The 141,085-nt window shown below is 42.1% G+C and overlaps 12 protein-coding genes across 12 annotated transcripts in view; all 12 read left to right on the top strand.

Annotated features, from left to right (window-relative positions):
* The first annotated feature begins 6,504 nt into the window (after positions 1-6,504).
* Positions 6,505-14,111, top strand: LOC122767047 (extracellular calcium-sensing receptor-like). The gene is made up of 9 exons (XM_044022388.1): positions 6,505-6,830; positions 6,986-7,280; positions 7,460-7,546; positions 7,898-8,167; positions 9,152-9,358; positions 9,447-9,722; positions 10,685-10,912; positions 10,998-11,121; positions 11,200-14,111. Exons 1-9 carry the CDS (start codon positions 6,601-6,603, stop codon positions 12,108-12,110), a joined length of 2,628 nt encoding a protein of 875 aa, XP_043878323.1. The 5' UTR covers positions 6,505-6,600; the 3' UTR covers positions 12,111-14,111.
* A 9,202-nt stretch (positions 14,112-23,313) lies between these two features.
* LOC122767052 (extracellular calcium-sensing receptor-like) lies at positions 23,314-30,680 on the top strand. Its single transcript, XM_044022394.1, has 9 exons — positions 23,314-23,612; positions 23,771-24,065; positions 24,243-24,329; positions 24,678-24,947; positions 25,897-26,103; positions 26,184-26,459; positions 29,084-29,311; positions 29,396-29,519; positions 29,601-30,680. Exons 1-9 carry the CDS (start codon positions 23,383-23,385, stop codon positions 30,509-30,511), a joined length of 2,628 nt encoding a protein of 875 aa, XP_043878329.1. The 5' UTR covers positions 23,314-23,382; the 3' UTR covers positions 30,512-30,680.
* Positions 30,681-30,742: 62 nt separating this feature from the next.
* LOC122767054 (extracellular calcium-sensing receptor-like) lies at positions 30,743-40,957 on the top strand. Its single transcript, XM_044022396.1, has 9 exons — positions 30,743-32,345; positions 32,504-32,798; positions 32,990-33,076; positions 33,280-33,549; positions 35,859-36,065; positions 36,149-36,424; positions 39,045-39,272; positions 39,358-39,481; positions 39,560-40,957. Exons 1-9 carry the CDS (start codon positions 32,110-32,112, stop codon positions 40,468-40,470), a joined length of 2,634 nt encoding a protein of 877 aa, XP_043878331.1. The 5' UTR covers positions 30,743-32,109; the 3' UTR covers positions 40,471-40,957.
* A 1,558-nt stretch (positions 40,958-42,515) lies between these two features.
* On the top strand, positions 42,516-48,154 carry LOC122767069 (extracellular calcium-sensing receptor-like). The gene is given in 10 exon segments (XM_044022413.1): positions 42,516-42,841; positions 43,030-43,324; positions 43,442-43,528; positions 43,728-43,997; positions 45,022-45,228; positions 45,302-45,577; positions 45,970-46,045; positions 46,048-46,193; positions 46,279-46,402; positions 46,483-48,154. Coding segments are annotated over 10 exon segments (2,619 nt in total). The 5' UTR covers positions 42,516-42,614; the 3' UTR covers positions 47,394-48,154.
* Positions 48,155-48,186: 32 nt separating this feature from the next.
* LOC122767050 (extracellular calcium-sensing receptor-like) lies at positions 48,187-55,132 on the top strand. The gene is made up of 9 exons (XM_044022392.1): positions 48,187-49,427; positions 49,682-49,976; positions 50,107-50,193; positions 50,457-50,726; positions 51,035-51,241; positions 51,315-51,590; positions 52,901-53,128; positions 53,206-53,329; positions 53,401-55,132. Exons 1-9 carry the CDS (start codon positions 49,195-49,197, stop codon positions 54,309-54,311), a joined length of 2,631 nt encoding a protein of 876 aa, XP_043878327.1. The 5' UTR covers positions 48,187-49,194; the 3' UTR covers positions 54,312-55,132.
* Positions 55,132-60,729, top strand: LOC122767056 (extracellular calcium-sensing receptor-like). Its single transcript, XM_044022398.1, has 9 exons — positions 55,132-56,577; positions 56,846-57,140; positions 57,284-57,370; positions 57,636-57,905; positions 58,223-58,429; positions 58,503-58,778; positions 59,002-59,229; positions 59,309-59,432; positions 59,511-60,729. Exons 1-9 carry the CDS (start codon positions 56,345-56,347, stop codon positions 60,419-60,421), a joined length of 2,631 nt encoding a protein of 876 aa, XP_043878333.1. The 5' UTR covers positions 55,132-56,344; the 3' UTR covers positions 60,422-60,729.
* Positions 60,730-62,646: 1,917 nt separating this feature from the next.
* Positions 62,647-69,205, top strand: LOC122767064 (extracellular calcium-sensing receptor-like). The gene is made up of 9 exons (XM_044022408.1): positions 62,647-62,889; positions 63,111-63,405; positions 63,536-63,622; positions 63,823-64,092; positions 64,688-64,894; positions 64,970-65,245; positions 67,717-67,944; positions 68,024-68,147; positions 68,252-69,205. The coding sequence occupies exons 1-9, from the start codon at positions 62,672-62,674 to the stop codon at positions 69,133-69,135; spliced, it is 2,589 nt and encodes an 862-aa protein (XP_043878343.1). The 5' UTR covers positions 62,647-62,671; the 3' UTR covers positions 69,136-69,205.
* A 10,615-nt stretch (positions 69,206-79,820) lies between these two features.
* LOC122767070 (extracellular calcium-sensing receptor-like) lies at positions 79,821-86,290 on the top strand. Its single transcript, XM_044022415.1, has 9 exons — positions 79,821-80,122; positions 80,336-80,630; positions 80,761-80,847; positions 81,067-81,336; positions 83,820-84,026; positions 84,102-84,377; positions 84,711-84,938; positions 85,018-85,141; positions 85,209-86,290. Exons 1-9 carry the CDS (start codon positions 79,890-79,892, stop codon positions 86,117-86,119), a joined length of 2,631 nt encoding a protein of 876 aa, XP_043878350.1. The 5' UTR covers positions 79,821-79,889; the 3' UTR covers positions 86,120-86,290.
* Positions 86,291-95,542: 9,252 nt separating this feature from the next.
* On the top strand, positions 95,543-113,030 carry LOC122767074 (extracellular calcium-sensing receptor-like). Its single transcript, XM_044022418.1, has 10 exons — positions 95,543-95,562; positions 98,052-98,182; positions 98,465-98,759; positions 98,891-98,977; positions 99,298-99,567; positions 100,445-100,651; positions 100,728-101,003; positions 101,174-101,401; positions 101,481-101,604; positions 111,357-113,030. The coding sequence occupies exons 2-10, from the start codon at positions 98,073-98,075 to the stop codon at positions 112,265-112,267; spliced, it is 2,508 nt and encodes an 835-aa protein (XP_043878353.1). The 5' UTR covers positions 95,543-95,562; positions 98,052-98,072; the 3' UTR covers positions 112,268-113,030.
* Positions 113,031-113,097: 67 nt separating this feature from the next.
* On the top strand, positions 113,098-122,390 carry LOC122767062 (extracellular calcium-sensing receptor-like). The gene is made up of 9 exons (XM_044022405.1): positions 113,098-114,584; positions 114,815-115,109; positions 115,259-115,345; positions 115,529-115,798; positions 116,220-116,420; positions 116,893-117,168; positions 120,871-121,098; positions 121,175-121,298; positions 121,401-122,390. The coding sequence occupies exons 1-9, from the start codon at positions 114,334-114,336 to the stop codon at positions 122,282-122,284; spliced, it is 2,616 nt and encodes an 871-aa protein (XP_043878340.1). The 5' UTR covers positions 113,098-114,333; the 3' UTR covers positions 122,285-122,390.
* Positions 122,391-125,567: 3,177 nt separating this feature from the next.
* Positions 125,568-129,594, top strand: LOC122767083 (extracellular calcium-sensing receptor-like). The gene is made up of 2 exons (XM_044022428.1): positions 125,568-125,650; positions 129,242-129,594. Exons 1-2 carry the CDS (start codon positions 125,579-125,581, stop codon positions 129,464-129,466), a joined length of 297 nt encoding a protein of 98 aa, XP_043878363.1. The 5' UTR covers positions 125,568-125,578; the 3' UTR covers positions 129,467-129,594.
* A 3,494-nt stretch (positions 129,595-133,088) lies between these two features.
* LOC122767045 (extracellular calcium-sensing receptor-like) overlaps positions 133,089-141,085 on the top strand; it is a 10,539-nt gene continuing 2,542 nt past the window's right edge. Inside the window, exons 1-8 of the mRNA XM_044022386.1 lie at positions 133,089-133,458; positions 133,713-134,007; positions 134,144-134,230; positions 134,856-135,125; positions 135,719-135,925; positions 136,004-136,279; positions 136,499-136,726; positions 136,810-136,933. Coding sequence (XP_043878321.1) covers positions 133,208-133,458; positions 133,713-134,007; positions 134,144-134,230; positions 134,856-135,125; positions 135,719-135,925; positions 136,004-136,279; positions 136,499-136,726; positions 136,810-136,933 — 1,738 coding nt within the window. The 5' untranslated portion in view covers positions 133,089-133,207. The remainder of the gene's footprint in view (positions 133,459-133,712; positions 134,008-134,143; positions 134,231-134,855; positions 135,126-135,718; positions 135,926-136,003; positions 136,280-136,498; positions 136,727-136,809; positions 136,934-141,085) is intronic.

A 141,085-nucleotide genomic window follows, 5' to 3' on the forward strand; every position in this document is an offset into this window, starting at 1 on the left:
ATCTGATTAGATATCAGTGTTTAAAGTTTGATTTAAATGCTTGATTTTGAAAAATGCCAATAAGTGGTCTCAGAGCAGAGGAGGGAAGTAGATACGGACAGTGGGGAGCAGTCCATGGGGTTTGGCCCTGAATTAATTCTTACACCAAGTTGCAGCTGTGTGAGGAGCCTCTTAAACAATCAGACTTAGCTTCAACAGGGGGAAAGAGTAAGGCGACAAACTGACAGCTTTGCTCCTTTTGCAAAAGGGGGAGGAGTCTGGGACAATGAGTGAAGCAATGGTTGGACAAGATCGTCAAAGGAGTGCCAGTGGCAAAAGCGTGGACTAAGAAAGCCATTAACAGTAGCTGGAGTTTGAGAAGAGAGAAGCAGTTGATTAGAAATGTTGTATCTACTGCTTCTCTCTTGAAATAACATCTGGATCAGCAAATAGCATCACTAGATACACATACATTGATTTACATTGCAAAACATGATTTGGGTTTAGTTACATACTTGTTATTATTCAATGTACAGGTGGTGAGGCAGAATGTGACAGGCCTGCAGTGGATGGCCAGTGAAGCCTGGGTCTCAGTGTTTTCACTCCAGATGCCCCATCTCATGCCGTACCTGAGTGGAACACTGGGCATTGCCATCCGTCGAGGAGAAATACCAGGACTCAGGGAGTTTCTCTTACAAATACGCCCTGACCTACATCACAAAAACACCCATGGGAATAGCATGGTGATAATTAAATATTTCAATCTGATATTGAAATAAACCACCAAAAATTGATAAACCACCAAAAATTAAATAGTGTCATTATTTCAAGAAAACCTTTTTTTTTCTTTTTTCATTTTTCATTTTTTCCAGGTGAATCAGTTTTGGGAACACAGATTTCAGTGTAGATTTGCACCACCTCCAGCAGGTTGGGTGGAAACTGGAGGAGAATTATGCACTGGACAGGAAGCTGAAGAGAATGCAGAGACTGAGTTCTTGGATGTTTCAAACCTCAGGCTAGAGTATAATGTGTATAAGGCTGTGTACGCTCTGGCATATGCTCTTGATGACATGCTGCAGTGTGAGCCAGGGAGAGGACCTTTCAGCAACAACACCTGTGCTCATTTACAAACACTGGAGCCATGGCAGGTGAGATATCAGTTAATACTTAACTCCTAATATCATTTAATCCTTTGCATACTTTTAGCTCCGGGTCTGGGCTGACTAGGGTATGGGTGGTGGTATCGGGATTTATTCAGGGACCTGCCCATCTCCTGTCCCTCGAGGGCTCCCTGAGTTCTTCAGACATTTAGGATGTTTCAGCCTGTTACTGAAAGAGCTGCCCATTGTTCTGATGGTGTCCTGCAGGGTGTTGGACAGATTATTCAACATGAAGGTGTCCAACACAGATTGGCTGACTTATGGAGAAGCTGGCAAATACTGCCGATCCCAACGACATGCAGCTTCAGCAGTTGCTGAGGCAAAGTATTAGAAGTGGAAAGAGTTGAGTGAGGCCATGGAGCAAGACTTTAGGTGATCTCTGATCCAAACCAACTGATGACTCAGTGGAGAAAGTGGCTTCCTGTCCATATTGTGTAAAGTGGAGCTTGAAAGTTGTTGAACTTGACTGGGGAAATCATTGGGCAGTAAGGGAAATACTGAGAGGATAACCTCAGTCAAACCAACATATGTTATCTCGTGGATTAAAGTCAAACAAGTTCAACACCGCAGTGGCAGACCCCCAGGCGAGGATGAGATACAATATGACTTCTTCCTCGATGTTCTAATTCTGTCCTGGTTTACACACCTTTGCTACATTATGTAGACATTGGGGTAAAGTACATTGACTGAGGTGGTGGTCACATTTCTTTAAAATGGGAGAAAGGGATATCACCTACTGGGGATCATACTCAGCCTCTCTGTGAAGATCTTTGTCAAGGTGCTGGAGAGGAGACTTAGATAGCTGATAGTTGAACCTCGGATGCCATAAGAGCAATGTGGTTTTTGTCCTGGTAGTGGAAATAGTACCAGCTCTATTGCAAAAATACTTAATGGGAAAGTCTGTTTAAACAACAGAGAACTAGACAGTGTGTCTTTATGTTCTCACTTCGTTAAGTGGAAACATCTTGCACCGACTACATTAGCTGTTAACATGGGGGACACATGGAGTGACTGACTGACTTACTGATTCATTTAATGTGTCTGTGTCTGCAGTGAACATATTGTCTGTTTCTAATTCTGATCATTCTATACATTTGATTTGAATATCCTAAGCTTATGCATTACTTGGAAAATGTCAACTTCACCACATCATTTGGTGATCAGGTGTCACTTGATGAAAATGGTGACGCCAGTCAGTGGGAAGAGCCACAATCATGCCTGCAAGTGGGTGTGTCAGTGGCGTTACCTTGGTTGTGTGAAGTCACCTGCTGTGAGAGAAACACAAAGTGCATCTGAGAACAGTTGTTATATTATGTAGCATCATCAGGAAAAATTTTATTGGATCTTTTAATGGCCTTTACTGGTTTATGTTTATGTGATCAGTCTATCATTCTATACATCTGATTCTATTATCCAAAGCTTTTGCATTACTTGGAAAAAGTCAACTTCACCACATCATTTGGTGATCAAGTGTCATTTGATGAAAATGGTGATGCCTTACCAATATACGACATCATGAACTGGGTGTGGCTCCCTGATGGACAAACTAAGGTTCAGAGAGTGGGTGAGGTTAAGAGGTCAGCCTTCAAAGGTGAAGAACTCACATTGGATGAAGACAAAATCTTCTGGAACTTTGAATCCAAACAGGTCACTTCTTACTTTCTTAGACAAACATGGATTTGTCTTAGTCATTATAGATTAATTGAACAAATACTGATTTTTCTCCCCACAGCCTCCACAGTCGGTGTGCAGTGAGAGCTGTCCTCCAGGTACCCGCATGGCCAGAAAGAAGGGGGAACCTGAGTGTTGTTTTGACTGTGTCCCTTGTTCTGAGGGAAAGATAAGCAATGCAACTGGTGGGTGTAAAGTTTTAAACACCACAGTTAAGAGATGTTGTTTGAACATGTTTCTTATCACTTTCCCTCTTTGCTCAGACTCCATGGAGTGCACCAGTTGTCCAGAAGATTTCTGGTCCAGCCCCCAGAGTGACCACTGTGTTCCTAAGAAAACAGAGTTCCTCTCCTACCATGAGCCTCTGGGTATCTGCTTGACAACCACCTCACTGTTGGGCACATTTGTCTGTGTTGTTGTTCTGGGCATCTTCATCCATCATCACAGCACACCTATAGTTCGTGCCAACAATTCAGAACTCAGTTTTCTTCTCTTGGTGTCCCTTAAATTGTGTTTCTTGTGTTCATTGCTCTTCATTGGACGACCCAGATTATGGACTTGCCAACTAAGACATGCAGCATTTGGCATCAGCTTTGTGCTTTGTGTCTCATGTATCCTGGTGAAAACCATGGTGGTTCTGGCTGTGTTCAGAGCCTCCAAACCAGGAGGTGAATCCAGTCTCAAGTGGTTTGGTGGTGTGCAGCAGAGAGGTACAGTTCTGGTTCTGACTTCTGTTCAAGCAGCAATCTGCTCTGTTTGGCTTGTCTCTGCTTCACCAATGCCACATAAAAACACCCAGTATCACAATGACAAGATAGTTTATGAGTGTGTAGTTGGGTCCACAGTTGGTTTTGCAGTTTTACTTGGTTATATTGGTTTACTGGCTGTCCTTAGTTGTTTGTTTGCTTTTCTAGCAAGGAATCTTCCAGACAGTTTCAATGAGGCCAAACTCATAACTTTCAGCATGCTGATCTTCTGTGCAGTGTGGGTGGCCTTTGTCCCTGCTTACATCAGCTCACCAGGCAAATATGCAGATGCAGTAGAGGTATTTGCCATCCTGGCCTCCAGTTTTGGCCTCTTGGTGGCACTGTTTGGACCTAAATGTTACATAATCCTGTTGAGACCAGAGAGAAACACAAAGAAAGCCATCATGGGTCGAGGCACTGAGACTTAAAAACAGCAAAATTACAAAAATAATCAATTGTTTCCTTAATACAATAATTCAGGTACAGAATATGTTAACAATGATATTAATGTTATGTGAGAAAGAGTATGCTCAAAAACACACAGTCATTTATAGTAATGTACTGTATGTATTGAACACAGAGACATACTTTTCATTGGAACACACAAAATCCAAAAACTTAATGTGAATTTTACATCTCCTCCAATATGCTCCAGTCCATTTTTGCTCTGTGTAATGAGTTGGTATAGGTTTTGATTTCCCAGTTCTCTGTTTATGTGTGAGTAGTACATGTAGTGACCTGGCTTTGTGTAGTCAAATTCATATTTTGTTAAATAAAAGTGCAGAGTGGAAATCCTTCCTTCCGTCTGTCTGTGCTCTGCTAACGGCTACTTCAGCTAAGCCTTACCACATTAACTACACGATACAAATGGCGCCTTAACATTATTCTGTGGACGTTGCCTAGGAGCAAGAATGAGGAGCTTTGACCGTGTCGGTCTGCTTTTCTCCACCGTGGGAGTCCAGGTGAGTGTTCCATGTTGGATCTAATTTGAGTGGTCTGCAGTCAGGTGCTAGTTTAGTGTCCGTGGCGTGGGATGTAAGCACTTGGCTTTGCCTCTCTGCTGGCTGGATATGACTGATCGCTCCCCAATGACTGCTTTCTATGTACGGTTTGGATTTCTGTTTTGCTGCACTTAACACATAGTGCTGTGTGTATTATAAAGGAGCTTATTTTATTGAACTGTAGCATGGATAGTTAGCATGTTTTAGCTCCTATACAACATTATATAGGTGTGCTGACGCTTACTCTGACATGGACCTTACTTGTCTGACTGGATATGTTATTCCTCACAGACTTCTCAAGGCCAAGGAGAAGAGGTTCAGGACCTACAGGCAGAGGTTGTAAGACTGTGAGAGTGACTGTAGGACTCACCGGAGCTACAGCACAGCATACTCAAACGCCAGGAACAGTCTGATAAAAAACACTCAGACAGTCCTGTATCCCAACAACCAAACCTAGCCTCCATGGCCACTTCGACCCTGTGTACACCACTGTGACCAAAAAAAGACCCCACACTGCTGGGCGAGTGTAACGAATAAAAGAGCCCACCCCCTGCCCAGGAGCAGATTGAACTGAATGGAAAAACACAGAGTTGCACTGTATGGCGCCCTTATCTCATCAGTGATGGACTTGTTGCTGCAAGCTCATTCCCAATCTGTATCAGACAGTCAGGAAACTTTTGGGGGTGAGGCAGTCCTCCCTGCAGACACTAACTGAGCCTTGTCCCACTTGCCACACCCCCACAAGAGCAACATGTCCTATGTCATGTCTCAGGCCCCATGGAACACGCCATTGAGAACCAAAGCTAACTTTAACAAGGCACTCCTGACAGTATGACTTGGCTCTCTTTTGGTTTCATGGTGAAACACTTGTACCAGGGTTTCGCTATTATTCCTAACCTATCCTCCCCTTCCATCCTAGGGATGGATTTCATGATTAGAGCCATCCTGATCATCTATGGCTCCTGTCTTCATGGATGACGTTCCTTGTCGTGTGGTGGACGTGGATGAGGACTGCCCAGTTGATCCATTCATTGCAGGGGAGGCCATTATGTCATTAGATACCCTACAATCCAGTCTCATGTCAAAAGTAGATAAGGCTAGTCTTGAGGATGGGCAGAAAGCATCATCTTGGATGCACTTCATTGACGGAACACATAATAGATGATGGTGCAGGTGCAGCAAAGCCTATAAACCTCCCTCCTTATTGCACCTCTCTAACTAAAAAGCATATCATAGAGGAGCAGGTTGAACAGATGATGCAGGATGAATCACTGAGCATTCCACTGGCCCATGGGATCCAGTGAAGCTGGACTCCAGTCTACTTTCACTCTATGTGACAAGTTGGTCTCGGTTTCGATTTCCCAGTGATCTGTTGTTTTTGTGTGAGCACCGTGGAAAGCCCTCCATTTTGTCAAGATCTAGCACTTAAGGGAAGGTAGACAGTGCTTAAATACACTGGGAAGGGGAAGACAATGAGAAATAGTTGCAGCACAAGGCAGGGCAGGTAATCACAAGAGAATACTTGAAATCTTGAGGTTGATGGGCTCGTGATGAACATGGCCAGAGTTAGGGCCAGCTGGAGCTAAGGGTGTCAGGTCTCTACTTTATATAGAACAAAAATGGAAATTGAATACTTAATTTGTATTATTATTAGTAGTATTATTATTATAATAATTATTATTATTGTTATCATTATTATTATAATAATATGTATTAAGCATCTGATTCAATGATATATGCCATCAAGCTTCTTGAAAAGGTACATTGTCTGGATGTCAGTCCAGCCCAAACTCAGTCTGTTATTGTTTTGATTATTTTGGTTGTTTTGATTGAGAGACCCCTATTGGCAGAAATTACAAACTGTGTGTTTCAATAAATACATTTATAAATTAGTTAGAAACATGAGTCAGGCCCAACCCTAAAGCTTCTTCCTCCATCCTGATGGGCGGTATGCAAACATAAACAACACTGCAAATAGATAAAATATGGTGATATTGTGATGAGCCTGAACTTAGACAGGAATTAACCAGACAGAGCAAAGTCATGAGGATATTTTTAGACACCAGTCTCCTCTCGTTAATGTTGTTCTCCTGTTTTTCCTCTGCTCTGTCCTCTCTGTATTCCTCCTCTTGTCAGTTACAGGGACAGTTTGATCTAAATGGGATGCACAAACCCGGAGATGTGATTCTAGGTGGGGTTTTCAAACTTCACTTCTTTCCAGCATATCCTGATCTGTCTTTTACCTCAGAGCCACAACAGCCCACCTGCTTTGGGTGAGTCTGTGAGGGAAACAGACAAATTAAGAATCTGTTTAAGTTTTATCATGGGTGTTGAAGCTTAAGTCACTATTTCCAGTATCTGACATACTGAAAGGTATAGCTTTGCACAGATGTATTTAAAGGGTAAAAACTTATATTTTTTGTTTCAGATTTGATGTAATGGGATTCAGAGAGGCTCAAACCATGGCCTTTGCTATCGATGAGATCAACAGAAACTCCAACCTGCTGCCTAATGTGACTCTGGGATACAGTCTGTATGATAACTGCATCCAACTAGGCATTGCATTTCGTGCAGCACTGGCCTTAGTCAGTGGTCAAGAAGAGCAAGTTACATTAGAGGAGAACTGTGTAGGAACTCCTCCAGTCCTAGGGATTGTGGGTGATTCTTCCTCGACTCGTACTATTGCCATATCCACAGTCTTAGGTTCGTACAGAGTGCCTCTGGTAAGTTTTTTGTTTTTTTTGTATTTCAACTCACTCACTATTGTGATTTTAAATGTAATTTCAGTAATTAATAGAAATTGAATGAAAGTGTGGTCATTGAAGAATCAATCTTAAAATTTTGAAAAAATGAAAATGAGCCAACAATTTTCTTTTTGAACACATGCTCTGTTGTTTTGCAGGTGAGTTATTTTGCCACATGTTCATGCCTGAGTGATCGACAAAAATTTCCATCTTTCTTTAGGACGATTCCGAGTGATGCTTTTCAGGTGAAAGTCAATTTGCTAATTCAAAATGCATAAAACAAATCATGTGCAACAACATTCCATATATACTGCAGTGAAAAATAATCACTTTGTGATTTGAGAAATGTTGATAGTAGTCAAATAAAATACAATCCACAGAAGTGTCCAGTCCTTAGTGTGACATACTCTTATTCTTGAACAATATCATGACCCTGACTCACTTAAACCTGGAGTGAACCCTAGTTAATGTTACTGGTATAAATCTGTTTGTCCTACTATTTCATGTCCACAAATATCTGCTGCTTGTTCAGCAGGATTTCTAGTTAAAGATGATTCCAGCCTGTGCATTAATCCCTCTGTTCTGTGTCCACATAGGTGAATGCTATGATTCAGATTCTAAAACACTTTGGTTGGACTTGGGCAGGTCTGCTTATCAGTGATAATGATTATGGAGTCCACGCTGCCCGATCCTTTCACTCTAATCTGGGTCCAGCTGGTGGAGGTTGTCTGGCTTACACAGAGATTTTGCCCGGCGTTTATGACCCTGCTGAACTACGGAGAATAGTGGATGTGATGAGGAAATCTACAGCTCGAGTGGTGATTGTGTTTGCAAGTCAGAATCACATACTCAACCTTATGAAAGAGGTAGGTGTTGATATATATTCTTATTAAATAGCTTGGTATACAACTGTTTTATCCATAAATCTGACTGTTATTTTTATATTTACTTAAATCTAATGATTTAAATGATAATGTAACACATCTGACTTGTTAAAGGTTCTATCAGGAGTATTTTATAGTAAGAATGTTTAAAGCATCACGCTACTTGTGTTACTGTGAAAATGTTGTGCTTTCTTTTTCAATCCAAATGCAGACTTGCAGCTTTTGGTTAATTTATCTGGATTGTTCATAGGATTATTGGTAGTATTGGTGAACTTGTCCTGGCCCAGGGGTTTACACTGTCTTGACCAGTCTTGACCACTCAAAACTGCTTGAGTGTTACACAAATCCAGTAAAATAAATTATTCAGTTTGTACTTTCACTAAACAAAAATGATTATGTTGAATAAAGCATCACTTCAGGAACTAACATTTGGAAAAGTATTGAATACATTTTATCTGATTAGATATCTGTGTTTAAAGTTTGATTTCTGTCCAATGACTGATTCGGAAAAATGCAAATAAGTGGTCTGAGAGCTGAGGAGGGAAGGAGGGAGGGACAGTGGGGTGTGGTCCTGAGTTAATTCTTACACCAAGTTACAGCTGTGTGAGGAGCCTCTTAAACACTCACACTGAGCTTCAACAGGTGGACAGACAAAGGCAACAAACTGACAGCTCTGCAACTTATAAAAGGAGGAGGAGTCTGGGACAATGAGTGAAGCAATGGTTGGACAAGATCGTCAAAGGAGTGCCAGTGGAAAAAGCATGGACTAAGAAAGCCATTAACAGTAGCTAGTGTTTGAGAAGAGAGAAGCAATTGATTAGAAATGTCGTATCTACTGCTTCTCTCATCAAATAACATCTGGATTAGCAAATAGCATCGCTAGATAGACATATACATTGATTTACATTGGAAAAATGATTTGGGTTTAGTTACATACTTGTTTACTTGTTATTATTCAATGTATAGGTGGTGAGGCAGAATGTGACAGGCCTGCAGTGGATGGCAAGTGAAGCCTGGGTCTCAGTGATTTCACCCCAGATGCCCCATCTCATGACGTACCTGGTTGGAACACTTGGCATTGCCATCCGTCGAGGAGAAATACCAGGTCTCAGGGACTTTCTCTTACAAATACGCCCTGACCTACATCACGAAAACACCCATGGAAATAGCATGGTGATAATTAAATATTTCAATCTGACATGGAACCACCAAAAATTAAATAGTGTAATTATTTCAAGAAATCCTTTTTCTTTTTTTCCAGGTGAATCAGTTTTGGGAACACAGATTTCAGTGTAGATTTGCACCACCTCCAGCAGGTTGGGTGGAAGCTGGAGGAGAATTATGCACTGGACAGGAAGCTGAAGAGAATGCAGAGACTGAGTTTTTGGATGTTTCAAACCTCAGGCCAGAGTATAATGTGTATAAGGCTGTGTACGCTCTGGCATATGCTCTTGATGACATTCAGCAGTGTGAGCCAGGGAGAGGACCTTTCAGCAACAACACCTGTGCTCATTTACAAAGACTGGAGCCATGGCAGGTGAGATATCAGTTTACACTTAAATCTTAATGTCATATAATCCTTCACATACTTTTAGCTCCGGGTCTGGGCTGGCTCAAGGTTATGGGTGGGATCTGGATTCAGATTTCAGGTGTTGTGGTGCTGTGCTGACATGGGCATAGGTGGTCACTCCTTCTTGGTCCTTATAGCTGCCCCGCTCAGCCTGTTACACCACTTTTACGATGTGGTTGGACTGGTGAGGGGTTAGCGGCTGTGGCTGTTGCAAAGTCACATCCACCATCCTCCTGGCATATTGGAGGTTTTGACCCTGACAGGATCAGGGACCTGCCCATCTCCTGTCCCCCTAGGGCTCCCTGGGCTGAGTTCTTCAAATATTTAGGATGTTTCAGCCTGTTACTGAAGGAGCTGCCCATTGTTATGATGGTGTCCTGCAGGGTATTGAACAGATTATCCAACATGAAGGTGCACCGACTACATTAGTTGTTAACACAGGGGACACATGGAGCTTCCCTGACTGAGATTGACTGACTGATTCATTTAATGTGTCTGTGTCTGCAGTGACCAAAATCGAAATTCCAAAAAAAAAAAAAATTCAATCAATACATATAGTCTATTTCTAATTCTTAACATTCTATACAGTTGATTTGATTATCCAAAGCTTATGCATTACTTGGAAAATGTCAACTTCACCACATCATTTGGTGATCAGGTGTCACTTGATGAAAATGGTGATGCCAGTCAGTGGGAAGAGCCACAATCATGCCTGCAAGTGGGTGTGTCAGTGCCGTTACCTTGGTTGTGTGAAGTCACCTGCTGTGGCTCTATAGGAGCCCCAAGTGCATCTGAGAACAGTTCTTACATTATGAAGTATCATCAGGAAGAAACTTGATTTACTTTATTGGATCTTTTAATGGCCTTTTACTGGTTTATGTTTATGTAATCAGTCTATCATTCTATACATCTGATTCTATTATCCAAAGCTTTTGCATTACTTGGAAAAAGTCAACTTTACCACATCATTTGGTGATCAAGTGTCATTTGATGAAAATGGTGACGCCTTACCAATATACGACATCATGAACTGGGTGTGGCTCCCTGATGGACAAACTAAAGTTCAGAGAGTGGGTGAGGTTAAGAGGTCAGCCTTCAAAGGTGAAGAACTCACATTGGATGAAGACAAAATCTTCTGGAACTTTGAATCCAAACAGGTCACTTCTTACTTTCTTAGACAAACATGGATTTGTCTTAGTCAGTATAGATTAATCGAACAGATACTGATGTTTCTCCACACAGCCTCCACAGTCGGTGTGCAGTGAGAGATGTCCTCCAGGTACCCGCATGGCCAGAAAGAAGGGGGAACCTGAGTGTTGTTTTGACTGTGTCCCTTGTTCCGAGGGAAAGATCAGCAATACGACTGGTGGGTGTAAAGTTTTAAATACCACAGTTCAGAGATGTTGTATAATCATGTTTCTCATCACTTTCCCTCTTTTCTCAGACTCAATGGAGTGCACCAGTTGTCCAGAAGATTTCTGGTCCAGCCCCCAGCGTGACCACTGTATTCCTAAGAAAACAGAGTTCCTCTCCTATCATGAGCCTTTGGGTATCTGCTTGACAACCACCTCACTTTTGGGCACATTTGTCTGTGTTGTTGTTCTGGGCATATTCATCCATCATCACAGCACACCTATAGTTCGTGCCAACAATTCAGAACTAAGTTTCCTTCTCCTGTTTTCACTCAAATTGTGCTTCTTGTGTTCATTGCTCTTCATTGGACGACCCAGATTATGGACTTGCCAACTAAGACATGCAGCATTTGGCATCAGCTTTGTGCTTTGTGTCTCATGTATCCTGGTGAAAACCATGGTGGTTCTGGCTGTGTTCAGGGCCTCCAAACCAGGAGGTGAATCCAGTCTCAAGTGGTTTGGTGCTGTGCAGCAGAGAGGTACAGTTCTGGTTCTGACTTCTGTTCAAGCAGTAATCTGCACTGTCTGGCTTGTCTCTGCTTCACCAATGCCTCATAAAAACACCCAGTATCACAGTGACAAGATAGTTTATGAGTGTGTAGTTGGGTCCACAGTTGGTTTTGCAGTTTTACTTGGTTATATTGGTTTACTGGCTGTCCTCAGTTGTTTGTTAGCTTTCCTAGCAAGGAATCTTCCAGACAGTTTCAATGAGGCCAAACTCATCACTTTCAGCATGCTGATCTTCTGTGCGGTGTGGGTGGCCTTTGTCCCTGCTTACATCAGCTCACCAGGCAAATATGCAGATGCAGTAGAGGTATTTGCCATCCTGGCCTCCAGTTTTGGCCTCTTGGTGGCACTGTTTGGACCTAAATGTTACATAATCCTGTTGAGACCAGAGAGAAACACAAAGAAAGCCATCATGGGTCGAGGCACTGAGACTTAAAAACAGCAAAATACAAAAATAATCAATTGTTTCCTTAATACAAATATTCAGGTACAGAATATGTTAACAATGATATTAATGTTATGTGAGAAAGAGTATGCTCAAAAACACACAGTCATTTATAGTAATGTACAGTATGTATTGAACAAAGAGACATACTTTTCATTTGAACACACAAAATCCAAAAGAGAATCCACATTGTTTAATCTTAATGTGAATTTTACATCTCCTCCAATATGCTCCAGTCCATTTTTGCTCTATGTGATGAGTTGGTATAGGTTTTGATTTCCAGTTCTCTGTTTATGTGTGAGTAGTACATGTAGTGCATTGAGACCAGGCTTTGTGTAGTCAAATTCATATTTTGTTAAATAAAAGTGCAGAGTGGAAATCCTTCCTTCCGTCTGTCTGTGCTCTGCTAATGGCTACTTCAGCTAAGCCTCACCACCTGCATTAACTACACGATATAAATGGTGCCTTAACATTATTCCGTGGACGTTGTCTAGGAACCAGAACGAAGAGCTTTGACCGTGTCGGTCTGCTTTTCTCCACCGTGGGAGTCCAGGTGAGTATTCCATGTTGGATCTAATTTGAGTGGGAACTAACGTGTCTGCAGTCAGGTGCTAGTTTAGTGTCCGTGGCGTGGGATGTAAGCACTTGGCTTTGCCTCTCTGCTGGATGGATATGACTGATCGCTCCCAATAACTGCTTTCTATGTACGGTTTGGATTTCTATTTTGCTGCAAGTAATCACATAGTGCTGTGTGTATTATAAAGGAGCTTATTTTATTGAACTGTAGCATGGATAGTTAGCATGTTTTAGCTCCTATACAACATTATATAGGTGTGCTGACTCTTACTCTGACATGGACCTTACTTGTCTGACTGCATATGTTATTCCTCACATACTTCTCAAGGCCAAGTAGAACAGGTTCAGGACCTACAGGCAGAGGTTGTAAGACTGTGAGAGTAATCGTCGGACTCACTGGAGCTACAGCACAGCATACTCAAACGCCAGGAGCAGTCTGATAAAAAACACTCAGACAGTCCTGTATCCCAACAACCAAACCAAGCTTCCATGGCCACTTCGACCCCGTGTACACCCAGTGCAGCCAAATTCGCTCAAGCTGTCCAACACATCTAGACTGATTGCGGCTGTATTGCATCATGCCCCCGAAGACTGGTTGAATACTGTCAACACCTACAAATCCTCACTGAAGCTGTCTGACATACAGATGCTACATTAACTGCCATGTTTCCTTGCAAAAGAGCTAATAAATGGTTTAAAGCACTCAGTTCGCATGTCATCAAGTGGGCTCAGTTCTGCTTCTTTAGAACAGTTTTTCTGCCATCTGACCTCCAGGACCGTGTCCTGAGAGGCATGCTTGACCAAGTCCAAGCACCAGATGAGCCCCTCTCAACACTTGTGGCTCACATGCTGGGCGAGTGTAACGAATAAAAGAGCCCACTACCTGCCCAGGAGCAGATTGAACTCAATGGAAAAACACAGAGTTGCACTGTATGGCGCCCTTATCTCATCAGTGATGGACTTGTTGCTGCAAGCTCATTCCCAATCTGTATCAGACAGTCAGGAAACTTTTGGGGGTGAGGCAATCCTCCCTGCAGACACTAACTGAGCCTTGTCCCACTTGCCACACCCCCACAAGAGCAACATGTCCTATGTCATGTCTCAGGCTCCCTGGAACAGGCCATTGAGAACCAAAGCTAACTTTAATCCAGGGCCCTTGGAGGCAACTTTGTGTGGCAATATATAGTTCAGTAACAATCAGATGGGCTGCAGTTCCACCCAATCACAGTGGGAGACTGCCACATAAAGGCGGGCGTAAAGCACCTGTCAGTCCTTTGCTTGCTGGAAGCTGGGTCGCGTCACTCCTGTGCTTCCTCCATTTCCGCATCCGTGTGGTTACAGGTGGGCTGCCGGCTGCATTTCTTGCGTACGTTGCCCATCCAGTACTAATGTGATTGTTTTATAAAGGTCCACTTGGATGTTGCTGCTGGCTGCGCGCTGTTCACCGCTCTGTGCCACTCACTGCCTGCCGCTGGTCGCTCTCGGGGAGCGTTGATCCTCCCGTTCCACGCTGTGTTGGCCAGGATCGCCTGATCGGACGACTGACCGTAACGGCGCAGCACCGATTAATCCGCTCCTAGAACCGCTGCTGCTTTGCTTCTGCTCTGTTTCCACTTCTTTCCCTCAGTTGAAGAGGTTGTTGAGTCTGGTTGCTGTGCCTGATTGGAGTTGTGTGTTTGCGGAACTGATCGCCTCGCTTGCGTCGGCATTCGCCGCTCCGCCAGGTCGCTTGGTAACGCTGTCTCCGATTGTGGGCAGCCACGTCTTAAACTGTGTGTGTGTGTGTGTGTGTATGTACTCGCATGAGAGGATATATAATATATATATATTTGATTTGGTTCTTTTGTGGTAATTTCTTTAATTTCGTTTGTAATTTGTTTTGCTGTAACCCATAATTACAATTATTCTGTTCGTTTTGGGTTATTATGGATTGCTTTTCAATTGTTGTTATATAGAATTTTGTTTGTCATTGGGTTTAATTATTATAATTCCTGTACATTTAATTCTTTGATTTCTCTTTTGTTATTAGTTATTGTTTTGTTTCATTATTTGTTATTTTCTAATTGGTTGCTTTCTGGTCGCCCCCATTCAGGTGCTGAGCCTACGGTGGTGGATTGGTGTCCTGGTCACGGTGTCCCCTTTTTGTTGTGTTAGCACTTTGTAGCTTCTTTGTTTTGTTTACTTTGATTTGCTTCACGTGTGGTGTTCCTGGGATCCCCTTTTCTTTTGGATACGGTTTTCCGCTGTAGGTCTCAGCACTGATTGGTTCCCCTTATATGTCCCCTTACGTGAGTAATTCTTTTTATAGTATTTTTAAAACAGAAATTTATATAAATAAAAGTATTTTTTATTATTGAACTGCCGTCTCTGTCTCGTTGCATAACGAACCTCAGTGCCTTGCTTTATTTGGGTTAGTCGACTTATAAGAAATCCCTGGGTGAAATTCCCAGGGTGGCGTTGTCTGGCAACAATTTAAATTGATCGAGGCTGCCTTAAAAAGGCACCTTCCATACCTCGTGTCGCCACAATCTGGCGTTGTCGGAAGGATTTGCAATTTGAGAACACAGACGTGCGTTCTGTGTTTTTTTTTCATTGTTTTTTGCAGAACTGCAGGAACTGAGGGATTTAGTTGCTCAGCTAAGAGCAGACAATGAGAGGATGAGACAGGAACAGGTGGCGGCCATGCCTGGCCCTAGTACAGTGGCCCCAGTTTCACTTGCGCCCACTGCACCCTCCTTTGCCAGTGCTCCTTCAACGGAGAGACTGATTTTTGTGCCCAGAGACAGAAAATGTCCCACATTTAGGGGGAAGTCAGCCATAGGGTTGGCCGAATGGCTGGAGGAGGTGCAAGCCTGTATGAGAGCACGCCACTTGTCTGCATCCGATCAGGCATTCTTCTTATTTGACCACCTAGAGGGGGAGGCGCGTGAGGAAATTAAGTACCGCCCCAGTGAAGAGCGTTTAGACCCAGCCAAGATCATTGCAGTGTTAGAAGAGCTTTATGGGTGTGCAGAGTCATATGTAGCTTTACAAAAGGCATTTTTCTCCCGACGGCATGCATGAGGGAGAGACTCTATTAGAGTTTTCCCTTGCATTGATGAGCCTCATGACCTCTGTGAAGCAGCGTGCACCCAGTGGCGTACCCAATGCAGAGGTTTTGTTACGGGACCAGTTTGTGGAGCATGTGCTGGATGGGTCACTTCGTCGCGAGCTGAAACAGTTTGTGCGCAGGCAGCCTACTGCTACCTTACTGGAGGCTAGGAGTGAGGCGATCAGGTGGGAGCGAGAGGGCTTACCTGGAGGTGTTAGAGGTCGTAGTCATTCTGTTCCTTCTGTCTTCAATGCTCAGTGTGTGGTCCAGGGCAGCCATCAGGCAGGTGTTAGTTCGCCTCAAGCCTTGGAGCTGGGTGAGATGAAGGAAATGCTGAAGTTGCAGCAGGAACAGCTGAACCAACTGACTCAGAGCATTTCCCGTCTGCAGGTCTCTCAGCAGCAAAGCCGAACAACTTTTCGTGGTCCCATTATCTGTAGGAGATGTCAGCAACCAGGTCACATTGCCAGGGAGTGTGATGGAGCTCGTGTCCCTCCCTGTACTCAGCCTTCTTTGCCGGTCTCTCAGCCACGTAGACCGTTCCATTCTGCCCAGGCGTCGGAAAACTAGCACCCGCCGGACTGCAGAGTCACAGTTCGGAGGGGGCCGTTACTGGCTCAGGGTTAGGTGCAGGTGACATGGAAGTGTCCAAGCTCATGTCATCTTGTCCTCATTTAGGTGTGAGGATGGGAGGGGTTGCGGTCTCTTGTTTAGTAGATACATGATCTATGGTGTCAACTATTACTGAGTCTCTTTTCCATCAGCAGTTTGAGCCCTGGGGCCAAGAGCGTCTTAAATTTTGTCACTGGCTGCAGCTCAAAGCAGCCAATGGCCTGGCTATCCCTTATATCGGCTACTTAGAGCTGGATGTAGAGCTTTGTGGGAAGTTGTTGCCAGCCTGTGGGATCCTGGTGGTCAAGGACCAGCCTGGTAGTGCATCTTTGCAGGCTTCCGGTATTTTAGGGATGAATGTTATCCGCAGGTGCTATGGAGAACTTTTTGGGCAGCATGGCTTAGCTTTGTTTGACCTGCCAGTGGTAGCTGAGGCCCCTAAGGCCGTCGCACAGGCCCTCCAAAGGTGCCATGAAGCCAGTGTTAAAACTGATCAGGGGGCAGGGAAAGTCAAGCTACGTGGTAAAAAGGCTTGTCGTATCCCGGGTGGCGTGATGAAGATTGTCGCGGCCACATGCCCAGAGCAGCACTCTGGCACTACTGTGCTCTTTCAGTCCCTAGACTCTGGCTTGCCCGCTGGGCTGCTTGCATCTCCTGCCCTGGTACCGGTAGTACGGGGCACAGCATACATTCCCGTTGTGAATGTAGGGTCTGTAGACGTGCTGCTTTACCCCCATGCTATTATGGGGACCTTAGAGGAGGTACGGGTGGTGAGTTTGCCTGCTGGTGTCACTGAGGTGCCACCCGTGGTGGCTACAGTGGCTTCTCAATCTGTTTCTCCATCAGTACAGGAGCAGATGGCAGCTTTGGAGTTGGGTCATTTGCCTGCGGGAGCACAAGATAAGGTGAGGGCTCTTCTTGGCCAGTATCGTTCTGTGTTTTCAGCTTATGACGGGGACCTAGGGTGTACTGACCTGATCTCCCACGAGATTCCTCTCTTAGATGATGTCCCTGTGCGGCAACGGTATCGCCGAATTCCTCCATCTGAGTATGAGGTTGTTAAAGATCATATTAATCAACTACTGGGGGCTCAGGTCATTAGGGAGAGCAGCAGCCCATATGCCTCTCCAATTGTGCTGGTCAAGAAGAAGGACGGTAGTCTTCGTATGTGTGTGGATTATAGGCTCCTGAATGGTAAAAGGAAGGAAGGATGCATTCCCATTGCCCCGCATCGACAAGTCCTTAGATGCCCTAACCGGTGCTTGTTGGTTTTCCACCATGGACCTGGCTAGTGGGTACAATCAGGTCCCTGTGGCAGAGGCCGATCGTTCTAAAACGACCCCTTGTACTCCCTTTGGCCTGTTTGAGTGGAACCGCATGCCCTTTGGGCTTTGTAACGCTCCCAGCACCTTCCAGCGATTGATGCAGCGGATTTTTGGCGACCAGCAGTGCCAATCCTTGCTGTTGTATCTCGATGATATAGTGGTTTTCTCCTCTACTATAGAGCAACATCTGGAGAGGTTGAGTGTGGTGCTGGGGCGTTTGCAGCATGAAAGGCTAAAGGTGAAACTCAGTAAGTGTGCCTTCTTCCAGCAGGAAGTGAGTTACCTGGGTCATGTCATTTCAGACAAAGGTGTCTCCACCGACCCCAGTAAGGTCAAGGCTGTCGCTAGCTGGCCCCCTCCTGCCACTCTCTCAGAGCTGCGTTCCTTCCTTGGTTTTGCCAGCTACTACCGCTTTGTGGAGGGTTTTGCAAAGTTGGCAGCACCCCTGCACAAGCTGGTGGCAGAGCTGGCAGGCCTCAAACCTAAGCGAGTAGTTCAAACCGTCGCTGGTCGTTGGACAGAGGAGTGTTGCCATAGCTTTGAGACTTTGAAAACTCGTCTCACAACTGCACCTGTGCTGGCGTATGCCGACTTCACCCTCCCATTAATCCTGGAGGTGGACGCCAGTTACGGTGGTCTTGGAGCTGTGCTATCGCAAGAACAGGATGGTAAGGTACGGCCCATAGCTTATGCGAGCCGTGGTTTGAGGCCCACTGAGCGCAGTATGAGTAACTACAGTTCCATGAAGTTGGAGTTTCTGGCGCTCAAGTGGGCAATGACTGAAAAGTTTAGGGAATACCTGTTGGGGCACAAATGTGTTGTGTACACCGACAACAATCCCTTGAGTCATCTTTCATCCGCCAAGCTTGGGGCCACTGAACAGCATTGGGCAGCCCAGCTTGCGTTGTTTGATTTTGAACTTAAATATCGTTCAGGTCATAGCAATAGGAACGCCGATGCCCTTTCTCGTCAGCACCTCCCCGGGGTACAAGACCTGCAAACTATGGTCCGTGGCACGTTGCTCCCTAAACCCTTACAGCAGGTCCTGCAGATAGACGAGGTAGATGCGACACAAGCCACTGTTGCAGCCTTGCCCCATCATCCCCCATCTGACATGGCTACGCTTCAGCACACTGACCCAGTCATCCAGGAAGTCCTGGCCTTCTGGGCACGCAAACAGCGTCCCACTCAAGAGGAAAGGAGACAAGTGTCTCAGTCAGCCTTGGTGCTGCTCCGGCAGTGGGACCGATTGCTGGAAAGGGATGGTGTGTTGTATCGCTGGCCGGATGGTGCCGAGGTTGTGCTACAGTTGGTGTTGCCTGCAGCTTTAAAAACAGGTGTGCTGACTGAGGTTCACCAAGGGCACGGTCATCAGGGGATTGAGAGGACTCTGGAGCTCCTGCGCCAGCGGTGTTACTGGCCAGGGATGTCTGCTGAGGTGGCACAGTGGTGCCAGGCATGTGAAAGGTGCCAGGTGGCCAAGGTGAGTCAAACGGCTGCTCATAGCTTCATGGGGCACCTATTGGCTTCTCAACCTAATGAGATCCTGGCTATTGATTTTACTGTCCTGGAGCCCAGTCGTAATGGGGTGGAAGATGTCCTCATAATGATGGATGTCTTCAGTAAGTACACATGGGCTGTACCTACCAGTGATCGGTGAGCTACCACTGTAGCTCGGGTCTTGGTTACTGAGTGGTTCTCAAAATTTGGTGTCCCAGCCCGGATACATTCAGATCAGGGACGGAGTTTTGAGGGTTCTCTCATTCGGCAGTTATGTGTTTTGTACGGGATAGAGAAGTCTCGAACCACACCATACCATCCTTCAGGGAATGGGCAATGTGAGCGTTTCAATAGAACACTCCACGATCTGCTGCGTACATTGCCTGTGTCCCGTAAGCATGACTGGAGTTCCTGTCTTCCCCAGGTCTTGTATGCTTATAACACCACCCCGCATCAGGCAACTGGTGAGTCCCCTTTTCTGTTGATGTTTGGCCAGGAGCCAAGACTCCCAGTTGACTTCCTTTTAGGCAGGGTTCAGGATCCTGTCGGTGGCTATGTCCACAAGTGGGTTCAGGAGCACCAAGCCCGCTTACAGCTGGCTTTCGAGGGAGCTTGTGACCGATTGAAGGCTGCTGCAGAGCGCCGTAAGAAAAACCATGACCAACATGTCCGCGATGTCCCCCTGGAAGAGGGCCAGTTGGTCTAGTTGCGAGACCTTGGTGTACGGGGGCGCCACAAAATCCAGGATCAGTGGGCCTCGGTTATGTGTCGAGTCATGAGGGCACCGAGGGAAGGGGGATCGGTCTACACCATTGCCCCTAGGGATGACCCAGCCCGAGCCAGGCAGGTCCATCATTCTTTGTTGAAGGCTGTGGTAGGGGTAGATCCTCCCGGTGGTGCTGCTGTTTCCTCTCCACCTCCTCCTGAGCAATCTCATTCAGAGGATGAGGTGTCATGTGATGGTGATTGGCTGGTAGTGAGGCCTGCTAACCCGTTGCCCACTTCCTTCCAGGCCGAAGCTGTGACCCGAACCACCCCAAGATCTCTGGTTCCACCATCTGACCCAGCCCCCTCTGTGCCGTCTTCTTTAGTGGTCCCTGCTCCGGTAGTGGCAGGTACTTTTTCACTCCCTGTTGCTGAAGATGCTGTCCGGCGAACAGCACGGTTGACTGCAGGTCACCACTCCAATGTCCACCACCTCCCGCGGTCTGCAGGGGGCGCTGGACAAGGAAGTGTTAATCCTTCTGTTCCCACTTCTAATGCAGTTGCTGCACTATTTAGGCCTTGGAGCTGAGCCTAGATTGTTGTTGGTTATTCCATCGTCGGGACGACGATTCAATTGATGGGGGCGGATTGTGGCAATATATATTTCAGTAACAATCAGATGGGCTGCAGTTCCACCCAATCACAGTGGGAGACTGCCACATAAAGGCGGGCGTAAAGCTCCTGTCAGTCCTAAGCTTGCTGGAGGCTGGGTCGCATCACTCCTGTGCTTCCTCCATTTCCGCATCCGTGCGGTTACAGGTGGGCTGCCGGCTGCATTTCTTGCGTACGTTGCCCATCCAGTACTAATGTGATTGTTTTATAAAGGTCCACTTGGGTGTTGCTGCTGGCTGCTCGCTGTTCACCGCTCTGTGCCACTCACTGCCTGCCGCTGGTCGCTCTCGGGGAGCGTTGATCCTCCCGTTCCACGCTGTGTTGGCCGGGATCGCCTGATCGGACGACTGACCGTAACGGCGCAGTGCCGATTAATCCGCTCCTAGAACCGCTGCTGCTTTGCTTCTGCTCTGTTTCCACTTCTTTCCCTCAGTTGAAGAGGTTGTTGGGTCTGGTTGCTGTGCCTGATTGGAGTTGTGTGTTTGCGGAACTGATCGCCTCGCTTGCGTCGGCATTCGCCGCTCCGAAATTTCCAGGGAGGCGTTGTCTGGCAACAATTTAAATTGATCGAGGCTGCCTAAAAAAGGCACCTCCCCATACCTCGTGTCGCCACATTTGGACACTCGTGCTTCACTTTCGCACTTTTGTCAACAACGATTATCCAAACGGAACAAGTCAGTCCATCAGTGAGCCTTCCTGACAAAGTCCCCTGCACTCCTGACCGTGTGACTTGGCTCTCTTTTGGTTTCATGGGGAAACACTTGTACCAGTGTTTCGGTATTATTCCTAACCTATCCTCCCCCTCCATCCTAGGGATGGATTTCATGATTAGAGCCATCCTGATCATCTATGGCTCCTGTCTTCATGGATGACGTTCCTTGTCGTGTGGTGGATGAGGACTGCACAGTTGAACCATTCATTGCAGGGGAGGCCATTATGTCATTAGATACCCTACAATCCAGTCTCATATCAAAAGTAAATAAGGCTAGTCTTGAGGATGGGCATAAAACATCATCTTGGACGCACTTCAATGACTGAACACATAATAGATCAGGCCTGGCCAACCCGCGGCTTCCGAGCCGCATGCGGCTCTTTGCCTGGTTTCATGCGGCTCTAACGTTCATATCGAAGTTTGGGTTTGTGTTTTTTTTAATGTGCGTGTTCGCTTCGCTTGAGTTCAATACGGTACTTTCGCCAAACGCGCATGCGCATTAGATGAAAATACGGCAAAGTTTCCCAGTAGGGACAAGATCTTTTGAGTAAACAATTTGTGTCCAGTTCGCCTTCAAAATGGCAGGGAAAAAATGCACAGCCAAACGAAAATATGAAGATGAACACAGGACGTTTTTAACAGAATGGGAGAGTTTATATTTTTTTGTTGAGCGTAATGGCAAGCCATTCTGCCTTATATGCCAGGCGTCATTAGCGCATTTCAAAGCGTCAAATCTCGTGTCTAAATCATTGAATTTAGACAACGTCGTGAAGCCTGTGATGGAAATCGTCAACTACATCCGTACACATGCGCTTAACCACAGGCAATTCAAGAATCTTATCGCTGAGCTGGACCAAGGGCTTCCAGGTGACCTGCCGCTGCACTGCACTGTGAGGTGGCTATCAAAAGGCAAGGTACTTTCTCGCCACAGATTGCATTCCTCGTTGACCCATTTAATGTGGAGACGCACTGTTTGAAAGCCCCGCTAGTCACAGATGAGGCTGCGGCTGAGTTGGAGATTATCGATCTTTGTGAGGAGGACCAACTGAAACCTGCTTTAAGGGAAGGGGTCATTGAGTTCTGGAAAAGTGTGCCAATGGAAAAATACCCCAATGTCAAACGGGCTGCGCTTAAGATACTGTCAATATTTGGGTCAACATACGTCTGCGAGTCTGTGTTTTCTACCCTGAAACACGTGAAATCAAAGCATCGATCTGTTCTGACTGACACCCATGTGAAAGAATTGCTTCGAGTGGCAACAACTGAAGATATTTTAATTATTATATTTTTGTTTGTGGACTTGGTTGAACTGAGAGTTTGTGTGTGTGAGACAGTGCACACAATGTTCAATGTTGAAAATGACTGGCCCGTGGTCTATAGAAGTCAAATTCTGTCATTATCATGTTGGTGTGTGACATTTACAATAAATCTGGCTAAGCAGAGGTCTGTGTGTGTGTGAGGAAGGGATGAGGCGATGTTCATGTGTGCCCATGTGTATGATGTGGCTCTTTGCGGTAACACAGTAAAAAAATGTGGCTCTTAGGCTCTGACTGGTTGGCCACCCCTGTAATAGATGATGGTGCAGGTGATGCAAAGCCTATATGGATACTTAATTTGTTTTATTATTATTATTACTGTTATAATAATAATAATAATAATAATAATAAATATTATTATTATTGTTGTTATCATTATTATTACATAATAATATGTATTAAAGCATCTGGTTCAGTGATACATGCTTAAACATGATCTCACCCACCAAGCAACTTAAAAAGGTAGATTGTCTGGATGTCAGTCCAGCCCAAACTCATTCTGTTATTGTTTTGATTGTTTTGATTATTTTGGTAGTTTGGAATGAGAGACCCCTATTGGCAGAAATGACATACTGTGTGTTTCAATAAATACATTAATAAATTAGTTAGAAACATGATTCAGGCCCAACCCTACAGCTTCTTTTTCCGCCCTGATGGGTGGTATGCAAACATAACAACACTGCAAATAGATAAAATATGGTGATATTGTGATGAGCCTGAACTTAGACAGGAATGAACCAGACAGAGCAAAGTCATGAGGATATTTTCAGACACCAATCTCCTCACATTAATGTTGTTCTCCTGTTTTTCCTCTACTCTGTCCTCTCTTTATTCCTCCTCTTGTCAGTTACGGGGACAGTTTGATCTAAATGGGATGCACAAACCTGGAGATGTGATTCTAGGTGGGATTTTCAAACTTCACTTCTTTCCAGCATATCCTGATCTGTCTTTTACCTCAGAGCCACAACAGCCCACCTGCTTTGGGTGAGTCTGACAGGGAAACAGACAAATTAAGAATCTGTTTCATTTTTATTATGGGTGTTGAAGCTTAAGTCACTATTTCCAGTATCCGACATAATGAAACACATCACAGTGAGTGTATGATGTATTTAAATGGTAAAAAATTTTATTTTTTGTTTCAGTTTTGATGTTATGGGATTCAGACATGCTCAGACCATGGCCTTTGCTATCGATGAGATCAACAGAAACTCTAACCTGCTGCCTAATGTGACTCTGGGATACAGTCTGTATGATAACTGCATCCAACTAGGCATTGCGTTTCGTGCAGCACTGACCTTAGTCAGTGGTCAAGAAGAGCAAGTTACATTAGGGAAGAACTGTGTAGGAACTCCTCCAGTTCTAGGTATTGTGGGTGATTCTTCCTCGACTCGCACTATTGCCATATCCACAGTCTTAGGTTCGTACAGAGTGCCTCTGGTAAGCTTTTGTATTTCACCTCACTCATTATTGTGATTTTTAAATGTAATTTCAGTAATTAATAGACAGTGAATGAAAGTGAAGTCATTGAAGAATCAAACTTAAAACTTTGAAAAAAATAAAAATAAAAATGAGCCAACAATTTTCTTTTTGAACACATGCTCTGTTGTTTTGCAGGTGAGTTATTTTGCCACATGTTCATGCCTGAGTGATCGACAAAAATTTCCATCTTTCTTTAGGACGATTCCGAGTGATGCTTTTCAGGTGAAAAATTTGCTAATTCAAAATGCATAAAACAAATCATGTGCAACAACATTCCATGTATACTGCAGTGAAAAATAATCGCTTTGTGATTTGAGAAATTTTGATAGTAGTCAAATAAAATACAATCCACAGAAGTGTCAAGTCTTTAGTGTAAAATACTCTTATTCTTGAACAATATCATGACCCTGACTCTCTTAAACCTGGAGTGAACCCTAGTTAATGTTACTGGTATAAATCTGTGTGTCCTGCTATTTCATGTCTACAAATATCTGCTGCTTGTTTAGCAGGATTTCTAGTGAAAGATGATTCCAGTTTGTGCATTGTTCCCTCTGCTCTGTGTCCACATAGGTGAATGCTATGATTCAGATTCTAAAACACTTTGGTTGGACTTGGGCAGGTCTGCTCATCAGTGATAATGATTATGGAGTCCATGCTGCCCGATCCTTTCACTCTGATTTGGGTCCAGCTGGTGGAGGTTGTCTGGCTTACACAGAGATGTTGCCCCGAGTTTACGACCCTGCTGAACTGAGGAGAATAGTGGATGTGATGAGGAAATCTACAGCTCGAGTGGTGATTGTGTTTGCAAATCAGAGTCGCATACTCAACCTTATGAAAGAGGTAGGTGTTCATGTATATTCAATAAAGCTTGGCATACAATTGTTTTCTCTATAAATCTGACTGTTATATTTACATGTACTTAGTTCCAAATAGATTTTGTATGCTGTGCTTTCATTTTTTATCCAAATGCAGACTTGGAGCATTTGTTTAATTTCTCTGGATTATTGAAAGGATTATGGGTAGTTTTGTTGAACATGTCCTGGCGCAGGGGTTGCGACACTCAAAAAGTGTAAAAAAACTCAATTATCAAAACTGGTAAAAGATATAGGACTTTTCTAGTCTTGATGACCACTCAAAACTGCTTGAGTGTTAGATAAATCCATCAAATTAAATTATTCAGATTTTACTCTCACAAAACAAAAATTGCTATAATGAATAAAGCATCCCTTCAGGAATTTTACCTGGTGAGAAATCAGTGTTCAAAGTGTGATTTCTGCCCAATGTTTGATTTTGAAAAATGCCAATAAGTGATCTGAGAGCTAAGGAGGGAAAGAGGGAGGGACAGTGGGGAGCAGTCCATGGGATGTGGTCCTGACTTAATTCTTACACCAAGTTGCAGCTGTGTGAGGAGCCTCTCCATTGCTCACATCGAGCTTCAACAGGTGGACAGAGAAAGGCAGCTCTTATGAACAGCTGTTCATAAAAGGGGGGAGGAGTCTGGGACAATGAGTGAAGCAATGGCTGAACAAGATGGTGATGAAGGAGTGCCAGTGACAAAAGCATGGACTAAGAAAGCCATTGACAGTAGTCTTTTAACATTTAGATATTCTGAGAACTACAGAGGCCAGCAATTTTGTCTGCAGTCAGTTTATTATGGTGCATACCTATGTATTACATCAACTGTTGAAACTAAATTAAGCTTTATTGGTTAAAACAAAAATATTGATATACTCATTATGTTACATTATTATGTTATGTTATATTTACTTTGTTATTATTCAATGTACAGGTGGTGAGGCAGAATGTGACAGGCCTGCAGTGGATGGCCAGTGAAGCCTGGATCTCAGTGATTTCACTCCAGATGCCCCATCTCATGCCGTACCTGGGTGGAACACTGGGCATTGCCATCCGTCGAGGAGAAATATCAGGTCTCAGGGATTTCCTGTTACAAATACGTCCTAACCTACATCACAACAACACCCATGGAAATAGCATGGTGAGAATTAAATATTTCAATCTGACATGGAACTATCAAAAATTAAATAGTGTCATTATTTCAAAACTTTTTCTTTTCAGGTGAATAAGTTTTGGGAACACACATTTCAGTGCAGCATTGCACCACGTCCAGAAGGTTGGGTGGAAGCTGGAGGAGAATTATGCACTGGACTGGAAGTTATAGAGAATGTGGAGACTGAGTTCCTGGATGTTTCAAACATCAGGCTAGAGTATAATGTGTATAAGGCTGTGTATGCACTGGCATATGCTCTTGATGACATTCTGCAGTGTGAGCCAGGGAGAGGACCTTTCAGCAACAACACCTGTGCTCATTTACAAAGACTGGAGCCATGGCAGGTGAGATATCAGTTTACATACAACTCTTAATGACACTTAACCCCACTTAATACTTTTAGTCCATCCACTACCCTCAGATGTTGTCTAATCTGGTGTGTTTGTGTCCGAGCGTGTGAGATAGCTAACTTCAGACTAGCCTTGCTACCAATTTGATTCACCACCCGGTTCTGTGACTCCATCTCGTCATCCAAACTCACTATGTGATACAGCAGGATCTCAATCTGGTCTGCACTAGTCTGAATCATCTTGCTGCTCTTCAAGCAAAGACTCAATATCACTAACCAAATAAAACTATTACTCAGGAACTCTGCCAAAATGTAAATAACACAAAGACACTGTTTTCACTCAATAAAATTCTCCAACCCCCAGACTCCCTACCCCCCCCCACCTGTATTCAACCGACACCTGGAACTCACTAATGCAGTTTTTCAACGGGAAAATTCACAAAATTCATCAGAATTTTGTGAATTTCTCAGTCCTTGTTCACAGCCTCATCACCTCCTGCATTGATTACTGTAACCCTCTCCTCTCTGGTCTCCCTCACAAATCCCTCCATAAACTTCAACTGGTACAAAATTTAGACTCAAAACCTATATGTTTAAAATAGTCTACTCTCTGCAATTCCTCTCCTTTGTAAAGTTCCCCGGGCTACGGCTGCTGCAATGACTCTGGGTTGCGATACCACGGGGGGTCGGGTTGGAGAACCAGCAGGCACCCTGCAATGGTTCCCCATGCTCCTGGCAGGTTCTACCCCTGGGAGCTGCCGCTGGCTAATAGCACCTGCACTGCCTCAGCCCCTGATGGGCGGCCTATAAATCCAGCCGAGGTTGTGCGCTGGTTAAGCAACCCCCGCACATAAAACAAATCTGCTACGAATCCTCGCATATGGGACTGACCCCAATGGAATTCCGACCAAGGACTGGCTGGACCCACAAGTTAAGCGTAACGGATCTCCAACAACAAGAGTTGCAACTTGGAACATACTGTCCATGAACAGGGAAGGATCAGCAGAGCTGGTCGTCTCAGTGCCACAGTAGAAGGTCTCACAGAAGTATGCTCACCTGGATCCGGCACACATTTAGCAAACGACTACAACTTCCTCTGGTCGGGCAGGGATGATGGCCAACATCGCTAAGGGGATGAACTTGCCCTCGCTCCACCTCATCGTCATTGTGGCCTATGCCCCCACCATGGCAACTAGAAGGATGATTTTTTCACCCACTTATCAGCATTTATGGACGACATCTCCAAACATGACATTATTTGGATCCTTGAAGACTTTAATCCTACAACCGGGCCCGATAGAGCCGGGTTTGTGAGCACCCTAGGCCCCCATGGAACTGGCTCCTGTAACAACAGAACAAGAATCCTAGAGTTCTGCTCCAACTTTTGTCTATGAACAGAACGTTCCTTCTTCCAGCAGTTCATACACACTGTGACCTGGATCAGCAATGATGGCCACACAAGGAAGGAACTTGACCACATCCTTACCAGCAAACCAGTTGGCACACCTCAACCAACTGCCATGTTTACCCCAGTGCTGAGCTAGGAAACTCCGACCACAGGCTACTGACCATGACAGTCTGTCTTCGACTGAAAAGGAGCTCCACCTCCAAAGCTCAGCACAACGACGTTGACATCTCCAAACAGCAGTCCCCTGAAGTCACAGCCTACTTCCAGCTGGACACAACCACTTCTCCGCCCTGTCTGTTGACCCAGATGAGGACAACCTGGAGAAGATCAAGCAAAGCATCACCGCTGCCACAGCCAAGGTGCTCAGGCACAAGAGAAGGAAGAATAGGAAAGACTTCCTGTCAGTGGAGACTTTCAGTGTTGTGGAGGCAAAAAGAACAGCCAGACTGTAAGGAAACCGCAGGGAGTGCAGACATCTTAACGCCAAGTGCAACAAGCTGCTCTGCAAAGGACAAGTAGAACTCGTTCAACAACCTAGCAGAAGAAGCACAGGCAGCTGCCCGAAGAGGTGACCAAGGCTCCCTCTACAGGACCCTAAGGACCCTCTCCTGGAAGACAACACCAGTTACCGCCTGTGTGAAAGCCTTGGATGAAACCATCCCAGATACTCCAGATGGCAACAGATGGCACCCCCTCTCCTCAATTGGAAAGACTAGCTGCCTCAGCCCTACTGATCTCCCCAACCTAGCAGAAGTGGTCAAGGCCATACTGACTACTGGCTGAGAAGAGAAGGGAGTTCAGGAAACCTCTCTATGCAGCCTACGTGGACCTGGAACAAGCCTTTGAGTCTATGGCAGCAGGACTGGTGATCAACTCCCACTCCGTTGAAGCCGTCTACAGGTTTGCTACCTTTGAATCAGACTGCAAGAGCTCCTCTGACATCCTGCTTTGCATCGGTTGTGCCACCTCTGCGATGGCAAGCCTTGACAGCCTGTGGTCCACCAGGAAACCCTCGGTCCAAACAAAGGTCAACCTTGGTTGTGTGAAGTCACCTGCTGTGGCTCTATCAGAGCCCCAAGTGCATCTGAGAACAGTTCTTACATTATGTAGCATCATCAGGAAAAAAAAATTGGATCTTTTAATGGCTTTTTAATGGTTTATGTTTATGTGAACAGTCTATCATTCTATACATCTGATTCTATTATCCAAAGCTTTTGCATTACTTGGAAAAAGTCAACTTCACCACATCATTTGGTGATCAAGTGTCATTTGATGAAAATGGTGACGCCTTACCAATATACGACATCATGAACTGGGTGTGGCTCCCTGATGGACAAACTAAAGTTCAGAGAGTGGGTGAGGTTAAGAGGTCAGACTTCAAAGGTGAAGAACTCACATTGGATGAAGACAAAATCTTCTGGAACTTTGAATCCAAACAGGTCACTTCTTACTTTTTTAGACAGCCATGGATTATTTTAGTCATTATAGATTAGTCTCACAGATATTTATTTTTCTCCACACAGCCTCCTCGGTCAGTGTGCAGTGAGAGTTGTCCTTCAGGTACCCGCATGGCCAGAAAGAAGGGGGAGCCTGTGTGTTGTTTTGACTGCGTCCCTTGTTCTGAGGGAAAGATCAGCAATATGACTAGTGAGTGTAAAGTGAGTGTAAACACCACAGTTCAGAGATGTTGTTTAAACATATTTCTCATCACTTTCCCTCTTTTCTCAGACTCCATGGAGTGCACCAGTTGCCCAGAAGATTTCTGGTCCAGCCCCCATCGTGACCACTGTGTTCCTAAGAAAACAGAGTTCCTCTCCTACCATGAGCCTTTGGGTATCTGCTTGACAACCACCTCACTGTTGGGCACGTTTATCTGTGTTGTTGTTCTTGGCATCTTCATCCATCATCACAGTACACCTATAGTTCGTGCCAACAATTCAGAACTCAGTTTTCTTCTCTTGGTGTCACTCAAATTGTGTTTCTTGTGTTCGTTGCTGTTCATTGGACGACCCAGATTATGGACTTGCCAACTAAGACATGCAGCATTTGGCATCAGCTTTGTGCTTTGTGTCTCATGTATCCTGGTGAAAACCATGGTGGTTCTGGCTGTGTTCAGGGCCTCCAAACCAGGAGGGGAGTCCAGTCTCAAGTGGTTTGGTGCTGTGCAGCAGAGAGGGACAGTTCTGGTTCTGACTTCTGTTCAAGCAGTAATCTGCACTGTCTGGCTTGTCTCTGCTTCACCAATGCCTCATAAAAACACGCAGTATCACAGTGACAAGATAGTTTATGAGTGTGTAGTTGGGTCCACAGTTGGTTTTGCAGTTTTACTTGGTTATATTGGTTTACTGGCTGTCCTCAGTTGTTTGTTAGCTTTTCTAGCAAGGAATCTTCCAGATAGTTTCAATGAGGCCAAACTCATCACTTTCAGCATGTTGATCTTCTGTGCAGTGTGGGTGGCCTTTGTCCCTGCTTATATCAGCTCACCAGGCAAATATGCAGATGCAGTGGAGGTATTTGCTATCCTGGCCTCCAGTTTTGGCCTCTTGGTGGCACTGTTTGGACCTAAATGTTACATAATCCTGTTGAGACCAGAGAGAAACACAAAGAAAGCCATCATGGGTCGAGGCACTGAGACTTAAAAACAGCAAAATACAATATGCTCCAGTCCATTTTTGCTCTATGTGATGAGTTAGTATAGGTTTTGATTTCCCAGTTCTCTGTCAATGTGTGAGTAGTACATGTAGAGACCTGGCTTTGTGTAGTCAAATTCATATTTTGTCAAATAAAAGTGCAGAGTGGAAATCCTTCCTTCCGTCTGTCTGTGCTCTGCTAATGGCTAGTTTGGCTTAGCCTCACCACCTGCATTAACTACACGATACAAATGGCGCCTTAACATTATTCCCTGGACGTTGTCTAGGAACCAGAATGAAGACCTTCGGACTGCTTTTCTCCACCGTGGGAATCCAGGTGAGTGTTCCGTGATCTAACTTCAGTGCGAGCTAACGTGTCTACAGTCAGGTGCTAGTTTAGTGTCCGTGGCGTGGGATGTAAGCACTTGGCTTTGCCTCTCTGCTGGCTGGATATGACTGATCGGTCCCCAATGACTGCTTTCCAAGCTCAACTTTATTCTGTTGGATTTTGTTATTCACTCCTAGTCAATTTCCATCCACAACCTTGCCCCTCCCTATCTCTCCGACCTTCTCCATATCGCCAACTCCTCCCACTTCCTCCTCCACCAACCTCACTGTACCCTCCACCTGTACTGCTTGGACAGAGTGAGTATCTTGGAGCACTATGGGATTACAATTTACAAAAAAACACACACATATATATATATATATATATAGGGATGAGTAATGACAGAGATGAACGGGGTCAGGGTGACCGGGGGGTATGGGTTCATTGCTGGTAGGTGTGAAGATTATTTGACTTAACACAGAGAATGGACCCACAAAGCAGTTTCAGGGGCAATAATCCAAATCACAGCCAATATGAATCATACGGTATCAAAGGGTAACAACAAACTGACAAGAAATACAATAGAGAATAATGGAACTTTCACAGTGGGGTAAATAAGATCTAGCACTTAAGGGAAGGTAGACAGTGCTTAAATACACTGGGAAGGGGAAGACAATGAGAAACAGTTGCAGCACAAGGTAGGACAGGTAATCACAAGCGGAAAGCTCATGTGATTTGTGAATGATAAAAGAAACAGGTAACTTTAAAGGACAAGATGAGGAGCTACTTGAAATCTTGAGGTTCATGGGCTAGTGATGAACATGGCCAGAGTTTGAGCCAGTTGGAAGTAAGGGTCTCAGGTCACTACTGTAAATAGAACAAATATATATTATTATAATTATAATAATAAGTATTGTTGTTATTTTTATCATTATTATTATGTTTTGAAGCATCTGGTTCAATGATATATGCTTATACATGATCTCACCCACCAAGCTACTTGTAAAGGTACATTGTCTGGAGGTCAGTCCAGCCCAAACTCATTCTGTTATTGTTTTGATTGTTTTGATTATTTTGGTAGTTTTGAATGAGAGACCCCTATTGGCAGAAATGACATACATTGTGTTTCAATAAATACATCAATAAATTAGTTAGAAACATGATTCAGGCCCAACCCTACAGCTTCTTCCTCTGCCCTGATGGGCGATATGCAAACATAAACAACACTGCAAATAGATAAAATGTGGTGATATTGTGATGAGCCTGAACTTAGACAGGAATGAACAAGAGCAAAGTCATGAGGATGTTTTTAGACACCAGTCTCCTCTTGTTAATGTTGTTCTCCTGTTTTTCCTCTGCTTTGTCCTCCTCTTGTCAGTTACGGGGACAGTTTAATCTAAATGGTATGCACAAACCCGGAGATGTGATACTTGGTGGGATTTTCAGACTTCACTTCTTTCCAGCATATCCTGATCTGTCTTTTACTTCAGAGCCACAACAGCCAACCTGCTTTGGGTGAGTCTGACAGGGAAACAAATTAAGAATCTGTTTTTTTATTATGGGTATTGAAGCTTAAGTGACTATTTCCAGTATCTGACATAATGAAAGGTGTAGCTTTGCACAGTGAATGTATGATGTATTTAAATGGTAAAAACTTATATTTTTTCTTTCAGTTTTGATGTTATAGGATTCAGACAGGCTCAGACCATGGCCTTTGCTATTGATGAGATCAACAGAAACTCCAACCTGCTGCCTAATGTGACTCTGGGATACAGTCTGTATGATAACTGCATCCAACTAGGCATTGCGTTTCATGCAGCACTGGCCTTAGTCAGTGGTCAAGAAGAGCAAGTTACATTAGGGAAGAACTGTGTAGGAACTCCTCCAGTCCTAGGGATTGTGGGTGATTCTTCATCGACTCGTACTATTGCCATATCCACAGTCTTAGGTTTGTACAGAGTGCCCCTGGTAAGTTTTTTTTTTTTTTTTTTTGTATTTCAACTCACTCATTATTGTGATTTTTAAATGTAATTTCAATAAGTAATAGAAATTTAATGAAAGTGTGGTCATTGAAGAATCAATCTTAAAATTTTGAAAAAAATAAAAATAAAAATGAGCCAACACTTTTCTTTTTGAATTCATCCTCTGTTGTTTTGCAGGTGAGTTATTTTGCCACATGTTCATGCCTGAGTGATCGACAAACATTTCCATCTTTCTTTAGGACGATTCCGAGTGATGCTTTTCAGGTGAAAATCAATTTGCTAATTCAAAATGCATAAAACAAATCATGTGCAACAACATTCCATATATACTGCAGTGAAAAATAATCATTATTTGTGTATCAATGGGCAGTCATGCTTTGTTGGTAGATAGGGTTGATACAGCAGTGTCAAGTCTTTAGTGACATACTCTTATACTTGAATAATATCATGACCCTGTGTTCATATAGGTGAATGCTATGATTCAGATTCTAAAACACTTTGGTTGGACTTGGGCAGGTCTGCTCATCAGTGATAATGATTATGGTGTCCATGCTGCCCGATCCTTTCACTCTGATTTGGGTCCAGCTGGTGGAGGTTGTCTGGCTTACACAGAGATGTTGCCCCGGGTTTACGACCCTGCTGAACTTACAAGAATAGTGGATGTGATGAGGAAATCTACAGCTCGAGTGGTGATTGTGTTTGCAAATCAGAGTCCCATACTTAACCTTATGAAAGAGGTAGGTGTTCATGTATATTCAATAAAGCTTGGCATACAATTGTTTTCTCTATAAATCTGACTGTTATATTTACATGTACTTAGTTTCTGTCAAATAGATTTAACTTTAAATGAGGTCAAACCTCTGATTTGAGGTTCTACCAGGAGTATTTTAGAGATAGAATGTTTATGCATCACTCTGCTTGTGTATGCTGTGCTTTCATTTTTTATCCAAATGCAGACTTGGAGCTTTTGTTTAATTCCTCTGGATTGTTTAAAGGATTATGGGTAGTTTTGTTGAACTCATCCTGGCCCAGGGGTTGAGAACACTTAAAAAGTGTAAAACACTCAAAGTCATTATCAAAACTGGTAAAAGATATGGGACTTTTCTCGTCTTGATGACCACTCATAACTGCTTGAGTGATTTCTTGGCCATTCTTCAGAGAATATGAATGATAACACAAAAACTTTTCTTCCACTCATGGTTTTTATTTATTTACATGTTTATTTTGGTCATGTCAGTTAGGTCACTCATCATCACACATCATCTTAGTGTAGTTCACACAATACACATAGCTGAAAGGGAAAGCGGGAGAAGCAAAAGCTGCACTTCTTGTTGAGAACACTCTGTCGATCGCATTCAGTGATAACATGCTGCATTCATCTTGCCATCAATTTTGGCCAAGTTTCCTGTGTCTTTGTATCTCACACATTCCCAAAACATCAGTGATCCACCTCCATGTTTCACAGTAGGAATGGTGTTCCTTTCATCATAGGCCTTGTTGACTCCTCTCCAAATGTAAGGTTTATGGTTGTGGCCAAAAAGTTCAATTTTGGTCTCATCACGCCAAATTACTTTGTTCCAGAAGTTTTGAGGCTGGTCTCTGTGCTGTTTGGCTTAATGTAAACGGAATACTTTGTGACATTTGCGCAGAAATGGCTTTCTTCTGGCGACTCGACCATGCATCCCAAGTGCCTCCTTATTGTGCATCTTGAAACAGCCACACCACAATTTTTCAGAGAGTCCTGTATTTCAGCTGAAGTTATTTGTGGATTTTTCTTTGCATCTCGAACAATTTTCCTGGCAGTTGTGGCTGAAATCTTTGCTGGTCTACCTGACCGTGGTTTGGTTTCAACAGAATCCCTCATTTCAATCCCTCAGCTGCTGCTGCTGAAGCATGGATCTTCAGCAGCAGCAGCTGGTTTAAAAAATCCAGTGAGCTTTGGGATGCTCTTTAATAACTCCTTTTCCCGCAACTCTTTCTTATTTTTTAATTTTCTTTTCTGGGCACCACTCTCAAACGTCTTTCCCAACATTTTTCACACTGTTACGCAATCATAGAGGGACACACCCCAAAACTAGACATAGGTAAGTCCACGGGCCAATGGGGCCCGTGGGCAGTGATTGATCAATCAGCAGTGATTGATCCAAGTGAGCAGAGTGATTGACAGAAAATCTGACCTGTTACAAAACAATATGACCTTTTCAGTGCATCATGAAGCTGAAAATGGGAGGCCCCTGGGCTTCAACCCAGGTAAGCCTGTGCATTAAAGCAGCCTTGGGTGTGGTCCTGAATTAATTCTTACACCAAGTTGCAGCTGTGTGAGGTGCTATGTGTGAGGAGCCTCTCCATTGCTCACATCAAGCAACAAACTGACAGCTCTGCTGTTTATAAAAGGGGGAGGAGTCTGGGACAATGTGTGAAGCAATGGTTGAACAAGATGGTGATGAAGGAGTGCCAGTGACAAAAGTGTGGACTAAGAAAGCCATTGACAGTAGCTGGTGTTTGACCAGAGAAGCAACTGTTAAGAAATGCTGTATCTACTGCTGCTCTCATCAAATTACATCCGAATCTGTAAATAGCATTACTAGAGACACATTGAAGACGATTTAGGGGCTTAGTTACACTTTTAAAATGACCCACCATGTGGTTGGTTTGCCTGGAATGAATTGTTTGGCGAATTGCTTTACAAGAGTTACTGGCTGGAAAAGTATATGGTGGACCCTTGCACCTCCATAAGCAATAGTCATTTCCCACTTCTGGGCATTTAGAGTTGCAATTGATGTGTTTTAACATTTAGATCTTCTGAGAACTTCTGCTACAGAGGCCAGCAATTTTGTACTTCTCTTTTATTATGGTGCATACCTGTGTATTACATCAATTGTGGAAACTAAATTAAGCTTTATTGGTAAAAAAAAAAAAAAATTAATATATATATATATATATATATATATACATGATATACTTATTATGTTATGTTATTTTGTTATACTTATGATACTTGTTATTATGGTATACTATACTTACTATGTTATTATTCAATGTACAGGTGGTGAGGCAGAATGTGACAGGCCTGCAGTGGATGGCCAGCGAAGCCTGGATCTCAATGATTTCACTCCAGATGCCCCATCTCATGCCGTACCTGGGTGGAACACTGGGCATTGCCATCCGTCGAGGAGAAATATCAGGTCTCAGGGACTTCCTGTTACAAATACGTCCTAACCTAAATCACAACGACACCCATGGAAATAGCATGGTGAGAATTAAATATTTCAATCTGACATGGAACTGTCAAAAATTAAATAGTGTCATTATTGCAGGAAAACTTTTTCTTTTCAGCTGAATCAGTTTTGGGAACACACATTTCAGTGTAGCATTGCACCACATCCAGCAGGTTGGGTGGAAGCTGAAGGAGAATTATGCACTGGACTGGAAGTTATAGAGAATGTGGAGACTGAGTTCCTGGATGTTTCAAACATCAGGCTAGAGTATAATGTGTATAAGGCTGTGTATGCACTGGCATATGCTCTTGATGACATTCTGCAGTGTGAGCCAGGGAGAGGACCTTTCAGCAACAACACCTGTGCTCATTTACAAAGACTGGAGCCATGGCAGGTGAGATATCAGTTTACATACAACTCTTAAAGTCACTTAACCCTTTGCATACTTTTAGGGCTCAATGAATTGTAAATGGTATGTAAATATAGTCTTGGTGACCACTCAAAGCTCATTCACTCACTCACACATTCATACAGTGCATTTATGTGGAGCACTTTTTCTATCATGGATCTTAAGTGCATATTTACATGCTGCCTGTCAGGAGCAACGTTGAGTTAGGTTTTGTGCCCAGGGACACATCGGCATGTACACTAGTGGAACCAGGAATCAAACCATCGACCTTTCAGTTGAAAGACCCACTCTACCACTGATCCACTATCATCCACCTAAGTTAGCTCATTGAAATTATCATGAGAGAATTATCTCATCAAATAAGAATTATTATTAGAAAAAAAATCCTTTAGCAGACTTGTGGATGATAAGTACTAAGACGTTTTGTCCTCTCATCACAGTGACAACTGAGCTGCAGTGTTGGTGTGTCTCTACACTGTCCTGTCATTACAGGTCAGCCTAACATTTAGTTTGTGATTATTGGGAAGTCTGTTAAAACAACTGGGAACTAGAACGTGTGTCTTTATGTTCTCACTTCGTTTAGTGTAAACATCTTGCACTGACTACATTAGCTGACTACACTAGCTAACATATTGAGCGAATGGCCATTTATGGCCATGACAGCCATAAATAGACTGTCATGGCTATTTACCATGACAGTCCATTTTCGACTGAAAAGGAGCTCCACTGCCAAAGCTCTGCACAATGATGTTGACATCTCAAAACTGCGGCCCCCTACAGTCCTAGCCTACTCACAACCGCTTCTACGCCTTGTCTGCTGACCCAGATGAGGACAACCCGAAGAAGATCTGGAATGACCTCAAGCACAGCATCACCGCTGTCGCAGCCAAGGTGCTTGGGCACAAGAGAAGGAAGAATAAGAAGGACTTCCTGTCAGTGGAGACTCTCAATGTTGTGGAGGAAAAAAGAACAGCCAGACTGTAAGGAAACTGCAGGGAGTGCAGACGTCTTAACGCCAAGCGCAACAAGAACAGGTTCAACAACCTAGCAGAAGAAGCAGAGGCGGCTCCCCGAAGAAGTGACCAAGGCTCCCTCTACAGGACCCCAAGGACCCTCTCCGGGAAGACAACACTAGCTACAAGTGCCAAGATCCTTGGCGTCCTGGTCAAGCTGTTCAATCTCTCCTCTACTCTGACACCTCCTCCTGTGTGAGAGTAAACTGACTGCTGTCAGATAACTTTAACATCAACAGTGAAGTCCGCCAGGGCCCTAACAGTCTTCAACACAGCCATTGACTACATCATGGGGAGAACTGTGACTCAGTGTGTATGTGGTGCTAGCTTTGACAACGTTACCATCACAGACCTGGATTAAGCCGACACTGAGGCAATCCTAGCCGAAGTCTTGGAAACACTCCAACTTGCCTTGCAGGCCATGGACATGGAAACCCAACCACTCAGCCTGATGGTCAGCTGGGAAAAAAACAAAGTCCAGCGCCTCAGTGATTACAAGACACCCCCAGCAGGACTGGTGATCAACTCCCACCCCGTTGAAGCCATCCACAGGTTCTGCTACCTTTGAGGCACGATTACGTCAGACTGCAAGAGCTACTCTGACATCCAGCTCCGCATCGGTTGTGCCGCCTCTGCAATGGCAAGCCTTGACTGCGTGTGGTCTAACAGGAAACCCTCGGTCCAAACAAAGGTCAGGCTGTAGAACAGCCTTGTGCTGCCCATTCTCATGTATGGAGCCGAGACCTGGATTCTGACGGCAACCCAGGAATGCCACCTGGATGCGTTTCGCACCAAGTGCCAACAAAGGATCTTGGGGATCAGGTAGAAGGACCACGTATCCAACACCGTCCTGCATGGGACCACCAACCAGCCTCCTGTGTCCAACAAGATACGCTCGGCCCACCTCCATCTCACAATGCCAGGGCGGAGCCTCCTCTGGAACCACCTGCCCTACTGAGGAAACTGACCCCCACCACCTGGTCCCTTCCCAGAGGGAGACCCAGGCGTACATGGGCTGACCAGCTGGACAGCAACCTACAGGCTGCTTGAAAACTGTATGCAGAGGTCCCCTTTGGGAGCATACGGAGATGAGTGAGTGAGTTAATGTTGCTATGCAGACTTGTATGTCAGTTAGACTGAGTCCATTATTTACTGAAGGTTGACCACAAAATCCATTGCTTGTGTTTGTTTCTATTGCTCTGTCTTTTCCTGCTTGCTGAGAGCATGTTTCATTGTAGTGATTCACCTCCACCATTTCTCTGGATCTGTGAGGATCCAGTGAATTTCTCTCCCGTTAGCCTGAAAACAGCCAGCAAGTTTTATGAGATATTGCCTGATTTATGTGCTGTCTCCTGTGTAAGTCAATGGGATGAGCCACAATCATGCCTGCATGTGGGTGTGTCAGAGGTGTTACCTTGGTTTTGTGAAGTCACCTGCTGTGGCTCTATAGGAACCCCAAGTGCATCTGAGAACAGTTCTTACATTATGTAGCATCATCAGGAAAAAATTATTGGATCTTTTAATGGCCTTTTAATGGTTTATGTTTATGTGATCAGTCTATCATTTTATACATCTGATTCTATTATCCAAAGCTTTTGCATTACTTGGAAAAAGTCAACTTCACCACATCATTTGGTGATCAAGTGTCATTTGATGAAAATGGAGATGCCTTACCAATATACGACATCATGAACTGGGTGTGGCTCCCTGATGGAAAAACAAAAGTTCAGAGAGTGGGTGAAGTTAAGAGGTCAGCCTTCAAAGGTGAAGAACTCACATTGGATGAAGACAAAATCTTCTGGAACTTTGAATCCAAACAGGTCACTTCTTACTTTCTTAGACAAACATGGATTTGTCTTAGTCATTATAGATTAATTGAACAGATACTGATTTTTCTCCACACAGCCTCCTCGGTCAGTGTGCAGTGAGAGCTGTCCTCCAGGTACCCGCATGGCCAGAAAGAAAGGAGAACCTGTGTGTTGTTTTGACTGCGTCCCTTGTTCTGAGGGAAAGATCAGCAATATGACTAGTGAGTGCAAGGTTTTAAACACCACAGTTAAGAGATGTTGTTTAAACATGTTTCTCATCACTTTCCCTCTTTTCTCAGACTCCATGGAGTGCACCAGTTGTCCAGACGATTTATGGTCCAGCCCCCAGCATGACCACTGTGTTCCTAAGAAAACAGAGTTCCTCTCCTACCATGAGCCTCTGGGTATCTGCTTGACAACCACCTCACTGTTGGGCACATTTATCTGTGTTGTTGTTCTTGGCATCTTCATCCATCATCACAGTACACCTATAGTTCGTGCCAACAATTCAGAACTCAGTTTTCTTCTCTTGTTGTCACTCAAATTGTGTTTCTTGTGTTCATTGCTCTTCATTGGACGACCCAGATTATGGACTTGCCAACTAAGACATGCAGCATTTGGCATCAGCTTTGTGCTTTGTGTCTCATGTATCCTGGTGAAAACCATGGTGGTTCTGGCTGTGTTCAGGACCTCCAAACCAGGAGGTGAGTCCAGTCTCAAGTGGTTTGGTGCTGTGCAGCAGAGAGGGACAGTTGTAGTTCTGACCTCTGTTCAAGCAGTAATCTGCACTGTCTGGCTTGTCTCTGCTTCACCAGTGCCTCATAAAAACACCCAGTATCACAATGACAAGATAGTTTATGAGTGTGTAGTTGGGTCCACAGTTGGTTTTGCAGTTTTACTTGGTTATATTGGTTCACTGGCCGTCCTCAGTTGTTTGTTAGCTTTTCTAGCAAGGAATCTTCCAGACAGTTTCAATGAGGCCAAACTCATCACTTTCAGCATGTTGATCTTCTGTGCAGTGTGGGTGGCCTTTGTCCCTGCTTACATCAGCTCACCAGGCAAATATGCAGATGCAGTGGAGGTATTTGCCATCCTGGCCTCCAGTTTTGGCCTCTTGATTGCACTGTTTGGACCTAAATGTTACATAATCCTGTTGAGACCAGAGAGAAACACAAAGAAAGCCATCATGGGTCGAGGCACTGAGACTTAAAAACAGCAAAATACAAAAATAATCAATGGTTTTCATAATACAGTAATTCAGGTTTAGAATATGTTAATATTGATATTAATGTTAGGTGAAAAAGGGTCAGAGTAAATACACACAGTAAGTTATAGTAATGTACAGTATGTTTTGAACGGCAACATACTTTTCATTGGAACACACAAAATCCTGAAGAGAGTCCACAATTTTGAATTTTAATGTGAATTCCTTTCAACCTAAACTTTTCCATTGTGTGTATTGTAACAGCCAGAGTATTGCTGCAATGCTAGTTTACACCACAGTGTGGCGCCGTCTTTTGTTGTGCTGTTCGTGCAGTTGTACATCTCCTCCGATATACTCCAGTCCACTTTTACTCTATGTGATTAGTTGGTATTGGTTTTGATTTCCCAGTGCTGTTTTAGTGTGAGTGAGTGCAGTGAGACCTGGCTTTGTATAGTCAAATTCATATTTTGTTAAATAAAAGTGCGGATAAGAATAAGAGTGGAAATCCTTCCTTCATCTGTCTGTGGTCTGCTAACGGCTGCTTCGACAAATCCTCTGTGCCGTAACATTATTCCCTGGAACTTGCCTAGGAACCAGAATGAAGCGATTTAACCAGGCTGGAATGCTGTCTACTTTATTTGTATGTTGTATACATACATACATACAAATACATACATGTATTTGCTTTTCTGTTTAAGTTTAAATCACTGTATTGTAATTGTTGTTGCCTTGTAGTAAGACATTTTCAGTGAGTAATTCTCACATAGCCATACATTTTGGTTGGTGGTTTCTGTTTTGCTGTAATCACATAGTGCTGGGTGTATTTTAAAAGAGCTTATATTATCGAAAAGTAGCGTAAAAATTCAAGACCCCGGTGTGTGCTGGCAATGCCAAAGAGCCCCCTGAAGACTGGTTGAATACTGTCAACACCTACAAATCCTCAGTGAACCTGCCTGACATACAGAGGCAACATAATAAATGGTTTAAAGCACTCAGTTCACATGTCATCATATGGGCCCAGTTCTGCCAGCTCCTGAGAACAGTTTTTCTGCCATCTGACCTCCAGGAGCATGTCCTGAGAGGCATTCCTGACCGTGTCCAAGCACCAGATTTGCCCTTCCCAACATTTGTGGCTCACATGCTGGGCGAATTTAACAGCCCACAACCTGCCCAGGAGCAGATTGAGCTGTTAGGCAAACATTCAAGGGAAAAAGATAAAGTTGAACTGTATGGCGCCCCTATCTCATCAGTGATGGACTTGTTGCTGCGGGCTCATGAACTCCATGCGGTCGTTGGACCAAGTGGCCACCGGACTCCTCCTGTACATGTGAGGATAAATTAGAATAGTGAGCCCCATGGTTACAAATGCCTCCCTGACCATCTATGTCCCATCCAGAACTGTGTTAATGGATTACAGCCTTGTCCTGTGGTGGACATGGATGAGAACTGCACGGTTGAACCATTCATTGCAGGGGAGACCATTAGACGCCCTACAATCCAGTCTCATGTCATAAGTAGATGAGGCGAGTCTTGAGGATGGGCAGAAAGCTGCCATGCTCAGTCTCCTAAACCGGGTGGATGCACAGAACACATGATAGACAAAGGTGATGCAAAGCCTATAAACCTTGCTGCATATCGCACCTCTCCAAAAAAAGGGTGTATGGAGCAGGTTGAAGAGATGATGCAGGATGGAATCATTGAGCAACAGAGTTGTTTTAGTGGCTCTGTGTGTCTGTCTGTTTGTCTGTCTTTTATGTATTATTCTGTACAGCACTGTGGTTGTTTTAAAGTGCTTTATAAAGTTGGAATGGATTGGGTCCTTGCTACAGAGTTCACTGGGATCGTTGACTTGTCAACAAATGCACATGTTACCGCAACATATATTTTACCATAGTTGTAACAATCTATGCCATATATTTAATGTAGAAGGAGCCTGAGAGAAAATCCTACTTTATGTTACTTTAATTGTTACGATTGTAACATTGTGAATTCCTGCAGGAACTGTCATGTGAGATTTATTTTGGGCCCTGTCTCTGGAGCTTCACTTCCTCTTCTGCAGTGATGGGTGCTGTTAAAGGATTAAACAACATGCGGGCTACTACAAATCAAGAAGATCACTCTCAGAAAAGGGGAAGAACCACAGGAAAGTCATGTGGACATTTTTAGACACCAGCTCCCTCTTCCTAAGGATGTACTGCTTTTCCTCTGCTGTGTCCTCTCTTTATTCCTCCTCTTGTCACTTACAGGGACAGTTTAATTTAATTGGGATGCACAAAACTGGAGATGTGATTCTAGGTGGGATTTTCAAAGTTCACTTCACTTCTACCCATCCTGATCTGTCTTTTACCTCAGAACCACAGCAGCCTGAGTGCTATGGGTGAGTATGTGAGGGAAACAGTTCAAAGATGAGGATAAATTATATTAGTTATATTGTTCAATAGATATAATTCTGAATGTATGCAATGTTTAGTAATGTTGCACTTTTAATTTGAAGTTGTGTAACATATGTACAGTTACTATACTGTATAATCTTTTTGAATTAGTAAACACGTGTTATGTTGTTAGTTTTGATGTTGTAGGATTAAGACAGGCTCAGACCATGGCCTTTGCTATTGATGAGATCAACAGAAACTCCAACCTGCTGCCTAATGTGACTCTGGGATACAGTATGTATGATAACTGCTTTCAACTAGGAATTGCATTCCGTGCAGCACTGTCCTTAGTCAGTGGTCAAGAAGAGCAAGTTACATTAGAGGAGAGCTGTGTAGGAACTCCTCCAGTCCTAGGGGTTGTGGGAGATACTTCCTCTACAAGTACTATAGCCATGTCCGCAGTCTTAGGTTTGTACAGAGTGCCTCTGGTAAGTTTGCATGTCTTTCAACTCAACTGCGATTTCATTTCAAATTTATGAAATGGTGATGCGATAATAACCTTGATTTTTTTTTTTTTACGGTACATGATCTGTTGGTTTTTGCAGGTGAGTTATTTTGCCACATGTTCCTGCCTGAGTGACCATCAAAAGTTTCCATCTTTCTTTAGGACGATTCCGAGTGATGCTTTTCAGGTGAATAATAATCTGCCAAGTAAAAAGGACCACTCCTGTTTAGTCATGTTATGTGTTTCATTTACAGAGTTGTGTGGTGTCAGATATACAACACTTAAAGACAGTTATTAAATATGAGTCTTTGATGAACTTTAGCAGGATTTCTAGAGAAAGATGATTCCAGCCTGTGCACTAATCCCTCTTCTCTGTGTCCACACAGGTGAATGCTATGATTCAGATTCTAAAACACTTTGGTTGGACTTGGGCAGGTCTGCTCATCAGTGATGATGATTATGGAGTCCACGCTGCCCGATCCTTTCACTCTGATCTGGGTCCAGCTGGTGGAGGTTGTCTGGCTTACACAGAGATTTTGCCCTGGGGTGACGACCCTGCTGAAGTCAGGAGAATAGTGGATGTGATGAGGAAATCTACATCTCGAGTGGTGATTGTGTTTGCACAGCAGATCCATATGATTCATCTAATGGAAGAGGTCAGTGCCAAAAAATGCAGCTCAGGTGGTGATGGTGTTTGCATGTGAGAGTCACATGATTAACCCTGTGAAAGATATATAAATGAAATTTGTTTTGTAGAGTCTAACATCGTTTTGCATCATGTTACGCCTGTAATTTGTTTAAGCTTTAAGTAAGATTGCCTAATATGACAAATTGTATTTTGATTCTGTGTAAAACACAGGTCTCTGTGTGAAATCAACTGAGGAAAGATAGTTTACACTTTTCTGCTATGAAAGTATGCATTTGTTATACTTGTTATAATGTAATCTTTATAAATATATTATTATTATTATTGTTGTTATTTATATTTATATATTATATTTATATTATAATGCATCATGGTCTTTTGGAGTGCAGGGAGAACTCCTTAAGACCTTCTATGTCTCGGTAGTGGCATCAGCCATTTTTGCTTGGGCAAAATGCTTGGGCAGTAGTATCATAGCTGCGGACAGAAAGAGGCTGGACAGACTGATCAAAAAAGCCAGCTCTGTCCTTGGATGTCCCCTTGACCCAGTGGAGGTGGTGGGAGAGAGGAGAATGGCTACCAAGCTATCATCTCTCCCACCCCCTGCATGACACCGTCACAGCACTGGACAGCTCCTTCAGTAACAGACTGAAACATCCTAAATGTCCGAAAGAGCGTTATCGCAGGTCATTCCTTCTTGCAGCTTTTAGACTGTACAATAAACAATGCTTATAGTAGACCACACATAACCAGGTTCCTCATTCCTTCCGTTTACATGCAATACTAAGTGCAATATACGATTTATGCTGTAAATATCAAGGCCATATTTTGCTGTCTATAATGTACATTCAACATTCTCTTTTAAACTATTTTTTATAGTCTAAGGCTTAATTTCTTCTTAAATTGTAATTTTTGTTTTGGTAGTGCATGTTTATTATTTATTATCTTTGGCTTTACTGTCTTGCTGCTGTAACAATGTAAATTTCCCCACTGTGGGACAAATAAAGGACTATCTTATCTTATCGTGTAATGAACAGGTGGTGAGGCAGAATTTTACAGGCCTGCAGTGGATTGCCAGTGAAGCCTGGTCATCACTTGATGTGCTCCAGACTCCTCACCTCATGCCGTACCTGGGTGGAACACTGGGCATCGCCATCCGTCGAGGAGAAATACCAGGACTCAGGGACTTCCTGTTACAAATACGTCCTGACCTACATCACAACAGCACAGATGGAAACAGCATGGTGAGTTTCCCTCTGACATGGTATTTGTAAGAATAATGTACTGGCATTAATTTAAAAATAAACTTCATTGCAGGTGAATGAGTTTTGGGAAAACACATTTCAGTGTAGATTTGCACCACCTCCACCAGGTTGGGTGGAAGCTGGAGGAGAATTATGCACTGGACAGGAAGTTATAGAGAATGTGGAGAATGAATTGATGGATGTTTCAAACCTCAGACCAGAGTATAATGTGTATAAGGCTGTGTACGTTCTGGCGTATGCTCTTGATGACATGCTGCAGTGTGAGCCAGGGAGAGGACCTTTCAGCAACAACACCTGTGCTCATTTACAAAGACTGGAGCCATGGCAGGTAAGGTATCAGTTTACACTCAACTCTAAATTTCACTTAATCCTTCGTATTTTAATGGAGTGTGAAATGATAAGAAATTATAGACCAAATCCAACTTCTCGGATTAGGCAAATTGGACACTCCAAATTGACCATAGGTGCGAGTGTGAGAGTCGATGGTTTTCTCTATGTGGCCCTGTGATGGACTGGTGATCTGTCCAAGGTGTGACCCCGCCTTTTGCCCTATGTCAGCTGGGACTTGCAACAGAGCGTCCCCTCATGTGGAGGATAAAGCGGTAGAATAGAGATGGATGGATTCTACTTCTGTATTCTTTATAGAGTGAAATTTTGTCCATAGAAATCACTATATTTTTGATACCTGTTTCCTTTTATAACTAATCTGGATTTTCATAGATTGTGCATTACTTGGAAAAAGTCAATTTCACAACATTTGGTGATCGAGTGTCATTTGATGAAAATGGTGACGCCTTACCTTATATGACATCATGAACTGGGTGTGGCTCCCTGATGGAAGAACTCAAGTTCAGAGAGTGGGTGAGGTCAAGAGGTCAGCATTCCAAGGTGAAGAACTCACACTGGATGAAGACAAAATCTTCTGGAACTTTGAATCCAAACAGGTTATTTCTTACTTTTTCAGACTACCATCTCTTTGCCTTAATCATTATAGATTAAATCTTAACAATACTGATATTCTCCACACAGCCTCCTCGGTCAGTGTGCAGTGAGAGTTGTCCTCCAGGTACCCGCATGGCCAGAAAGAAGGGGGAACCTGAGTGTTGTTTTGACTGTGTCCCTTGTTCTGAGGGAAAGATCAGCAATATAACTGGTCAGTGTAAAGTTTTACCCCACAGTTCAGAGATTTTGTATTTATAAACATGTATCTCATCACTTTCCCGCTTTTCTCAGACTCCATGGAGTGCACCAGTTGTCCAGAAGATTTCTGGTCCAGCCCCCAGCGTGACCACTGTGTTCCTAAAAAAACAGAGTTCCTCTCCTACAATGAGCCTCTGGGTATCTGCTTGACAACCACCTCACTGTTGGGCACATTTATCTGTGTTGTTGTTCTGGGCATCTTCATCCATCATCGCAGCACACCTATAGTTCGTGCCAACAATTCAGAACTCAGTTTTCAGCTGTTGCTGTCACTTAAACTCTGTTTCCTCTGCTCGTTGCTCTTCATTGGACGACCCAGATTATGGACTTGCCAACTAAGACATGCAGCATTTGGCATCAGCTTTGTGCTTTGTGTCTCATGTATCCTGGTGAAAACCATGGTGGTTCTGGCTGTGTTCAGGGCCTCCAAACCAGGAGGGGAGTCCAGTCTGAAATGGTTTGGTGCTGTGCAGCAGAGAGGGACAGTTCTGGTTCTGACTTCTGTTCAAGCAGCAATCTGCACTGCCTGGCTTGTCTCTGCTTCACCAGTGCCTCATAAAAACACCCAGTATCACAGTGACAAGATAGTTTATGAGTGTGCAGTTGGGTCCACAGTTGGTTTTGCAGTTTTACTTGGTTATATTGGTTTACTGGCCATCCTCAGTTGTTTGTTAGCTTTTCTAGCAAGGAATCTTCCAGACAGTTTCAATGAGGCCAAACATATCACTTTCAGCATGTTGATCTTCTGTGCAGTGTGGGTGGCCTTTGTCCCTGCTTACATCAGCTCACCAGGCAAATATGCAGATGCAGTGGAGGTATTTGCCATCCTGGCCTCCAGTTTTGGACTTTTGGTGGCGCTGTTTGGACCCAAATGTTACATAATCCTGTTGAGACCAGAGAGAAACACAAAGAAGGCCATCATGGGTCGAGACATTGGGTCCTAAAAACGACAGAGAAAGACACAATCAGTCGATTCTCTCTATAAACTGCAATTCAAGTAAAGGTAGAACATATTCATATATATATGTTCTTATCAATATTGTGAGACTGATAAAGGGTCAACGTTAAATAAATGTTCTAAATGAGAAATACCTTACTTTTAATGTGTACAACAACATCACAAACACAATTTGCATCAAAGGGCTTTCCAGTCTGTACAACAGTGGAAAGCCCTAGACCCTTACATCAATTGAGGAACAACCATAGATTAGCGATCCCTCTGTCGGGATGGACAGTAGGTGTAACATGTCCAGTTCAGCAGATAACAAATAAGACACAAAGATAAGGAATAGGAGCATTAAAAAAAAAACAATAACATTAATCACAATTATCATTATCAGTGTCTTCATCATCTCATCCAGGATGTGACATGCTGCTTGTCCCAAAACCATCTGGGATTAGTTCCAGCCCCTCATGTAACCCTCCATAAAGGGCAAACCATAGATGAAGAGCAGATGAGGATTATATTGACATTAGCAGGAATGAGTGATTATATGATAGGGATACGGTATGTATATCTATTAGTTAGAACCAAGAACTTTAAAAGTTCCTGCGCAACATTACAAGCCAGTTGATTTTGGAACATACCAATCAATTTTCAACTGCAGCTTTATTTCCTAATTTCCAGTGTCATATCTTTTGTTGGGCCCTGTGATGAATTGGTGATCTGTCCAGGGTGTACCCCGCCTATCGCCCATGTCAGATGAGATTGGCACAGTGCCCCCAGCGACCCTCATATGGAGGATAAAGTGGTAAAAACTGGATGGATATCTTTTGTTTTGTTCTCCAGTTGCCCAACAAGAAAACTCCCCCCTTCAGAGAGCCAGTCAATTAGATTTGAACTTCATGTAATAAATTACAATTTTCACTATGGATTAAAAAGTTGGAGGTAAGTTAAAAGCAAAATCTGACTAAAATTGGGGCATACATACGTTAAGCAGCACCGCAACTGCCTAAGTTGCTTTAATTCATACTTTGTAGGTGAATTTCAGTTACAAATCTCACTCTGAACAAGTTCATTGCTCCTAGTATTTCCTGTGAATTTTTGCCAAGAAGAGGAGGCAGAGCCTCACAGTAAAAGCCCAAGTCAATAAGACCCACCATCTGCGAATGACTGATCTAATGGATAAATGACGACACAGCCTTGGTTATGGTCATTTGTCTTGCAGAAAACTGTGATGACTGGTATAAGTTGCGGAACGTTTGCAGAGAAATGGAAAAAAAAGGCTACAGCTGCAGTGATTGGTAGAATTTCTATTAAAGCGATATAGTAGGATTTCAACTGTCGCATAATGTCTGACACACCAGTCAAAGGCCTGCATCACCTGAATTGGCACAATGGAACCTTCGGTTTTCGGGTCCATGCCACAAAAAGAACTACAACATTCTACTTCATAAGTGTGTACATTGGAAGTCCTGCTACAAAGTTCTCCAGGATAGTTAACTTGTCAATAAAGACACATACTATCGCACTATATGTTTTATTACGTTTGTGACAAACAATGCCATTTACCAACTGTAGGGGGACCTGGAGAACAAATCCTACTTTATGTTACTTTAATTGTTACGATTGTAACATTGTGAATTTCTGCAGGGACTGTCATGTGAGATTTATTTTGGGCCCTGTCCCTTGAGCTTCACTTCCTCTTATGCAGTGATGGGTGGTGTTAAAGGATTAAACAACATGCGGGCTACTACATATCAAGAAGATCACTCTCAGAAAAGGGGAAGAACCACAGGAAAGTCATGTGGACATTTTTAGACACCTGCACCCTCTTCCTAAGGCTGTTCTCCTGCTTTTCCTCTGCTGTGTCCTCCTCTCTTTATTCCTCCTCTTGTCACTTACAGGGACAGTTTAATTTAAATGGGATGCACAAAACTGGAGATGTGATTCTAGGTGGGATTTTCAAAGTTCACTTCACTTCTACCTATCCTGATCTGTCTTTAACCTCAGAACCGCAACAGCCTGAGTGCTATGGGTGAGTCTGTGAGGAAAACAGCACCAAGATGAAAATGTATTATATTAGCAAACACTACTTTGAATATAATAGATTAACATTAAATACTTACAATTGTGAATATATGCCACAATCATTGCAATTTTTATTCACAATTGCAATAATTGTGGTTATGGTTGAGAGATTCAACTGACTGCACTATTAATATGAAGTTGTCTAACAGATGTACAGTTATAGCTATATAATCTCTTTTAATCAGTAAACACTTGTGTTAGTTTTGATGTTGTAGGATTCAGACAGGCTCAGACCATGGCCTTTGCTATTGATGAGATCAACAGAAACTCTAACCTGCTGCCCAGTGTGACTCTGGGATACAGTCTGTATGATAACTGTGAACAACTAGGAATTGGATTTCGTGCAGCACTGACCTTAGTCAGTGGTCAAGAAGAGCAAGTTACATTAGAGGAGAACTGTGTAGGAACTCCTCCAGTCCTAGGAGTTGTGGGAGATACTACCTCTTCAAGTACTATTGCCATATCCACAGTGTTAGGTTTGTACAGAGTGCCTCTGGTAAGTTATGTCTTTCAACTCAATTGTCATTTATTTTCAAATTTATAAAATAGTTTTGAATAATCAACCTTGAACATTTGAATAAATCTGGAAAATAAAATGTTTAGGATACATCTGTTGGTTTTTGCAGGTGAGTTATTTTGCCACATGTTCCTGCCTGAGTGACCGACAAAAGTTTCCATCTTTCTTTAGGACGATCCCGAGTGATGATTTTCAGGTAAAAATGTATCTTCAAATTAAAAATGAATAATATCCCAGAACGTTAGTGTATATATTAGAGTGAACAATTTTGAATGTTTCACTATTTTTGTATATATCGCCAATTATGTTGTGTCTCATTCACAAAGTTGTGTGGTGTCAGATATACAAAGATTAAAGTTAGTGATTAAACATGAGTCTTTGATGTACCTGTTCAGCAAGATTTCTAGTGAAAATTGATTCCAGTCTGTGCACTACTCCCTCTGCTCTGTGTCCACATAGGTGAATGCTATGATTCAGATTCTAAAACACTTTGGTTGGACGTGGGCAGGTCTGCTCATCAGCAGTGATGATTATGGAGTTCACGCTGCCCGATCCTTTCACTCTGATCTGAGTCCAGCTGGTGGAGGTTGTCTGGCTTACACAGAGATTTTGCCCTGGGGTGACGACCCTGCTGAACTCAGGAGAATAGTGGATGTGATGAGGAAATCTACAGCTCGAGTGGTGATTGTGTTTGCACATCAGATCCACATGATTCAACTAATGGTTGAGGTCAGTGCCAAAAAAATGTATGTTGCAGATCGGGTGGTGATGATGGTGTTTGCATATGACAGTCACATGATTAACCCCATGAAACACATATGAATGACATTTTGTTTTGAGTCTTAAAGCTTTTTGTATCATGTTTCACCTGTGATTTGTTTAAACTTTAAGTAAGACTGTTTATTTTGACAAATTATATTTAGCTTGCGATTCTGTGCAAAACACAGGTTTGTGTGTGACATCATTTGAGGAACCTAGTAAACACTTTCCTGGTATGAAAGTATGCTTTTCTATACTTGTTATAATGCAATGTACAGGTGGTGAGGCAGAATGTGACAGGCCTGCAGTGGATTGCCAGTGAAGCCTGGTCATCACTTGATGTGCTCCAGACTCCTCACCTCATGCCGTACCTGGGTGGAACACTGGGCATCGCCATCCGTCGAGGAGAAATACCAGGACTCAGTGACTTCCTGTTACGAATACGTCCTGATCTACATCACAACAACACAGATGGAAACAGCATGGTGAGTTTCCCTCTGACATGGTATTTGTAAGAATAATGTACTGGCATTAATTTAAAAATAAACTTCATTGCAGGTGAATCAGTTTTGGGAACACACATTTCAGTGTAGATTTGCACCACCTCCAGCAGGTTGGGTGGAAGCTGGAGGAGAATTATGCACTGGACAGGAAGTTATAGAGAATGTGGAGAATGAATTGGTAGATGTTTCAAACCTCAGACCAGAGTATAATGTGTATAAGGCTGTGTACGCTCTGGCATATGCTCTTGATGACATGCTGCAGTGTGAGCCAGGGAGAGGACCTTTCAGCAACAGCACCTGTGCTCATTTGCAAAGACTGGAGCCATGGCAGGTGAGATATTTCAAATGAAGTGTGAACTGTCAAGAACATTTTTTTATTTATCCTTTATTCATCCAGGTTAGTCTCATTGAGATTAAAATCTCTTTTACAAGAGAGACCTGGCCAAGATGGACAGCAGAACACAGTTACATATAAAACACAATACAAAATACAAGTTCAATATTAAGTGCAGTAGTAAAACATAAAAAATAAAAAATAAGATTATTGACTAAAAACATTCACAATTTCCGATGGAGTCCTCATGTCAACAGCCTTAAATGTGTTAAGAGTTAATAGATCCTGAAGCTTGAGCTGCTTCTGCAGCTTATTCCATGAAGACGGCACAAAAAACTTAAAAGCTGTTTTACCCAGCTCTGTACGAGCTTGAGGAACAGTCATAAGCACCATGTCCTGAGACCTTACCGCGTGGGGGAAACATTTTCAGGACATATACAATTAACAAGGGAGATTACCTAAAATCGCCTTATAGATAAAAACATACCAATGACGAAGTCATTGTAATGAACCTCAAGGCTCCATGATATACAGTGTCCAACATATGTAGACAGTGAGCTGATGCATTAATGTACAGATCACCATAATCAAGAACCAGCAAAAAGGTAGCTTCAACTAGTCGTCATCTAGCCTCAAGAGAAAAACATGATTTATTCCTAAAGTAAAAACCTAACTTTAGTTTCAGGTTGTTTTTTTTTACCAGGTTTTGTATGTGAGCTTTAAAAGAGATGTGGTCATCAATCATAAATCCCAAGTATTTGTAAATAGACACAACCTCAATTGCATTACCTTGGGAAGTTAAAATATTATGATTCAACACAATCCTTTTGGAGTTTGAGAATACCATAAGCTTGGTTTTATCAGCATTGAGAACAAGCTTCAGCTGACAAAGCTGAGCCTGCCTGCACTTGATCAAAAGCACTTTGCATGTATGCAAAAGCCTTATTGAGCGAAGATGCACAACAACGCATAACACTATCATCCGCATAGAAATGGAAAGCTGCATTTGGGACATTTTGTCCAAGGCTATTAATATACAAAGTAAATAAAAATGGTCCCAGAATTGAACCCTGGGGAACTCCCTTAGGCACTGTAAGCATCCCAGAAGTAAATCCATCAAACTGAGTAGCCTGAGTTCTGTCAGTGAGGTAGTTGACAAACAATCCCACAGTATCAGTACAATTTCAATGCTTGAACTTACTTCGTAAATATTAGATGGTATGTTTACTGTGATTGTAAATTATCCTGAACCCAATAGTAATTATAACTTTTAGTTTTCCTTTTGTCCCTAATCTGGATTTTCATAGATTATGCATTACTTGGAAAAAGTCAACTTCACCACAACATTTGGTGATCAAGTGTCATTTGATGAAAATGGTGATGCCTTACCTGTATATGACATCATGAACTGGGTGTGGCTCCCTGATGGAAGAACTCAAGTCCAGAGAGTGGGTGATGTTAAGAGGTCAGCCTTCAAAGGTGAAGAACTCACACTGGATGAAGACAAAATCTTCTGGAACTTTGAATCCAAACAGGTTATTTATTCCTTTTTCAGACTACCATCTCTATACCTCAATCATTATAATATAATATTGTTTTTTTTTCCACACAGCCTCCTCAGTCAGTGTGCAGTGAGAGCTGTCCTCCAGGTACCCGCATGGTCAGAAAGAAGGGGGAACCTGAGTGTTGTTTTGACTGTGTCCCTTGTTCTGAGGGAAAGATCAGCAATACAACTGGTGAGTGTAAACCTTTAATCACGACAGTCCATACATGTTGTATAAACAATCATCACTTTCCCTCTTTTCAGACTCCATGGAGTGCACCAGTTGTCCAGAAGATTTCTGGTCCAGCCCCCAGCGTGACCATTGTGTTCCTATGAAAACAGAGTTCCTCTCCTACCATGAGCCTCTGGGTGTCTTCTTGACAACCACCTCACTGTTGGGCACATTTATCTGTGTTCTTGTTCTGGGCATCTTCATCCATCATCGCAGCACACCTATAGTTCGTGCCAACAATTCAGAACTCAGTTTTCTTCTCCTGGTGTCACTCAAATTGTGTTTCTTGTGTTCGTTGCTCTTCATTGGACGACCCAGATTATGGACTTGCCAACTAAGACATGCAGCATTTGGCATCAGCTTTGTGCTTTGTGTCTCATGTATCCTGGTAAAAACCATGGTGGTTCTGGCTGTGTTCAGGGCCTCCAAACCAGGAGGTGAGTCCAGTCTGAAGTGGTTTGGTGCTTTGCAGCAGAGAGGGACAGTTCTGGTTCTGACTTCTGTTCAAGCAGCAATCTGCACTGTCTGGCTTGTCTCTGCTTCACCAGTGCCGCATAAAAACACCCAGTATCACAGTGACAAGATAGTTTATGAGTGTGTAATTGGGTCCACAGTTGGTTTTGCAGTTTTACTTGGTTATATTGGTTTACTGGCTATCCTCAGTTGTTTGTTAGCTTTTCTAGCAAGGAATCTTCCAGACAGTTTCAATGAGGCCAAACTCATCACTTTCAGCATGCTGATCTTCTGTGCAGTGTGGGTGGCCTTTGTCCCTGCTTACATCAGTTCACCAGGGAAATATGCAGATGCAGTGGAGATATTTGCCATCCTGGCCTCCAGCTTTGGCCTCTTGGTGGCACTATTTGGACCCAAATGTTATATAATCTTGTTGAGACCAGAGAGAAACACAAAGAAAGCTATCATGGGTCGTGGCATTGGAACATAAAAACAGCAGACAGAGACACAGTTCTCTCTATAATCAGAAAGTAAATGTAGAATTACATTTTCATACATATTTCAATATTGTGTCATTGATAAAGGGTTAATAATTAATAAATGTTTTTTAATGTGGAATATCTAATTAGTTTTAAAACAGCCCATCACCTACCCAGGGATTTGAACTGTTGACCCTGTGGTGACAGGCCGAATTCCCTTCCACTTGACCTTGGGCTGCCTATATTATTCTTCAAGTATATATTTATATTATTCTGCAAATGTGTTAAGGTCTTTGTTATTTTTGATGATACAAGTTAACGCGACACATATACACACACATAATGCAGGCTCCAGCTGCAATAGCACAGTCCTTTAGCATTTAGTAAAGTTATGGTTCTAGGGTAGAAGCCATTTTTCAGTTTGTTTAAGCAGGTTTTAATTGTTCTGAATCTTCTGCCCTAGTGCAGCAGTTCAAAAAGAGAGTGTCCAGGCTGAGATAAGTCTTCGAGCATGGACTGGGCTCAATTTAAGCAGCAGGGACTGTAGATCTCCTCCACTGCCCACAGTGATCTTGTGGGCAGTGTCAACGACAATCTGGGGCACTTTCTTTCTGCTGCTGGACAGCTTGCAAACCACAAACCAATGCAGGATATTTAAATGCTCACCACTGAGCAAAGATAGAACGACACAAGCTATTTCTTTGTGAGATGTTTTTTTTCTTGAATGTCCTTAAGAAATAAAGTCTCATTAAAGTATTTAGGTATTTGGGCAGTATGAAGCAGATTGGATTGAAAGACACACTAACCACTGACTGTACTGTCCCCAAATAAATTAAAAAAAACAACAACAACCCTGAATTTCCAAACATAATATCCCCTTCATGATGGGGGAACTTCTTTTCAAGATGAAATCATTTATAACTTCTCATTGTCCACAGAAGGCACCTATCAATTTGTATATGCGTGTACAAGTCCATGCCAGTTTAACGTTTTCATGCATGCATAATGTGCAAAAGTCTTAAGGGCACCTTGTCGTGATCATACACGTCTTGAAAAAACCTGGTTTAAAATACCTTTTACAAAGCACATATTTGTCAACATGAAACAGTAGGAAAGACCCAGGATTTACCAGAACAATTAATTACAGTTCTACTCCAGGCTTAAGAGAGTCAGGAGTAAACTGTTCATGTGTAAGGGTAGGTCACATTAAATATTTGACACTTAAACCTATAGAAGCTGATATTCATTCTGAAAATGATGTTATTTTAAAACTGCATACATATTTTCTGGATGTTTTCCAATAAAGTGATTGAGAAATACATTGTATGGTCCATAAAGTGCCTATGGTTACCATCTTCTTCAATCAAAACAAGAGGGCACGACCAACTCAACCCCAAATTCAAAAGAGTTTTGAGACATGGAGCATGCACAGTTGGCAAGTATGGTCCACACAGGTTGTTGGTGGATGATGGTCACTCTGTTGGTAATATAGACCACAGCTCATTATTTGGTAGTCACTCTGTTGTTGGATGGATATAATAGCTCATTATTTTGCAGGCAGTCTCTTGTAGTGGATGTATGGAAAGTTTCATGATCTGGCAGTTATCAATAATGTTATCAATAATGCTACATCAACGGAGAACCATGTGAATGATAGCCCAGTGAAGACTGAGCACGTCTGCATTGCCTGTATTGGCACTATGGAACATTTGGTTTCAAGTCCATGCTACAAAAACAACTACAAAAAAGAATGACAGTATACATTAGAAGTTCTGCTACAAAGTTCACCAGGATGGTTGAATCAGTTCTTTTTAGGATACATGGTGTGTTGGTTTTTGCAGGTGAGTTATTTTGCCACATGTTCCTGCCTGAGTGACAGATAAAAGTTTCCACCTTTCTTTGAGAATTCCTGCAGGGACTGTCATGTGCGATTTATTTTGGGCCCTGTCTCTAGAGCTTCACTTGTTAAAGGATTAAACAACATGCGGGCTAGTACAAATCAAGAAGACCACTCTCAGAAAAGGGGAAGAACCACAGGAAAGTCATGAGGACATTTTTAGACACCAGCACCCTCTTCCTATGGTTGTTCTCCTGCTTTTCCTCTGCTGTGTCCTCCTCTCTTTATTCCTCCTCTTGTCACTTACAGGGACAATTTAATTTAAATGGGATGCACAAAACTGGAGATGTGATTCTAGGTGGGATTTTCAAAGTTCACTTCACTTCTACCTATCCTATTCTGTCTTTAACCTCAGAACCACAACAGCCTGGGTGCTATGGGTGAGTCTGTGAGGGAAACAGCACCAAGATGAAAATGTATTATGTTAGCAAACACTACTTTGAATATAAAAGATTAACGTTAAATACTTACAATTGTGAATGTATGCCTGTATAATAAATGCCTTTTTTACTTATCGCAATTTTTATTCACATATTTTGGTTATGGTTGAGATTTTTAACTGACTGCACTATTAATATGAAGTTGTCTAACAGATATACAGTTATAGCTATATAATCTCTTTTAATCAGTAAACACTTGTGTTGTTAGTTTTGATATTATAGGATTCAGACAGGCTCAGACCATGGCCTTTGCTATTGATGAGATCAACAGAAACTCCAACCTGCTGCCTAATGTGACTCTGGGATACAGTCTGCATGATAACTGCAACCAACTAGGAATTGGATTTCGTGCAGCACTGACCTTAGTCAGTGGTCAAGAAGAGCAAGTTACATTACAGGAGAACTGTGTAGGAACTCCTCCAGTCCTAGGAGTTGTGGGAGATACTACCTCTTCAAGTACTATTGCCATATCCACAGTGATAGGTTTGTACAGAGTGCCTCTGGTAAGTTGTTATGTCTTTCAACTCAATTGTCATTTATTTTCAAATTTATGAAATAGTTTTGAATAATTAACCTTGAACATTTGAATAAATCTGAACAAATCTGGAAAATAAAATGTTTAGGATACATCTGTTGGTTTTTGCAGGTGAGTTATTTTGCCACATGTTCCTGCCTGAGTGACCGACAAAAGTTTCCATCTTTCTTTAGGACGATCCCGAGTGATGATTTTCAGGTAAAAATGTATCGTCAAATTTAGAATGAACAATATACCAGAACATTAGTGTATATATTAGAATGAACAATTTTGATTTTTTTTTTACTATTTTTGTATATATCGCCATTGATGTTGTGTCTCATTTACAAAGTTGTGTGGTGTCAGATATACAATTAGTAAAGATAGTCATTAAACATGAGTCTTTGATATACCTGTTTAACTGGATTTCGAGTGAAAGATGATTCCAGTCTGTGCACTAATCCCTCTGCTCTTGTCCACATAGGTGAATGCTATGATTCAGATTCTAAAACACTTTGGTTGGACTTGGGCAGGTCTGCTCATCAGTGATGATGATTATGGAGTCCACGTTGCGCGATCCTTTCACTCTGATCTGGGTCCAGCTGGTGGAGGTTGTCTGGCTTACACAGAGATTTTGCCCTGGGGTGACGACCCTGCTGAACTAAGGAGAATAGTGGATGTGATGAGGAAATCTACAGCTCGAGTGGTGATTGTGTTTGCACATCAGATCCACATGATTCAACTAATGGTTGAGGTCAGTGCCAAAAAAATGTATGCTGCAGCTCGGGTGGTGATGATGGTGGTTGCATACGAGAGTCACAGGATTAACCCTGTGAAAGAGATATGAATAACCGTTTTGAGTCTAAAAGCTTTTTGCATCATGTTACACGTGTAATTTGTTTAAACTAACTAAAACTAACTAAAGTAAGACTGCTTATTTTGACAAATTATATTTAACTTGTGATTCTGTGCAAAACACATGTTTGTGTATGACATCAATTGAGGAACATAGTTAACACTTTCCTGGTATGAAAGTATGAATTTCTATACTTGTTATAATGCAATGTACAGGTGGTGAGGCAGAATGTGACAGGCCTGCAGTGGATTGCCAGTGAAGCCTGGTCATCACTTGATGTGCTCCAGACTCCTCACCTCATGCCGTATCTGGGTGGAACACTGGGCATCGCAATCCGTCGAGGAGAAATACCAGGACTCAGCGACTTCCTGTTACAAATACATCCTGATCTACATCACAACAACACAGATGGAAACAGCATGGTGAGTTTTCCTCTGACATTGTATTTGTAAGAATAATGTACTGGCATTAATTTAAAAATAAACTTCATTGCAGGTGAATCAGTTTTGGGAACACACATTTCAGTGTAGATTTGCACCACCTCCAGCAGGTTGGGAGGAAGCTGGAGGAGAATTATGCACTGGACAGGAAATTCTAGAGAATGTGGAGACTGAGTTCTTTGATATTTCAAACCTCATGCCGGAGTATAATGTGTATAAGGCTGTGTACGCTCTGGCATATGCTCTTGATGACATGCTGCAGTGTGAGCCTGGGAGAGGACCTTTCAGCAACAACACCTGTGCTCATTTACAAAGACTGGAGCCGTGGCAGGTGAGATATTTCATGTGAAGTGTGAACTGTCAAGAAATATAAGAATAAATCCTACTTTTGGCATTCTTTATGTAAACAAATGTATTATGCAGGGATCATTACAATTTCAATGCTTGAACTTACTTTGTAAATATTAGATGCTGTGTTTACTGTGATTGTAAATTATCCTAAACCCAATAGTAATCATTACTTTTACTTTTGTCCCTAATCTGGATTTTTATAGATAATGCATTACTTGGAAAAAGTCAACTTCACCACAACATTTGGAGATCAAGTGTCATTTGATGAAAATGGTGATGCCTTACCTGTATACGACATCATGAACTGGGTGTGGCTCCCTGATGGAAGAACTCAAGTTCAGAGAGTGGGTGATGTTAAGAGGTCAGCCTTCAAAGGTGAAGAACTAACACTGGATGAAGACAAAATCTTCTGGAACTTTGAATCCAAACAGGTTATTTATTCCTTTTTCAGACTACCATCTCTATACCTCAACCATTATAATATAATATTGTTGTTTTTTTTCCACACAGCCTCCTCAGTCAGTGTGCAGTGAGAGCTGTCCTCCAGGTACCCGCATGGTCAGAAAGAAGGGGGAACCTGAGTGTTGTTTTGACTGTGTTCCTTGTTCTGAGGGAAAGATCAGCAATACAACTGGTGAGTGTAAACCTTTAATCACCACAGTTCAGAGATGTTGTATAAACATGTATCTCATCACTTTCCCTCTTTTCTCAGACTCCATGGAGTGCATCAGTTGTCCAGAAGATTTCTGGTCCAGCCCCCAGCATGACCATTGTGTTCCTAAGAAAACAGAGTTCCTCTCCTACCATGAGCCTCTGGGTATCTGCTTGACAACCACCTCACTGTTGGGCACATTAATCTGTGTTCTTGTTCTGGGCATCTTCATCCATCATCACAGCACACCTATAGTTCGTGCCAACAATTCAGAGCTCAGTTTTCTTCTCCTGGTGTCACTCAAATTGTGCTTCTTGTGTTCATTGCTCTTCATTGGACGACCCAGATTATGGACTTGCCAACTAAGACATGCAGCATTTGGTATCAGCTTTGTGCTTTGTGTCTCATGTATCCTGGTAAAAACCATGGTGGTTCTGGCTGTGTTCAGGGCCTCCAAACCAGGAGGGGAGTCCAGTCTGAAGTGGTTTGGAGCTGTGCAGCAGAGAGGGACAGTTCTGGTTCTGACTTCTGTTCAAGCAGCAATCTGCACTGTCTGGCTTGTCTCTGCTTCACCAGTGCCTCATAAAAACACCCAGTATCACAATGACAAGATAGTTTATGAGTGTGTAGTTGGGTCCACAGTTGGATTTGCAATTTTACTTGGTTATATTGGTTTACTGGCTGTCCTCAGTTGTTTTTTCGCTTTTCTAGCAAGGAATCTTCCAGACAGTTTCAATGAGGCCAAACTCATTACTTTCAGCATGCTGATCTTCTGTGCAGTATGGGTAGCCTTTGTCCCTGCTTACATCAGCTCACCAGGCAAATATGCAGATGCAGTGGAGATATTTGCCATCCTGGCCTCCAGCTTTGGCCTCTTGGTGGCACTGTTTGGTCCCAAATGTTATATAATTATGTTGAGACCAGAGAGAAACACAAGGAAAGCTGTCATGGGTCGTGGCATTGGAACATAAAAACAGCAGACAGAGACACAATTAGTCAGTTCTCTTTATGATCTGCAATTCAGAAAGTAAATGTAGATTTACATTACCATACATATTTCAATATTGTGTAATTGATAATTGATAAAGGGTTAATAAATAAATGTTTTTGAATGTGGAATATGTAATTATTTTTACAGCCCATCAACTATCCAGGGATTTGAACTGTTGACCCTGTGGTGACAGGCCCAATTCCCTTCAACTTGACCTTGGGCTGTCTATATTACTCTTTAAGTATATATGTATATTATTCTTCAAATGTGTTAAGGTCTTTGTTATTTTTGATGATACAAGTTACCATGTCACATATACACACACATAATGCAGGCTCCAGCTGCAATAGCACAGTCCTTTAGCATTTAGTAAAGTTATGGTTCTAGGGTAGAAGCCATTTTTCAGTTTGTTTAAGCAGGTTTTAATTGTTCTGAATCTTCTTCCCGAGTGCAGCAGTTCAAAGAGAGAGTGTCCAGGGTGAGATAAGTCTTCGAGCATGGACTGGGCTCAATTTAAGCAGCAGGGACTGTAGATCTCCTCCACTGCCCACAGTGATCTTGTGGGCAGTGTCAACGACAATCTGGGGCACTTTCTTTCTGCTACAACCCTGAATTTCCAAACATAATATCCCCTTCATGATGGGGGAACTTCTTTTCAAGATGAAATAATTTATAACTTCTCATTGTCCACAGAAGGCACCTATCAATTTGTATATGCGTGTACAAGTCCATGCCAGTTTAACGTTTTCATGCATGCATAATGTGCAAAAGTCTTAAGGGCACCTTGTCGTGATCATACACATGTCTTGAATAAACCTGATTTAAAATACCTTTTACAAAGCACACATTTGTCAACATGAAACAGTAGGAAAGACCCAGGATTTACCAGAACAGTTAATTATGGTTCTACTCCAGGCTTAAGAGAGTCTGGAGTAAACTGTTCATGTGTAAGGGTAGGTCACATTAAATATTTGACACTTAAACCTATAGAAGCTGATATTCATTCTGAAAATGATGTTATTTTAAAACTGCATACATATTTTCTGGATGTTTTCCAATAAAGTGATTGAGAAATACATTATATGGTCCATAAAGTGCCTATGGTTACCATCTTCTTCAATCAAAACAAGAGGGCACGACCAACTCAACCCCAAATTCAAAAGAGTTTTGAGACATGGAGCATGCACAGTTGGCAAGTATGGTCCACACAGGTTGTTGGTGGATGATGGTCACTCTGTTGGTGATATAGACAACAGCTCATTATTTGGTAGTCACTCTGTTGGTGGGTGTATATAACAGCTCATTATTTTGCAGGCAGTGTCTTGTAGTGGATGTATGGAAAGTTTCATGATCTGGCAGTTATCAATAATATTATCAATGACGGAGAACTGTGTAAATGACAGCCCAGTCAAAGCCTGAGCAGGCCTGCATTGCCTGTATTGGCACTATGGAACATTTGGTTTCATGTCCATACTACAAAAAATAGTTATACATTAGAAGTTCTGCTACAGAGTTCACCAGGATGGTTGACTTGTCAACAAATGCACATGTTGGAACAACATATTTTGCGACAGGTGACAAACAAGACAGAAAATAGCAAATCCTACTTTGTGTTACTTGAATTGTTATTATTGCCGCATTGGAGGGACTGTCAGATGATATGTATTGTTTTCAAATTTGAAAACAAAAAAAACAGCAATCAATTTTTTTTATGATACATGGTGTGTTGGTTTTTGCAGGTGAGTTATTTTGCCACATGTTCCTGCCTGAGTGACAGACAAAAGTTTTCACCTTTCTTTAGGACAATCCCAATTGATGCTCTTCAGGTGGAAATCTATGGCCCCTAAATCGTTGTATTTTCCACTTCCCCAACCCACTCTGGAACTAACTCACCATCTTAGAAAGACTGATATAAGCATTAATGATGATACTTTTACGGTAATTGTCTTGGAGAAAACTGCAATGACTGGTTACAGTTACAAAGAGTTTGCAGTGATAGGGAAGAAATACAAGGTTGCGCTACAGCCTAAGTGATTAGTCAAATTTGCGTTATTGTTGGGTTTGCCAATCATGAATTCCTGGGGGGACTGTCACGTGAGATTTATTTTGGACCCTGCCCCTTCACTTCCTCCTCTGCACTGAAGGGTGGTGATAAAGGATTAAATAACACTTAGCCTATGACAAATCAAGAAGACCACACTCAGAAAAGGAGAAGAACCAGAGGAAAATCATGAGGGCATTTTTTAACACCAGCCTCATCTTCCTATTGTTGTATTTCTGCTTCTCCTCTGATGTGTCCTCCTCTTGTCACCCACAGGGACAGTTTTATTTAAATGGGATGCACAAAACTGGAGATGTGATTGTAGGTGGACTGTTTACGGTCCACTTCATTTCAACTGATCCTGACCTGTCTTTTAGCTCAGAACCACAACAGTCTCAGTGCTATAGGTGAGTCTGTGAGAAAACAGCACAAAGTTGATGAAATTCAGTTATATTAGTAGTCTGCACTTTTGACTATAACGATTAATGCCATTAGTTTTAATTCACATAATATGATTATGGTTGAGAGATTTAACTGACTGCACTATTACTATGTAGTTGTGTAACATATACACAGTTACTATATAATCTATTTTAATCAGTAAACATTTGAGTTGTTATGTTGTTAGTTTTGATATTATAGGATTCAGACAGGCTCAGACCATGGCCTTTGCTATTGATGAGATCAACAGAAACTCCAACCTGCTGCCTAATGTGACTCTGGGATACAGTCTGTATGATAACTGCCTACAACTAGGAATTGGATTTCGTGCAGCACTGACATTAGTCAGTGGTCAAGAAGAGCAAGTTACATTAGAGGAGAACTGTGTAGGAACTCCTCCAGTCGTAGGGATTGTGGGTGATTCTTCTTCTTCAAGTACTGTTGCCATATCCACAATCTTAGGTTTGTACAGAGTGCCTCTGGTAAGTCTTTTAGTCTTTCAACTCATTTTTAATTTAATTGCAAATTAATTAAATTGTTATGAGTAATTAAGCTTAAAAATGTGAACAAAAAAATCAGCCTAAAATCTTTTGTTTTATTGATACATTGCAGGTGAGTTATTTTGCCACATGTTCCTGCCTGAGTGACAGACAAAGATTTCCATCTTTCTTTAGAACGATTCCAAGTGATGATTTCCAGGTGAATATTAAGTAAAAATGCATAAAGGGCTGCTCCTGTCATGTTATGTGTTTCATATACAGAATTGTGTGCTGTCAGACATAACACAACACTCAAAGACAGTGATTAAAAATGAGTCTTTGATGAACCTGTTTAGCTGGATTTCGAGTGAAAGATGATTTCAGCCTGTGCACTAATCCCTCTGCTCTGTGTCCATATAGGTGAATGCTATGATTCAGATTCTAAAACACTTTGGTTGGACTTGGGCAGGTCTGCTCATCAGTGATGATGATTATGGAGTCCACGTTGCGCGATCCTTTCACTCTGATCTGGGTCCAGCTGGTGGAGGTTGTCTGGCTTACACAGAGATTTTGCCCTGGGGTGACGACCCTGCTGAACTAAGGAGAATAGTGGATGTGATGAGGAAATCTACAGCTCGAGTGGTGATTGTGTTTGCATACAAGGGTCACATGATTAACCTCATGAAAGAGGTCAGTCCTGAAAAATATATGTAGCAAATACCTTTTTAGGGCCGTCCACACAGAAATGGGTTTAGGTGAATATGCATACCATTCTTTCCAGAGAGGCGTTCTGTCAACACAGGGATGGCGTTTTATGGGACGTGAAAGACTGTCCGACTCTCCGCCCGCAGTCGGACACACAAATATTATATCTAATTATTATAGTAGTTTATTATTAATTATTATATAATTATTATATCTAATGTTTACATCTATTTCTCTGTTTTTTTGTGAGTTCTTCATCTTGTTACAGTGCACCTACAGTGCTGTCATATGCACTACACTACATATGCGTTTTGTTTCAGGACGAGATAATTCCTGAAACAATTCGGTCTTTACTGGGATATTTTTGAAAACAGCAAAGAAAAATATTGTTTTCTGTTTCCATGTAGGTCATGTGGCCATAGTCTCTTAAAAAGAAGTTCATTAAAGTTACACCTGTACCTTGTCCTATGAGAACTTGAGTTTTGCTTATAATAGTCTCAAACACGGATTTGCATATGACATCAACTCTGGAAACTAGATTACACTTTACTGGTATGAAAATATGAATCAATATACATAGGTGGTGAGGCAGAATGTGACAGGCCTGCAGTGGATTGCCAGTGAAGCCTGGTCATCAGTTGATGTGCTCCAGACTCCTCACCTCATGCCGTACCTGGGTGGAACACTGGGCATCTCCATCCGTCGAGGAGAAATACCAGGACTCAGGGACTTCCTGTTACAAATATGTCCTGACCTACATCACAACAACACAGATGGAAACAGCATGGTGAGTGTTTCCCTCAGACTTGGTATTTGTGAGTATTATATACTGGCTTTAATACACACAATAATTATTTTCCAGGTGAATCAGTTTTGGGAACACACATTTCAGTGTAGATTTGCACCACCTCCAGCAGGTTGGGTGGAAGCTGGAGGAGAATTATGCACTGGACAGGAAGTTATAGAGAATGTGGAGACTGAATTCTTGGATGTCTCAAACCTCATGTCAGAGTATAATGTGTATAAGGCTGTGTACGCTCTGGCATATGCTCTTGATGACATGCTGCAGTGTGAGCCAGGGAGAGGACCTTTCAGCAACAACACCTGTGCTCATTTACAAAGACTGGAGCCATGGCAGGTGAGATATCAGTTTACACTCAGCTCTTAATTTCTTTTAGAGTTGTGTATTATTAATTTTATTATGGTAATTGTAATCATTATTTTGTACACTTATACAGACTAGATAATTGAGTGCATTGTATAAGAATGAAATATAAATAATAATTTATAGAAGTGAATTATAAATGAGAATATATTTCATTTACAGATGGGTAATAGAGCAATGTAATATTAGGTCAGAGGAAACAGTATAATTTGGGTTATGTGACAATACTTAAAGCAGCACAGTAAAGGTTTTACCTAAAAACAAATTCATAATCATTTTAAGGGTACATATAATTGGGAGAATGGATGGGGATGGAATGTTGTACAATTTTATCATACAAATCACAAGAATAATTTGACTGGCAAATTTCCATTACCAGGATAAACATAGAGAAAATATTTAATATAAGTGACTTCAAAATACTCTGATTATCTGATTTGTATGTTGTATGTTAAAACAATATAATTTACATTACCATAACTAACCTTAACTTGAAAGAAGATTTAATAAAATATCAGCATAAAGAACTTGACACGATTGAAGGTCAAGTATGAACAGAAGTCCCCGCCTCTTTTGGTTTACAATTCTAAAAGTGAAAAGTGATTTGAAATAATGTTTTCACTTGGGTTCTATAACATTGGCTTGGCTTTTTTATTTCATATCTGTGTGTATATTAATGGTCATTTACGCTGCAAATGCCTGAGAAAACAAGTAGTGACCAAGCAAGCGTGTTAGGTTTGGCATGTAAGTGCAGCTCATACTGTAATGGGTGGTGTTTGGACCCAAATTCAGCACACACAGGCAAGGTCAGTTCTTAGATTTTAGTTTGGGCTCTTGCCAGGCAACAGTACTGGCGGAAAGCAGCGAGGGGGAGTCGAGTCGAGCACAGTCCAAAACCAAGGTAAACAGTCCAACCAGGAAAAGTCCAAAATAGGCAAGCAGAAGAGGCAGTCGAGTAGGGAGGCCAGCAGTCAAAAACCAAAGTGGCCACACAGGATAACAAACAATTCCAAAAAGGCAGAAGGCAGGTAGGCAGAGAAGGCAGAATCAGAAGCAGGAACGGTCGACAACAGGGGCTCAATCTGGAGAAACACTGGAAAGTATGGCATCAGAAGAGCAAAGAACAGTCTGGCGGGGAGTGAATGAACTGTAGAAGCTTATAGACCCTTTCGAGAGCTATGTCACAGAAATATGCGCACGCAGTTTGGGGTCAGAAAACACATACTCGTACCATTAACTAAGTCCAACAGTCCAACACCTAAGACGCCTACTTGAAGTGTGGTTGGCTGTGAAAATAGAACCAGCAATGGTGTCAAGTTCTTCAGAATCCCTACAGGATCTCATCCCTTTCAAAAAAATAGACATCGTCTGTGGCTCCAAGCATTAAAAAGAGAAGACAGGGGTGATGCTACTACAGTCAAAGAGGCTCGCGTTTACAGTGCTCACTTCATTTCATGTAAGTTATCATTTATCAGCTCTTTCTGTTAGATTATGCTGAAATGCCTGGATTTCACAGAAATTTTTGTGTCAATGCACATATGTATATATGAAACCTATGCCTCCTAATGTTATGTTGTGGTCTTGGATGTAGCTAGCTTGTAGTTAGCTGCCGGTCGGCTAGTGCGTTGACAAATAAACATGGTGTGCTAAAAACATTCCTTGTAAGACTTGTATGTGCATAGACTTTCTTGCGTGTATGGGCTAGGTTTATCTATAAGGTAAGAGTGAATATCTGGCCACTTCCTAGTATCATCTACCCAATCTTTTATGGAAGCTGGGTCAGGCAGACTATTGCCATCAACTAGTACTAATTTATTTAGGTATTGTTTGCGGTCCTTAATCGACAATGAAAGACCATATTCAGAATTATTCGGTGGAGGACCGTTGACATACATGCTCTTCGCTTACCTGTTGTGACGTTTTCTGAACCCAAACTGTGTGTGCATTCTCGCTAGGCTTGGAATATTTGTATACAATGAAAGGGTCTATACTGGTGCTTAATAAGTGGGAGAGTAGTGGTACACAGGTGAGCTGAATTGGCTGATGAGGTGGGCTTGGCTGGCATGCAGGGCGGAGCAGGGCGGAGCAGAGGAGGGGTGAGTGGAAAAGTACTGGAAGGTGAGGCATGGGGCAGAACAGTGACACACACTATTTATCACAGCAGTATGAATGGTTTAACCAATGTGTGTGATAAGAAAAATGTCAGTACTGCAACAGTACAAAAATACAATCTTGTATCTGCAGTAGAAGCAGGGACATTTAAAAATGATCTATTATATCTTATTAGCTCAATTTGTTGAGTTAGCTTTTGCAAAACTGATGATGCTGATTTATACCACCCACTTGTGAGGAATACCTGAGAACAATTCTTCAATAATATTGCTTTAGAAGTAAATGCTTTTTTTTTTAATAATAATTTTTCTTCTTAATTTTGCTTTCCAAAGCTTGTGTATTACATGGAAAAAGTTAACTTCACCACAGCATTTGGTGATCAAGTGTCATTTGACGAGAATGGTGATGCCTTACCAATATATGACATCATGAACTGGGTGTGGCTCCCTGATGGAAGAAATGAAGTTCAGATCGTGGGTGAGGTTAAGAGATCAGCCTTCAAAGATGAAGAACTAACACTGGTGGAAGAGAAAATCTTCTGGAACTTTGAATCCAAACAGGTAACTGATTTCATGGCACTTTGCCTATGGGCAAGTCCTTACAGATGAGACTAACAGACACTGATTTTTCTCCACACAGCCTCCTCGGTCAGTGTGCAGTGAGAGCTGTCCTCCAGGTACCCGCATGGCCAGAAAGAAAGGAGAACCTGAGTGTTGTTTTGACTGTGTTCCTTGTTCTGAGGGAAAGATCAGCAATACGACTGGTGAGTGTAAAGTTTTAAACATCACAGTTCAGAGCTGTTGTATAAACACGTTTCTCATCGCTTTCCTCTTTTCTCAGACTCCATGGAGTGCACCAGTTGTCCAGAGGATTTCTGGTCCAGCCCCCAGCGTGATCACTGTGTTCCTAAGAAAACAGAGTTCCTCTCCTACCATGAGCCTCTGGGTATCTGCTTGACAATCACATCACTGTTGGGCACATTTATCTGTGTTGTTGTTCTGGGCACCTTCATCCATCATCACAGCACACCTATAGTTCGTGCCAACAATTCAGAACTCAGTTTCCAGCTCTTGCTGTCACTCAAATTGTGTTTCTTGTGTTCATTGCTCTTCATTGGACGACCCAGATTATGGACTTGTCAACTAAGACATGCGGCATTTGGCATCAGCTTTGTGCTTTGTGTCTCATGTATCCTGGTGAAAACCATGGTGGTTCTGGCTGTGTTCAAGGCCTCCAAACCAGGAGGTGAGTCCAGTCTCAAGTGGTTTGGTGCTGTGCAGCAGAGAGGGACAGTTCTGGTTCTGACTTCTGTTCAAGCAGCAATCTGCACTGTCTGGCTTGTCTCTGCTTCACCAATGCCTCATAAAAACACCCAGTATCAAAGTGACAAGGTAGTTTATGAGTGTGTAGTTGGGTCCACAGTTGGCTTTGCTGTTTTACTTGGTTATATTGGTTTACTGGCTGTCCTCAGTTTTTTATTAGCTTTTCTAGCAAGGAATCTTCCAGATAGCTTCAATGAGGCCAAACTCATCACTTTCAGCATGCTGATCTTCTGTGCAGTGTGGGTGGCCTTTGTCCCTGCTTACATCAGCTCACCAGGCAAATATGCAGATGCAGTGGAGGTATTTGCCATACTAGCCTCCAGTTTTGGACTCTTAGTGGCACTGTTTGGACCCAAATGTTATATAATCCTGTTGAGACCAGAAAGAAACACAAAGAAAGCCATCATGGGTCGTGGCATTGGATCATAAAAATGGCAAGACCCTTAATAAGTAAGTTATCGCTATATCCAAAAATAAAGGTAGAATGTGTTAATACACATATCAAACGTCATTGTCTCATGTTTTCCAGAATTCAATTTAAGTGCAGAACATTTACTGTACAAATGTGGTAATTCCTTTGTTACTTTTAATAATGCAAGTTAATGCCACCCCCAATTAAACTGTAAGTTACTTTCCCTGCCCTGTATATAATTATATTTCACTCTAATTGAACCGAGCCAGGCTCATTCTTTTCAAGTGTAAGTGCAGGTCACACTTGACCTGTAGAACCTGTACACAACCCATGGAAGGTTTATTTTCTGAAAAATGTGTTATTTCAAAACTGCACATATGTGCCCGATATTTTGTGTAAGGGCTATTCTCAATAATCTTGTTGCCAGGTCGAAAAAAAGCAGTCCTCTTCAGTTGATCGATCAAACCAGAGTCCAATGGTCTGGTTAAATCCTTTATTTAACTTGTCTATTCTTTACGATACAAATGCTTCTATCAGTGTAGATTGGGATGAGAAAATAAACAACAGTGAAAACATAAATAATTTATAAAGGCTGAGCGACAATACAATGAGCTCTGAGCATACCATGAAAAGTTATACTCAAAAGGACCACAAGGTAGCTCGCGAATGAAAGATACATCTTAGGATGCTCTGGAACACATTCTCAGTGATGTGAGATCATTCGACCCAGCCAGGGTTGAGAAGACCCTGACTTGTGTTCCAGCAGCACTACTCCACTGCTGATCTGGAGGCTCTCTCTGCAGCCTCCATGGTGTTCTCTATGGCTTTCCTCTTCACAGCCCCCGTGATACCTAGCATGGTATAAACTTTGCACAGTGAGTGGCCAGCAAAACCTCGGCACCTCACTGTGCCACTGTGTCCACCAAAGCTCTGTGTCTCAGCTACCTTCAGGCCTTCCTGGGCTTTCCACTTCCTGCCTGTATGCACCATGATGCCTGCTGATGCAACTCTTCCTTAGAGTCCTTAGAATCCCGATAGAGCATAGCCTCTCTCGCCCGAGAGACTCTGAACTCCTCGTCGAGGCTGCTGATTGGGAGCTGGAGGTTATTGGTCTTCCCATACAGTGCTGCACTGCGGAGGTAGCTGCTGATCTTTTCAGAGGGTTTCCACTGTTGACAGGGTCACCTCGTACACCAACAAAGGCCAGAGTACCCGGGGTAGGACTCCATGCCTTGAATTTCCCGGGTAAGCCAGATTTGTTTACCCACCAACAGCCAAGTTTCAAGCTCCTTGATGGTTGTTTGGATTGCTGATGTATCCCTGAGACTGCAATCAAAGACACTTCCCAGGCTCTTGACTGGTATTACCTCGCCATCCACCAGGAAGCGAAACTTGTAGCTGGTTTCAAGTTCATTCTTGCTCAGGAAATGAGCTTTTCCAGGCCCTGGAGTATACACCCCCCACCAGGCACTGATGTTGTGGTGACAGTGAGGTCGTCCATGAAGGCTCTGATGGGGGGCTGCCGAATGCCAGACCTGGACAGAGGGCCTCTGCTTTCCGTTTCAGCTGCCTTAACTACTATGTTCATGGCAAGGGCGAACAGGCTGACTGAGATGGTGCACCCAGTTATAATCCCCTTTTCAAGCCGATGCCAATCAGATGTAACGCTCCCAGATGTGACCCTGACCCTGAAGTTCCCATAGTAACTCAGGATGAGGTCTCAACCAGCTTGTGGGGCATGGAGCCATATGCATTGCCGAGGTTGAGCCAAACAAGGTCTCCTTTCCCCTCACATGGCATACGTCCCTGGTTGGTTGAGGTGATGCAGGATAAAGTGTAGTCTCATGTTGACATCATCGGGCGACCTGTTTGCTGGTAGGCAAAGTGCAGGGGGTCCAGCAGGGCAGTCAGTTATGACCTTCAGGTGGCTCAACACCAGTCTCTCAAAGGATTTCATGACCACAGATGTCAGGGCAACAGGCCTATAGTCATTTAATCCTCTGATGATGGTGGAGCATTTGAAGCAAATGTGCCCTTCATCACAAAAGCTGTCTCTATCCTGGACGGTACCTGGGCTTCAGTTTGGTCTTTTATTTTTCCACTTAATAAACACAATATAAGACACCATGACACACTCACACTTTCACAACTGATGTAGTTACTGACATACTCAATTTTTAGAGTTGTGAAATTAATTCAACATTATTAAAACATCATCCACTGTGTACCTTCTGTATTCATCATTTGCCTTTGAGCCAGATTGTGACACTGAGTGTCCTGCAGCTCACAGTCCATGAGAGGAGCAGCTGTTCAAAGCAAAATGTCCTGTTGTGAACTGTATTTTCCACTTCTCCAACCCACTCCTTGGTCCCAACTCACCATCTGAGAAAGACGGATCTAATCCTTAATGCTGACACAGCCTCTATTACGGTAATTGTCTTGGCAAAAACTGCAATGACTGGTTACAGTTAGAGAAAGTTTGCAATGATAGGGAAGAAATACAAGGTTGAGCTACAGCCAAAGCAATTAGTCAAAGTTGAATTCCTGGGGGACTGTCACGTGAGATTTATCATGGACCTTGCCCCTAGAGCTTCACTACCTCATCTGCACTGATGGGTGGTGATAAAGGATTAAACATGTCAACTACAAATCAAGAAGACCACACTCAGTAAAGGAGAAGAACCAGAGGAAAGTCATGAGGGCATTTTTAGGCACCAGCTTCATCTTCCAAATGTTGTATTTCTGCTTCTCCTCTGATGTGTCCTTCTCTCTTTATTCCTCCTCTTGTCACTCACAGGGACCATTTTATTTAAATGGGATCCACAAAACTGGAGATGTGATTGTAGGTGGACTGTTTACACTCCACTTCATTTCAACTGATCCTGACCTGTCTTTTACCTCAGAACCACAACAGCCTCAGTGCTATAGGTGAGTCTGTGAGAAAACCACACAAAGTTGATTAAATTCAGTTTATATTAGTAGTCTGCACTTTTGACTATAAAGATTAATGCTATTAGTTTTCATTCACATAATTTGATTATGGTTGAGATATTTAACTGGCTGCATTATTACTATGTAGTTGTGTAACATATGCACAGTTAATATATAATCTGTTTTAATTAGTAAACACCTGTGTTGTTATGTTGTTAGTTTGGATATTATAGGATTCAGACAGACTCAGACCATGGCCTTTGCTATTGATGAGATCAACAGAAACTCCAACCTGCTGCCTAATGTGACTCTGGGATACAGTCTGTATGATAACTGCCTTCAACTAGGAATTGGATTTCGTGGAGCACTGACCTTAGTCAGTGGTCAAGAAGAGGAAGTTACATTAGAGGAGAACTGTGCAGGAACTCCTCCAGTCCTTGGGATTGTGGGTGATTCTTTTTCTTCAAGTACTGTTGCCATATCCACAGTCTTAGGTTTGTACAGAATGCCTCTGGTGAGTAATTTTGTCTTTCAACTCATGTAATTTAGTTGCAAATTTATGAAATTGTTATGCTTAATTTATGAAATTGAAAAAAAATAGCCATTTTTTTTTTCGTGTTTGTTTTATTGATACATTTTTGCAGGTCAGTTATTTTGCCACATGTTCCTGCCTGAGTGACAGACAAAGGTTTCCATCCTTCTTTCGGACGATCCCAAGTGATGATTTCCAGGTGAATATAAATCTGCAAATAAAAATACTTAAAGGGTTTAGTCATGTTATGTGTTTCACTGACAGAATTGTGTGGTGTCAGATATACAACATTTAAAGACAGTGATTAAACATGAGTCTTTGATTAACCTGTTTAGCAGAATTTCTAGTGAAAGATGATTCCAGCCTGTGCACTAATCCCTCTGCTCTGTGTCCACATAGGTGAATGCTATGATTCAGATTCTGAAACACTTTGGTTGGACTTGGGCAGGTTTGATCATCAGTGATGATGATTATGGAGTCCACGCTGCCCGATCCTTTCACTCTGATCTGGGTCCAGCTGGTGGAGGTTGTCTGGCTTACACAGAGATTTTGCCCTGGGATGATGACTCTACTGAACTAAGGAGAATAGTGGATGTAATAAGGAAATCTACAGCTCGAGTGGTGATTGTGTTTTCAAATAAGGGTCTCATGGTTAACCTCATGAAAGAGGTCAGTCCTTGAAAAATATATGTAGCAAATTAATTTCAGGGGCTGTCCACTCTAAAGCAACTAAAGTGCTGTTGTATGTACTACAGCGTTTTGAGTAGTTTTATCAGGTTCCATGTAGACAGAGATATTCTCTGAAACAATGTCATGTTTACTGGGAAATTTTTGAAAACGACAAAGAAAGAGATCTTTTTTCTGTTTCCGTGTAGATATGGCCTTAGTCTTTGAAAAAAACGATTTCATTAAAGTTACACCTGCGCCTTGTTAAAGCTAAGTAAGACTACTCCCTATATGACTACCTGAATTTTGTGTGTAATAGTCTCAAACACAGATTTGTGTATGACGTCAACTCTGGAAACTAGATTAGACTTTACTGGTATGAAAGTATGAATTAATATATTCATGATAATGCAATGTACAGGTGGTGAGACAGCATGTGACAGGCCTGCAGTGGATTGCCAGTGAAGCCTGGTCATCATTTGATGTGATCCAGACTCCCCACTTGCCGTACCTGGGTGGATCACTGGGCATCTCCATCCGTCGAGGAGAAATACCCGGACTCAGGGACTTCCTGTTACAAATACGTCCTGACCTACATCACACCAACACTGATGGAAACAGCATGGTGAGAGTTTCCCTCAGACTGGGTATTGTGAGTATTATATACTGGCTTTAATACACACAATAATTATTTTGCAGGTTAATCAGTTTTGGGAACACACATTTCAGTGTAGAATTGCACCACCTCCAGCAGGTTGGGTGGAAGCTGGAGGAAAATTATGCACTGGACAGGAAGTTATAGAGAATGTGGAGAATGAATTATTTGATATTTCAAACCTCAGGTCAGAATATAATGTGTATAAGGCTGTGTACGCTCTGGCATATGCTCTTGATGACATGCTGCAGTGTGAGCCAGGGAGAGGACCTTTCAGCAACAACACCTGTGCTCATTTACAAAGACTGGAGCCATGGCAGGTGAGATATTAGTTTACACTCAACTCTTAATTACTTCACCCCACAGAGTGTGAGTGAAGTATTGTTTTATAGTATAATGTATAAGTATAATGGCTCTGAGTGTCTGTCTGTCCATCTGTTTGTGTTTCTGCATTCTTCTGAATGGGGTGAAGTCTGTGAAGAGTGTGTATTTCATTTACAGATGGGTAATAGAACAATGTTAGATTAGGTCAAGGGAAACAGTACAATTTGAGCAATACTTACAGCAGCAAAATAAAGGTTTTAACTAAAAACAAATTCATAATCATTTTGAGGGTACATATAATTGGGAGAATGATAAACCACTTGGCTGGGAATGGAATGTTGTACAATTTTATCATCTAAATCACAATAATAATTTGACTGGCCAATTTCCTTTACCAGGATAATCATAAAGAAAATATCTAATATGAGTGACTTCAAAATTCTGATTCCTATTTAAGTGGCACAAAGGGCAGCCATCATATTTCCAGTCATTACTGTCACTCCTCTATCTGCTCAAAACTCCTCCCACATAACACTGTAAGTTCTGGTTTGTATAGTAAGTTACTAACATGTTTATTTAACATTACAACATATTCTGATTTTATATGTAACACGTTTTTCAAAATAGTTTGTAACCCTCTGCACAAAGGTCCATGGTGCGCACAAATTGTCTCAAAGCTCACGGATACAAAGGAAACACAACTAATGTTAAAAGAACATCACTTAGGTGAAGAAATCAGTACAGCAGCAGCCCAAATGACAATGGCTGATATTGTACTAAAACAATCTTATATCTGCAGAAGAAGCAGAGGAATTAGCTTTTGCAAAACCGATGATGCTGATTTATACCACCCACCTGTCAGGAATACCTGAGAACAATTTTCCAATAATATTGCTTTAGAAGAAAGTGGTTCTTCGAAATGTTAATGACTTTTTTTATATCGTTTTTCTTCTTCTTAATTTTGATTTTCAAAGCTTATGTATTACATGGAAAAAGTCGACTTCACCACAACATTTGGTGATCAAGTGTCATTTGATGAGAATGGTGATGCCTTACCAATATATGACATCATGAACTTGGTGTGGCTCCCCGATGGAAGAACTGAAGTTCAGATTGTGGGTGAGGTTAAGAGATCAGCCTTAAAAGACAAAGAACTCACACTGGATGAAGAGAAAATCTTCTGGAACTTTGAATCCAAACAGGTAACTGATTTCCTGACCTTTTTCTATGGGCAAATCCTTACAGATGAGTCTAACAGATACTGATTGTTCCCCACACAGCCTCCTCGGTCAGTGTGCAGTGAGAGCTGTCCTCCAGGTACCCGCATGGCCAGAAAGAAGGGGGAACCTGAGTGTTGTTTTGACTGTGTCCCTTGTTCAGAGGGAAAGATCAGCAATATGACCAGTGAGTGAACACCACAGTTCAGAGATGTTGTTTAAACATGTATCTCATGACTTTCCTCTTTTCTCAGACTCCATGGAGTGCACCAGTTGTCCAGAAGATTTCTGGTCCAGCCCCCAGCGTGACCACTGTGTTCCTAAGAAAACAGAGTTCCTCTCCTACCATGAGCCTCTGGGTATCTGCTTGACAACTATCTCACTGTTGGGCACATTTATCTGCGTTGTTGTTCTGGGCATCTTCATCCATCATCACAGCACACCTATAGTTCGTGCCAACAATTCAGAACTCAGTTTTCTTCTCGTGGTGTCGCTTAAATTGTGTTTCTTGTGTTCGTTGCTCTTCATTGGACGACCCAGATTATGGACTTGTCAACTAAGACATGCAGCATTTGGCATCAGCTTTGTGCTCTGTGTCTCATGTATCCTGGTGAAAACCATGGTGGTTCTGGCTGTGTTCAGGGCCTCCAAACCAGGAGGTGAGTCCAGTCTGAAGTGGTTTGGTGCTGTGCAGCAGAGAGGGACAGTTCTGGTTCTGACTTCTGTTCAAGCAGCAATCTGCACTGTCTGGCTTGTCTCTGCTTCACCAATGCCTCATAAAAACACCCAGTATCACAGTGACAAGATAGTTTATGAGTGTGCAGTTGGGTCCACAGTTGGTTTTGCAGTTTTACTTGGTTATATTGGTTTACTGGCTGTCCTCAGTTGTTTGTTAGCTTTTTTAGCAAGGAATCTTCCAGACAGTTTCAATGAGGCCAAACTCATCACTTTCAGCATGCTGATCTTCTGTGCAGTATGGGTAGCCTTTGTCCCTGCTTACATCAGCTCACCAGGCAAATATGCCGATGCAGTGGAGGTATTTGCCATCCTAGCTTCCAGTTTTGGCCTCTTGGTGGCACTTTTTGGACCCAAATGTTATATAATCCTGTTAAGACCAGAGAGAAACACAAAGAAAGCCATCATGGGTCGTGGCATTGGATCATAAAAATGGCAAGACCTTTAATAAGTCAATTATCTCTACATCCAAAAATAAAGGTAGAATGTGTTAATACACATATCAAACTGGATTGTTTCATATATTCCAGCATTCAATTAAAGTGCAGAACATTTACTCTACAAATGTGATAATTTCTTTGTTACAATTATATTTCACTCTAGTTTAACAGAGCCATGCTCATTCTGTTCAAGTGTAAGTGTAGGTCACACTTACGTGTAGAAGTTAGTTTACTGTTATCTGAAAACATTATTATTTTGTATTAAATGTCACCATTATGGGGTGTATGCTGGTGAATTTGAAAAATTCTCCTTTTCTCTCTCTCTGTCTTTCGCCTTGCTCACTCTCGTGCTAACTCTCGTGCTCTCTCTCACGCTCTCTCCCATTTTTTTGGCCATTACATTACGTGTCCAGGGTGTACCCCGCCGATCGCCCTCTCTCTCTCTCTCTCTCTCATGTGTCCAGATTTGATCAAAAATAATTTTACTTATTTTTGTATCCTGTATACTGTATCTATAAAGAATACAAATATTTATTTATTTAAAAATACAATTTAAAATATTCTCATATTTTTTATATATTATACATGTAATTACTGTATACACTACGACAACACAATACACTCTATGTTTCTTACTAATATTATATGTCCTTTCTTTACATCTACCCATAATACCCGTATTGAGCTTGTGGCCTCTTATGGATACCTTGGCATCACAATTAATGAAAGCCTTTCTTTTAAACCTACATTTTAGAGAAACAGCAATTGAACATGGTGTTAAACGTTCATACTCGGCTCCCCGACCGTAGTTAGAGAGCGTAGGGGAGGACACTCTGTTGTTTTCCCAGGGCTGAAGAAGTAGGCGGACTCACTTTGCTTCAGTTTCAATGACCAGACGGACACCTCTTGCCTTCTTATGCTAAGTGTTTATTACAACAATCATAACCCAAACACTTCTTCCGGTACAGTTATACTCTTTTGTTGGCTAACTTGCTCTGAACTCTGTACACCGTCGCTCACACTGACGTCATCACGCATCGCACACCTCCTGCTTTCTTAAAGGAAAACACTCTTAACTCTCAGTTGCTCTTATAACACTACCCCCACTCTGGATGACAATTATAACACAATGTCACTCCAGCACAGTAGCACACATCAGTTTTTACATTAATACACATATACAGTCCTCATTTTAGATTCAGTCCACTACAGAGGATTTCAGTATATTTAGTAAATTTAGTACTTAGCACAAGGGGTACTGGCAAAAATGCAGCTTTATAATCCAGCAAAAGACAGTCCACTTGTTCAGTGTGCAAAATTTTCCTTTCACTGAAAATTACAACAAATACAGTTTTTTTTTTTTTAGTGCATGAACACTTAATAACAACTGGTTTTAACCATATAAACAGTAACCAACTGGAAAAAATAAAAAAAAAAGAATGGTCCACTGTATTCAGTCTTTCCTTCAGTAAACCACCCACTACCCATACTTAGCAGGTGCTTTCCGCTTTGGCCTTTGAGAACGATGGCCCTAACGATCACCACCCCCACTCTCCTGGGTTACCCCAGGTAAGGGAAGCTAGTGATGTTGGAGCCAGCAGGACTGGGAATGTCCCCTACTGGTTCTGATGAGATAAAACTGGGGGTACATCTGCGTTGACATCAAAGCATAGTTGAGCCAGACCCAGGTCAGGGCCTGCAGAATCCATGTCCAAAACTAGGCGTGACACCTGTACTGGTGTCCAGCTCTGGGCCTTCTCCATTGCCCGGGTGTTGTAGATCTCGGCAGTGATAGGGCTTGAGCTGGTCATGGTGAACCACTTTCACTTTGGTCCTTGGGCCTTTCTGGATACGATACACCAGATCGTCCAGCAGTCCAAGGACAAATTATGGTCCATCATACGAAGGAAGGAATTTCTTGACTTGGTTTCTGATTTTCTGTGTGCCTTTGATGAGATACCACACAGCATCACCAACCTAGTACTGGGTTGGCAATAGTTTTTGTCATACTGTCTCTTTGCACGTTTCACAGACTCACCAAGAGTTTCTCTGCTGAATCGCTGTGCCAGCTCCAGAAGCTCACTGAGGTCTGGAGGTACGCTAGCTACCAAGTCGACAGGCTCACTCACCTCCCAGCTGAATATCATGAAGTTGGGGGTGAAGCCAGTTGATCTGTGGACCATTACACAGCAAGAATGGGTCATACAACTCTGGTGTAAACCTATGTTTACCATCTTCCTTAATCAAAACAAGGAGGTGCCACCAACTCAACCTCGAAAGAATTGTGAGACATGGAACAGGCAAATTTGGTGCGGTCCTCACAGGGTCCGGGAAAACCATCACAGTAATGGGTGGATGATGGCACTTATGTCAGGTGAACCAAAGTGAATTCACACTGCAGTTAAGTTTTAATTAAACAGTCACATTAACCGAGTTCATTGCCCATTCAAAAACAGTATTGTCTGAGAGGACACATGCAAGAGGTTATAGAGTTATAGCTGGAGGTACATCCTCAAAGTGAAAACCGGAGTCAAGATGAACCCTGCCTTTTCAGTTAGAGCTGTGTTGTTGGAAAGACTACTGGTACTTTTTGGAGGTGAAGGTTGGAGCAGGAAGCCAGATTTTTGGAGCAGCTGGGCCAGGTGTGGCAATAAATTTAAATGTGCAGCCCGTAATCACAAACACTTTCTCTCACCTGGACGGTACCTGTGCAGCAGCAGCATGTTAAGCTTCTTTTTGGTCTTTTATTTTTACACAATAAACACTATATAAGACACCTTGACCACACACACACACTTTCACAACTCCTATAGTGACTGATGCAATAAAAACAATGAGTTTTCCTGCAGCTCAGTCAATGACCTGTCCTGTGGTGAACTGTATTTTCTAGTTACCCAACCCACTCTTTAGTCCCAACTCACTATGAGAAAGATTGATCTAAGCAGTAATGATGACACAGTCTCTGTAATGGTAATTTCTCTTGGAGAAAACTGCAATGACTGGTTACAGTTACAGATAGTTTGCAGTGATGCATTGTTAAATACAATGTTGTGCTACAGCCAAAGTAATAAGTTAAATTTGCGGTATTGTCGAGTTTGCTATATCATGAATTCCTGGGGGGACTGTTACGAGAGATTTATTTTGGATCCTGCCCCCAGAGCTTCACTTACTCTTCTGCACTTATGGGTGGTGACAAAGGATTAAACAACATGTGGCCTACTACAAATCAAGAAGACCACACTCAGTAAAGGAGAAGAACCAGAGGAAAGTCATGAGGGCATTTTTAGACACCAGCCTCATCTTCCAATTGTTGTATTTCTGCTTCTCCTCCGCTGCATCCTTCTCGATTTATTCCTCCTCTTGTCACTCACATGGACCATTTTATTTAAATGGGATGCACAAAACTGGAGATGTGATTGTAGGTGGACTGTTTACAGTCCACTTTATTTCAACTGATCCTGACCTGTCTTTTAGCTCAGAACCACAACAGCCTCAGTGCTATAGGTGAGTCTGTGAGAAAACCACACAAAGTTGATGAAATTCAGTTTTATTTGTCGTCTGCACTTTTGACTATAAAGATTAATGCTTTTAGTTTTCATTCACGTAATTTGATTATGGTTGAGGTATTTAACTGGCTGCATTACTACTATGTAGTTGTGTAACATATACACAGTTACTATATAATCTCTTTTAATTAGTAAATTATTGTGTTGTTAGTTTTGATATTATAGGATTCAGACAGGCTCAGACCATGGCCTTTGCTATTGATGAGATCAACAGAAACTCCAACCTGCTGCCTAATGTGACTCTGGGATACAGTCTGTATGATAACTGCTTTCAACTAGGAATTGGATTTCGTGGAGCACTGACCTTAGTCAGTGGTCAAGAAGAGCAAGTTACATTAGAGGAGAACTGTGCAGGAACTCCTCCAGTCCTAGGGATTGTGGGTGATTCTTCTTCTTCAAGTACTGTTGCCATATCCACAGTCTTAGGTTTGTACAGAGTGCCTCTGGTAAGTTATTTGTCTTTCAACTCATTTGTAATTTAATTACAAATTTATGAAATTGTTATGAGTAATTGAACTTAACAATGTGAAAAAATTGACCAGAATTTGTTGGTGTTTTACTGATACATTTTTGCAGGTCAGTTATTTTGCCACATGTTCCTGCCTGAGTGACAGACACAAGTTTCCATCTTTCTTTAGGACAATCCCGAGTGATGCTTTTCAGGTGAATATTAATCTGCAAAGTAAAAATGCTTAAAGGACCACTCCTGTTTAGTCATGTTATGTGTTTCAATTACAGAGTTGTGTGGTGTCAGATATACAACTTATATATAACACTTAAAGACAGTGATTAAACATGAGTCTTTGATTCACTTGTTTAGCAGGATTTCTAGTGACAGATGATTTCAGCCTGTGCGCTAATCCCTCTGCTCTGTCCACATAGGTGAATGCTATGATTCAGATACTTAAACACTTTGGTTGGACTTGGGCAGGTCTGCTCATCAGTGATGATGATTATGGAGTCCACGCTGCCCGATCCTTTCACACAGATCTGGGTCCAGCTGGTGGAGGTTGTCTGGCTTACACAGAGATTTTGCCCTGGGGTGACAACCCTGCTGAACTAAGGAGAATAGTGGATGTGATGAGGAAATCTACAGCTCGAGTGGTGATTGTGTTTGCAAATAAGGGTCTCATGATTAACCTCATGAAAGAGGTCAGTCCTGAAAAATATGTAGCAAATAACATTTAGTCTTTAAAAACAGATTTCATCAAAGTTACTCAACACAGATTTGTGTATGACATCAACTCTGGAAACTAGATTACACTTTACTGTTAGATTCAAGATTTAAAGAATTTATTGTCATATGTACAGTAAGAAAAACACCTTTCTCTGTGCAATGAAAGTCTTTCTCGCTGTCCACACAAATGATTTAAAAGCCAAAGACATAGATAAATAGTTAAAGTAACAAAATAACACACAACAATATGCAATGCAATAGAAATGATATTTGCTTTGTACAATGAATTATGAAACATAACAGTTGTAAGTGTAGCAGTGTATGTTGATGTGTACAGAAGCTTAATGTGTAAAATAATAGTATGGACATGGGGTAGGTGATATATGTTCATTATTATAACTCTATCAGATGCTTAGGAGTCTGATGGCAGTAGGAATGTAGGAGTTCTTGAGACTGGAGGTTCTACATTTCACTCTTCTGTATCTCTGTCCTGAAGAGAGAAGTGTGAACAGTTAATCCTGGGGTGTGTGGAGGATAGAGGCAGCTCTCCTGTGAATAGAGGGCAGCAAAGTTCTGATGATCTCCGCAGTCTTCACCACTCTCTGCAGGCGCTTGCGGTACATAGCAGTAGTGCTGCCGTACCTCGAGGTGATGCAACTGGTCAAGATCCCTCTTAACCAGCTGTGTGGTGTTCAGTGTCCAGGTGAGGTCTTCGCTGATGAGGACACCCAGGAATTTAAAGCTGCTCACCCTCTCCACTTCAAGCTCCCAGATGAACAGTGGCTGAGGGTGAGGTTGTTGTCCTCACACCATGACACAAGACTGGCCACCTCCCTCCGGTAGACTGCCCCTTCCCCTCCAGTGATGCAACCGATCACTGCAGTGTCATCCGCGAACTTCAGGATGATGTTGTCTTTGTGGGAGGCGACACAGTCATGGGTGAACAAGATGGGGTTGATGCTCTGGATGTGAGCCAGCAACACTCTCTCAAAACATTTTGCGATGATTGGAGTGAGTGCTACTGGCCTCACTCCACTTGTCATTCAGACAGGTGGGTGGGCTTTTCTTGGGGAGGGGGACAATAGTTCGACACCAGGAATCTGGGAGGTCAGAATGTGTATATGCCTCCTCTCTGTGGTGTGGCTGGAGGTCTCAAAGTGAGTGTAGAAGGTGTTGCTGGTGGTGGCCCTGTACTCTGTAATGTACTGCAGGCCTTGCCACACCTGCCTGGGGCCAGCAGTAGAATAGAAGCTGTCCAGCTTCTCTCTGTACTGCCTCTTGGCCGCTGTGATTACGCTTTTCTCAGTCCGTACTTTGCAGCTTTGTACTCCGTCTCATTGCCTGATCTGAATACAAGAAAGTGAGTATGCAGCATGTGTTGTACCTGACTGTTTATCCAGGGCTTCAGTTTGGGGAACTTCCTGATTTGTGTGATGGGTACGATGATGTCAACACAAGTGCCAATGTATGCAGTCACAAACTCAGCATAGTCTTGAATGTTGACAGAATAGTCCTCCAGAGTGGCTGCAGCTTTAAATATATCCCAGTTTGTCTGAGCAAAACAGTCCTGCAGGACGCTCTCAGTCTCTGGGGTCAAGACTTTGACATGTTTGGTGACAGGGTTTGATTGTTTCAGTCTCTGTCGCCAGATACATGAACAGGAAGATGTGGTCTGACTGTGGGGGTGGGGTGCAGCGCTGTATGCACCACATATGTTACTGTATACATGTTTTTGTCAAAGGTGGCAATGTCCACATGTTGGTAATATTTGGCAAGTACAGTCTATAAATTGCACTGGTTGAAGTTGCCGGCAACGATAAAAAACAGCGTCTGGATGAGGAGTTCGCTGAACGTTGCCATGGAGTTAGCTAGCAGTGGGATGTAAACAGTGGCCAAAAACACAGCAGCAATGTCCCTCGGTAGATAGAAGGGACGGAATTTTAGTAGTAATGATTCCACGTCTGGCGAACAGTAATTCTGAACAGTCTGTACATCTCAACACCACAAGTTGTTGATAATTTCACACACACCTCCCCCTTTAGCTTTACCGGAGGCTGCGGTCCAGTCTCCTCGGTGTATGAAGTGAGTCTGTAGCTAAACTGTGCATTCTGGGACTTTGTCTGAAAGCCAGGTCTCAGTGAAAATAAGAGTGCATCACTTTCTTATTTCTCGCTGTGTTGTGATACTGGCTCATGTCTCGTTGCTTGTTTTCCAGGGATCGTTGGCTAGCCGTCATTGTCCACTCGGACAATGACGGCTAGTGACGCGCCATTGGCATTGCCGATGTCCTGTAGTGACTGTCTGTTTTAAGTTAGCACTGCACAACTCATCCAATACAGAAAGAGTAGAAAACACATAAAAAATAAGAAAAAGTCGGCATTCGAGAGCGGAGTGAACAAACATGTCCAGTGTGGCATGAAAGTATGAATTAATATACTTGTGATAATGCAATGTACAGGTGGTGAGGCAGAATGTGACAGGCCTGCAGTGGATTGCCAGTGAAGCCTGGACATCAGTTGATGTGCTCCAGACTCCTCACCTTATGCCGTACCTGGGTGGAACACTGGGTATTGATATCCATCGAGGAGAAATACCAGGACTCAGTGACTTCCTGTTACAAATACGTCCTGATCTACATCACAACAACACATATGGAAACAGCATGGTGAGAGTTTCCCTCAGACTGGGTATTTGTGAGTATTATATACTGGCTATAATACAAATAATTATTATCTTCCAGGTGAATCAGTTTTGGGAACACACATTTCAGTGTAGATTTGCACCACCTCCAGCAGGTTGGGTGGAAGCTGGAGGAAAATTATGCACTGGGCAGGAAGTTATAGAGAATGTGGGATATGAATTATTGGATGTTTCAGACCTCAGGTCAGAATATAATGTGTATAAGGCTGTGTACGCTCTGGCATATGCTCTTGATGACATGCTGCAGTGTGAGCCAGGGAGAGGACCTTTCAGCAACAACACCTGTGCTCATTTACAAATACTGGAGCCTTGGCAGGTGAGATATCAGTTTACACTTGACTCTTAATTTCATGTGATAATTTGTATTTCTTCTGGAGTGTGAAGTGTAAAGAAATAATATAATAAATTCTAGTTTTGGCATGTTTAGAGAATAAAATGTAGTATTTAGATATCAGTAAACATTTAATGCTTGAACTGAAAAAAAATAGAAAAATAGTTTAAATGTTAATTTATAGTCATGTTTGCAATTAGCTATTTGAAACTTAAATTTGGTTTGAGAATATTAGACACTGCTGTGGTCATAAATCCTTAATCTCATAGTAAACATTATTTTTTGTTTTGCCTATGTCATTCATTTGGAGTTTCATAGATTATGCATTACATGGAAATGGTCAATTTCACCACATCATATGGTGATCAAGTGTCATTTGATGAAAATGGTGATGCCTTACCAATTTATGACATCCTGAACTGGGTGTGGCTCCTTGATGGAAGAACTAAAGTTCAGAGAGTGGGTGAAGTTAAGAGGTCAGCCTTCAAAGGAGAAGAACTCACACTGGATGAAAGCACCATCTTCTGGAACTTTGAATCCAAACAGGTAACCTATTAACTTTTAGACTACCATCGCCTTACTCAATATAGATTAGTCTAACAGATCCAGATTTTTTTCCACACAGCCTCCTCGGTCAGTGTGCAGTGAGAGCTGTCCTCCAGGTACCCGCATGGCCAGAAAGAAGGGGGAACCTGAGTGTTGTTTTGACTGTGTCCCTTGTTCTGAGGGAAAGATCAGCAATATGACCAGTGAGTGAACACCACAGTTCAGAGATGTTGTTTAAACATGTATCTCATGACTTTCCTTTTTTCTCAGACTCCATGGAGTGCACCAGTTGTCCAGAAGATTTCTGGTCCAGCCCCCAGCATGACCACTGTGTTCCTAAAAAAACAGAGTTCCTCTCCTACCATGAGCCTTTGGGTATCTGCTTGACAACCACCTCACTGTTGGGCACATTTATCTGTGTTGTTGTTCTGGGCATCTTCATCCATCATCGCAGGACACCTATAGTTCGTGCCAACAATTCAGAACTCAGTTTCCAGCTCTTGCTGTCACTTAAATTGTGTTTTCTTTGTCCATTGCTCTTCATTGGACGACCCAGATTATGGACTTGCCAACTAAGACATGCAGCATTTGGCATCAGCTTTGTGCTTTGTGTCTCATGTATCCTGGTGAAAACCCTGGTGGTTCTGGCTGTGTTCAGGGCATCTAAACCAGGAGGTGAGTCCAGTCTGAAGTGGTTTGGTGCTGTGCAGCAGAGAGGAATGGTTCTGGTTCTGACTTCTGTTCAAGCAGCAATCTGCACTGTCTGGCTTGTCTCTGCTTCACCAGTGCCTCATAAAAACACCCAGTATCAAAGTCACAAGATAGTTTATGAGTGTGTAGTTGGGTCCACAGTTGGTTTTGCAGTTTTACTTGGTTATATTGGTTTACTGGCTGTCCTCAGTTGTTTGTTAGCTTTTCTAGCAAGGAATCTTCCAGACAATTTCAATGAGGCCAAACTCATCACTTTCAGCATGCTGATCTTCTGTGCAGTGTGGGTGGCCTTTGTCCCTGCTTACATCAGCTCACCAGGCAAATATGCAGATGCAGTGGAGGTATTTGCCATCCTGGCCTCCAGTTTTGGCCTCTTGGTGACACTGTTTGTACCCAAATGTTATATAATCATGTTGAGACCAGAGAGAAACACAAAGAAAGCCATCATGGGTCGAGGCATTGGGTCATAATGAAGAGAGAATTGGGAGAGAATATTTATGCAATTATCTGTTAGTGGTGGAATGGTTCACAAAATCCACAGTTCGGTTCATTTCACGGGTTTTGGTCACCTGGGTTCGGTTCGGTTTAGGTGAGTGTGAGAGTTGATGGTTGTTTGTCTCTGTGTGTGTCCCTGCGATGGACTGGCGACTGTCCAGGGTGTACCCCGCCTATCACCCTATGTCAGCTGAGATTGGCACAGCACCCCACGCGACCCTCTGGTGGAGAATAAAGCGGTAGATGAGGGATGGATGGATTCTTAAGGACATGTCATGCAATCTTGCAAAAACGAAATGATGAGGCAGCTCGATTAGGGGTTCAGCACATAATTGTAACAATCCAGAGAATTTGAAACAGTAAGAGGAGAGACATTGCTGCATTTACACGTTTATATTTTTATTCTAGTTACCATTCCATTCTGTCACTGCTTGTGTCAGTGCTTAAGATAAATTCCCTAAAGTGGGCGGGTCTACAAGACGGAGCTTTTCATCTTCTTCTCCGAATTAATGTAATGAGCAGTTACAGTTAGAAAACATTCTATGGCCCTAGAGGTCCATCCATGTGTAGTAAGAGCCACGTAAGCTGTGTTGACAATGGGATGGAATATTATACCGTTGTTCAAGCACTTTAATCATCTGCTGAAATCCTGCATGGTAGGCTAAACTTGAGCCGCTTCGGTGATAAGCAAACTCCTTCTTACACAAAAGGCATATCACTTTACCTTTATTAATGGTGCCGCCTGGGTGTTTTTGAAATGTAAATGTCCCGTTCATTGGGCCAAGTGCTCTCACATGCTCCTCCATTTTCTTGTCTCCTCTTTGTAATCATCGCTCCTCACCCTGCCGTCAAAACACAATGACAGCCAATTTCCACTTCAGGGTGTGACTGACCATTGTTTTCCACCCCCATCAACTCAAGCACAAGAAGCCCAACACATAAAACCAAGTTTTATAAAAAAGCAACTTGCATACAGAAACAGTAAAGTTAGAGATTAAAAATTAGATTAACACAATTAAAAAACAGAACACGCTAAATATGATTGGAATTAATTGATTGGAATTAACATGCTAATTTGACAACCCTAAATAAAGGATCTGTCTTTTGAACATGCAGTGTAAAAAAACTTGTAAAAAAGTCATCCACCTAATCCTTCACCAGGAACATTCCCTGTAGCACATATATGGTCCTTTAATACAAAACTAAATATGAGATGTTTAGGGTTTTTCACTATGGACCAAAAGGGTGGAGAAAAAATGTAAACCAATATCTGACAGAAACATATTTATGTAGCAGCCCAGCACTATATTGCCTTTTGCTTAAATTAACTTTAGCCAATAATTAGGGGAGTCTCAATAATGTATTGGGATACAACCACAAAGATTAACCCGTTTTGGGTGTAACTCCCTGGCAAGTAGCAGATTATTAAACCTAAATACTAGCACTAACATATTTAACATTTAATGAATAAAGAGGATGATCATCCTGGTGCCACATATATGGTGCCATATATTTTATTCTTGTCATTAATGCAACCAAGCAAAAACAGTCTTTGCTGGTTGTAATTGTACAGCTTAATATATAATTCAATAACAGACCTATGCAAAAGTGAGCATTTAGCATTATGACGTTTGGCTCATTCATTAATATTTGTTGGCAAAACAGGAGCACATTGATAAATTGTGCGTGTGATCCATTACACCTGCCATACCCATTATATCACCAGCATGATTTCAAGGCTATAATGTGGTCAATTTGAATTAGCTTCTGAGGCTACCAACAGTTACCTTATTTTTTCACCATTAACCTGAACACAGTGAAACCGCATGAACTTCAATAACTTTATATAACCATTTTTCCTTCACCTGTAACAAAACAAAAAGCTGGTCTTAGGTGTGCAGCAGGTTTTCTTTGCTGCTCTATTCTATGCCATGATGCCATGCTATTCCTGGGCACTTTTTCTTTACAGGGGTTTACCCACTACTGACATCTACTGTTAGAAATAAGTACTGTCTTGTCCAAGTACAGGACCCAGGTAGAATCGGTGAGTTTCCCTCCATTTACATAAGTGTTTTAAAGATGTAACATGTAACACTTCTCCATTAAAATATCTAAAAACCATAAATCTCATGTTATATATAATGTCGGGACATGTACTTACAATAGGCATAACATGTCCAGCACTTTGTTTCTATTCAAACTACATGGTCACCTTTTAATGTCGTCATCCTCTTTGCCGTTTCTGTGAAAACAAACCCTCAATGAAAGGACAGTGTGAGGGAGGAAATATTCAGGACTTTAATCTGCCATTACATTACCTTTTTTATTGATCGCATTTGTCACTAAGGGATCACAACTACTCAGTGCAATATGCTGCATGTTCTGCCGCTGAAGCTCTCCTCCTTATGTGCGCACACACATACACAATTATTAGCAACTAAAAACAGTATGTCGGCATATAAGTTTGTCATTCATTTTTGTCAACAATGCCATGCAAATTTTAGACAAACACCCAAAATATACAACCTGAAAGTCAACTTAATATGACGTTCAAAATACATTTTAGACAAACTGAATCTTTATGACCATTCATGCCATTAACATGGACTTAAAAAGATGTTATAATTGTCTTGTTGTACAAATTAATGTCGTGTAGGATTTACTTTTGAGCCCTGCTCCTAAAGCCACTTCCTCCTCTGCACTGATGGGTGGTGATTAACCAACATAGGCACCTGTAAATCAATAAAATGTGGTGATACCATGATAAGACTGCACTCAGAAAAGGGGATGAACGAGCGCAAAGTCATGAGGGCATGTTTAGACACCAGCCTCCTCTTCCTAATATTGTATTTCTGCTTCTCCTGTGCTGTGTCTCTTTATTCCTCCTCTTGTCAGTTACAGGGACAGTTTCATCTAAATGGAATGCACAAAACTGGTGATGTGATTCTAGGTGGGATTTTCCTGATTCATTTCTTTTCAGCTGATCCTGACCTGTCTTTTACCACAGAGCCGCAACAGCCTCACTGCTACGGGTGAGTCTGTGAGGAACAAAACATAAACCTGATAAAAGCAAAGTCGATTAGTAGATTGTGCTTTTGAATATGGTTAATGTTAAATACTGTATTTACAGTGTGAATATATGCTATTTTTAATCCTGCTACATTTTATTTTTATGGGCGAACTATTCATCATAATTGTATTTTTTAGTAGTAAACACTTGTGTTTTATGTTATTAGTTTTGATATTATAGGATTCAGAAAGGCTCAGACCATGGCCTTTGCTATTGATGAGATCAACAGAAACTCCAACCTGCTGCCTAATGTGACTCTGGGATACAGTCTGTACGATAACTGCCTTCAGCTAAGAATTGGATTTCGTGCAGCACTGACCTTAGTCAGTGGTCAAGAAGAGCAAGTTACATTAGAGGAGAACTGTGTAGGAAGTCCTCCAGCCCTAGGGATTGTGGGTGATTATACCTCTACAAGCACTATTGCCATATCCACTGTCTTAGGTTTGTACAGAGTGCCTCTGGTAAGTTTTTAGAAAGAAGAAATGGTGATTTAATTGCACATTTATGAAATTGTTAAGTCATCAACTGTGAAAGTTTTTTTTTTTTTTCTTACAACAGCAAAATGTATATGGTTTGTGTGTTTTGCAGGTGAGTTATTATGCCACGTGTTCTTGCCTGAGTGACAGACAAAAGTTCCCATCTTTCTTTAGGACGATCCCAAACGATGCTTTTCAGGTGAAAATCTGTGGAAATGTATTGAACATCATAAAACTATCTAATAGTGTGTGATATGTGTGTCTTCTCATTTATGGTGTCGGATATACATCACTTAAAGCAGAAGTTCTAGTGAAAGATGATTCCAGCCTATGCACTAATCCCTCTGCTCTGTCCACACAGGTGAATGCTATGATTCAGATTCTAAAACACTTTGGTTGGACTTGGGCAGGTCTGCTCATCAGTGATGATGATTATGGAGTCCACGGTGCCCGATCCTTTCACTCTGAGCTGGGTCCAGCTGGTGGAGGTTGTCTGGCTTACACAGAGATTTTGCCCTGGGGTGAAGACCCTGCTGAACTTAGGAGAATAGTGGATGTGATGAGGAAATCTACAGCTCGCGTGGTGATTGTGTTTGCACATGAGAGTAATGTGATCCAACTACTAAAAGAGGTATCTGCCTTGAATACTCTGCTGCTGTGATGTTTCTTAATTGAGCTTCAAAAGTAAAGGAAACATTTAAGTGATTCATTTTGTGTTAAGACAAACTTAAACAACAGTAACACTAAGCTAGTATCAAATCGTCCTCATAGCATTTATGGGGATGCCTTTCATAATGTCGATCTGTCAAATCCATTGTGCAAGTATATAGATATAAAGCAATGAGAGAAGCAGTGGTATCCTGCAACCTTGTTGTGCGCCCTGTTTCAATACAATGAATTACATAAACCACCAGCTCACAGAGTCCAAAGCTTTGTCTATGTCTGCTCTAACAATAGAGATTGTGCTTTATGTCAATATATGTGATTCATTATGTGCAGCTAATATGCAATATTACTGTAATTTTGGTCTGGTTAGTATGAATAATTTGTGGAGGGATCATCTTCCACTCACTCAGCAATGAATGTAGTCATTATTGAGAAGTGTAACTGATCTGAATGAGCCACATTCCAATCTGTCTCAATAATAGTAACAGTAATAATACTATGCCGGTATATGTTATATGTAACATATATGTTATATGTTATGCCAGTAACTTGTTAAAGGTGTTGATGGGAGGATTTTACAGTAAGGCAGCATACCAGGACAATTTACATTTTTCCTATAACACTGTGTAAAGTACAGATTTGTAGATTTAACCAACTGTGGATCGTAGAATACACTTTACTGGTATGAAAGTATGAATAAATGCAATGTACAGGTGGTGAGGCAGAATGTGACAGGCCTGCAGTGGATTGCCAGTGTAGGCTGGACATCAGCTGCTGCACTCCAGACTCCTCACCTCATGCCTTTCCTGGGTGGAACACTGGGCATCTCCGTCCGTCGAGGAGAAATACCAGGACTCAGTGACTTCCTGTTACAAATACGTCCTGACCTACGTCACAACACCTTCGGTGGAAACAAGATGGTGAGAGTTTCCCTCAGATTTCCTTCAGTAAGACAAATATATTGGAAGTGATTACAAAATTAACTACATTGCAGGTGAATCAGTTTTGGGAACACACATTTCAGTGTAGATTTGCACCACCTCCAGCAGGTTGGGTGGAAGCTGGAGGAGAATTATGCACTGGACAGGAAGTTACAGAGAATGTGGAGACCGACTTCTTCGACGTTTCAAACCTCAGGCCAGAGTATAATGTGTATAAGGCTGTGTACGCTCTGGCGTATGCTCTTGATGACATGCTGCAGTGTGAGCCAGGGAGAGGACCTTTCAGCAACAACACCTGTGCTGATTTACAAAGACTGGAGCCATGGCAGGTGTGATATCAGTTTACACTCAACTCTTAATTTGACGTAATCCTTTGCATTTTTTGTGGTGAGTGAAGTGAGTGAAGACATTTTTATATTTATAAACCCTAATCCTGGTGAAATTATGTGTATGAAAATGACTACACTTTTAAAGCTATAAACAGTTCACTCAATCATTAGTTTATGTTCATGTCTACACTTAACTTTGAGTTTGAGGGGACTTTGTGGAGACATATTATACTACCATAATTTGTGAACACAAAAAAGAAGCACTCGTGCACAGGTTTTCTTTTTACTTTTAATTTAGATCACTACTTAACATGTTCACAGGTCAGAAATGATTTTAGTTTCCCCAAAAAAAAAAAAAAAAAAAGTTTGCTTTAGGGTCTATTTTCACCCTCTATAACAAATGCCTGTTCAGACCCCCACAGGTGCTAGGCTCTGTTTTATGCAAGCACCGTCTTTAATTTACATGAATCCCGACTGGAAGAAGCCTGTAGCAGTGATATTGTCGAACTCTAAACAACTGGCTTCATTTAGCTAGGGCTGGGCGATATCTCGATATTTTAATATATATCGATATATTTCTAAAAGAGATATAACACGAGACAATATCGCTTGTATCTTTATAGTTCATTTTGCGTTAAAATGACAATACATGGGCCGCGAGTTCGCAGCTATTTCTCCTCTCCCTCTCCCTACATCCCTCACACACACACACCAGGGCGTCAAACCCGTGGGTGATGTGGGTGTTTTAACATCCACACTTTTCCCGGTGAGAGGGTTCAACACCCACACTTTTTCCTCAGTTTTGCACAAACGCTTCACTACAGACGCTTAGTTTCTCTGGCTGCTCCGTTTCTGCACTCGTTTCTGCAGCTGCCTCCTCTCCCCCTCCCTCTCCTGTTGTTGCCTCAAACTTTGAGTGTCACCGGCTGATGATTGGCTGTTCTGCCTTAGGTCCCGCCTCTCTTGGTGTGTTAGATTTATCGTTCTGCTCGTGCTGAGGAGGCGGGAACTAGCTAGTTCATAGTTCACACACTATAGAGTTTTTACCTATTTTCCAGTCAGTCACTTTTGGACATATGGAAGCCAACAGTTGTCAATAATTAATTATCATATCAACAAGCTGTGTTAAATATCTGTGTAAAATAATTGAGAAAATTGTTCATACCCAACTAAGCATTCATTTTCACGGATACAATTTTAATTGTATTAGTCATGTTTGTTCCAGATTTATTAAGTCCGTTTTTATTTCTGTTAAAATTGTAACAGTATTGTATTTTTGAATTAATTACTGTATATTATTGTCATACAGGAAAGAGATTTGTTTTTTGTGTGTTTTTAGGAGCATTTTTATTTCAGTGACCTCTGACATTTGGCATGTGGCTTGAACTTATAATGGAGTGTTTGTTTATTTTTTAATGGGTTTGCCTCTGGAAAACATTTTATCTAATATGATATAATGCTTTGGGGGAAACCCCAATTACATCACACAAAAAATATCGAGATATATATCGATTATCGCCATTCAGCTAAAAAATATCGAGATGTGATTTTTAATCCATATCGCCCAGCCCTACATTTAGCACATATTTGTAGGGCAGACCGGCAAATTACATCATCAACAGATTCCATTTAACTTGCGTTTTTGACTCAAAGACATTAACAGCAGAATCAGTCACTTAATCAAGAAATATCAGAAGCTCTTGATCCCAAGCTGTCATCTCTTGGATAAACAATGAAACATCTTCAACTTAACTCAAGTCCAGTTGCCTACAACTAATCGCAGAATATGACTATGACCTGGTTGACTGAGAACCTTCACAAACACCTCCCATGATGTGCAATCCCTTAACTTAATTGCATGGAGACTGAAATGTGTAAAATTGGCCGTCAAAATTTCACTTTAACATGTACCATTTCACATTTTATTTTAACTTTCTCACCTACCACTATTTGCTATAGCTTTTGTGCAGAGATGGGTAGAAGGGGAGATGACTTACTCTGTAAAAATCTATCAAAATCAATGTGGAAAAGACAGGCAATGACAACAGTCAGTAATGATCAATTATTATATACATTGGCAACTCATTTTATCATTATTTTTTTGTCCACACAGTTGATTCATCATTACATCCCTAACATACAACATGTAGGTCAACTTTGTATGAAAAACATATCAACTATGGTAATTTTAGAGAAACTGAATCTTTATGACCATTCCTAATGTTAACATGGCCTTGAAAATATGTTATCATTGTTTCATTATACAAATCGGTGTCAGATCCGATTTAGTTTGGGCCCTGTCCAAACAGCTTCCCTTTCCTCCTCTGCGCTGCAACTGACTAAATGCAGGGATAAACAAAGTAAACAAGCAGTTTTATTAATTCACATTTATAGGGCACACTGGTAAACTATATCAACAATGGATTCTATTTATTTTAACTTTAAGAGCAGGATTTTTTTTTTTTTTAACAATTTGTGGGTAAAAGTTGACTGACAGTTGATTAAATGTAACTATAAAGTATGGCACAAGATCATTTCAAACAACAAATCCAAAAAATTGTTAAACATACTCAGTTTGTGGTCCCAAATTGCCTGTATTTTCTAACTGGCAAAACAAATTTTGATGATTAAATACTGAGAAAATCCAGCAGCAATCTGTGATTTGTTAATGAAGCTGTCCTTGGTAAATTTGTTGACAGGAATAGGTTAAGGGTGTGGCTCTTCGACACCTTCTCGTGGTCATTAGGCAGTGATTAAAGAGAGAACTTGCCCAACCAAATGACCATTTTATGGAAGAATTTTGAGAGAATTCTGTGCTGTGCAGTCTGTGCTTGTTAACATGACACCTTTACTTAGAAAACTTATAAACTTATAATGCACTACAGAGAAAAGACTATACTGGAAAAAGTGTATGTCCTCTTCAAATATTGGACCCTTCTGTGTTTACTGTGGTCATAAGTTATCATTAACACAACAGAAATCAAAAGTATTTTCAGTTTTTTCTCCCTAATCTGGATTTTCCTAGATGATATATTACTTGGAAAAAGTCAACTTCACCACATCTTTTGGTGATCAAGTGTCGTTTGATGAAAATGGTGATGCCTTACCTGTGTATGACATCATGAACTGGGTGTGGCTCCCTGATGGAAGAACTAAAGTTCAGAGAGTGGGTGATGTTAAGAGGTCAGCCTTCAAAGGAGAAGAACTCACACTGGATGAAGACAGAATCTTCTGGAACTTTGAATCCAAACAGGTAACTTCTTACTTTTCGAGACTATCATCTCTAATTAGTCCTTGAAGATGAGTCTAACAGATTTTTCTCCACACAGCCTCCTCAGTCAGTGTGCAGTGAGAGTTGTCCTCCAGGTACCCGCATGGCCAGAAAGAAAGGAGAACCTGAGTGTTGTTTTGACTGTGTCCCTTGTTCTGAGGGAGAGATCAGCAATACAACTGGTGAGTGTTATGTATTAAACACCACAGTTCAGAGATGTTGTATGAACATGTATCTCATCACTTCTCCTCTTTTCTCAGACTCCATGGAGTGCACCAGTTGTCCAGAAGATTTCTGGTCCAGCCCCCAGCTTGACCACTGTGTTCCTAAGAAAACAGAGTTCCTCTCCTACCATGAGCCTCTGGGTATCTTCTTGACAATCACCTCACTGTTGGGCACATTTATCTGTGTTGTTGTTCTGGGCATCTTCATCCATCATCGCAGGACACCTATAGTTCGTGCCAACAATTCAGAACTCAGTTTCCAGCTGTTGCTGTCACTTAAGTTCTGTTTCCTCTGCTCATTGCTTTTCATTGGACGACCCAGATTATGGACTTGCCAACTAAGACATGCAGCATTTGGCATCAGCTTTGTGCTTTGTGTCTCATGTATCCTGGTGAAAACCGTGGTGGTTCTGGCTGTGTTCAGGGCCTCCAAACCAGGAGGTGAGTCCAGTCTGAAGTGGTTTGGTGCTATGCAGCAGAGAGGGACGGTTCTGGTTCTGACTTCTGTTCAAGCAGCAATCTGCACTGTCTGGCTTGTCACTGCTTCACCAGTGCCTCATAAAAACACCCAGTATCATAATGACAAGATAGTTTATGAGTGTGTAGTTGGGTCCACCATTGGTTTTGCAGTTTTACTTGGTTATATTGGTTTACTGGCTGTCCTCAGTTGTTTGTTAGCTTTTCTAGCAAGGAATCTTCCAGACAGTTTCAATGAGGCCAAACTCATCACTTTCAGCATGCTGATCTTCTGTGCAGTGTGGGTGGCCTTTGTCCCTGCTTACATCAGCTCACCAGGCAAATATGCAGATGCAGTCGAGGTATTTGCCATCCTGGCCTCCAGTTTTGGCCTCTTGGTGGCGCTGTTTGGACCCAAATGTTATATAATCCTGTTGAGACCAGAAAGAAACACAAAGAAAGCCATCATGGGTCGAGGTACTGGGTCATAAAAATTGCAATTTAGAGCCAGAATTACACATTCTTCACAGAATATTAATGTAAATGCCCTGATATTAAACTACTTGTTTATTGAACATGTAAAAAAGCAACATTTTCACAATTTTAAACACAGTACATCATAATATACAGAAACACAGAACTGGTTTATCTACAGTCCTTCTCTCGCTCTCCTTTCTCTGTCAGTGGTACCTGCAGCCTTACAGTACAAGTCTGCTCTTCTTTCTTTTCTTCTCTAGTTTATTTCTCCATCTTTAGGAATTGTTTATATCCAGGGAAGATGCATTTGCAGAAGAAAGATATCTCAGCTTGCTAGCAAACCAAAGGCAGAGTTTGAGGAGGAATTTTTCTAACTATGGCCCCATGTGTCATTGAGCCATATTTTTGCCTAAATCATTTTGAACAATTCCACTGAAGAGAAAAAAGTTTCCAGTCTTTAACCAATAAATCTTTAATCGTCAGTTGTATTTTCCCCCACTTTTTTTTTTTTTTTTCATATTTTCTGTCGCAATTTTTTACATGCTAGAGATGTGTAAAGAGCATACACTTTGAATTTGTTTTACAGCGACAGAAATACAGCAAAAGTGAACTTTTAACACTTTCTGACTCCCTTATTCACTGTATTTGTCAACACAATTGGAACACATTAATAAATTGTGTACATGAACCTTTATCCCTGGAACCACTGTACAGTCTGTCAGCAGCATTATTGCAAAGCTACAGTTTGGTTGACTTGAATTTGCTGAATTATCATCTGAGGTCAGCAACAGGTAGCTGCCTTATTTTGTCAGAGTTAAGAAACTGAAACACAATGAAACCAAGAGCACAAATAAACTTTTTCGTCCCCTGTAACAAAACAAAAACACAATCTTAACTGTTCACCTGGTTTTCTTTGCTGCTCTATGCTATGATACCTCTGGGCACTTCTGTTTACGGAGGTCTATAGAGTTGTGTTGTTTGTGTCAGTTCGTTCGAATGAATTCCTTTCTTGTGAATGAACTGAAGTGAAATAATTGGTTATTCTCACAGTTCAGTTGAGCTGAGCTCTGTTGTGACTCGAGTGAGGCAGCGGGAAGGGCCAAAGTGATGCGTTCACTGCAAACAAGTCCTTCAATCACTCAATGAGGGAATTGGTAGATTTATCAGTGAAGATTATCATCTTCACTGGTATAGCATGTCATGTAATATTTTTCCAAGCAAGTTCATAAAAAGTGACAGCACTACTATATAGCTAGCTTGCTAATAAGCTAACAATCTTCCAACATGCCTCCTCTTTAAATGCTCATGTGTAGCAGGTGTGCTACTGCAATGGCCGACATCTCCTGTACAACACTTTCAGGTAATCCTTTAACGTCACTGCATGAAGACCAAAATGTTCCTACCTTTGATATTTGGGGACAAGAGGGAGTTAAAATCGGCCACTTAAACATTTATCTCACCTCCCGCTGTGCAACTCTCAGCAGGGATGGGTTGGAGGGAAGATAACTTACTTTGTAAAAATCAATATTATTCAGCTCAAGTGTGAAATAGATGTGCACTGACAACCACCAATAATTATCAATTGTTAATGAACTGGCAACTTATTTTATCAGTAAATCCCAAACATACAACACGGGAGTCAACTTTTTACGAAATTCAAAATACACATTAAACCAGGGTCATGCATATTTTAGAGAAACTGAATCGTAATGACTTTTCATGCTGTTAACATGGGCTTGAAGAGATGTTATCATAATTTCTTAGTACAGGTATACAGGTATTGGTTTGGGCCCTGCCCCTACAGCTGCACTGATGGATGGGTGGGTGTTGAATTGATAAAATGTGGTGATATTGTGATAAGACTGCACTTAGGAAAGGAGATGAGCCAGAGGAAAGTCATGAGGGCATTTTTAGACACCAGCCTCATCTTCCTAATGTTGTACTTCTGCTCCACCTCTGCTGTGTCCTCTCTTTATTCCTCCTCTTGTCACTCACAGGGAAAGTTTCATCTAAATGGGATGCACAAAAATGAAGAAGTGATTCTTGGTGGACTTTTTACAGTCAACTTCATTTCTACCTATGCTGACCTGTCGTTTACCTCAGAGCCAGAAAAGCCTGACTGCTACGGGTGAGTCTGTGAGGGAAACAGCACAAAGCTGATGAAAAAAAAAGTCTATTAGTAAACTGTGCTTTTAAATATATGTAATCAACATTATATATTTACATTGTGAATTTATGTGATTTTTAATAATGTTATTTTTTGTAACCTCTTCATTGTTGTTTTCATTCCCATATATTATTATGTTGAGGTAGTTAATTGGTTGCATTCCCAATATACATATAGTTGTATAACATGTATACATACAAGTATCAGTGCTTTAATTCGAAAACACTTGTGTTGTGATGTTAGTTTTCATGTAATAGGATTCAGACAGGCTCAGACCATGGCCTTTGCTATTGATGAGATCAACAGAAACTCCAACCTGCTGCCTAATGTGACTCTGGGATACAGTCTGTATGATAACTGCAACCAACTAGGAATTGGATTTCGTGGAGCACTGTCCTTAGTCAGTGGTCAAGAAGAGCAAGTTACATTAGAGGAGAACTGTGTAGGAACTCCTCCAGTCCTAGGGATTGTGGGCGATTCTTCCTCTACTCGTACTATTGCAGTCTCTGCTATCTTAGGTTTGTACAGAGTGCCTCTGGTAAGTTTATCTTCCTCAAAGATTTTGCTTTGTAACATTTCGATTTAATTTCTAAACATAATTTAAGTGTAAATATAAAGTTTTAAATATTATAACCATGTTTAAGGATGCCCAGTCCGTGTGTTTTGCAGGTCAGTTATTTTGCCACATGTTCCTGCCTGAGTGATCGTCAAAAGTTTCCATCTTTCTTTAGGACGATCCCGAGTGATGCTTTTCAGGTGAATATTAATCTGCACAGTGACATTGCATAAAGGACCACTCCTGTTTAGTCATGTTAAATTATGTTTATATAGTTGTTGAAAAGGATTTTTTTTCCATCATATTGTCTAGGTTGTGCTGAAAAAGAGGATATAAGACACTCTATAATGCACATTCTTATAGCCTCTGTATATACTGTACTTTTTAACATAGTAATGGAAAAAAGCAGTCAAAATGCCCTGTGTTCTAAGGGTTAAACATGAGTCTTTGATTAACCTGTTTAGCAGGATTTCTAGTGAAAGATGATATGGACTACTCCCTCTGCTCTGTGTCCACATAGGTGAATGCTATGATTCAGATTCTAAAACACTTTGGTTGGACTTGGGCAGGTCTGCTCATCAGTGATGATGATTATGGAGTCCATGCTGCCCGATCCTTTCACTCTGATCTGGGTCCAGCTGGTGGAGGTTGTCTGGCTTACACAGAGATTTTGCCCTGGGGTGAAGATCCTGCTGAACTAAGGAGAATAGTGGATGTGATGAGGAAATCTACAGCTCGAGTGGTGATTGTGTTTGCACATCAGATCCACATGATCCAACTAATGGAAGAGGTGAGTCATAAATAATTTTACCAGTAATTTCTTCAAGCGTAGAGTAAGATTGTTCAGTTTAGTTGTTTAGTATGAATTGTTTGACAAGTAAATTAATTAATAATTTAAAAAGTACACGTATTTGTATGAAAAATAATTGGAATTTTTATGAATATGTTGAAATGGACATGAATTCAAAAGGCATTCATGTAGTAATGTACATGAAATAAATAAAAACTGTTAGCCCACAGAATAGAAACTATTATAGTAGTTTGAACAATGGTTATAAATAGCAGGTCTACAGATCCTGAGGGTTCTATGCAGAGGTCCCAGGAGGTTCCCAGAAAAAAAAAAAAATATAATAATATTATAATATAATTAATATAAATTTCATAAAAATCAGAAACAATAAAGGTTATATATTTAAGAGTTACTTCCAAATCACAAGACATCTTAAGAACCCTGACAACCTCTGTTTTGATGTATTTGTTATGTATATGGAAATGTTTTGGGATTCACAGCAAGTTCGTCTCACTCTGACCATGTCAATGTCACGCAATACATGCTAATGTTAAACTCTTTAAACCTGATGATACTCAAACTCTGATTGTGGAAGATGTTTGAATGGTATTGAAAAGTTGAATACACTGAATTAAGTTCAAAATATTTGTGAACATTTTGAAACTTGAATGGTGTGTCTATGTGAAAGTATGAATGAGTAAAAGGAGTTGAATAATGCATGAACATGTTGAGGTTTGAAAAATTGATTCATTCATTCCTAAATTGTTGAATAACTCGCAAAATCCTGATTTTGATGAGCATGACGAGGTTTGAATGGTTTATTATTGCTTGTTCAACAATCTGACTAAATATATTGTTATAATGCAATAATATACAGGTGGTGAGGCAGAATGTGACAGGCCTGCAGTGGATGGCCAGTGAAGGCTGGTCATCAGCTGCTGTGCTCCAGACTCCACACATCATGTTGTACCTGGGTGGAACACTGGGCATCTCCATCCGTCAAGGAGAAATACCGGGACTCAGGGACTTCCTGTTAAAAATACGTCCTGATCTACAGCACAATAACACAGATGGAAACAGCATGGTGAGAGTTTCACTCTGACTTTGAATTTGTGAGAAAAGTGCACTGGCATAAATTTTAAAAAAAAATTTACTTCCAGGTGAATCAGTTTTGGGAACACACATTTCAGTGTAGATTTGCACCACCTCCAGCAGGTTGGGTGGAAGCTGGAGGAGAATTATGCACTGGACAGGAAGTTATAGAGAATGTGGAGACTGAGTTCTTCGATGTTTCAAACCTCAGGCCAGAGTATAATGTGTATAAGGCTGTGTACGCTCTGGCATATGCTCTTGATGACATGCTGCAGTGTGAGCCAGGGAGAGGACCTTTCAGCAACAACACCTGTGCTCATTTACAAAGACTGGAGCCATGGCAGGTGAGATATCAGTTTACTAATGCTTTGTATTTTTCATTTGTGTGAAGTGTGAAGAAATTATACAACCAATCCTACTTTTATTATTCTTTACAAAAAATTCTTATATTATATTTAAATATATATTATATATTATATATATTATTTTTAAATCCTAATCTGGATTTTCATAGATTATGCATTACTTGCAAAAAGTCAACTTTACCACATCATTTGGTGATGAAGTGTCATTTGATGAAAATGGTGATGCCTTACCAATATATGATATCATGAACTGGGTGTGGCTCCCTGATGGAAGAACTAAAGTTCAGAGAGTGGGTGAGGTTAAAAGGTCAGCCTTCAAAGGTGAAGAACTCACACTGGATGAAAACAAAATCTTCTGGAACTTTGAATCCAAACAGGTAACGTCCTACTTTTTAGACTATGATTTATTTGCCTTCATGTTATGTTACTCTGACAGATACTGGTGTTTCTCCACAGCCTCCTCGGTCAGTGTGCAGTGAGAGTTGTCCTCCAGGTACTCGCATAGTTAGGAAGAAGGGGGAACCTGAGTGTTGTTTTGACTGTGTGCCTTGTTCTGAGGGAAAGATCAGCAACACAACTGGTGAGTGTAAATCTTTAAACATGTATTTCATCCTGTTCCCTCTTTTCTCAGACTCCATGTAATGCACTACATGTGAATGTGGTGGATGCTCAGTTAAAGACATAAGGACATATTATACTCATATTAATATTAAGGGTTTTACTTTTAACCACAACTTAAAGTATTCATGTTCAAATGTTCAGAAAACATTTTAGTGTACTCAAATTGTTCAATAACTCTTTTCACCCGGTCTGACAAAGGTTTGACTGATAAACTACATTAACAACAGAGCTTGCATTGGTGTCTCATTATTATTATTGACTGATAAACAACCTACCATCAGTATACCTGGCCCAGTATCTATGGCGGCAACTACGATCAGACCCAGCTGGTTCCAGGCACAAACAACAGCAGCATTTTAAACAAGTGACCCACCTCCTTATCTAACAAATGCTCAGTATTTTGAGATTGTCATAATTCTTTAAATGATCACCTCAAACAAATCCAGAAATTATAAAACATACTCACAGGATGGGGTCCCAAATCCCCTGTATTTCCTGATAGGCCAAACACATTTTTGGTGAATAAATGCTGAATAAATGCAGCAGCAAACTACAAGCTGTTAATGAAGCAGTGTTTGGTGAATTGACATGAACAGGTTGGCAATGTATTGTTGAGAAATGCTTTTCAAAAAAAAAAAAATGTAACCACTGCCTTTTCAACTTGATGTCGTTATTTGGCAGTGATTAAAGAGAGGCCTTGCATTTAATGACACGTTTCCGCTACATAAACGCTGTGATTTATATCCAAACTCTTCTGAGCCTGCCTCCACTCAGTCTGTGGCATGTATGGGGACTAGTCCAGATGGGTAATATCCTTCTGTAAGTCCATCAATGTGTCACAATCACACTGAAATATCAGTCTGAAATCTAACTGGCCTTTTTTGGGAAGAAATTTGTGAGTGGTATTTGCAGCACATTTTGTGATTTTTAACATGGAAAACCTTCTAAATAAAAAAAATATATAAAGCAGTATAGAAAAGTAAAATACTGTAGTGGTATGAGGCACCACTGATTTATTTGGTTTGACTGCACTCCGGCCGCTCTGCCTCATTAGCCAATCACTGCGCTTACCGAGGGAAGAAAAGTAGGCTGTGTCCCTCCTCCTGATCTCTCGCTCCCGGGTCGTTGTATGTGCCGCTAGCATCCGAGCACAGGTAAGCACAGATGGCCCTGCTGTTTTGTGTATATTCGCCCGTGTTTCATTCAATTAAAACCGTCATTCCCTGATAGATCCGGCGTCTTCACCGCGGTCGAGCCGATCGTTCGTGGGCGGTGTTTATTGCTGCAACCAGAGCATTGGTGAGTGATGTCAGGCTTATGTTGTTTGCTGCTGTAGCCAGGGGCTAAGCTCCTCTTCCGCTCCTCTCCCTCTAACAGTCTGCTGGTTGTGTGCTGCATGGTGGCTGTCTTCCCCGCCACGACTGATCTCTTCACCCCTCTCCCTCTTTGGACGGGATGCTAATGCACCCGGACTTATAACTGTAACTGTAACGCTAAGGCTAGCGCTAAAGCTAACGCTAGCGCTAACGCCAACGCCAGGTGTAAACACAGCTGATTAACTACGGCTGCTTCGCCGCTGCTTCGCCGCTGTTTCGCCGCTGCTTCGCCGCTGTTTCGCCGCTGCTTCGCCGCTGTTCTGCCGCTGTCCTGTTGCTCTGTGACTGTTGCTCCGACGGCCTGGTTCCGATCCGGGCGGCCGCCTGTGGTCAACCTGTTTACCGTTGCTACGTGTGATTGCATTGTGTGTGCGTGTATGTGTGACTGTAACTCGTACTGGATGCTACGAGTCTGCCCGAACTCTCAGTCACTCGCTATAAGATTGTGAACTGTGTGTGTGTGTGTGTTTTAAGTGTAATCCGGCAAGGTTTGGTTGAATTGTTTATTTATTTACTCTTTGTTTAATGGTTGAACTTATGTTAATATGATTCATTTGAGTTAAAACTGTCAAACTGGTTAATTGTTGAGTTTATCTCTGGCCAGAGACTCTTGTTTCTTGTGTTTGGTTGATTTATTAATATAATTTAACATTTTTCAAGTTTATCAATTGATCATTTACATTTGGTTCCTTAACTTTGAGCCCGTTTAATTGTGTTTTCCTCTCCCCCTTAGCGCTGAAGGCCGACGGTGGTGGTGGTGGTTCTCCTGGGTGGTGGTGGTCCTGTGTGCTGTGTGATCCCTTTTTAAGATTTTCTTTGTTTACACGTCACCTTTTGCTGTGTGTGTGTGGGGTGTCCTCCTTTTTCTTTTGGATGTCACTTCCCCTACCAAACCCCTCCTCCAGCCGGTAAGCCTCAGACTACATCCCCCTTTTTATTTGGTCTCTCTTTTCTTTTTTGTTACAGTGTCAATCTCATGATTGTTTTAATAATAAATTGTTAGTATGATCATTGAACTCCGTCTCATTCCCTCCCTGAGTAAACGAACCTGAGTGTCTTTTTGTTCTGAAGGTACTTGTCGACCTTTACTACTGGTCCTTGGCCAGAACCCAAGGTGGCGTTGTCGGTATTTGGTGTATAGCATAGTAATAACCCTCGTGTCGCCACAAACCTGGCGTTGTCGGAAGGATACACTCAGTGGAGGTAGAGACGTGTGTTCTATGTTTTCTTTGTTTTTTTGCTTTTTGATTTTCAGATTGCCGTGTGTGTATGGATGGCAGCTTGACGAACCAGCGGTGAGCGTATTGTTTTTCTCTTTGAAGTAGTGGCTCTAGCATTCTATTTAGCTGTAGTTGTAACTGTATCAAAATGGAAGGAGAGCTACAAGAGTTGAGGGATTTGGTGGCACAGTTGAGGGCAGAGAATGACAGATTGCAGCTGGAGCAGGCTGTTCCCGTGCCTGGTCCTAGTGCTGCACCTGCTATTCCTGCTGAACCTCTCCTCACACCGTCCACTTCTACCGCTCATGTAACCGAGCGACTGGTCCTTGTACCCAGAGATAGAAAGTGCCCAGCGTTTAGGGGTAGATCAGGTATAGGGCTAGATGAGTGGATTGAGGAAGCTCAGGCTTGCATGAGGGCTCGCCACCTGTCCACACTTGATCAGGCATTCTTTCTTTTTGACCATTTAGAGGGAGAGGCGCGTGAAGAAATAAAATATCGCTCGACTGCTGATAGAAGTGACCCAGCCAAAATTATTGTGGTATTGCGAGAGCTGTATGGTTGCACTGATTCGTACGTTGCCTTACAGGAGGCGTTTTTCTCGAGGCGACAACAGGATGGGGAGACTCTGCAAGAGTTCTCCCTCGCGTTAATGAGTTTGATGTCTGTGGTGAAGCAAAGTGCTCCAAGCGAGATGTTAAATGCAGATGTTCTGCTGCGCGATCAGTTTATCGAAAACGTCATTGATGGTTCCCTTCGTCGAGAATTAAAACAATTAGTACGCAGGCAGCCTACTGTCTCTCTGCTGGATGCTAGGGCGGAGGCAATTAGGTGGGAGCGAGAGGGATTACCAGGGGGTGTGCGTGGCCGGAGCCACTCAGTTCCTTTGTTGATGGGCTTGCAGTGTGGCGTCCAGACTGCTTCTTTAGTGGCTAGTCCACCCCAGGCTTCAGAGCTGCAGGAGGTGAAACAAATGTTGAAGCTCCAACAGGAACAGCTTAAACATCTTACTGAAACTCTTGCTCAGCTGCAGATCAGTCAGCAGCGTAACTATTCTTACCGTGATCCGGTTATCTGCCGGCGGTGTCAACAGCCTGGCCACTTTGCCAGGGAGTGCAGAGGAGAGCGTGTCCCTCCTCAACCTTCAGTGTCTGCTTCCAGCCGACCAGTCTCTCGGCGGGATCCAGCTCAGCATTCGGGAAACTAGCGCCCGTCGAACTGCGGAGTCAAAGTTCGGGGGGAGTTGCCACTGGCTCACCTGTCTTGTGGGGGGATCGGAGAGAAGCTAAGCTAATCAGCACTTGTCCACACCTGGATGTGGTTATGGGGGGAGTAACAGTTCCTTGTTTAGTGGACACTGGGTCCATGGTGTCCACGGTCAGAGAAAGCTTTTTTCGTCAATACTTTGAGACTTGGGACCAAGAGAAACTTAAATCTTGCCATTGGCTTCAGCTTCAAGCCGCCAATGGATTGCCCATCCCATACCTCGGTTACTTGGAACTCGAAGTCGAGCTCTGTGGTAGGATTTTGCCAGGGTGTGGGTTATTGGTGGTCAAGGACCCTCCAGCTGATGCATCTCCTCCTGCCCCGGGTGTTTTGGGGATGAACATTTTACGAAGGTGCTATAGCACCTTGTTTGGGCAACATGGCTCTGCCCTGTTTAAGTTAGCCACCGTCACTGAAGCACCAAAGTCAGTGGTGCAGGCATTGCAGAGGTGCCATCAAGCCTCTCTGACTTCCTCTTCTGATGCTATTGGCAAGGTTAAGCTGCGAGGCAAGAAAGCTTTCCGCATCTTTGGTGGCACCATGCAGCTCGTTCCAGCCACCTGTTCTGCACAGCATTCTGGGACTACTGTGCTCTTTGAGCCCTTAGATCGGGGTCTCCCCGCTGGACTGCTTGCATCTCCAGCACTGGTTCGAGTTGAGGGAGGTACTGTGTATATACCTGTTGTGAATGTGGGAACATCTGATGTGCTGCTTTACCCTCGTACAGAGGTCGGTGCATTGCGTGAAGTTTGTGTGGTGAGCTTACCTTCTGGTATTAAGGAGGTTCCATCTTATCTGGCCACCGTTGCATCCCAAGCTGTGGTTCCCACACTGCAAGACCAAATAGATGTGGTTGATCTATCTGCTTTGCCAGCCGAAGAACAGAATAAAGCCAGACATCTTCTTTGGAAATATGCTTCTGTCTTTTCCGCTCACGATGGAGACCTGGGGTGCACCAACCTGATAGCACATGAAATACCTCTTCTTGACGACACTCCCATCCGTCAACGCTATCGACGTATTCCGCCATCAGAATACGAAGTGGTCAAGGAGCACATTAATCAGTTGCTTGGTGCACAGGTTATCAGGGAAAGTTGTAGTCCGTTCGCTTCGCCGATTGTGCTGGTTAAAAAGAAGGATGGTAGTCTGCGCTTGTGCGTAGACTATCGGCAGCTTAACCACCGCACTCGAAAAGATGCATTTCCTCTCCCTCGGATTGAGGAGTCGTTGGATGCACTCACAGGAGCCCAATGGTTTTCCACTCTGGATTTAGCCAGTGGCTACAACCAGGTCCCAGTGGCAGAGGCTGACCGACCCAAGACAGCGTTTTGCACTCCTTTCGGACTGTTTGAATGGAACCGCATGCCCTTTGGGTTGTGTAATGCGCCCAGCACTTTCCAGCGACTTATGCAGCGTGTTTTTGGAGATCAGCAGTGTCAGTCGCTGCTCTTGTACCTGGATGACATTGTTGTTTTCTCATCTTCCTTTCGACAACATCTTGAGAGACTGGAAGTGGTACTGCAGCGCTTACAACACGAGGGCCTGAAGGCCAAGTTGTCAAAGTGCTCCTTTTTCCAACAGGAGGTGCGTTACTTGGGCCACATTATTTCGGCCGAGGGTGTTTCCACCGACCCGAGCAAGCTTGAGGTGGTGGCCAACTGGCAGCCTCCCACCACCATCTTGGCGCTGCGGTCCTTTCTCGGGTTCGCAAGCTACTATCGTCGTTTTGTGGAAGGCTTTGCCAAGTTGGCTGCCCCTCTCCATCGCCTTGTAGCTGAACTTGTGGGGTCCAAGTCTAGACGGTCTGAACCAGTCGTGGACAAATGGACAGGAGAACATCAGCGGAGTTTTGAAGCACTAAAATCTAAGCTCACCACCGCACCTGTGCTGGCATACGCTGACTTCTCCCTTCCTTTTATCTTGGAGGTTGACGCAAGCCATGGAGGCCTGGGCGCAGTGCTTTCCCAAGAGCAAGAAGGAAAAGTGCGGCCCATAGCCTTTGCCAGTCGTAGCTTAAGGCCGACTGAACGCAATCCTGTCAATTATAGCTCCATGAAGCTGGAGTTTCTGGCACTAAAATGGGCTATGGCTGATAAATTTCGTGAATACTTGCTTGGCCACAAATGTCTTGTTTTCACAGACAATAACCCACTTAGCCATCTATCATCGGCGAAGCTTGGAGCCCTGGAGCAGCGTTGGGCAGCCCAACTCGCGTCATTTAACTTTGAGATCCGTTACCGTTCTGGCAAGAGTAACACAAATGCAGATGCTCTGTCTCGCTTGCATCCTCCCAGAACCACGGACCTTGAGACCCTTGTCTCTGGTACATCACTTCCTCAGCCATTGCAACAGGCTCTCCAGGCCAGTGGGCCTACAGCCTATCAGGCTGCTGTTCAGGCCTTGCCTCCGCATCTGCCTGCAGATATTGGAGAACTTCAGCGAGCTGATCCTGTGACCCAGGAAGTTCTTGTGTTTTGGCGGCAGAAACGATACCCGAATTATGACGAGCGGAAGCAGTTCTCTCCACCAGCCTTGGTGCTTCTTAAGCAGTGGGAGCGATTGGTTGAACGGGCCGGATTGGTGTACCGGCAGGTCTCTCGCTCTGACGGGGGAGAACTGGTTTTCCAGGTACTTTTGCCAGCTGCTCTGAGGGACAAAGTCCTCATGGAGGTCCACCAAAATCACGGGCACCAGGGGGTGGGCAGGACTTTGGAATTGCTCAGGCAGCGGTGCTACTGGCCAGGGATGTCGTCTGATGTGAAGCGCTGGTGTCAAACCTGCGAGCGGTGTCAAGTGGCTAAGGACTCTGGGCCACCTGTTCGTAGCTTCATGGGACATCTGCTTGCTTCAGAGCCTAATGAAATCCTGGCAATGGATTTCACCATGCTTGAACCAACCCATAACGGGCTGGAGAATGTCCTTGTGCTGACAGATGTTTTCAGCAAATATACACTTGCCATTCCCACTCGTGACCAGCGTGCCTCTACAGTGGCACAAGTTCTCGTCACGGAGTGGTTTTCGAAGTTTGGTGTTCCAGCACGCATTCATTCCGATCAGGGTCGCAATTTCGAAAGTGCACTCATTCGACAGTTGTGCGGTCTTTACAACATCGAAAAATCTCGCACCACACCGTACCATCCGGCAGGTAATGGTCAGTGTGAGCGTTTTAATCGCACTCTTCATGACTTGCTGCGTACTTTGCCTCCCTCTAGAAAGCGTGACTGGCACTCCTGTCTACCTCAGATACTGTATGCCTATAACACCACACCGCATCAATCTACTGGGGAATCTCCGTTTTTCCTCATGTTTGGTCGTGAGGCAAGGCTCCCTGTTGACTTTTTGCTGGGAAGAGTGCAGGATCCTGTTGATGGGACAGTAAATGACTGGGTCCGAGAGCATCAGACCCGGTTACACGTGGCTTTTGACGGCGTCCGAGACCGGCTGAGGGAGGCAGCCCAACGCCGGAAGGAAAACCATGACCAATCTGTCCGGTCAGAACCACTGGTGGTGGGCCAGTCAGTGATTCTAAAGGAGTTTGGTTGGAAGGGTCGTCATAAGATCCAAGACAGGTGGAATCCGGTGGTGCATCGAGTGATTAGAGCTCCCCCTGGCAATGGTGCAGTGTATACAGTTGCACCAGAGGATGACCCTGCCAAAATCAAACGGGTACATCGAACGCTGCTTAAAGCCATAGTTGGGATGGCTGCTTCAGGCGACAACCCTGCTCTTCTTCCCATCCCCCTTGGCTGTCCGGCAGTGTCTGAGAGCTCATCTGACGATGAGGACTTGATGGCTGTGGTAAGGGATCCCCTTCCCCCATCACCTGAACACTCTGCTGGAGAAGCCCAACCGGCACCAGCAATACTCGTAGCTTCGACAGTCCCGTTGCACCCTGTTCTTTTGACTTCTTCAGTCTCTCCCTCTCCTGGGAGCAGTGACACCGCTGAGCTACGTGCAGTACCTTTACTCTCAGCACTTCCTGCCCACTCGACGGCACAGCCCCCTTTCCTAAGCGCCGCTCCCTTGGCCGTCCCTCATTCAGGGAATGATGAAGTTGTCCGGCGACGGACCACTCGATCTACCGCTGGACACCACTCAAACCTTCATCACTTACCCAGGCCTGCCAACGAGGTTGCTCAGGAGGGGCCTTCAGCCGTTCAGTCAAGTGCTGTGTCTGCTTTCTTTAGACCGTGGTCATAGAGTTGAGATCTTTAAGTGCATCGTCGGGTCGACGATGAAAATGGGGGGGGTGGATTGTAGTGGTATGAGGCACCACTGATTTATTTGGTTTGACTGCACTCCGGCCGCTCTGCCTCATTAGCCAATCACTGCGCTTACCGAGGGAAGAAAAGTAGGCTGTGTCCCTCCTCCTGATCTCTCGCTCCCGGGTCGTTGTATGTGCCGCTAGCATCCGAGCACAGGTAAGCACAGATGGCCCTGCTGTTTTGTGTATATTCGCCCGTGTTTCATTCAATTAAAACCGTCATTCCCTGATAGATCCGGCGTCTTCACCGCGGTCGAGCCGATCGTTCGTGGGCGGTGTTTATTGCTGCAACCAGAGCATTGGTGAGTGATGTCAGGCTTATGTTGTTTGCTGCTGTAGCCAGGGGCTAAGCTCCTCTTCCGCTCCTCTCCCTCTAACAGTCTGCTGGTTGTGTGCTGCATGGTGGCTGTCTTCCCTGCCACGACTGATCTCTTCACCCCTCTCCCTCTTTGGACGGGATGCTAATGCACCCGGACTTATAACTGTAACTGTAACGCTAAGGCTAGCGCTAAAGCTAACGCTAGCGCTAACGCCAACGCCAGGTGTAAACACAGCTGATTAACTACGGCTATTTGGCCGCTGCTTCGCCGCTGCTTCGCCGCTGTTTCGCCGCTGCTTCGCCGCTGTTCTGCCGCTGTCCTGTTGCTCTGTGACTGTTGCTCCGACGGCCTGGTTCCGATCCGGTCGGCCGCCTGTGGTCAACCTGTTTACCGTTGCTACGTGTGATTGCATTGTGTGTGCGTGTATGTGTGACTGTAACTCGTACTGGATGCTACGAGTCTGCCCGAACTCTCAGTCACTCGCTATTAGCTTGTGAACTGTGTGTGTGTGTGTGTGTGTGTGTGTTTTAAGTGTAATCCGGCAAGGTTTGGTTGAATTGTTTATTTGTTTACTCTTTGTTTAATGGTTGAACTTATGTTAATATGATTCATTTGAGTTAAAACTGTCAAACTGGTTAATTGTTGAGTTTATCTCTGGCCAGAGACTCTTTTGTTTCTTGTGTTTGGTTGATTTATTAATATAATTTAACATTTTTCAAGTTTATCAACTGATCATTTACATTTGGTTCCTTAAATTTGAGCCCGTTTAATTGTGTTTTCCTCTCCCCTTAGCGCTGAAGGCCGACGGTGGTGGTGGTGGTTCTCCTGGGTGGTGGTGGTCCTGTGTGCTGTGCGATCCCTTTTTAAGATTTTCTTTGTTTACACGTCACCTTTTGCTGTGTGTGTGTGGGGTGTCCTCCTTTTTCTTTTGGATGTCACTTCCCCTACCAAACCCCTCCTCCAGCCGGTAAGCCTCAGACTACATCCCCTTTTTATTTGGGCTCTCTTTTCTTTTTTTGTTACAGTGTCAATCTCATGATTGTTTTAATAATAAATCGTTAGTATGATCATTGAACTCCGTCTCATTCCCTCCCTGAGTAAACGAACCTGAGTGTCTTTTTGTTCTGAAGGTACTTGTCGACCTTTACTACTGGTCCTTGGCCAGAACCCAAGGTGGCGTTGTCGGTATTTGGTGTATAGCATAGTAATAACCCTCGTGTCGCCACAATACTGTAAAAGGATAACATGTTCTCTTCTGTTCTTAGACTCCTTGGAGTGTACCAACTGTCCAGAAGATTTCTGGTCCAGCCCCAAGCGGGACCACTGTGTTCCTAAGAAAACAGAGTTCCTCTCCTACCATGAGCCTCTGGGTATCTGCTTAACAACCATCTCACTGTTGGGCACATTTATCTGTGTTCTTGTTCTGGGCATCTTCATTCATCATCACAGCACACCCATAGTTCGTGCCAACAATTCAGAACTCAGTTTTCTTCTCTTGGTGTCACTCAAATTGTGTTTCTTGTGTTCGTTGCTCTTCATTGGACGACCCAGATTATGGACTTGCCAACTAAGACATGCAGCATTTGGCATCAGTTTTGTGCTTTGTGTCTCATGTATCCTGGTGAAAACCATGGTGGTTCTGGCTGTGTTCAGGGCCTCCAAACCAGGAGGTGAGTCCAGTCTCAAGTGGTTTGGTGCTGTGCAGCAGAGAGGGACAGTTCTGGTTCTGACTTCTGTTCAAGCAGCAATCTGCACTGTCTGGCTTGTCTCTGCTTCACCAGTGCCTCATAAAAACACCCAGTATCATAGTGACAAGATAGTTTATGAGTGTGTAGTTGGGTCCACAGTTGGTTTTGCAGTTTTACTTGGTTATATTGGTTTACTGGCTGTCCTCAGTTTTCTGTTAGCTTTTCTAGCAAGGAATCTTCCAGACAGTTTCAATGAGGCCAAGCTCATCACTTTCAGCATGCTGATCTTCTGTGCAGTGTGGGTGGCCTTTGTCCCTGCGTACATCAGCTCACCAGGCAAATATTCAGATGCAGTGGAGGTATTTGCCATCCTGGCCTCCAGCTTTGGTCTCTTGGTGGCGCTGTTTGGACCCAAATGTTACATAATCCTGTTGAGACCAGAGAGAAACACAAAGAAAGCCATCATGGGTCGAAGCATTGGATCGTAAACGCTGCAACATTGTCAATTCTAGCTACATTTTTCGTACAAAATACAAGTAGAATAATGTTTTCATAAACAAATTAATATCATTTCACAAGAAAAATGGTTGAATTATGTATGTCTGATATAATATATTGATCCTTATAATTTAATTACTTTTTTATTTTTTATCAATTAACAAATATAAAACGCAAATCTCATCTTCCCCAACTGACAAACTATTCAGATTCAGACTATTCAGTCTCTCCCTCCTCAACAGGAACATGTGAAATGGGTGTAGGATTTAATGTGTGTGGAAATTGATTTTGCAGTCAGTGTGTTCTTTATTTGGTGCATATAGTGGAGAGCTCATTATTTGGCAGTCACTCTATTGGGTATGGAACAGTTCACTGTTTAGGAATACCTTTCTTGATGAATGAACAACTCACTATTTGTCACTGTCAGTCTGTTGCTGAATTTATTGAACAGCTAACTATTTGACAGTTGACAGTTTGTGAATTTGTCAGTCGAATTTGTCAGCACATTAATTTGGTCATGGTGGAGGTATGGAACAGCTCACTATTTGGTAGCCCGTCGATGGAAGTTTAGAAAAGCTCAATTCAATTTAATCAACATGTGTTGTACTTCAAATTGTGTTCATACAATGGACAAATGCTAAATTGATGTATACAGATGCTCTGCTTCATTACAGTTAAGTATCAAAGTAAATGTGGTCGTAACTGGTGAAGAACAAAGTACCATTAAAGTGAAATATTCAAGACTTTCCATCATCCCTGTGGGGCATATGTATTTTATTTTGCCATCACTGTAACCAAACAAAATGAAGTGCACTGGACTCTCCTTGCTGGTGTATATAGACTGCCTCCTATTATGTCTGGGCACCTAATAATACAATTCAAGAACAGAACTACAATTAGAAAAGTGAACATTAAACAGCTGAAAATGATCGTGCCATTGACAGCAAATATGGTTGGCCTGAATTACCATTGGAGGCTAGCAGTCTCTTTTGTCAAAGTTAACAACCTGAAACACAAAGAACATAGTACCAACTGCGTGAATAATCTTAATATTACTTAGCTTATAAAAGATGGTAGAAATAAGTAGTTTTCCTAAATTTAGTGACAAAAATTTAGTGACAAAAATGTTTTTTTTAATTGTTATTAAAATGATGTTAACCAGAAAATAAGGAAGGGAATTGATCATTTAGTTAAAATGGCTTTGCTCACTGGACTTGTTAAAAATACACAGGACAAAAGTGCAAATAATTTGTATGCAAATTTTGACTGACCTTCCCATGCACATCAAGCACGATGTGAAGAAACAAATAAATAATGAGCACAGGAGGATTAAAATCATCATCGAGTGATGACGACTTGCTGCTAATGTTAATTGAAAAGAAGAAAGGGCAAATAAATAAGTGGGTACATACAGCCGATAGTAAAGAGGAGTATAGTGCATTGGGAGTTTTGGGATTGTTTGATTATACACAATATGTTAATGTTACATTATATTGTTCACCACAGTAGTATATCAATTTTGAGCAGCAAACAACAGTGCAATAGGCTAGGACACAATACACTTTGCAGTATATTAGCAAGTTAGCATGGCTTTATGGCTTTAGCAAGTGCATAAGCAAAATGAATGGTTTAAACAAGGACGTTTGCATACCGAAAATTATATAATTATATAATGCTGGCAACACATTAAACAGGTGAAAGAAAAATAACAGACAGAGCAATAAGGAGGAAACGAGAAAACAAATCTTTGTTTTACTGTTTATTTCGAGTGTTGGCACTGTATGATTTATATTTTAAATAAATTGTGTCAATAATATTGAGAGTTATGGCTTTTTATTTTGTAATTTCTACAATGAAACATCAAAGGAAAACATTAATAAACCTTTCTGCAATGTCATTTAGTACAAATCGGTATTAGGTGTGATTTATTTTGGGCCCTGCCCCTACAGCTTCACGTCCTCCTCTGCACTGATGGGTGGTGTTACAAGATTAATCAACGTTGGCACCATCAATAAAATGTGGTGATATTGTGATAAGACTGCACTGAGAAAAGGAAATGAGCCAGAGGAAAGTCATGACGGCATTTTTAGACACCAGCCTTATCTTCCTAATATTATATTTCTGCTTTTTCTCTGCTGTGTCCTCCTCTCTTTATTCCTCCTCTTGTCAGTTTCAGGGACAGTTTCATCTAAATGGGATGCACAAAACTGGAGATCTGATTCTAGGTGGGATTTTCCAAATTAATTTCTTTTCAGCTGATCCTGACCTGTCTTTTACCTCAGAGCCACAACAGCCTCACTGCTCCGGGTGAGTCTGTGAGGGAAACGACACATAACTGATAAAAGCAAAGTCTATTAGTAGATTGTGCTTTTATATGGTTATGTTAAATATTTACAGTGTGAATATATGCTATTTTTAATCATAACATGAACTATTCATCTGACTGAATTAATAATTTGTAGTTGAGAAACATGTAGCTATTACTTGACATTTTTTAGTATTTTTTAGTAGTAAACACTTGTGTTTTATGTTATTAGTTTTGATATTATAGGATTCAGAAAGGCTCAGACCATGGCCTTTGCTATTGATGAGATCAACAGAAACTCCAACCTGCTGCCTAATGTGACTCTGGGATACAGTCTGTGTGATAACTGCCTTCAACTAAGAATTGGATTTCGTGCAGCAATGTCCTTAGTCAGTGGTCAAGAAGAGCAAGTTACATTAGAGGAGAACTGTGTAGGAACTCCTCCAGTCCTAGGGATTGTGGGTGATTATACCTCTACAAGCACTATTGCCATATCTACGGTCTTAGGTTTGTACAGAGTGCCTCTGGTAAGTTTTTGTTATTCAATTAAGAAATGGTGATTTAATTGCCAATTTATGAAATTGTTGTGAGTCATTGACTGTGAAAGCATTTTAAAAAATCAGCAAAAGGTTTTGTTTGATTGTTTTTTAGAATATATGGTCTGTGTGTTTTGCAGGTGAGTTATTATGCCACATGTTCTTGCCTGAGTGACAGACAAAAATTCCCATCTTTCTTTAGGACGATCCCAAACGATGCTTTTCAGGTGAAAATCTGTGAAAATGTATTGAATAAATCATAATAATATCCAATATTGTGTGTGTCACTAATCATCTTATGTTCCTCATTTACGGAGTTGTGGTGTCGGATAGACATCACTTAAAGCAGAATTTCTAGTGAAAGATGATTCCAGCCTGTGCACTAATCCCTCTGCTCTGTGTCCACATAGGTGAATGCTATGATTCAGGTTCTAAAACACTTTGGTTGGACTTGGGCAGGTCTTCTCATCAGCAGTAATGATTATGGAGTCTATGCTGCCCGATCCTTTCACTCTGATCTGGGTCCAGCTGGTGGAGGTTGTCTGGCTTACACAGAGATTTTGCCCTGGGGTGAAGATCCTGCCGAAATAAGGAGAATAGTGGATGTGATGAGGAAATCTACAGCTCGAGTGGTGATTGTGATTGCACATCAGATCCACATGATCCAACTAATGAAAGAGGTATCTGCCTTGAATACTCTGCTTCTTTGATGTTTCTTAATTAAGCTACAAATGTAATGGAAACGTTCAAGTGATCATTTTGTTTAAAGACAAACATAAGCAACAGAAACACTAATCTAGTATCACCCCCTGAGCAATGACTGTAGTCATTATTGAGAAGTGAAACTGATCTGAATGAGCCACATTCCAATCTGTCTTAATAATAAAACAAGAATAATGTCTTATTATTATGCCTGTAAATTGTTAAAGCTTTTGTTAGGAGGGTTTTACAGTAAGACGACATACCAAGACAATTTATATTTTTCCTTTATCTATAATACTATGTAAAATACGGATTTGTAGATTAAACCAACTGTGGATCGTAGAATACACTTTACTGCTATGAAAGTATGAATTAATATACTTATAATGCAATGTACAGGTGGTGAGGCAGAATGTGACAGGCCTGCAGTGGATTGCCAGTGTAGGCTGGACATCAGCTGCTGCACTCCAGACTCCCCACCTCATGCCTTACCTGGGTGGAACACTGGGCATCTCCGTCCGTCGAGGAGAAATACCAGGACTCGGTGACTTCCTGTTACAAATACGTCCTGATCACAAGACCTTTGGTGAAAACAAGATGGTGAGAATTTCCTTCAGCTTTGGTATTTGTAAGACAAATATATTTGAAATGATTACAAAATGGGGCCACACGGTGGGGTAGTGGTTAGCACTCTCGCCTTGCAGCGAGAAGACAAGGGTTCGAGCCCCGGTTGGAACAAGGGCCTTTCTGCATGGAGTTTGCATGTTCTCCCCGTGTGTGCGTGGGTTCTCTCCGGGTTCTCCGGCTTCCTCCCACAGTCCAAAAACATGCAATGTGGGGATTAGGTAAATTGGACACTCTAAATTGACCATAGGAGTGAGTGTGAGAGTGAATGGTTGTTTGTCTCTAGCTGTGTGTGGCCCTGCAATGGACTGGCGAACTGTCCAGGGTGTACCCCGCCTATCGCCCGATGTAGCTGAGATTGGCACAGCACCCCCCGCGACCCTCTGGTGGAGGGTAAAGCGGTTAGATGATGACTGACTGACTGATTACAAAATGAACTACATTGCAGGTGAATCAGTTTTGGGAACACACATTTCAGTGTAGATTTGCACCACCTCCAGCAGGTTGGGTGGAAGCTGGAGGAGAATTATGCACTGGACAGGAAGTTATAGAGAATGTGGAGACTGAGTTCTTCGATGTTTCAAACCTCATGCCAGAGTATAATGTGTATAAGGCTGTGTACGCTCTGGCATATGCTCTTGATGGCATGCTGCAGTGTGAGCCAGGGAGAGGACCTTTCAGGAACAACACCTGTGCTGATTTACAAAGACTGGAACCATGGCAGGTGAGATATCAGTTTACACTCAACTCTTAATTTGACGTAATCCTTTGTATTTTTTGTGGTGAGTGAAGTCTAAAGAAATTATTTTATATATAAACTCTAACCATGGTGAAATTATGTGTATAGATATCCCTACATGTTAATGCCTGAATATAAACACTTTACTATCATTAGTTTATGTTGAGTGAACTTAACTTAGGTTTGTGTTTGAAAGAGACGCCACCATCTTTAATGTACAGTCCTACAGTGAACTGGAAGAAACCTTTAGCAGTGATATTGTCGAACTCTGTGAGGGGATACAGTCAGAAGTAAACAAGATAAAGAACTGGCTTCATTTGGCGCATTTTTGTAGGGGTGGCAGATTACAATCAACAACGGATTTAAAACTCTCCTGCTTCCTCTATATCCCACAGGGGGAACAGTGTCATTCTGAACCGAGCGGGTCAAACTGACCCACACAAGGCAGCAGGAGGGTTAACTTGCGTTCATGACTTAATAGCAGAATAAATCTCTGGGAAAAGACCAAAAGGATCAGTCACTTAATCAAGAAATAGGCAAAGCTTTAGATCTTAAGCTGCTCCGTGATATATCATCGAACTGGCTCTTTTTACTTGTTTTTATTGAAGGATAGATCTCTAGTGGCCTCCTCTTCAAATGCTCATATATTACAGACATGCTTTCCAGAGTGCACAAGGAAAGAGATCCACAAAGACCATCAGCAGCAGCATCAGATCAATGACTTACAACATCATAAAACATTTAGACAAGGAAATGGCTCATGGAAAACATCACCCTCTCTGACAGGACCAACCTCACTCCAGACCAGTTCTGCTCCATGCTTGAACTCTGTCCAACCACCATCTACTTCCAAGTTTTTTTCAGGCAGAAACATGGGTGTGCTATGAGGTCTCCTGAATCTCCCATAGTGGCCACATGGAAGAGGTAGAAAGAAGAGCCTTGGCCTTGTATACTAGTGTTGCACCTAACCACTGTTTCAGATACATAGACCTGGGTAATGGATCAGAACACAGGAATTCTCAATTCTTATCTCATTAAGTATCACATCAACCAAACTAATCTATTTCACACCTTGACTCAGGTGAAACCAACAACCTGAAACTGGGTGAAAAGGGTGAATGATGTGTCGATGTTCGGCCTTCCTGGGGGCTGATGTCTACTTTGCTGGATTCCAGCGCATATGGCATCAGCTACTGCCTTCAAGATTCAAGAAGTTTTTATTGTCATTATGAGGACATAATGAAATTTTTGCGGAGACTCCCGGCTTAAGGTACACAGTAAAATAGCAAAAATAACAGAAATAACAAAGGACTTGACATTTAAATAGACATGACGAAAGGCACTCAAATAAGACACAACAAGAGACTTAACACTAATGAGACACAACAAAATATAAAGTACAGTGTGTGCAAAGTAAAGTGAAGTGAAGTATGTACAGCACCTGGTCATGGCGCCATCTGTACCTCCCCTCTCCCAGTGCTTTCAGGCAGCAGCTTAAGATGTGCTCCAACAATCGTCTTGCAGGGCACAGTGGACATGATGGTGTTTCTGCTAGCCCCCAGCAAAGTTTGATGGACTTGGGAGGACATCATACGCAGCTACACCACACTACACTGTGGAAGTGGAATGTGTCCTCCACTTTCCCCTTCCTCAGGACAAGGGACCAGCATTTGGCTGGCTTGAATGTCATTCTCACCATGATGCTAGCCTTTCCAGTCCTTTGAGGAGCCAGCAGCACCTTGGCACTGATGTCGCTGTGACTGTCAGATCATCCATAAAGGCTCGAATTGGCGGTTGGCGAATGCCAGATCTGGACATTCCACCCTCTATATTCCACTTCCACTGCCTTGACAAGCATAGTCATGGCCAGAGCAAACAGCGATGATGGTACAACCAGTGATGATGCCTTTTTCTAGGCGGTGCCACACAGATGTTGTTGCCCCAGAGGTGAATCTCATGCGGTTGTAGTAGTCCTGTATGAGCTCTGTGACCTTCTGTGAAACATGGTGGGTTGTCAAGGCTTTCGTCACCAGTTTATGAGGGATGGATCCATAGGCGTTTGCCAGGTCAAGCCAGATGGCTGACAAGTCTCCTCGGTTTTCCCGTGCCTCTCGGATTAACTGGGTGACCACTCCGGTGTGTTCTATGCAGCCCAGGAATGCTTGAAAGTCCTCCCTTCTGCACGCTGTTCTCCCGCCAGCTTTGGCCTGGCTGTGGTCTTGGCGCTTGGCTGTTTGATCCCAAATCGCTCCGCACTCCTCCCTTTGATGATGCTTCCAGGGCAGCATCGACATCTTCGTCAAACTGGCGCCACTCAGTTTCCTTTTGTGGTGTTCTGATGGTTTGCTGGGTGCAGCATGCTGAGCTTGGAAGTTCTGGACACTGTGGGTTGACTCCTCCTCCGTCTCACCAGGATCAGTACTGTGCACTGCCTGTGCATTGATCAGCTTGCTTCCTCCTTATGCAGCCCATCTTGGTCTGGTGGATCTTCAGACCCTTCAGGTTCTTGCAGTAGTGCTTTCTGTAGCTTAGATGGGTGCTCCCTCGCGGGCGCTGTAGCTTGGGCTGCGAACCCTTGCTGCCCCAGCCCTTCCTGGAGGTCACTGGCTATGCCAGATGTAGATCTAATATCTAGCTTGTTTGCTAATAATATTCTTACCAAGGAAGTCCAGAGTTCCAACACGCATCCTCTTTAAATGCTCCTGTGTAGCAGGTGTGCTCCCACGATCTGCTTTGCAAAACTTGCAGATAATGCTTTACCTTAATTGCATGGAGACTGAAATGTGTAAAATTGGCCATCACAATTTCACTTTATATATATATATAGCTTATGTGCAGAGATGGGTAGAAGGGGAGATGACTTACTCTGTAAAAATCAATCAAAAATCTATGTGTAAAGATGTGCAATGACAACAATCAGTAATGATCAATTATTAAATACATTCATTAAATAAATACATTAGCAACTCAGTTTATCATTATTTTTTTGTCAACAAAGTTGACTAATCATTACATCCCTAACATACAAAACGGAAGTCAACTTTATCTGAAATTCAAATTACACATTGAGCCATGGTTTTACAATTTCCGGGTAAAAGTTGACTGACAATTGATTAAATTTAGCACTATAAAGTATATACTATAGTATAAACATATAAACATTGCTAGGATTGTTTCAGACAACAAATCCAAAAATTATAAAACATACTCTCAGTTTGTGGTCCGAAATCGCTTGTATTTACTAAAACAAAACCTTTGATGACTAAATGCTGCGAAAATCCAGCAGCAATCTTTGATCTGTTAATGAAGCAGTCCTTGGTGTATTGGTTGACAGGAGCAGGTTGAGGGTGTACAGTTAAAGAATATGGTTAAAAATAAAGTTTAACCACTGCCTCTTTGACACCTTGTCATGGTAATTTGGCAGTGATTAAAGAGAGACCTTGCCCAACCAAATGACCATTTGCTGGAAGAATTCTGAGATAATTCTGTGATGTGCAGTCTGTGCTTGTTAACATGACACCTTTACTTAGAAACTTATAATGCACTACAGAGAAAATAATATCTACATAATATGTCCTCTACAAATATTGGACCCTGTTGTGTTTACTGTGGTCATAAGTTATCCTTAACGCAACAGAAATCAGTGAGTATTTTCAGTTTTTTTTCCCCTAATCTGGATTTTCATAGATGATATATTACTTGGAAAAAGTCAACTTCACCACATCTTTTGGTGATGAAGTGTCATTTGATGAAAATGGTGATGCCTTACCTGTATATGACATCATGAACTGGGTGTGGCTCCCTGATGGACAAACTAAAGTTCAGAGAGTGGGTGATGTTAAGAGGTCAGCCTTCAAAGGTGAAGAACTCACACTGGATGAAGACAAAATCTTCTGGAACTTTGAATCCAAACAGGTAACTTCTTACTTTTTCAGACTGCCATCTCTAATTAGTCATGGCAGATGAGTCTAACAGATTTTTCTCCACACAGCCTCCTCGGTCAGTGTGCAGTGAGAGTTGTCCTCCAGGTACCCGCATGGCCAGAAAGAAGGGGGAACCTGAGTGTTGTTTTGACTGTATCCCTTGTTCTGAGGGAAAGATCAGCAATACAACTGGTGATTGTAACGTTTTAAACACCACAGTTCAGAGATGTATAAACATGTATCTCATCACTTCTCCTCTTTTCTCAGACTCCATGGAGTGCACCAGTTGTCCAGAAGATTTCTGGTCCAGCCCCCAGCGTGACCACTGTGTTCCTAAGAAAACAGAGTTCCTCTCCTACCATGAGCCTCTGGGTATCTTCTTGACAATCACCTCACTGTTGGGCACATTTATCTGTGTTGTTGTTCTGGGCATCTTCATCCATCATCACAACACACCTATAGTTCGTGCCAACAATTCCGAACTCAGTTTCCAGCTGTTGCTGTCACTTAAGTTCTGTTTCCTCTGCTCGTTGCTCTTCATTGGACGACCCAGATTATGGACTTGCCAACTAAGACATGCAGCATTTGGCATCAGCTTTGTGCTTTGTGTCTCATGTATCCTGGTGAAAACCATGGTGGTTCTGGCTGTGTTCAGGGCCTCTAAACCAGGAGGTGAATCCAGTCTGAAGTGGTTTGGTGCTGTGCAGCAGAGAGCGACAGTTCTGGTTCTGACTTCTGTTCAAGCAGCAATCTGCACTGTCTGGCTTGTCTCTGCTTCACCAATGCCTCATAAAAACACCCAGTATAACAATGACAAGATAGTTTATGAGTGTATAGTTGGGTCCAGAGTTGGCTTTGCAGTTTTACTTAGTTATATTGGTTTACTGGCGGTCCTCAGTTGTTTGTTAGCTTTTCTAGCAAGGAATCTTCCAGACAGTTTCAATGAGGCCAAACTCATCACTTTCAGCATGCTGATCTTCTGTGCAGTGTGGGTGGCCTTTGTCCCTGCTTACATCAGCTCACCAGGCAAATATGCAGATGCAGTGGAGGTATTTGCCATAGTAGCCTCCAGTTTTGGCCTCTTGGTGGCACTGTTTGGACCCAAATGTTACATAATCCTGTTGAGACCAGAGAGAAACACAAAGAAAGCCATCATGGGTCGAGTCATTGAGTCATAAAAACTGCCAGAGACCACATTTGTCAATTCAAGCTAAAATATACAGACACAAATGCAGGTAAAATAATCTTTTAATAAATATTTCAATAAATATGTAAATGAAAAAAAAAAAATTCACGGTAAAAAGAATTGCACTTAAATGTAAAAAAAATTAAAATGTATTCATGAACACTTTTCTTTATGACTTTTCATAAAAAAGCTGGATCTCATGCTCCAAAACCATGTCATGAGGACATAAAGGTCTTAGTTGTTTTTGGTGAGGTTAACTTGTACCATTAAACATTAAACATTAAACATTTTCCCTTCAAACATAATAAGGATCAAGCCTTAAACTTTAATCTAACAGTATTTATTTAGGAAGTGTGGAGCTGATTGGACTTGAAGACACAATTTACCCAGACCTCGATTTCCCCTAAATTTAAACAACTCCTTTCCTGTGTTTCAAACCATCATCAATAAGACAATGGTGGAGTGTTTACCTTTTGAAATTTCCTGCAGTATGACTAGATACATGATACATGTTTTGAAATTCTTATTGTTCTCATCCAAAACACAAGCTGATTTTTTTTATTCCTACTTTTTATTTTATTTTAGCTCTGTGTTATAGAGTTATAGCTATAGATTTATTTCCTCACTTTACCTCAAGCAAGTGTCTTGTTGTCTTCTCTGCTGCCACCAACTGGACATGGAAGTGATCTACATAGAGCATTGGCAGACAGTGCCTCTGGCTCCTGTTGTCACAAGACATGTATGTCATATCACGGAAATGGGCGGATGATGACATTTACCTCGTCGATATATGGATTTATAGAACATCTCACTATTTGGCAGTCAATTTGTGTACATATATATATAAGTGTATAAAGATATATAAATATATACATACATATATGTGTATATATATACAAATATACGTATATATATATATATATATATACATATATACGTAAATATGTATATACATATATATATTCATAGAGGTTTAGAGCTGCAGCTGCATCATTACAAAGAGTTTAAATTTTTTATTTGGCAAACGAAGTGTGCTAACTTCATTTGTTCTTAACTAGTAACACATACACAGCGTTCTCTTTCCTTTGACACCAAAAATATTCAAATAGACCCTGTGGTTGCAGAGATATACTTATTTTATTATAGGTATGCTCAATCTTTGAATAGACACCTAAACAATAATCATAGGGCTCAGAGGGTTACTAGTGTTCTGTGTTGTGGCTTTTCATTTAGTAGTTTCTATCAAGCAACCAAAAAACAAAGGAAGGCAATAATAATCCTGTCTGCAGTCATTTAGTACAAATCAGTAGCAGATGGGATTTATTTTGGGCCCTGCCCCTACAATTTCACTTCCTCCTCTGCACTGATGGGTGGTGTTAAAAGGTTAATCAACATGGGCACTATCAATAAAATGTGGTGATATTGTGATAAGACTGCACTCAGAAAAGGAGATGAGCCAGAGGAAAGTAATGAGGAAATTTTTAGACACCAACCTCATCTTCCTAATGTTGTATTTCTGCTTTTCCTCTTCTGTATCCTTCTCTCTTTATTCCTACTCTTGTCAGTTAAAGGGACATTTTCATTTAAATGGGATGCACAAAAGTGGAGATGTGATTCTAGGTGGACTGTTTACAGTTAACTTCATTTCAACTGATCCTGACCTGTCCTTTACCTCAGAGCCACAAAAGTCTAACTGCTACGGGTGAGTCTGTGAGGGACAAAAAACACAAAGCTGATGAAAATCAAGTATGTAAGTTGAGTGTATATATGATTAATTAGATACAGTGTGTATATATGCCATTTTAAGTCATGTTACGTTTGCCTTCACATGTTGGTATTATGTTTGAACTATTCATCTGACTTTTTATTTTCAAAATATATCATTGTGAAACATCTGCGTAGTTTTGCATTGTTAATATTTAATTTATTTTTAGTAGTAACCACTTGTGTTATATTGTTAGTTTTGATATTATAGGATTCAGACAGGCTCAGACCATGGCCTTTGCTATTGATGAGATCAACAGAAACTCCGACTTGCTGCCTAATGTGACTCTGGGATACAGTCTGTATGATAACTGCGATCAACTAAGAATTGGATTTCGTGCAGCACTGACCTTAGTCAGTGGTCAAGAAGAGCAAGTTGCATTAGAGGAGAACTGTGTAGGAACTCCTCCAGTCCTAGGGATTGTGGGTGATTCTTCTTCGACACGTTCTATTGCCATATCCACAGTCTTAGGTTTATACAGAGTGCCTCTGGTAAGTTTAAATACATTCTTTAAATTGTAAAAAATATATTATATTATTGGGTTTAGTTATGAACATAGTTAACATGGAAAAATGAGTGATCAACATTAAAATAAGTTTGTCTGTGAGTTTTGCAGGTAAGTTATTTTGCCACATGTTCCTGCCTGAGTGACAGACCAAGGTTTCCATCTTTCTTTAGAACAATCCCAAGTGATGATTTTCAGGTAAATCTATCCACAAATTCTAAATGACTTTAATGATTTCAGTTCAAGAATATTCAAATATATGTTGGAATGAACAATACACAATATTGTGTGTATCACCAGTCATGTTGTGTGCCTCATTTACAAGTCTTGTGGTGTCACAGGGTTTTTCTAGAAAAAAGAGTCGGACTCAATCAATAAATAAAATACTTATTAGATACTAATCGTGTATAATAAGGCTGTGTACACTCTGGCGTATGCTCTTGAAAGACATGCTGCAGGGTGAGCCAAGGAGAGGACCTTTCAGCAACAACATCTGTGTTGACAACACTTGTGAGAGAGCTGTGTTGCTTTTAGAAGCTGTCTCTTCTCTCCCCCTCTCTAAAGAGGGATTGTTAGTTGTGATGGTGACCAGGCAGGGATTCACTAATGTTACTGCACCATTAACGTCACAGTGGAAAGTAGTGTAATAGTAAAAGTACCATCCGCTGTTACCTGGTTTGGAAAATAACCTGATGTCAGATATGCAACATTTAAAGACAGTGATTAAACATGAGTCTTTGATGAACCTGTTTAGCAGGATTTCTAGTAAAAGATGATTCCAGCCTGTGCACTAATCCCTCTGCTCTGTGTCCACATAGGTGAATACTATGATTCAGATTCTAAAACACTTTGGTTGGACTTGGGCAGGTCTGATCATCAGTGACAATGATTATGGATTCCATGCTGCCCGATCCTTTCACTCTGATCTGGGTCCAGCTGGTGGAGGTTGTCTGGCTTACACAGAGATTTTGCCTCGGGGTGACGACCCTGCTGAACTAAGGAGAATAGTGGATGTGATGAGGAAATCTACAGCTCGAGTGGTGATTGTGTTTGGACATGAGAGTCATATGGTTAACCTCATGAAAGAGGTAGGTCCTGAAGCCATTATGTGACCAGACACTTTTGAACTATAACAAAAAATAAAATTAATAATTTTAAAACTGCAATTTATTAATTAATTTCAAATACATTTTATTTGTATAGTACTAAATCATAACATACACTATCTCAATGCAATGTACATAGACAACATCATGGAGAGCAGAGAAACACAATAATCAACACAATGAGCAAACACTAGGCATCAGTGGAGAGAAAAAAACTCCCTTTTAACAGGAAGAAATCTCTGATAAAACCAGACTCAAAGATGTGCAGCCATCTTCCTCAAATGGTTGGGGTGAAAGGAAACATGGGGGACAGAAGAGAGGTGGGGGAGAGAAAGGACACGAGGGAGATGAGGTACAGACAGAAGAAAGAGACCAGGAGCAGATACACAACAATTGCATCAAAAGTTATACATTTATACAGGACAGTTCTGAGTCAGTGATGACATGTTTAAGATTCAAGATTCAAGAAGCTTTATTTATACCGAGGGAAATTGCCCGGTTGCAAACAATACAAAAGTAGTGAAGTATTAAAAGAATAAAAGAAGAGTAACATAAAGCTAACATAAAATAAAAATAAATTAAGTAACTAAATGCAACAAAAATTACAGTTAATACGTATGTATATACAATATATAACAATACGTACTATTCAATTAGCAGAATACATTAAATAAAATAAGTACGGACTAAATTAAGTGATAAATTGAAAATGGATAAGTGGCTAAAGTGACATTCGGCCTCAGGACACAGTGTCTCCACTGTCCCTTCCATGACCAGAGGCACATTAATTAAACAGTCTGATGGCCACAGGAAGAAGGGACTTACTCTGGCGTTCTGTGTTACACCAGGGGAGAATGAGTTGCTGAAGGTGCTTCTGTGTGAGGTTAGCACCTGGTGGAGAGGGTGAGTGTTGTTTTACAGGCTTCTATGCAATTTACACAGCATCCGCTCAGACACCACCAACAAATAATCTAGTTGGACCCCTAGGACTTCCTGATGATCTTGCTGATTTTGTTGCCATCTGCTGCACACAACACCAAAGAAGGTGGGGCCTGCTACCAATGACTGGTTGAAAATCCTCAGCATGCTGTTACATACGCTGAATGACCGTAGCCTCCACATGAAATAGAGTCGGCTCTGGCCGTTCTTGTAAACAGCCTCAGTGTTCTTGACCCATTCCAGTTTGATGTCCAGGTGTACTCCAAGGTATTTGTAATCCTGGACAACATCCACAGTCACACCGTTGATGTAGACGTAGTGTGGGGGCAGATTTCCTCCTGCGGAAATCCACCACCAGCTCCTGGTTCATCTCACGTCACTTGACGAAAGAGTCCACAACGCCCCTGTACTCCTCCTCCTTCCCTTCATTGATACATCCAACAATTGCAGAGTCATCTGCAAACTTCTAAAGGAACTGAAAGTCTGAGGTATACAGGGTGAACAGAAAAGGGGAAAAACTGTTATGCAGTCTGACATAATGTGGTCGACCCATCAAATAGTCTGTAATCCAGGAAACCATGGGAGAGTCCACCTATGCAGGTGGACCATCAGCTAACTCCCCAGTAGGGTGTTGAACACACTGGAGAAGTCAAAGAACATGATTCTCACAGTGCTTCCGGGTCTATCTAGGTGGGCGCAGGTACGGTGGAGCAGGAAGATGATGGCATCCTCCACTCATAGTTTCGACTGGTAGGCAAACTGAAGAGGGTCAAGCAATGAGCTGATCAGTAGTAGTCTGCAGCCCTTTCATCAAATCTATTGAAAAACAGATTCAGCTCGTTGGCATGTTCAGTTCCACCCCTATTGTCTGGCTGCCAGATTGTTTGTAGCCAGTGATGCTCCTCATGCCGCTTCACACGTCCTTCAAGTTGTATTGTTTTGCTGGAGTTGTGCTCCAGCTTCCTCCTGTAGCTGTCTTTATCCTGTTGGATCCTCTCCTTAAGCTCCCACTGAAACTGCCTCATCTGCTCCCTGTCTCCACCTCTGAAGGCCCTCTTCTTCTCATTCAGCAGGACCTTGATGTCTCCGGTGACCCACGGCTTGTTGTGGAAACAGCGTGCAGTCACTGTAGGAAAAACACTGTCCACACAGTCTGCAGTCTGTGAGATCGACAAGGTTCTCTCTGCAAAGCTTCATTGGTCTCCTGTGACCATCTCCTCACAGTCAAGTGGTCACAGGAAGCTGCTGGACTTGGGGCTTATACAAGGGCTGCAGGTGGATGAGGTTGTGGTCTGATCTTCCAAGTGGAGGAAGGGCAGTGGAGCTGTAAGCCTCCTTTACATTGGCATAGAGCAGGTCCAGTTTCTTGTTTTCCCTGGTGGGACAGTCCACAAACTGCTTGAAGGTGGCCAGTGTTGCAGCCAGAGTGATGGGATTGAAGTCCCCACATATCGCGATGAATGTGTCTGGGTGCTGTGTCTGGAGTTTCGCGACAACGGTGTAAAAGACGTCAGTCGTGAGCACCGCGTTTGCAGACAGCGGAATTTAAACAACCAGGCTGATCACGTGAGAGAACTCTTGCAGCAGATAATATGGTCGCAAACTCACGGCAAGCAGTTCAATGTCTCGGCTGTACTGTACACACGCTTCTTCACAGTAACATGACTCGGATGACACCACTTGTTGTTAATAAGAATAGCAAGTCCCCCACATTTCCTCTTGCCACTCTCATGATGACTCCTGTCCGCCTGAACAGCCTGAAAGCCGCCCACTGCATTAGCAGTGTCCTCGTGGAGCCATGTGTCCGTGAAACACAGCACGCTACTCTCACGATACACCCGCTGAATCCTCACCAAGCCCGCCAGTTAGTCCATCATTAGCTATTGACCTCACATTCCCAATGGTGATAGAAGGGAGAGATGGTTTATATCTCCGCTTCCTCTCCCGGTGTTTACGTCCAGCCTTAAATCACCCTGTGCCTCCTCCTCAGTTTTCTGGGGATTTCAGGCCTCTAATGTGTCAGCGTGGTAGCGTGACCTTGAGTGTAAACAATTTTGAGGAAAAATGTTAAAGTTATCAATATCAATACCAAGTTAAAACAAGATCAAGGGTTTGACTAAGGCAATGAGTTGGTTTATTCACATGTTGAATGAAACCAATTGATTCTAAAAGCGAATTAAATGCACAACTAAGATTATCAATGTTAGCATCTACATGTTGAAATCCCCTACAATTATGATTGTATTGAGCTTTCTGAATAAGGTGCAGGTGAGCGATAAACTGTGACTATCAGAATTGGTTTTTGCATTTTCCAACTAGGATGAGAAAGATTGAGAATAAGGTTTTCAAAAGATAAATATCCTGGATTGGGCTGGGGGTTGATTAATAGTCTTGTATTAAAAATGGCTGCTACTCCTCCTCCTCGGCCTGAGCTTCTCGGAATATGGATGTTAGCATGAGTGGGTCGAGTCGACTCATTTAAACTAACATAATCTTCTTCATGTAACCAAGTTTCAGTTACACAGAATAAATCAATACGATTGTCATATTAAAACTCTACATCACATGCTACTGGAATGAAATTGATGAATGAATTGTAATTAATTTATTTACTTGTTATAATGCAATGTACAGGTGGTGAGGCAGAATGTGACAGGCCTGCAGTGGATGGCCAGTGAAGCCTGGACAACAGGCCCTTTACTCCAGACTCCTAACCTCATGCCGTACCTGGGTGGAACACTAGGCATTGCCATCCGTCAAGGAGAAATACCAGGGCTCAGGGACTTCCTGTTACAAATAAGCCCTGATCTAGATCACAACAACACAGATGGAAACAGCATGGTGAGAGTTACCCTCTGACTTTTTGTTTGTGAGAATAGTACACTGGCATGAATTAAAAAACGTAATTAACTTCCAGGTGAATCAGATTTGGGAACACGCATTTCAGTGTAGATTTGCACCACCTCCAGCAGGTTGGGTGGAAGCTGGAGGAGAATTATGCACTGGACAGGAAGTTATAGAGAATGTGGAGACTGAGTTCTTGGATGTATCAAACCTCAGGCCAGAGTATAATGTGTATAAGGCTGTGTACGCTCTGGCATATGCTCTTGATGACATGCTGCAGTGTGAGCCAGGGAGAGGACCTTTCAGCAACAACACCTGTGCTCATTTACAAAGACTGGAGCCATGGCAGGTGAGATATCTATGTTTACTGAATATAAACAATTCATTCAAACATTATGTATTATGTGTTCATTATTTAATGTGATTTTTTTTTTTTAAATTGGCACTGCTGTGTTTACTGTGTTCATAGATTTTCCTTAACACAATAGTTCACTTCACAATAGTATCATCCAAATTGTGTGTTTTGTCCCTAATTTGAATTTTCATAGATTATGCATTATATGGAAAAAGTCAAATTCACAACAACATTTGGTGATCAAGTGTCATTTGATGAAAACGGTGATGCCCTACCTGTATATGACATCATGAACTGGGTGTGGCTCCCTGATGGAAAAACTAAAGTTCAGAGAGTGGGTGAGGTTAAGAGGTCAGCCTTCAAAGGTGAAGAACTCACACTGGATGAAGACAAAATATTCTGGAACTTTGAATCCAAACAGGTGACTTCTTTTTTAGACAACTTTGGCTTTGCCAGTGTCATTATAGATTAGTCTTACGAATACTGATATTCTCCACACAGCCTCCTCGGTCAGTGTGCAGTGAGAGCTGTCCTCCAGGTACCCGCATGGCCAGAAAGAAGGGGGAACCTGAGTGTTGTTTTGACTGTGTCCCTTGTTCTGAGGGAAAGATCAGCAATACAACTGGTGAGTGTTATGTATTAAACACCACACTTCAGAGATGTTGTATAAAGATGTATCTCATCACTGCTCCTTTTTTCTCAGACTCCATGGAGTGCACCAGTTGTCCAGAAGATTTCTGGTCCAGCCCTCAGCGTGACCACTGTGTTCCTAAAAAAACAGAGTTCCTCTCCTACCATGAGCCTCTGGGTATCTGCTTGACAACCACCTCACTGTTGGGAACGTGCATCTGTGTTGTTGTTCTGGGCATCTTCATCCATCATCGCAGCACACCTATAGTTCGTGCCAACAATTCAGAACTCAGTTTCCAGCTCTTGCTGTCACTTAAACTCTGTTTCCTCTGTTCATTGCTCTTCATTGGAAGACCCAGATTATGGACTTGCCAACTAAGACATGCAGCATTTGGCATCAGTTTTGTGCTTTGTGTCTCATGTATCCTGGTAAAAACCATGGTGGTTCTGGCTGTGTTCAGGGCCTCCAAACCAGGAGGGGAGTCCAGTCTGAAGTGGTTTGGTGCTGTGCAGCAGAGAGGGACAGTTCTGGTTCTGACTTCTGTTCAAGCAGCAATCTGCACTGTCTGGCTTGTCTCTGCTTCACCAGTGCCTCATAAAAACACCCAGTATCACAGTGACAAGATAGTTTATGAATGTGTAATTGGGTCAACAGTTGGTTTTGCAGTTTTACTTGGTTATATTGGTTTACTGGCTGTCCTCAGTTGTTTGTTAGCTTTTCTAGCAAGGAATCTTCCAGACAGTTTCAATGAGGCCAAACTCATCACTTTCAGCATGCTGATCTTCTGTGCAGTGTGGGTGGCCTTTGTCCCTGCTTACATCAGCTCACCAGGCAAATATGCAGATGCAGTGGAGGTATTTGCCATTTTGGCCTCCAGCTTTGGCCTCTTGGTGGCGCTGTTCGGACACAAATGTTTCATAATCCTGTTGACACCAGAGAGAAACACAAAGAAAGCCATCATGGGTCGAGGCATTGGATCATAAACAGTGCAAGGGACATAATTTGTCATTTCTAGCTACATTCTACATACAAAATACAAGTAGAATAATGTTTTAATACTCAAATTAATATCATTTCACAAGAGAAAGGATTGATGGTAAATACATGTTTTTGAATCTTTTGAATTATGTTATGTCTGATATAGTATATTGATCCTTATGATTTAATTAGTTTTACCAGTTAACAAATACAGTTTTCATTTATCACTTTAACATGATCAAATCTCATCATCCCCTGCATTTCTCTAGTCGCTCCCTCCTCAGCAGCTCCTTATCATTACAAATAATTTTTAAAAGATAGTAACTTTGTCCAAAAATGTCCTCATTATCATCGTCTTGCTCGAAAATATAACCCTCAGCTTCCTCTACAATTAGCACCACAGATATAGGCAATGCTGGTGGACAGATGTCCTCCACAACAGAAAACAAAACAGCTGCTTTCCATGCTTAACTGTCATCATGCAGTCCACTCAGCTATTAGCTACTCTCATTGCCAATTAACATGGCAAAAACATGCATATATCTTCAAAAGTACCAAAGAACTTTAAGTCTTCATGACATGGCTCATGGACCACAAGTTGCGCTTTTGCAAATTTACACATTTCTTGTATTTAGATACAACACAAATTAGATACATGTGGAAGTGTGGAACAGCTCACTATTTGGCAGTCAGTGTGTTCCATTACACATCTATGTAAAACATTCAATGCACTCAACATGTGTTCCTCAAATTGTGTTCATACAATAGACAAATGTTAAATTGATGTATACTGATCCTCTGTTTTATTACAATTAAATACAGAAGTAAATGTGGATGTAACTGGTGAATAACAAAGTATCATTAAAGTGACGTATTCACATGTACAGTATGTAAGACTTACCATCATCTAGGTGCGGCATATGTATTTTATTTTGCCATCACTGTAAGTGCACTGGACTCTCCTTGTTGGTATAGACTGCCTCCTGTTATGTCTGGGCATCTTCACCATTCACAGCGAATATGGTTGGCCTGAATTAGCATTGAAGGCGAGCAAAAGTGAATTGTCATTTTTGTCAAAGTTAACAACCTGAAACACAAAGAACTAACAATGTGAATAATCATAATATTACAAAACTTGACAAAAACTTTTTTAATTGATTTATATTAAATTTATGTTAAGCAGAAAATAAGGATGGGGATTGAACATTTAGTTAAAATGACTTTGCTCACCTGACATAATAGTGCAAATAATTTGTATGCAAATTTTGACTGACCTTCCCATGCACATCAAGCATGATGTGAAGAAATAAATAAATAATGAAGACAAGGGGATAAAAATCATCATCGAGTGATGATGACCTGGTGCTGGTTTTACTTGAAAAGAAGAAACCGAGAATTATATAATTGGGCAAATGCTGGCAAAACATTGAAAATCTAATTGCTTGTTTTACAGAATAAAGACGAGTAGAGCAGGTAAAAGAAAAATAACAGCCAGAGCAATAAGGAGGACTATTTTAGGATTGGCACTGTAAAATTTACATTTTTAATAAATAGTGTCAATAATATTCTGAGTTGTGGCTATTTATTTCGTAATTTCTACAATGAAACATTAAAATACCAAAGGAAAACATTAGTACAAGTCAGTATCAGATGGGATTTATTTTGGGCCCTGCCCCTACAGCTTCACATTCACATCCTCCGCACTGATGGGTGGTGTTACAAGGTGAATCAACATGGGCACGAATCAATAAAATGTAATGATATTGTGATAAGACTGCAATAAGGAAAGGAGATGAGCCAGAGGAAAGTCATGAGGGCATTTTTAGACACCGGCCTCATCTCCCTAATGTTGTACTTCTGCTTTTCCTCTGCTTTGTCCTCCTCTCTCTATTCCTCCTCTTGTCACTCACAGGGAAAGTTTCATCTAAATGGCATGCACAAAAAGGAAGATGTGATTCTAGGTGGACTGTTTACAATCAACTTAATTTCTACCTATGCTGACCTGTCTTTTACCTCAGAGCCACAAAAGCCTGACTGCTATGGGTGAGTCAATGAGGGAAGCAGCAGAAAGCTGATGATTTTGAATATATATGATCAACGTTAAATATTTACATTATGAATATATGTGATTTTTAATAATGTTTGTTTTTTTGACCTCTTCATTGTTGTTTCCCATATTCCCATATATTATTATGTTGAGGTAGTTAATTGGTTGAATTCCCAGTATACAGTTGTGTAGCATGTACGTTAACTATATCATTGCTTTAAATTTGTAAACATTTGTGTTGTGATGTTAGTTTTTATGTAATAGGATTCAGACAGGCTCAGACCATGGCCTTTGCTATTGATGAGATCAACAGAAACTCCAACCTGCTGCCTAATGTGACTCTGGGATACAGTCTGTATGATAACTGCAACCAACTAGGAATTGGATTTCGTGCAGCACTGTCTTTAGTCAGTGGTCAAGAAGAGCAAGTTACATTAGAAGACAATTGTGTAGGAACTCCTCCAGTCCTAGGGATTGTGGGAGATACTTCCTCTACTCGTACTATTGCAGTCTCTGCTGTCATAGGTTTGTACAGAGTGCCTCTGGTAAGTTTACCTCCCTTTTTTTTCCCCCAATTTTGTTTTTATCATTGTGATTTCAATTCTAAACATGATTTAAGTGTACATACAGTTTTAAACATTAGAACCATGTTTTAGGATGCCCAGTCTGTGTGTTTTGCAGGTGAGTTATTTTGCCACATGTTCCTGCCTGAGTGATCGTCAAAAGTTTCCATCTTTCTTTAGGACGATCCCAAGTGATGCATTTCAGGTGAATATTATTCTGCAAAGTGACAATGCATAAAGGACCACTCCTGTTTAGTCATGTTATGTGTTTCATTTACAGAATTGTGTGGTGTCAGATATACAACACTTAAAGACAGTGATTAACCCTTCGAGCAGATCTGGGTTTTTTTGTGTTGCTGAGTCAAAGATAAGATTCATTTTATATTGCTTTTTTAGTCGTGATATAAAGTAACAATAATTGTGCAGTAGTCACAAAATAGACCTTCTTTTTTTTTCTTTTTGTCCATAAAAATTAGCCAAATGAACTTTGAACTGTGACATATTTCCAAATTTCACATATTCAATACGATTTTTTAAACAGTTTTAATACTTTTTGCTCAAGTGTATTTGTAAAGTTGATGAAAAATCTTTTTTCTTTTCATCATATTATCTAAGTTGTGCTTAAAAAAATTGATATAAGACACTCTATAATGCACATTTGTATAGCCTCTGTATATACTGTACATTTTAACATAGTAATGGCAAAAAGGAGCCAAAATGCCCTGTGTTCTAAGGGTTAAACATGAGTCTTTGATGAAACTGTTTAGCAGGATTTCTTGTGAAAATTATTCCAGACTGTGCACTAATCCCTCTGCTCTGTGTCCACATAGGTGAATGCTATGATTCAGATTCTAAAACACTTTGGCTGGACTTGGGCAGGTCTGCTCATCAGTGATGATGATTATGGAGTCCACGCTGCCCGATCCTTTCACACAGATCTGGGTCCAGCTGGTGGAGGTTGTCTGGCTTACACAGAGATTTTGCCCTGGGGTGACGACCCTGCTGAATTAAGGAGAATAGTGGATGTGATGAGGAAATCTACAGCTCGAGTGGTGATTGTGTTTGCACATCAGATCCACATGAGTCAACTAATGGAAGAGGTCAGTCATAAATAATTTTACTTGTAATGTTCTCAAGAGTAAAATAATAATTTAAAAAGTACATGAATTTGTATGAAAATGAAGTTGTAGTTTTATGAATATGTTGAAATGGACATGAATTCAAAAGACATTAATGTAGTTAATGTACATCATGAAAGAAATCAAAACTGAGTATCTGTTAGTCCACAGGACAGAAACTATTCTAGTAGTTTGAACAATGGTTATCAATAGCAGGTCTAGTGACCTGTATAGGGTTCTATGAAGATGTCCCAGGGAATTCCCAGAAAAAAATCTAATGAAATATGAATATAAATTTCATAAAAACAAAACAAAAACAATAAAGGTTATATATTTAAGAGTGAAAGTATGAATGAGTAGAAGGAGTTTAAAGATACTTGAAAATGTTGAAAAATGTCTTCATTCATTCCTATGGGAAAAAACCTGTGGAAAATGTTAAATAATTGGGAAAATACAGATTTTTTTAAATATTCAGTCGATGATGATGAAATTTGAATGATTTGAATGGTTTATTATTGGTGGGATGGCTTGCTCAACAATCCCACTAAATATACTTGTTATAATGCAATATACAGGTGGTGAGGCAGAATGTGACAGGCCTACAGTGGATGGCCAGTGAAGCCTGGACAACAGGCCCTTCACTTCAGGCTCCCCACCTAATGCCGTACCTGGGTGGAACACTAGGAATAGCCATCCGTCAAGGAGAAATACCGGGACTCAGGGACTTCCTGTTACAAATACGTCCTGATCTACATCATAACAACACAGATGGAAGCAGCATGGTGAGAGTTTACCTCTGAATTTGAATTTGTGAGAATAGTACACTGGCATAAATTAAAAAAAACTTAATTAACTTCCAGGTGAATCAGTTTTGGGAACACACATTTCAGTGTAGATTTGCACCACCTCCAGCAGGTTGGGTGGAAGCTGGAGGAGAATTATGCACTGGACAGGAAGTTATAGAGAATGTGGAGACTGAGTTCTTGGATGTTTCAAACCTCAGGCCAGAGTATAATGTGTATAAGGCTGTGTACGCTCTGGCGTATGCTCTTGATGACATGCTGCAGTGTGAGCCAGGGAGAGGACCTTTCAGCAACAACACCTGTGCTCATTTACAAAGACTGGAGCCTTGGCAGGTGAGATATCAGTTTACACTCAACTCTTAACTTCACTTGCTTTGTATTTTTGTGTCAAAATGTGAAGAAATAATACAACAAATCCTTCTTGTATTATTCTTTAGAGAGTGAAATGTATTGTACAGCAATCCCTACAATTGAAATGCTTGAATATAAACAATTTATGCAATCATTAGTTCTTTGCAATCTTAGTTTTTTCCCTAATCTGGATATTCATAGATTATGCATTACTTGGAAAAAGTCAACTTCACCACATCTTTTGGTGATGAAGTGTCATTTGATGAAAATGGTGATGCCTTACCTGTATATGACATCATGAACTGGGTGTGGCTCCCTGATGGAAGAACTAAAGTTCAGAGAGTGGGTGACGTTAAGAGGTCAGCCTTCAAAGGTGAAGAACTCACACTGGATGAAGACAAAATCTTCTGGAACTTTGAATCCAAACAGGTAACCTCTTACTTTTTAGGCTATGATTTATTTGCCTTGTCATTTCATGTTACTCTAACCGATACTAAATTTTCTCCCCATAGCCTCCTCAGTCAGTGTGCAGTGAGAGTTGTCCTCCAGGGACTCGCATAGTTAGAAAGAAGGGGGAACCTGAGTGTTGTTTTGACTGTGTCCCTTGTTCTGAGGGAAAGATCAGCAATACAACTGGTGAGTGTAAACCTTTAAACATGTATTTCATCCCTTACCCTCTTTTCATAGACCTGTATTTTCAAGATGGCGCCAAATAATAAGTCCCATAAACCTTGTGTTTTCTTTAGGACCATCAATAATCAATAATCAATAGTAATAATAATAATAATAATAATAATAATAACAATAATAATAATAATAATAATAATAATAATAATAATGACAATAATAATAATAACAATAATAATAATTGATCACCATCAATCTTAATACTCCCCAACGTACTTGTTTTGAAATCTCATCAGAAACCTGTAACACATTTCTCAAGTTCTTGTGGACAAGACTGAGAACATTAGGACACACATCTCTCCTCCCTTGCATGATCCTTCAATCACCTTCACCTGCTCTGCTATTTTTCACCAGTTTGAACCTGTGTCACTGACTTCCCTTCAGCAAATGATAGATCATTTAAAACCTTCAGCCTGTCCTACAGATATTGCCCGCTTGCTTGTCTTAAAGACATTAAAGACTGGATGGCTTTAAATTTTCTAAAGCTCAATGAAAACAAAACAGAAGTCATTCTTTTTGACAGACACAACCCTGTCTTGGACCTTTCCCCTGGACTCTTTTATCAAACCGTCTGTAAAGAATTTAGGGGTCATAATGGATAAGGATTTTAAAATGGGCAAACAGTGGTCAAATCAAGTTTTTTCCATCTGCGTCTTTTATCTAGGGTTAAGTCTTTTTATCTCTTAATGATTTTAAAACGGTTATGCATGCTTTTATCACCACACGTCTTGACTACTGTAATGCGCTCTACGTTGGTGTTAGCCAAGCCTCTCTGTCTCGCCTGCAGCTGGTTCAGAATGGAGCAGCTCGTCTTTTAACTGGTACTCGTAAACATGAGCACATCTCCCCTGTTCTAGCTTCACTTCACTGGCGTCCTGTGCGTTTAGGATTGATTTAAAGATTTTATTATTAACATATAAATCATTGAAATCATTGGATCATCTAACCAGCTGCTTCTGGCTGTCCCGAGGTCTAGACTAAATCTTGGGGGGACAGAGCCTTTTCAGTAGCAGCTCCAAATGTAATCAAGCTCAACTACACTTTGTTGTAGCTGGCTGGCTCAACCCCTTGACTCTGTGTTGTGTTAAATGATGGCCAGGAGGCTTGCATTGCAGTTTAAGACACCATTTATTCTGGACAGGAAGAAAACATGTACTGATCACATACAGGCTCGACAGGCGGCTTAAGTGCAGCACACTTGAATGCATCTGTCATTAACTGGTAGCGTATCTAACACATCTTGCCTTCCCTTAACAAACACGTGTAATGTTCAACCAAAATAACCATCACAACAGTCAAAAATATCAGTCTGGTAACAAGTTTCAACAACCTCCTCGCTCTGGATCTTGCACCCTCTCTAACCTCCCCATCCCCAATAGGGGATCCGGTTCTGTCAACAGTCTCGCCAGCCAGAGGTCTTGAGAGCCACCACCAATAGCTAAGCTGTCACCAGAGTCAGGGCTTTCACTAGTCACCCGAGTCACGGGGGGGTCAAGATCCGACAGTCTGTGAGGTGTCTGGTCAACCATCTCGGCCACTGTGATGTCAGCAGATCGAATAGTGGCTGCCTCACATTGACGGCCAATCTCTGCGTTCTCAGACCGGTCAACACTCTCCAAGTCCACTGTGCCCTCAGTCTCAGACAGTAGGACAAATACCCATACTCTAGTCCTGTACTCAACAGAATCCACAGAGACATCAGCAACTGACTCTCTCTCATCCTCAATATCTGCAAAGCTGGAAATAGATGATACCTCCACCTCCGAAGAAGCAGCAAAGAAAGAAAATTCACTGGCATTATCAGATTGCGATGCACAACTTTCTGCCCAGTGTCGGCATGCTGGATCTTAAAGGTGTCACACTCCTCATTCTTTCCCATCACCACATAGATGGCACTTTCCCAGCAGTCAGAAAGCTTCCTTTTCCCTCGCCCACCTTTGTTAGCCAGCAGTACATGGTCACCCACATCCACTGGCGCTCCACGTACTTTGCAGTTGTAAAGGTTAGTGTGACGCTGCAACTGCTTTAATGCGATAGCCTGAGCTATGTTCATAGCTTCCGACAGGTCCTTGCGCAGAGAATGGATGAAATAATCATCTGCAACCTCAGGGTTGTCAAGAACAGAACCAAAGATGACATCAATTGGGACCCGTGGCACCCTGCCAAACATGAGCAGGAATGGCACAAAGCCGCTTGTTTCATGGACCTTATAGTTGTACACCATGTCAAAGACTTCAGAGCCTCAGGCCACCTGCGTTTTGCTCTAACATAACAATATCCACTGTTGTCCTTGGTGTCCAGCTTCATCTTCACCATGGAGCACAGTGAAGATGGAACCACATACAGGTAAGTCTTCTTCTTTGTTACAGCGTTCTTTGCCACACAAAACAGTACACTATCCCTTAGTATCAACTTATCCCAACCTCTCAGTAGCTTGATTGCACCAACTGATTCCTTAGTGCACTCTCGACGGTCTCCGACCTCTCTCAAAAAAGAAGATAACTCTACTGAGAACACTGTCACGCCGCTGCTCCTCCATCAACATTTCACGGGAAAGCACCTCTGAGCCGACACGCTCTGCTGTTAGCACAGTCTGGGAGAACTGAGGCAGTAAGAATGCAGTTGGGAAGACCCTGCAGTCCTACAGATCATGTGCATCTAATACAGCTGCAGCCTCATGGGATATTAGGGTGCCAGCCTGAGCAACTGCTGCACACTGAGAAGTGATGACCTGGCCGCCACTTTCTTATCGAATGGATGAGCAGACCAGCGAAAAAGATCCTGCACTCCATGCGTACACACAGCTGCCGCCTCCGCCAGCAGGTCCTCATAAGGCGCTCTATTCAGCCGATGGAACGCACTGGGCTGCAAAGGGGTCCTGCTTAAGGCGTCAGTCACAACGTTTCTGGGACCATGAATTTACTTAATGTCAAACTGGAAGGGTGCTAGCTTCGCAATCCACCTCAGCTCTCACGCATCCAGTCGAGCCTTGAATGTAGGTCAAAGGATTATTGTCAGTCCATATGGTGAACTGATGACCCCTCAAACAGTGGTGGAACTTGTCACACACCACCCATTTCAAGGCAAAAAACTCTGGCCTGTGGGCGGGGTATCTGGACTGAGCATAACCAAGCGACTTACTCGCAAATGCAATGGGCCTCGCAGTTGATTCACCAGCAGGGACTTGTGATAGTACAGCACCAAGTCTATTGCATGAGGCGTCCACTGACAGGAGAACATGGTCGTTAAAGTTTGGGTGGGAAAGGGGGACTTGGACCAAAAGAGCTTGCTTGAGTGAGTGAAAAGCCTGCTTGCACTCATCCATCCAGTCCTCAGCACTTAGCTTTCTGTGAACCTGCTTGCGGCTCTTCCCACTTCCTCTGGGGCTTTTACTGCCTGTTGGGAGTCCGAACAGTGGCTTGCCTATTGCAGAACAGCCCTCAATGAACTGCTGGTAATATACCACATCCCCAGGAATGATCTGATGTCTTACAACAGACACCCTCATCCTTGCGACCCTAGCGATCCTTGCAACCCTGATCAGACCTCGACCTTTGTCCAAGTGGCACTCTACTGCCCCAACTGCTGGCAGGATTCTATGCTGGTAGATCCAGGCTTTGAACCTTCCAGGGAGCCCAGACTTGTCCACTGCTCTTCGCCAGCCCTCCAGGTCTGCACTGGTTGCTTTGATAGGGTAGTTATCCTTCAGGCTGCAGTTGAAGATGATCAGATGTTCTCCCAGCCTGAAGCAAACTTGTCTGTGAACTTCCCCTTCTTCAAAATCAAGGACTTTGTTGGCTTGCCATGATCCTCTCCAAGCCCTAAAGTATCCACCTGGCTACTGGTAAAGTTGTTGTTGTCATTGTGAGGTCATCCATGAAGGCTCTGATGGGAGGTTGTCTTACTCCAGATTTGCTGAGGGGACCTCTGCATTCTGCTTCAGCTCCTTTGACCAGCATGTCCATAGCCAGTGCTAAGAGGTTCATTGAAATGGTGCAACCAGTGATTATGCCCACTTCTAACTGGTGCCAGTCAGAGGTCAACTGGCCAGATGAGACTCTCAGGCTGTAATAGTCCAGGATGAGGTCTCTTATCTTCTGG

This window comes from Solea senegalensis, linkage group LG3 (assembly GCF_019176455.1).
Source record: "Solea senegalensis isolate Sse05_10M linkage group LG3, IFAPA_SoseM_1, whole genome shotgun sequence".
Classification (NCBI taxonomy): Eukaryota; Metazoa; Chordata; class Actinopteri; order Pleuronectiformes; family Soleidae; genus Solea; species Solea senegalensis.

What these genes read in the sequence shown, in the direction of transcription:
- LOC122767047 (XM_044022388.1), top strand. Translation starts at nt 6,601, where the DNA reads ATGAGGATATTTTTAGACACCAGTCTCCTCTCGTTAATGTTGTTCTCC. An exon ending in AAAGACTGGAGCCATGGCAG is followed by an intron (nt 9,723 to 10,684) that starts GTGAGATATCAG and finishes TATTATCCAAAG; the next exon opens with CTTTTGCATTACTTGGAAAA. An exon ending in AAAGATCAGCAATACGACTG is followed by an intron (nt 11,122 to 11,199) that starts GTGGGTGTAAAG and finishes CTCTTTTCTCAG; the next exon opens with ACTCAATGGAGTGCACCAGT.
- LOC122767052 (XM_044022394.1), top strand. Translation starts at nt 23,383, where the DNA reads ATGAGGATATTTTCAGACACCAATCTCCTCACATTAATGTTGTTCTCC. An exon ending in TACTCAACCTTATGAAAGAG is followed by an intron (nt 24,948 to 25,896) that starts GTAGGTGTTCAT and finishes TTCAATGTACAG; the next exon opens with GTGGTGAGGCAGAATGTGAC. An exon ending in AAAGACTGGAGCCATGGCAG is followed by an intron (nt 26,460 to 29,083) that starts GTGAGATATCAG and finishes TATTATCCAAAG; the next exon opens with CTTTTGCATTACTTGGAAAA.
- LOC122767054 (XM_044022396.1), top strand. Translation starts at nt 32,110, where the DNA reads ATGAACAAGAGCAAAGTCATGAGGATGTTTTTAGACACCAGTCTCCTC. An exon ending in GTTTGTACAGAGTGCCCCTG is followed by an intron (nt 32,799 to 32,989) that starts GTAAGTTTTTTT and finishes GTTGTTTTGCAG; the next exon opens with GTGAGTTATTTTGCCACATG. An exon ending in ACACCCATGGAAATAGCATG is followed by an intron (nt 36,066 to 36,148) that starts GTGAGAATTAAA and finishes TTTTCTTTTCAG; the next exon opens with CTGAATCAGTTTTGGGAACA.
- LOC122767050 (XM_044022392.1), top strand. Translation starts at nt 49,195, where the DNA reads ATGTGGACATTTTTAGACACCTGCACCCTCTTCCTAAGGCTGTTCTCC. An exon ending in TGATTCAACTAATGGTTGAG is followed by an intron (nt 50,727 to 51,034) that starts GTCAGTGCCAAA and finishes TGCAATGTACAG; the next exon opens with GTGGTGAGGCAGAATGTGAC. An exon ending in GGAACTTTGAATCCAAACAG is followed by an intron (nt 53,129 to 53,205) that starts GTTATTTATTCC and finishes TTTTCCACACAG; the next exon opens with CCTCCTCAGTCAGTGTGCAG.
- LOC122767056 (XM_044022398.1), top strand. Translation starts at nt 56,345, where the DNA reads ATGAGGACATTTTTAGACACCAGCACCCTCTTCCTATGGTTGTTCTCC. An exon ending in TGATTCAACTAATGGTTGAG is followed by an intron (nt 57,906 to 58,222) that starts GTCAGTGCCAAA and finishes TGCAATGTACAG; the next exon opens with GTGGTGAGGCAGAATGTGAC. An exon ending in AAAGATCAGCAATACAACTG is followed by an intron (nt 59,433 to 59,510) that starts GTGAGTGTAAAC and finishes CTCTTTTCTCAG; the next exon opens with ACTCCATGGAGTGCATCAGT.
- LOC122767064 (XM_044022408.1), top strand. Translation starts at nt 62,672, where the DNA reads ATGAGGGCATTTTTTAACACCAGCCTCATCTTCCTATTGTTGTATTTC. An exon ending in AAAGACTGGAGCCATGGCAG is followed by an intron (nt 65,246 to 67,716) that starts GTGAGATATCAG and finishes TGCTTTCCAAAG; the next exon opens with CTTGTGTATTACATGGAAAA. An exon ending in GGAACTTTGAATCCAAACAG is followed by an intron (nt 67,945 to 68,023) that starts GTAACTGATTTC and finishes TTCTCCACACAG; the next exon opens with CCTCCTCGGTCAGTGTGCAG.
- LOC122767070 (XM_044022415.1), top strand. Translation starts at nt 79,890, where the DNA reads ATGAGGGCATTTTTAGACACCAGCCTCATCTTCCAATTGTTGTATTTC. An exon ending in ACACATATGGAAACAGCATG is followed by an intron (nt 84,027 to 84,101) that starts GTGAGAGTTTCC and finishes ATTATCTTCCAG; the next exon opens with GTGAATCAGTTTTGGGAACA. An exon ending in AAAGATCAGCAATATGACCA is followed by an intron (nt 85,142 to 85,208) that starts GTGAGTGAACAC and finishes CTTTTTTCTCAG; the next exon opens with ACTCCATGGAGTGCACCAGT.
- LOC122767074 (XM_044022418.1), top strand. Translation starts at nt 98,073, where the DNA reads ATGCACAAAAATGAAGAAGTGATTCTTGGTGGACTTTTTACAGTCAAC. An exon ending in GAAAAGCCTGACTGCTACGG is followed by an intron (nt 98,183 to 98,464) that starts GTGAGTCTGTGA and finishes TTGTGATGTTAG; the next exon opens with TTTTCATGTAATAGGATTCA. An exon ending in GGAACTTTGAATCCAAACAG is followed by an intron (nt 101,402 to 101,480) that starts GTAACGTCCTAC and finishes GTTTCTCCACAG; the next exon opens with CCTCCTCGGTCAGTGTGCAG.
- LOC122767062 (XM_044022405.1), top strand. Translation starts at nt 114,334, where the DNA reads ATGAGCCAGAGGAAAGTCATGACGGCATTTTTAGACACCAGCCTTATC. An exon ending in CCTTTGGTGAAAACAAGATG is followed by an intron (nt 116,421 to 116,892) that starts GTGAGAATTTCC and finishes ACTACATTGCAG; the next exon opens with GTGAATCAGTTTTGGGAACA. An exon ending in GGAACTTTGAATCCAAACAG is followed by an intron (nt 121,099 to 121,174) that starts GTAACTTCTTAC and finishes TTCTCCACACAG; the next exon opens with CCTCCTCGGTCAGTGTGCAG.
- LOC122767083 (XM_044022428.1), top strand. Translation starts at nt 125,579, where the DNA reads ATGAGGAAATCTACAGCTCGAGTGGTGATTGTGTTTGGACATGAGAGT. An exon ending in TGGTTAACCTCATGAAAGAG is followed by an intron (nt 125,651 to 129,241) that starts GTAGGTCCTGAA and finishes TGCAATGTACAG; the next exon opens with GTGGTGAGGCAGAATGTGAC.